This window comes from Perognathus longimembris, chromosome 10 (genome assembly GCF_023159225.1).
Source record: "Perognathus longimembris pacificus isolate PPM17 chromosome 10, ASM2315922v1, whole genome shotgun sequence".
In the NCBI taxonomy this organism is placed as follows: Eukaryota; Metazoa; Chordata; class Mammalia; order Rodentia; family Heteromyidae; genus Perognathus; species Perognathus longimembris.
In genome coordinates, this window is record NC_063170.1 from 33434406 (window position 1) to 33545344 (window position 110939).

At 41.5% G+C, this 110939-nt stretch overlaps 1 protein-coding gene and 1 pseudogene across 2 annotated transcripts; both read left to right on the forward strand.

The window, feature by feature from the left end:
• The first annotated feature begins 36706 nt into the window (after positions 1 to 36706).
• LOC125358563 lies at positions 36707 to 38387 on the forward strand (annotated as a pseudogene).
• A 10302-nt stretch (positions 38388 to 48689) lies between these two features.
• On the forward strand, positions 48690 to 106676 carry Appl1 (adaptor protein, phosphotyrosine interacting with PH domain and leucine zipper 1). Of its 2 annotated transcripts, XM_048355793.1 has the most exons (22): positions 48690 to 48864; positions 57001 to 57099; positions 59756 to 59815; positions 60741 to 60812; positions 64142 to 64229; positions 65532 to 65573; positions 66570 to 66628; positions 70305 to 70451; positions 72491 to 72573; positions 73583 to 73741; positions 74974 to 75162; positions 77244 to 77286; positions 79267 to 79323; positions 82140 to 82231; positions 82600 to 82782; positions 98050 to 98102; positions 99592 to 99766; positions 99846 to 99882; positions 101181 to 101327; positions 101818 to 101868; positions 103102 to 103191; positions 104147 to 106673. In XM_048355793.1, exons 1-22 carry the CDS (start codon positions 48811 to 48813, stop codon positions 104291 to 104293), a joined length of 2127 nt encoding a protein of 708 aa, XP_048211750.1. In that variant the 5' UTR covers positions 48690 to 48810; the 3' UTR covers positions 104294 to 106673. The 2 variants fall into 2 exon arrangements, with proteins under 2 accessions (XP_048211750.1, XP_048211751.1); XM_048355794.1 differs by lacking the exon at positions 82600 to 82782 and having other exon boundaries at positions 104147 to 106676.
• Positions 106677 to 110939: the final 4263 nt, after the last annotated feature.

The window sequence follows — 110939 nt, forward strand, 5'->3', positions numbered from 1 at the left end:
CTCAAGGACAGCGCCTGGGCCCTGAGTTCAAGCCCATGACCAACCAAATAAACAAGGAAATAAATAAATAAACAGGGTCAAGTAAAAATAAAATTACCAAGAATGACCAGAAAGACTTAAAAACAATAAAATGAAACTTAGTATATAATTATTGAAGTGCAAGTAAGATGAAAATCATTTTGGATACTCATATAAGTGTCATTATTGATAATAGGGCCAATGCTCTTTACAAACATTTTTATTTAGTTATTCCCTATCTGGTAGACAATAATCTCACTTATCTTCTTTGAATTTCTTCAAGAAAAGCTAGGTATTTCTTTCTCTTTTTTTTGCCAGTTCTGGAGTTTGAACTCTGGGCTTGGGCACTGTCCCTGAGCTTATTTATTTATTTATTTTTAATCAAGGTGAGTGCTCTACCATTTGAGCCACAGTACCACTTCTTTCTTGAGTAGTTTATTGGAAGAAAGAGTCTCATGGAGTTTCCTGCCTGAGCTGGCTTTGAACTCTGATCCTCAGATCTCAGCCTCTTGAGTAGCTAAGATTATAGACATGAGCCACCAGCACCTGGCTTGTTTATTTTTTATGTTTATTGACCCATATGTATTTCTTCTTTTGTGAATTGATAGTATATGTCCTTAGCCCACTTTCCTATTAGCATTTATTTTGCTTCTTCACCTTCAAAATGTGGGGATGGGTCTGAAATACTATGGTAGAAACCCTTGGTTCACCAAAAGACAAATAACAGATGCAAGTCATGATGTGGACTAAAGAAATCCTCATACACTGTTGGTGGGAATGTAAATTAGTGCAGCCATTATAGAAATCAGCATGGGAATTCCTCAAAAGACCAAAAATAGACCTACATTACAACTCCTACCATACTACTATTGGGCATATAGCCAAAGGTGAATAAATCAAGCTACAATACAACAAACATTATGGCAACAACACCTTCTACATGCATGTTCTATGTATGAATGTTTTCACAAAAATATGTCTTTGGAAAAATTATTTTTGGTGGATGCTGCCATATATCTTTCTATGAAATCTCTTATCAATAAATATTCCTATCTAGTGTAACCTTTGCCCTTATATCTTCAAACTGAGGAGTGGGGGCAGAAAAACTCATGGCTGAAACTAAAGGATTGAGGTATCCTCAGTTTCTGGGAGATAAATGTGATAAGATTCTAAACTTAAAAACAAACCATTCAGCTGGGTGCTGGGGGTTCATGCCAGTAATCACAGCTACTGAGAGGCTACTGGAGGCTACTGGAGCTGAGATCTGAGGATCACAGTTTGAAGCCAGCCTGGACTGGAAACTCTGTGAGACTCTTATCACCAATAAACTACTCTGAAAAAGCTAGAAGTGGCGCTGTGGCTCAAAGTGGTATAGCATTATCCTTGAGCAAAAGAAACTCAGGGACATGTGCCCAGGCCCTGAGTTCAAGCCCCAGGATGCCCCCCCAAAAAGCAAAAATAAAAAAAACAAACATTCAAGCACAACAAACATTATTAAGCTGCAGTATCAATTAAGGGATATACAAAGAACTCAACTATAAATAGGAAATAGTTTCTGCCCTCTAGGAACTCATAATCAAGAGAATAGTAATTCATGTTAATTGTGTTAGGTAAAATAGCATGATTACATAAAAAATTCCTTTATAAAGATTCTGTATTGGGGCTGGGAATATGGCCTAGTGGCAAGAGTGCTTGCCCTGTATACATGAAGCCCTAGGTTCGATTCCCCAGCACCACATATATAGAAAATGTCCAGAAGTGGTGCTGTGGCTCAAGTGGCAGAGTGCTAGCCTTGAGCAAAAAGAAGCCAGGGATAGTGCTCAGGCCCTGAGTCCAAGGCCCAGGACTGGCAAAAAAAATAAATTAAAAAAATTAAAGAGTCTGTATTTAAGTATTTATAGGGGAAATTTTGTGATGTCTGTGTCTCATGAGGTCTGGTGCCCATGGCTCATGCCTACTTGGGAGGCTGAGACCTGGGAATCATGGTTTGAAGCCATCCCAGGCAGAAAAATCTTTGAGACCTTTATCTTCAATTAACAAGCAAAAAGCCAGAGTGGCTCAGGTGGTAGAGTACAAACATTAAGGACTGATTTCAAGCCCTGTTACCAGCACACATGCACACATTCAGGCAAATAGAAAGAAAGCCAAGAAAGAAATAATTGAAGCTCAAGATATTGATAAGTGTTAGAGTGATGATGATTAACTAGGTGTGGTAGTGCATACCTGTAATACCAGCACTAGTGAGGCTAACACAGAGGATTATGCTTTTTAAGGTTAGCTTGGACTACATAGTGAGTTCAAGCCAAGCACTGGCTACATAGTGAGACCTTGTCTAAAAATTATATGGATTTATTATCTCTAATGAGTAGTGATATAATAATGTGGATTCAATAGTCTCTCAACTTTTGGAACTAGGAATTTCAGTAAGTATACACACAATTAAAATATAAGAAAATAAAGATGTGTGCACAAGTGGGCACAGGAACAAAAGAGGACCCCAATTTGCTTGGATAAGATGAACAGGGAGCTGGGAATATGGCCTAGTGATAGAGTGCTTGCCTCACATACACTGTTATGCCCATGTCGTGAGAAGACCACCAAGAAGACCACCTAGAGCCAGACGTTCTGAAATGCAAAAGCAAGGCTTTATTCAGGCGAACTGCAACTCGGGCCTTGTCCTACCCACCAACACAGCGGAGGTTCGGAGGAAGGCCCTGATCTGAGATTTCAGAGCTTATAAAGGCAAAAAACCAAGTTACAGCAATCAGCTGTTTGAGCAAGATTAGGATACGGGTACAAATCTGATTGGCTCAGGGCTCGAGGCATTCCGGGGCGGTTAGAGTTAAGCATTCCCAGGCAGTTAGAATTAAGCAGGGAGTATCCTGACCGGCTGGCCCTAATAAGCTTGTCCTGCTAGCTGGGATAATTGGTGGCCTGGGTTACTCATAGTTTAAACAGACAACAAAACGGGGGCTGCCTGAAAATGGGGTTTACTTTACCTCTTCAACACAAAGCCCAGCATTCAATTCCTCAACACCACATATTAGAAAAAGCCAGAAGTGGCGCTGTGGCTCAAATGGTAGAGTACTAGCCTTGAGCAAAAAGAAGCCAGGGAGGAAAAACGTTTCAAAAAGCCCTTTGAAACATTTCCCATTCCAGATTTTAACAAGTGCATTTTAATCAACAGCTTGCAAAACATCGGGATAGAGTTCTTATTTATTTCATAGTCATTTCTCTCCAACTCTTTTCTTATATATGTTATGCCAAGTTGCGAAACGACCACCAAGAAGGCCACCGAGACTCAGACGTTCCGAAATGCAAAAGCAAGGCAAGACTTTATTCAAGTGGGACCGCGGCCCGGGCCTCGTCCTACCCACTGACACAGTGGAGGTTAGGAGCCAGCCCTGAGCTGCCGATTACACAGAGCTTATAAAGGCCAAAAAACAAAGTTACAGCAATCAGGTGTTCAAGCAAGCAAGATTATGGGTACAAATCTGATGGGCTCAGGGTTTGAGGCATTCTAGGGGCGGTTAGAGTTAAGCATTCCCAGGTGGTTAGAGTTCTTGGCCGGCTGGGCCCTAATAAGCTTGCCCTGGGTTTTCTCAGACAACAAAATGGGGGCTGCCTGAAAATGGGGTTTACTTTTTGAGGTGCCAGACTTTGAAGTCAGGCCCCACCACGTGAACCCCATTTTAGAATCGAACCCTGAGCCAATCAGATTTGTACCTGTGTGCTAATCTTGCTTGCACAGCTGATTGTTGTAACCTTGTTCTTTGCCTTTATAAGCCCTGTGTAATCACAGCTCGGGGCTCCCTCCTAACCTCCGCTGTGTCGGTGGGTAGGACGAGGCCCGAGTTGGCAGCTCGTTAAGTAAAGCCTTGCCTTGCTTTTGCATTTCGGAGTGTCTGAATCTCGGTGGTCTTCTTGGGGGTGGTCTTGCAACTCGGCACAACATTTGGGGTTTCGTCCAGGATAGCCCCAGAGACCCCGAGATCCCAGACTCCGAAGGTAAGAAAACAGCACTGTTCATTTGTCTTGTCCTGTAATTTGTCTGCTTGTCTGTTTTGCTTTTGCTTATACTTGTAGGGCACGAGTCAGTTTGGTTTTTGGCCGGAACTGACCAGGAGGGCCTCCTAAACGAGACTCAACCCGCCCACCTTGTACTTGGGTCTGCTCCTTCTGCTTATATGGCAGGAGGTTGTGGACCAACTTGGGTCCACTCCTCCTGTACCCTGGCAGGAGGTTGTGGGCCAACTTGGGAGATCTCCAACTCGTAACTCGGGTCCACTCCTTCTGCACCCTTGCAGGAGGTTGTGGGCCAACTCGGGTCCACTCCTTCTTACAGGAGGTTGTGGGCCAACTCGGGTCCATTCCTTCTGCACCCTTGTAGGAGGTTGGGGGCCAGCTTGGGAGATCTCCAACTCGTAACTTTTCTTAGGCCTGTGTGTTTTCCTCCTTTTGTATTAATTGTTTTGTTTTTGTAGCCTTTTGGAAGAAATTTGGAAGTAAAATTGTCCTAAATAATTATTGCAAAGTGAGAAAAGGAGAATTATGGCTACCAAAATGTTTAATTGCCATTCCAGCTTCTTTGTAGGTTTTTTGTAACAGTTTCCAGCAGGCCCACAGAGAAGCACAGGTGATTCCTACAAGTTTGTCAAGATCTAATACTGACCCTTAATAAGTTCCAGGTAAGAGAGCATGCTTAAAAACTACTTCTGTGTGGACCACCTTGTTGCTTATAATTGGAGTAAAGTGGCCCCTTATAAGACTCATTGATCTGAATCTGAGGTTCGAAGCCAGCCCGGGCAAAGTAAGGTCCCTATGAGAGACTTGTCTGTAATCAGCCAGCAGAGTGCTGGGAATGGAGTGGTGTGGAGCTCAAAAGTGGTACGGTGCTAGTCTTGAGCTGGAGAGCTGAGGGACAGCACTTAGGCCCTGAGTCCAAGTCGAAAGTCACTCCTCCTGGGACAAAAGTGATGGAGCATCCAGAGGCAGTAAGCCACTGCTTGGATGGCAGAGATGGTGTCAGATCCTAGAGTCACTACTGTTGGCCTTTCAAAAGTTAAAGCCGGGAAGTCCTAGAAGAATAGTTCATAAGCATGCCTTTCCAATGCCCATGTCTGTTTACTGGGCAGGAATTTGCCAGTCATCTGTGAGAGTGGTTAGTAAGGGTAAGTTTGTCAAATGAGAGGATAGATTAAAATCTCACCCCCCGCATTTACTCAAAGCCCTGACTGGCAGTAAGAATTTTAAGCTGATACATCTGTTTAGGAAAGAAAGCTTGTAGACCTGAGATTGTGTTGTGTCCTTATTGAGATCTGTTAAAGGCCTGTCAGCTTGCCAATGCCCCCAATCAACAGATTAACCACGGTGGAAGGGACCCTACGTGGTGCTACTGACTACTCCCACGGCCCTTAAAGTAGATGGCGTCACCACTTGGGTCCATTGCTCCCACGCCAGGCCAGCTGACCCCTTTGCCCTGGATGACAACTACCGTGATGGAACATGGGAGGTCTCCAAGCACCCAACTCAGCCGCTTCGCCTTCGCCTCAAGAAAAAAAAAGTTAGACTGAATATTGTTATAATTTTCTTTTTGCCTTCTTTCCTTACTACCCTGGCTAGTGTTGATGTCATTTTGGCAGCTCACTCCAAAGTGAGGTGGCCCCCTTATTTTAGGTAGTTTTGAGCTTGCTCAGGAATACGGGTATAGCCACCCGACCCTTAGAGCACAGTTGAGAAGTTTATGTATTATTTTGTTGCTTACATTTGGATACTAAACACTATAGAGCTAATGGTAAGTCTGTATAGCTGAAAGTTAATTTTCAGTTTGCAGCAATCCTGCAGTCCCTTGGAAAAGTAGACTAAGGTTATAGGTTCCTGGCTAGGTAAGGTCAACGCCCCTGAGTCAGCCTGAAGAAATTACAGAAGATGGATGATCTTCACCCATCAGCCCCCCTTTAAAATCAAGGGACCAGAGTTGTTTTTGGGAAGATGAGGCAGGATAAACTAGAGACATGCAGAACAGAGGTACAGAGAATATTCTTGTAAGAAATGGTGACAGGCCCTTTGGTTACTACATTGGGTCCTACTGGCCCATGCCTTACCTCTATATCATCCCCTAGACATGCAAGCCATTGAAATGGACAGAATGGAGCCATGATTGGCTCCCAAGGTACCAAAAAGAAAAAGGGGGAAATGAGGTGCCAGACTTTGAAGTCAGGCCCCACCACGTGAACCCCATTTTAGAATCGAACCCTGAGCCAATCAGATTTGTACCTGTGTGCTAATCTTGCTTGCACAGCTGATTGTTGTAACCTTGTTCTTTGCCTTTATAAGCCCTGTGTAATCACAGCTCGGGGCTCCCTCCTAACCTCCGCTGTGTCGGTGGGTAGGACGAGGCCCGAGTTGGCAGCTCGTTAAGTAAAGCCTTGCCTTGCTTTTGCATTTCGGAGTGTCTGAATCTCGGTGGTCTTCTTGGGGGTGGTCTTGCAACTTGGCACAACACTTTTAACTCTTCATCCCCCCTTCTGATAGGTAACTCGAGAACCAATCATGGTTCTCCTTGCTTACTGACTGAGAATCAGTAGGGATAGATTGGTATTGTGCCCCCAATACCATAATTTGTGGTGGTGCTTTACTCAGTTGGTAGCAGGTGTGGCTCAGGAGGAGGTCCAGTCTCATAAAGGGTCTTTAACTTGAGCCAGATCTCTTGGTGGACTTGCTATAGGGCTCTGAGGGGGCGATAAAAGCTCATAACAAATGTGATAACTGTTAGGTTTTTAAAGTAGGTAGCCGGTAAAGGAGAACACCACGTGGTATTCAGGCAGGAAAGAAAGTTTATTACTGAACTGCTGGCCTGTGGCCAAGATGATCCATGGCCAGAGAGAAGGGAGAGAGAGAGAGAGAGAGAGACCCCCACCCAGCCCTGCCTTATATCTAGGGCAGGGGCAAGGGGTGTGGCCAGGTGGATTAGGATGTGACCTCAGGGAAAGGGGAGGTAACTGCCTCCAGGTCTGCAGGTTACCCAGGTAACTGGGTGGAGACTTAATGAGGTGGGGGCATCTACATGGAGCCCTCAGGGAGAGGACCTAACATTTACAAGTTACGAATAACATTTAGATGACATCACACAAGTCCCTTAGCCCTGCAGATACAGGTACAGATAAACATAGTTTTACACCAAAGCCCCAATTCTGACCCTATTTATATTATAGCCAATTTGATTACATACCAACTTTACTCATATGCTCTAATTTTAAGACATACTGATATCATTTGTTACATACTCACTTTCTAGGGATTGTCTTTCTCACCTTTAACATGCCAAAACCTTTTTTTTTTTTTTTTTTTGGCCAGTCCTGGGCCTTGGACTCAGGGCCTGAGCACTGTCCCTGGCTTCTTCCCGCTCAAGGCTAGCACTCCGCCACTTGAGCCACAGCGCCGCTTCTGGCCGTTTTCTGTATATGTGGTGCTGGGGAATCGAACCTAGGGCCTCGTGTATCCGAGGCAGGCACTCTTGCCACTAGGCTATATCCCCAGCCCCATGCCAAAACCTTTTAATCTAAAGGAAACATTTTTGTTTTCTCTCTAAAGTCTTTCCTTATACAGTTTTATAATCTGTGTCTTATAAAATTTAACATATCCCCACTCACACCATCTTCTACTTCCTCACACCATCAGTGACTTACTGGAACATTCTGTGACGATTTAGTTTTTAAATCCCTTTCTTAACCAGAGGAAACCATTTCTCTATCCCTTTCTCCAAGGCTTTCTTTACTAACCTTCCTCTTTACATTTCCTGAGGTGTTTTTGCTGCTAGAGTTTTAAACTGTCTACATTTTCCGGTTTATCTCAACTACATCAAGGCAATTTACTGTGACTACACCCACAGGCTGTTGGGGAAGACAAAGAGGGGGCGGCGACAGTCAGTCCAATGGGACTGCTGCTCCTAAGAAGCCAGACCAGAGCCAACTATCATAAGCCAACTATTCTATATCTATATTCTATATCTATATTTTATATCTATATTCTATATTTATATTCTATACCTATATTCTATATCATGAGTCAACTATTCTAGAGTGGATTTCTCCAGTTTCCAGTTCCTCCAAGTACTTAAGGTTGGCCAGTGGCATCTGCAAGATCCACCCCCAGGAGGGCTACATGAAGATGCCCCCAGCAGTTTAAATCTCTGTCCAGTTACCTTGGTACCTGGCACACCTGATGGCAGTTACCTCCCTCTCTTCTGAGGTCATACCCTAATCCATCTGGACACATTTTAATACTCTTGGACACACCTCCCACCCCAGGCAATGCCTGGAAGTGACTCTCCAGCCTGTCAGCTGCGTGTGATAAGACTCTCATCTGAAGATGTAGATTCTTCCAGATGACTGTTAGACTGTCCTTGATCCTCACTCAAATGCAATAGGCAGGGGCCGTGATGTTAGGCAGCATTGGCTCCCAGTGGTTCCAGTAGAATGTCACACTTTCTGCTGGGTTACCTGCAACTTTCTCCATAGACTGGTTAGAGAAGCTTAACCTAAGTTAACCTAAAGCCTAACTTTAGTCAAATTTCCTAGTATTTTCCTGATTCCTTCTTAAGCACACTAGCTTTTTCAGGCTAGCACATCACTGAAAGTCAAGACAGCTTTAGGCAATCAATGGCCCTTGGGTCATTTTGCCAGGGCAATAAGTTTAAATCAGATATTTCCAATAAGGCTAGGATTTTTTTTTTTTAAACCAACATAGGCAGCTTGGCCTGTAACCATTTCTCACAGGTGCAGTCTATACTGTTACCTCTGTTTTCCATGCCTCTATTTTATCCTGCCTCATCTTCCCAAAAACAACTCTGGTCCCTTGGTCCTAAAATGGGGGGGCTGATGGGCGAAGATCATCGATCTTCTATAACTTCTTCATGCTGACTCAGGGACGTTGACCTTACCCAGCCAGGAACCTATAACCTTAGTCTACTTTACCAAGGGGCTGCAGGATCAGATGTCCATTAGGAGCTTCTAAACTGGAAATCACATTCAACATTTTAACTTTCAACTATACAGACTTCTTTTTGGGCTATCGCAGTGTAGCCTTTTAACATTCTAGTTTGTAAAAGCTTTTTCCTGACTGGCTGGGGAATTGATCTCTGATGACCTAAAAAATGCCTACATTACTTTTGCAGGCCTTTAACAGATCTCGGTAAGGACACAATTTCAGGTCTACAAGCTTTCTTTCCTGAACAGATGTATCTGTTAGGTCCTCTCCCTGAGGGCTCCATGTAGATGCCCCCACCTCATTAAGTCTCCACCCAGTTACCTGGGTAACCTGCAGACCTGGAGGCAGTTACCTCCCCTTTCCCTGAACTCACCTCCTAATCCACCTGGCGACACCCCTTACCCCTGCCCTAAATAAAGCAGGGCTGGGTGGGGGTCTCTCTCTCTCTCTCTCTCTCTCCCTTATCTCTAGCCATGGATCATCTTGGCCACAGGCCAGCAGTTCGGTAATAAACTTTCTTTCCTGCCTGAATACCGCGTGGTGTTCTCCTTTACCGGCTACCTACTTTAAAAATCTAACATATATGGTGCCGTGACTCGGATAGGGCTTAAGAGTCAGGACAGGCGGAATTCCCATCTATTTTTCTTCTTTTTCTGGGAGTATCCCCAGTCCTGACGGCCCTTTTTCCGCGAACCGAACTGCTGCGAGTAGCCACGCGGCACTTTTCACTAATATCATTGCTGGCCTCCACATCCACATCCACCTCCACACCACTTGTCTACCCTGGTGAGTGAAACTGCTGCTGCTCCGGTTCTCTGCTGCTCTGTCCGCCGCTTCTGCAGCTTCTGCCTGCCGCTTCTGCCCGGTAAGCTCATCCACTCACCAGGTGCCACTCTCCCGTGCTTTTTGGGTTTTGCATCACAGTCACACCCGAGCCGGGACACTGCTAGCATGCCTCTTGACAGTGCAATGAAGCCTGCTCGAAATACTCGCTCAGATACAGTTTTTGCCACTGCAATGGTAAATGGTTAGAAGTCACGTATATTCAGGCTCTCTCTCTCTCTTTCTCTTTTCCTCTCTTTCTCTTCCTTTTTCTCCCTCTCTCTCTCATCTTCCTGCTTACTTGCTTACTGTATAAAATTCCCAAGTCGTACCATCGTTGTGTGCCTTGCTCACAAAGCTGCCTCTTTTCACAGACCTCCAATACTGAGGCTTGACCACCAATGTGCTTTGTCAGCAAATATATCTAAAAGTTCTTTTCTCTAGCACTGACCACGTGGTGGATATTGGGTTTAACAGGCATCAACTCAGGCGCCATTATGCCATGCCACGTGTTCTCTATTAGTGTGTTTGTGTCCTCCTGCCACCCCCCTCAACATGGCATCCCACTGGAGTTTATCAAAATATGATTTCAACATTTGATAATCTGAAAATTGTTGTTTGCTAGCAAAATTGTTTTTCTAACCACGTGGTTTTAAAATATTGGGAAAAAAAAAGTCATTTACTATTGGAATTCCGAAAGAGTCTACTACTGAAATTCATTTTTGCATGCTGTAAAACCTATGTGCACAGTGTGTATGTGTGTTACATATGTGTATGTATGTGTAAATGTCATTTGTTAGTATGTCCATCTAGCTATATATCTGCTAAAAACTCATCACATCTACTGAGTTTTGTCATTGCAGAATTCTGGCAAGTATTCGGTCAGTTCTTGACAAGGTACAGGTAAGCTCTAGTCCCCTTGGTCTCCTTGTTGTTTTAATTGGAAATCAAAAAGGGCTTTTGTGGCAAAGACTCCTTGGATTGCAGTTCGAAGCCAGCCAGGGCTGAAAATCTCTCTCAAACTCCATCTCCGAATTAATCAGCGAAGAGCCAGGCTGGAAGCATGGCTGAAGAGACTTATCTCTTACGAGACAAATGCTGGAAGTGGAGCTCAAGTGGTAGAGTACTAGCCTCGAGCAGAAGTGCTCAGGGACAGTGCCCAGGCCCTGAGTTCAAATCCTGTGAATGCCAACAGGGGCAAGCCATCCCAGCAACAAGCACCTAGACCCCTGGGACTCAGCCAGTTCAGGGAACAAGGATCATGGAGAGGAGTAAGAGGAGAATTATGTCGCATCCAAAATGGAGTCACTTGGTCTCGCCCTTTCAAAATTAATCAGAGCCGGGGGATCAAGAGATAGTAGCTTGTCCATCTAATGTCCATACCTGAATATAAGAACTAGCCAAGTCATCCGGTTTTTAATTTTGTGCCCTAAACCCTTCCTTTTGCCTTAATATTTTTTTGTCATGAGACTTCTTCCAGGCTTCATTCAAGGACTGGCATCAACGACCAAGGGACCCTGCTGCTCGCCTTCTCCAGGAGGGGCCGCATTTCTGCCTTTTACCCCTAATGTCGACGCCCCTTGCCAGCAGGAAGCAGCCAGAGAAAAGTCTTCATCCTTTTTCATTACTATTAAAAGGCTGGAATGTTAGGTCCTCTCCCTGAGGGCTCCATGTAGCTTCCCCCACCTCATTAAGTCTCCACCCAGTTACCTGGGTAACCTGCAGACCTGGAGGCATTTACCTCCCCTTTCCCTGAAGTCACCTCCTAATCCACCTGGCCACACCCCTTGCCCCTGCCCTAAATAAAGCAGGGCTGGGTGGGGGTCTCTCTCTCTCTCTCTCTCTCTCTCTCTCTCTCTCTCTATCTCTCTCTCTCTCTCTCTCTCTCCCTCCCTCCCTCTCCCTCTCCCTTTCCCTCTCCCCCTCTCCCTCTCCCTCTCCCTCTCCCTCTCCCTCTCCCCCTCCCCCCTCCCCCTCTCCCTTATCTCTGGCCATGGATCATCTTGGCCACAGGCCAGCAGTTCGGTAATAAACTTTCTTTCCTGCCTGAATACCGCGTGGTGTTCTCCTTTACCGGCTACCTACTTTAAAAACCTAACAGTATCAGCTTAAAATTCTCACTGCCAGTCAGAGCTTTGAGTAGATGCAGGGGTTTGGGATTTTAAACTATCCTCTCATTTGACACTTACCCTTACTACCCACTATCACAGATGACTGGCAAGTTCCTGCCCAGTAGACAGACATGGGTTTTAGAAAGGCATGCTTAGGGCTGGGGATATGGCCAAGTGGATAGAGTGCCTGCCTCGTATTCATGAGGCCCTGGGTTCAATTCCCCAGCACCACATATACAGAAAATGGCCAGAAGTGGCGCTGTGGCTCAAGTGGCAGAGTGCTAGCCTTGAGCAAAAAGAAGCCAGGGACAGTGCTCAGGCCCTGAGTCCAAGCCCCAGGACTGGCCAAAATAAAAAAAAAAAAAAAAAGGCATGCTTACGAACTATTCTTCTAGGACTTTCCGGCTTTGATTAACTTTTGAAAGGCCAAACAGGAGTGACTCTAGGATCTGACACCATCTCTGCCATCCAAGCAGTGGCTTACTGCCTCTGGATGCTCCATCACTTTTGTCCCAGGAGGAGTGACTTTTCACTGAGTCCAAACTCACGGCCTGAGTGCTGTCCCTCAGCTCTCCAGCTCAAGACTAGCACCCTACCACTTTGAGCTCCACACAACTCCGTTCCCAGCACTCTGCTGGCTGATTAGAGACAGGTCTCTCACAGGGACCTTTCTCTGCCTGGGCTGGCTTCGAACCGCAGATTTCAGATCAATGAGTCTTACAAGAGGCCACTTACTCCAATTAAAGCAACAAGGTAGTCCACACAGAAGTCGTTTCTAAGCATGCTCTTACCTGGAACTTATTAAGGGCCAATGTTAGATCTTGACAAACTTGTAGGAATCACCTGTCCTCTGTGGGCCTGCTGGAAACTGTTACAAAAAACCTACAGAGAAACTGGAATGGCAATTAAACATTTTGGTAGCCATAATTCTCCTTTTCTCACTTTGCAATAATCGTTTAGGACAATTTTACTTCCAAATTTTAAATTTCTTATCTAGAAATGTATTCTTGATTTCCAAAGCCTTTTTTTTTTACTAACCTCTGCTTTAACACTAACACTTTGGCTTTTATCAGCATTGAAAAAACTGAAGCTCACAGGCATTCTGAAACCAGGTGCCGCCCTTTGCCTCAGGGCTGCTTGTTTTTAAAAAAAAAAAAAAACAACTTTTTTTTTTCCTTCAGTCCCAGTTACGGCATGGCATGAAGACCTTTGAACTCAAACGACAATTTTTTATTAATGCAAGAATTATAATTACAGAATTAGAAATACTTATCCATTCAGCTTTCCAATAAATTAGTGAGAGACGTTGGCCCATTTTGCTATTTCTTCCTACATACATAGAGTTGATGAGAGTTTACTTCTATCCCCCTTTAAAATCCAAATTACAAAAATAGCATAGGAATCGAATCACATCAGATAAATAAACTTTTTAACCATGTAGTTCAGTTAAATCATTCATTTTTACCACCAGGTTTCCAAAGTTCACCTGAAAACAAAAGAGACAAAAGAAATACCTCTATTGGCTCCATCCTGACTCCATAGGGCTTAATGAGTTCACACCAGCTTGCCCTTTGTTAAATCAAGTCTTTTTTTTTTTTTTTTTTTGGCCAGTCCTGGGGCTTGGTCTCAGGGTCTGAGCACTGTCCCTGGCTTCTTTTTTGCTCAAGGCTAGCATTCTACCACTTGAGCCACAGCACCGCTTCTGGCCATTTTCTGTATATGTGGTGCTAGGGAATCGAACCCAGTGCTTCATGTATACGAGGTGAGCACTCTTGCCACTGGGCCATATCCCCAGCCCTAAATCTAGTCTTAATTTATTAAGATACCCACTTTTTTTTTTTTACTGCTAATTAAAGAACCCTGAGAAATCCTTTTTTAACTCTAGTTCATTTTTAAAACAATGCAATAATCCCTTAAAGCATTTGGTAATGCCCAAACTTGATGACCATTTGAATTTAAACTTAAACTTAGTTTTGCATCATACTGCAGTCTTGAACACGTTCACACTCACACATGCACACACACACACATACATATTCAAAAGATCTTAAAGCATGCAAAATAAGCATTGGCTGTACATTTTCCAGTGGCAAGAGGTATTCAATCTTACTCCTGCAACACCCACATTTTAAGACAAAACCTTTAACAAATGATTTTAGCATTCTCCAGCCTCATTTTCCAGGGCTTTATAGTCTTAGTAAACATTTTAGCACACCAAATAATTTTCTGCTTAAGAGGCTGGGTGGGGGTCCCCCAGAGTCACAGGGTGATCCACTTTTCCTTCTTAAAGGCCACACTCTGGTTCTGTGCTATCTCCTTAACCTCCCTCCAGTAAGGTAGGATCGAGTCTAGGGGGCTAGATGGAGGTTCCCATGATAGAATGTTACCTATAGCTCTGATCAGATGTTCGGTCCAAAAGGCTACAAAAAACAAAACAACAATACAAAAGGAGGAAAACACACAGGCAAGAACAAGAACAAGAACAAGAAAAGCTATGAGTTGGAGATGTTGAAGGTGGGGCTCCAGGGGTCCCCCTTCAAGAGTGGAGAGTCTTGGGCATCCCCCAGTCTCCCCAGGATTGCCGAGTAAGCACGTCCACTTCGACAACCCCTTCAAGAAATAAGCAAAAGCAAAACAAACAGACACATTACAAGACAAGACAAATGAACAGGGCTGTTTTCTTACCTTCGGAGTCTGGGGTCTCGGGGGTCTCTGGGGCTATCCCGGATGAGCCCCCAAATGTTATGCCAAGTTGCGAAACGACCACCAAGAAGGCCACCAACACTCAGACGTTCCGAAATGCAAAAGCAAGGCAAGACTTTATTCAAGTGGGGCCGCGGCCTGGGCCTTGTCAGTGGAGGTTAGGAGCCAGCCCTGAGCTGCGATTACACAGATCTTATAAAGGCCAAAAAACAAAGTTACAGCAATCAGGTGTTTAAGCAAGCAAGATTATGGGTGCAAATCTGATTGGCTCAGGGTTCGAGGTATTCTAGGGGCGGTTAGAGTTAAACATTCCCAGGCGGTTAGAGTTCTTGACCGGCTGGGTCCTAATAAGCTTGCCCTGGGTTTTCTCAGACAACAAAATGGGGGCTGCCTGAAAATGGGGTTTACTTTTAACTCTTCATTCCCCCCTTCAATATATAGCAACTGTAATATGGAGGTCAGATCTAGCCAGCGCCATCATTGGCTGTTGAAGGGTGTCAGATTGACTTCATCTCAGATTAAAGAGAACAGAAGCCCACTCCATCTTCACTAAGATCTCCCCCACACTATCCAGGGAAGTTCCCCTTCACTGTGATCAGATTGTGTAAACTGCTTGATCACCTGAGTAGTGGAATGATCAAGGTTAAACCTCTGCCCTCCTGTGAGTACGTGTATCTGTCTGCATCATGTGAGCCCCACCAAATCCATGCACCAATTCTAACTATAGAATGATAGGTTGGTTCAAATAGTTGCTATGAGGCAGATTGTAACTCCATTGACCACCTGCGTGTGACCTGGCATGCTCTAAGTGTTGTAACCTCATTGGCCACGTGCATGTGGCAAACTTAACCATGTGGTGTTTGCCTTTATAGCCCTACCCCGACCATGGCCTGGGGCACAAGGTCCCAGCTCTGGGCTGTGGCCCTGGCCGGTCAGTATAATTTTTAATTCCCCAATAAATCCATCTTTTTACTTGAGACTGTCTCTGAGTGGTGAACTCTTGGAGGGATGGGGGAATCCCCCCCTCAGACCCCATTACACCATGGTCCCCTCCCTTGGGGGACACAGAAAATGAATGTTAAGGATCCTCCTGCTCTGAGGCTCTTTCCCACATCTTACTGCATTGAAAATGTGGAGTCGGGGCTAGGGATATGGCCTAGTGGCAAGAGTGCCTGCCTCATATACATGAGGTCCTGGGTTTGATTCCCCAGCACCACATATACAGAAAATGGCCAGAAGTGGCGCTGTGGCTCAAGTGGCAGAGTGCTAGCCTTGAGCAAAAAGAAGCCAGGGACAGTGCTCAGGCCCTGAGTCCAAGCCCCAGGACTGGCCAAAAAAAAAAAAAAAAAAAAAAAAAAAGAAAGAAAATGTGGAGTCTATTCCTTATGTCTTCATAGTTCTCCAGCCCTGAATCACTTTCCCAACTTGGTGAAACCTGGACAACTACAATGGCACCCTCAGTTACTTTGCAAAACACTAAAATGTTGGCAATGGAGATGTAGAGCAGACAGGCAGATTTGTTCTCCAGTAGGCCAGTCTCCTCAGAAAGGAAGACAGTAACCAGAGACACACTGCTAAATGTGTAGTCATTGTGTATGACTTTGCCCATGATAAAAGGAAATTGGGTACATGGAATTGAGGTGCCAGACTTTGAAGTCAGGCCCCACCACGTGAACCCCATTTTAGAATCGAACCCTGAGCCAATCAGATTTGTACCTGTGTTCTAATCTTGCTTGCACAGCTGATTGTTGTAACCTTGTTCTTTGCCTTTATAAGCCCTGTGTAATCACAGCTCGGGGCTTCCTCCTAACCTCCGCTGTGTCGGTGGGTAGGACGAGGCCCGAGTTGGCAGCTCGTTAAATAAAGCCTTGCCTTGCTTTTGCATTTCGGAGTGTCTAAATCTCGGTGGTCTTCTTGGGGGTGGTCTTGCGTCTTGGCACAACATTTGGGGTTTCGTCCGGGATAGCCCCAGAGACCCCGAGATCCCAGACTCCGAAGGTAAGAAAACAGCACTGTTCATTTGTCTTGTCCTGTAATTTGTCTGTTTGTCTGTTTTGCTTTTGCTTATACTTGTAGGGCGCGAGTCAGTTTGGTTTTTGGCCGGAACTGACCAGGAGGGCCTCCTAAACGAGACTCAACCCGCCCACCTTGTACTCGGGTCCACTCCTTCTGCACCCTTGCAGGAGGTTGTGGGCCAACTCGGGTCCACTCCTTCTGCACCCTTGCAGGAGGTTGTGGGCCAACTCGGGTCCACTCCTTCTTGCAGGAGGTTGTGGGCCAACTCGGGTCCATTCCTTCTGCACCCTTGTAGGAGGTTGTGGGCCAGCTTGGGAGATCTCCAACTCGTAGCTTTTTTTAGGCCTGTGTGTTTTCCTCCTTTTGTATTAATTGTTTTGTTTTTGTAGCCTTTTGGAAGAAATTTGGAAGTAAAATTGTCCTAAATAATTATTGCAAAATGAGAAAAGGAGAATTATGGCTACCAAAATGTTTAATTGCCATTCCAGCTTCTTTGTAGGTTTTTTTGTAACAGTTTCCAGCAGGCCCACAGAAGCACAGGTGATTCCTACAAGTTTGTCAGGATCTAATACTGACCCTTAATAAGTTCCAGGTAAGAGAGCATGCTTAAAAACTACTTCTGTGTGGACCACCTTGTTGCTTATACTTGGAGTAAAGTGGCCCCTTATAAGACTCATTGATCTGAATCTGCGGTTCGAAGCCAGCCCGGGCAAAGAAAGGTCCTTGTGAGAGACTTGTCTCTAATCAGCCAGCAGAGTGCTGGGAACGGAGTAGTGTGGAGCTCAAAAGTGGTACGGTGCTAGTCTTGAGCTGGAGAGCTGAGGGACAGCACTCAGGCCCTGAGTCCAAGTCGAAAGTCACTCCTCCTGGGACAAAAATGATGGAGCATCCAGAGGCAGTAAGCCACTGCTTGGATGGCAGAGATGGTGTCAGATCCTAGAGTCACTACTGTTGGCCTTTCAAAAGTTAAAGCCGGGAAGTCCTAGAAGAATAGTTCATGAGCATGCCTTTCCAATGCCCATGTCTGTCTACTGGGCAGGAATTTGCCAGTCATATGTGATAGTGGTTGGTAAGGGTAAGTTTGTTAAATGAGAGGATAGATTAAAATCTCACCCCCCACATTTACTCAAAGCCCTGACTGGCAGTAAGAATTTTAAGTTGATACATCTGTTTAGGAAAGAAAGCTTGTAGACCTGAGATTGTGTTGTCCTTATTGAGATCTGTTAAAGGCCTGTCAGCTTGCCAATGCCCCCAATCAACAGTTTAACCACGGTGGAGGGGACCCTGGACGGCATCGCCACTTGGGTTCATTGCTTCCATGCCAGGCCAGCTGACCCCTTTGCCCTGGATGACAATTACCGTGATGGAACATGGGAGGTCTCCAAGCACCCAACTCAGCCGCTTCGCCTTCGCCTCAAGAAAAGAAAGTTAGACTGAATATTGTTATAATTTTCTTTTTGCCTTCTTTCCTTACTACCCTGGCTGGTGTTAATGTTATTTTGGCAGCTCACTCCAAAGTGAGGTGAATCCTGCAGTCCCTTGGTAAAGTAGACTAGGGTTATAGGTTCCTGGCTGGGTGAGGTCAATGCCCCTGAGTCAGCCTGAAGAAGTTACAGAAGATGGATGATCTTCACCCATCAGCCCCCCTTTAAAACCGAGGGACCAGAGTTATTTTCGGATACTACTTTTGGCCCTACTGGCCCATGCCTTACCTCTATATCATCCCCTAGACATGCAAGCCATTGAAATGGACAGAATGGAGCCATGATTGGCTCCCAAGGTACCAAAAAGAAAAAGGGGGAAATGAGGTGCCAGACTTTGAAGTCAGGCCCCACCACGTGAACCCCATTTTAGAATCGAACCCTGAGCCAATCAGATTTGTACCTGTGTTCTAATCTTGCTTGCACAGCTGATTGTTGTAACCTTGTTCTTTGCCTTTATAAGCCCTGTGTAATCACAGCTCGGGGCTTCCTCCTAACCTCCGCTGTGTCGGTGGGTAGGACGAGGCCCGAGTTGGCAGCTCGTTAAATAAAGCCTTGCCTTGCTTTTGCATTTCGGAGTGTCTAAATCTCGGTGGTCTTCTTGGGGGTGGTCTTGCGTCTTGGCACAACAGAATAGTTTAACATGCTCTGACCTCAGTCTCTTTAGAGAACTAGACCAAGGGGGGAAAAAAAGCCAGGGGCAGTGCTCAGGCCCTGGACTAGCAAAAAGAAAAAAAAAAAAGATGAACAGGAACCGAGTGATAAGAGTCCAACTCTGAAGTCAGTCTATTTGAGGCAAAACTCCAGCTCCCTGTTAGGTTTTTAAAGTAGGTAGCCGGTAAAGGAGAACGCCACGCAGTCTTCAGGCAGGAAAGAAAAGTTTATTCTGCTGACCTGCTCCCAAGTTCAAGGTGCACGAGGTAGGCAAGAGAGCGAGCCACCCGGGGGGATGCCTATGTAGGGCAGGGATGGGGAGGTGTGGCCAGGATGTGACCTCAGGGAAGGGGGAGGCAATCGCCTCCAGGTATGGGGATTATCTAGGTGGGGGCATCTGCATGTAGCCCTCAGGGAGAGGACCTTACATTCCAGCCTTTTAATAGTTATGAAAAAGGGCGAAGACTCTCTCTGGCTGCTTCCTGCTGGCAAGGGGCATCGGCATTAGGGGGAAAAGGCAGAAATGTGTGGCCCCTCCCAAAGGTGAGCAGCAGCTGTCCCTTGGTGGTAGATCCTTAGGTAAAGTCTCCAAAGGCTGGGGCTGGACAATAATAGAAAGAAAAATATTACTGAAACAAAAAGAGAAAAATCGGGTGCTAATGGCTTGGAGGACAAAGGGATGGGTTAGAGAGGTATGTGGAAGGCAGCTGGCTCAGTGTTACTGTTACTCACTTGGGTCTTCAGGTATGTGAGACAGCTTTACCTTGGTAGGCCCAAGGGGGGAACAGGTGTACCTCCAAGTCAACGTTGGTATAGAAGGGGCAGGAGCAGAAGCCCTTTTTATTCTTGACAGATGAATCTGTTGTGCCCAAGTCCTAGTAGACCACCAAGAAGACCACTGAGAGCCAGACATTCTGAAATGCAAAAGCAAGGCTTTTTATTCAGGCGAGCTGCAGCCTGGACCTTGTCCTACACTCTGAAGCAGTGGAGGTTAGGAGGAAGACCATGAGCAGAGTTTCACATGGGTATTTAAAGGGAAAAAAATCACAAAGTTACATAAACCAGGTGCAAGCAGGATTGGGGTACGAGGACAAATCTGATTGGCTCGGGGCTAGGGGTTCTCTAAAATTGGTCTGACAACATTCCAGGGTGGTCAATGTATCTGGAACGTTCCCAAACTGGTTGGGCCATCCGGGAAATGGGTTTTTATGGCCAGTTGGTTTTGGCACAAACAACTTTGTTCCTGGAATCTGTACAATGTCTAGTTAGTTTCACCATAAACAAGCCATTTCCCAGGTTTTATGTATGTACTGGGTTATTCTTAGCTTAACACAAACAACAAGATGATTGCAGTTTCAAGATGGAGTCGTCGTAGTCTTTCAAATCCACTGTGACTGTCCCTGGAGCTTGACCGTGGTGGGGGTGGTCAGCAGAACCTGGTGAGGGCCTGTCCACTTAGGATGTCAACCAGATGGATTAAGGGTCTTGAGAAACACTTGATCCTTAGGCAAGATTGGGGGAGTGGGAAAGGGACCTTGATGTGGCTGAGGGAGACTTTGGTCAGCATGTTGGAGTAACATGTACCTAAGGAAGGTTAGGACAGGAAGGTAGTCTATCAGTGGAGTCTTGGTACTGTCAGTAGGGAAATTACCTAGAAGAAAAGGCCTTCCATACATTAATTCAAAAGGGCTGAGAAAAGTAAGACTGAGGGGAGAGGCACGTAAGCTGGTGAGTGCCAGAGGTAACAGTTCTGGCCAGGATTGCTGGAGCTCTAAAGAAAGTTTAGAAACCTGTGTCTTAATGAGTGCATTCACTCTTTCCACCTTTCCAGATGACTGAGGCCTGTAGGGAATGTGAAGATTCCACTGGATATTTAAAGAGGTGGCTATCTGTTGAGTCACCTTGGAGATGAACGCAGGTCCATTGTCAGATTGAAGTGACCTGGGTAGGCCAAACCTAGGAATAATTTCTTTTATTAGGACAGAGGCAACAGTGTCAGCAGTCTCTAATGTTGTAGGATAGGCCTCAATCCATCCTGACGATGTATCTGCCATGGTTAGAAGGTATTTCAGCTGCTTACATCGAGGCATGTGGGTGAAGTCTATCTGCCAGTCTTCCCCTGGGGTATGTCCCCGGGCTTGGTGTGTGGGGAACGCAGCTGGTCGGAGACCACCCTGTGAGGAGGTAAGGGAACAGGTAGGGCAGGCTTGGGTAATGGCCTTCAGTTGAGCAGTTAGGCTAGAGCAATGAAGTAAAGGCTTGAGAAGGTGGGAGAGAGGCTTGTATCCAATGTGTAATGCCTGGTGCACCAGTGAAAGGAAGTTGTCTGCTTGGGTCTCAGGAAGGACAAATCGTCCCGCTAGGGACCACCATCCCTGTGCCTCCTGTGAGGCTCCCTGATGAGTGAGTTCCTCCAGCTCCTGTGGGGTGTAAGAAGGTTGAACTGGAGGCAATACTGGAAGTAAGGATGCTAGAAGTTGTCTCTGGGCTGCTTTCTTTGCCTCCTGGTCTGCTTTTGAGTTGCCCACTGTAATGGCATCAGGTCCCATCTGGTGTCCCCGGCAGTGAATGACAGCTACCTTTTGGGGAAGGGAAGCTGCTTCTAGGAGCTTAAGAATAAGGGAAGCATTAGTAATGGGGGACGCTTTAGTAGACAAGAAACCACACTCCTTCCAGATGGCTGCATGTGAATGGAGAATATGATAGGCATATTTTGAGTCTGTATAATTTTTTTTGCCAAGTTTTTAAATTTATTTATTAATTGAACACAATTTTTTTGACAAGGTGTTGTGCAAAAAGGGTACAGTTACATAGTAGGGCAGTGTATACATTTCTTGTGATATCTTACGCCCTGTTTTTCTTTCCCTTCTCTAGGTCAGGTAGACATATATACAATATACAATGTATCAAGAACATATACAGTAGCCACGTGGCCAGGCCCAAGAAAATTCGCCTAGGGCTTTAAATGCAATGTCGATATTAGACAATATGTCAACAGTAGTCTTATATGCACGTACATACATAGCTTTTGAGCTATTGTATTCCACTGAGAGGTCAATTTTTGACCTTTATATGTTGAGTAGTTGTTTGGTTTTAGTTACATACTGTTGGGTCGCTCCCCCAATCCTTTGGGAAATACCATTTCACAAGCAGTTTTTGGTTTCACAGACCTGGTCTCTACTGTCTTTCCGTCTCCCTTTCTTAACAGTTATATATCAGGGAGATCATGCCCCTTTGTTTTCTGTGTTCTAGGCTTGTCTTGCTCAACAATATTTGTTCAAGTTCTGACCATTTCCCTGTGAATAACAATATTTCACCATTCCTAATCCAGACAAGAATAGCTGTCTAAAGGGAACAGCTAGGCTCTTAAAGACTCTTGGCAATTTGGGCTATAGGGCCTCCACTAAAAAGGCACAAATTTGTAAACCTGAAGTCACCTATCTGGGCTTCATATTAAAAGAGGGCAATCGTTGGCTGTCAGATGCATGTAAAGAGACTGTGCTAAAAATCCCTGTGCCTAAGTCAGCCAGACAAGTCAGAGAGTTTCTGGGAACAGCGGGTTTTTGCCAGCTGTGGATACCTGGGTTCGCTGAGATGGCCAAGCCTCTATATGAAGCCACCAAAAACCTCCCAGAATTTCATTGGACTGAGCAGATGCAAAAAGCCTTTGAGGCAATCAAGAAAAGCCTTCTAGAAGCCCCAGCCTTAGGCATACCTGACGTGAATAAACCATTCACATTGTTCGTGGCTGAAAAGAAAGGAATAGCAAAAGGGGTGCTCACCCAGCCAATTGGGCCCTGGAGACAGCCGGTCGCCTACTTGTCAAAGAAATTGGATCATCTACATATTGCAATAGACTTATTTCAGTATTTTGGGAGCGGTACTCACTCAGGTCTTCATGTAACGCCTCATCAAAGATGGTAGGTGAATTCTTGAATCCTGAGGCAGCCTGGTCCAGGTCAATTGACCGCTTATCCCGATTTCAGGATCGTGCCAAGTAAATGCAAAGTAGCTTTGGCTCTGTGGGGCTAAGGGCAGACTAAAGAAAGCATCCTTTAGATCCAACACAGTATACCACACATGGCTCAGTGACAGGGAGCTCAGCAGGGTATATGGGTTTGGGACTGTTGGATGAATGTCCATTACTCTCTTGTTAACTTCTCTCAAGTCTTGCACTGGTCTGTAATCATTGGAATTAGGCTTTTTTACAGGCAACAGTGGAGTATTCCAGGCTGACTGGATGGGCTTCAGGACTCCTAAATCTAACAATTTTCTGATGTGAGGAGTGATCCCCTTCTTTGCTTCTATTGACATAGGGTACTGGCAAACTCTTACTGGGTTGGCTCCGGTTTTGAGTTCCACAAAGATTGGAGGACGGTGTTTTGCCATTCCCATTCCCCCAGTTTCTGCCCATGCTTGGGGAAACGCCCGTAGCCACTCATTTTCCAGAGACTCAGGCTTAAGATGCCGGTATAGCCTATACTCCTCTTCTAACTTGCTAGTTATTAGTATACTAACAGGCTTTTCTCTTGAGTTTGTCTCAGAAGCCCCACAGCCTGTGAACTGTATCTGAGCTTTCATTTTTGTTAAGAGATCATGTCCAAGCAATGGATAGGGGCAGTCAGGGATGACTAAAAACGAGTGGGTTACCTGGCCCGCTCCCAAGTCCACTGTTCTTCGAGTAGTCCATTTATAGGGTTTAGTGCCCGTTGCACCTTGGACCCATGTTGTTTTAGTGGACATCGGCCCTCTCGGGGCTAGTAATACTGAATTTTCTGCTCCCGTATCTACCATGAACATGACTGGATTCCCCTCCACTTTTAATGTTATCCTGGGCTCAGGGAGGGGATCTGAGCCCTGACTCCCTCAGTCACTGTCCTCAGCCATCTCTAAGGTTGACAACATTCTTGATCCTACTTTATGTTTTTCCTCCTTTTTCTTGGCTAGCTCTGGGCAGTTTTTGACCCAATGCCCCTCTTCCTTGCAATAGGCACACTGATTCTTCCCCACTCTTGATTGGGGTTTGGGCTCCTGCTCCTTACTTGGAGAGGAGGACTGTCTAAAGTTTCCTGCCTGCATAGAGGTCAGGATTTCCCTGAGGTCCTTGCATTGTTGCTCCAAAATTCTAGCCAAACTCCTTTCCTCAACTCTGTTCCTCTATTCTTTCTTTTTTTTTTTTTTTTTTTTTTTGGCCAGTCCTGGGCCTTGGACTCCGGGCCTGAGCACTGTCCCTGGCTTCTTCCCGCTCAAGGCTAGCACTCTGCCACTTGAGCCACAGCGCCGCTTCTGGCCGTTTTCTGTATATGTGGTGCTGGGGAATCGAACCTAGGGCCTCGTGTATCCGAGGCAGGCACTCTTGCCACTAGGCTATATCCCCAGCCCCTGTTCCTCTATTCTTGCTCGATTCCACGTTCTTTGTCCTTCCTTTCCTGTCTTTGTTCTCCTATTTCTCTCTTATTATAAACCTTTTCTGCCACTGCTACTAGATCCCTAATAGATTTTCACTGAGCCTGTCTAGAGCCTGCAACTTTTGCTTTATGTCCGGTGCGGCTTGATTTACGTAGGCAAATATAATTATCTGAGCAGATTCCTGGGTCTCAAGATCATACGGGGTGTATTGACTAAAAGCTTCCACAAGCCGCTCAAGGTATGCTGCCAGACTTTCACTTTTTTCCTGCCTAATATCATAAACTTTGGCCATATTAGTAGGTAGGTGAGCCGGCACCTTGAGACCTGCCAGCAGAGCCTGGCGATAGACAAGGAGTCGCTCCCTACCTTCAGCCGTATTGTAGTCCCATGCTGGTCGGGTCTCAGGAAAATAGGTGTCAATCAAGGCAGGATTCGTGATGGGCATTCCATTGGGGCCGTGGATAAGTCTCCGAGCCGCTTCTTGGATACGACCTCTCTCCTCAGTGGTGAAAAGGACCTGTAAAAGCTGGCTACAATCATCCCAAGTGGGCTGGTGAGTGAAAAGTATAGTTTCAAACAAGTGAATTAAGTCCCGAGGTTCCTCAGAAAAGGGGGCATTTTGGGCACACCAATTGTAAAGATCACTAGTAGCAAATGGCCAGTATTGGAATTGTTGTTGACCATCTGCATCCACAGGACTTAAAGGGCGTAGGGGAAGGGCAACAGAATTATGAAGAGATGTAATTCTTCAGCACCAGTGAGTTGATTGAGTGGGGCCCTCCGGGGCGGAGGGCACAGCTGAAACATCTTCCTCAGAGTCCTCCTCTTGGAGAGTTAACTGGGGTGGGGAGTATGGTGGAGTAAGCATTTCCTCCTCTGTGCTTCCTCCCTGAAGGACAGGTGGATATAATTTCTTCCCTCCCCTCTTAGTTTCTCTCTTGTCACCCTGTGCCTTTTGAGTGAATACTGGGGTAGGGGAAGGAGTGGAGGAGGGAGTCGGTAAGAAAGGCCGAACCCAAGCTGGAGTGTCCCTGTCAACTAGTTCCCTCAAGGTGTCTATATAAGGAATCTGGTCTATATAGCCTGAACGAGGGGCTTCGATTAGGCTTTGTAAAGTACTGATCTTAATTATGTCAAAGCTCCCCTCAGGTGGCCAATTAGCTCTCTCAAGGGTGGGCCATTCTGACTTGCACAGGGTAATCCATTTTTCCTCCTTAAGGGCCACACCTCGGTTTTGAGCTATCTCCTTGATCTCCCTCCAGTGAGCTAGAGTCAGAACTAGGGGGCTAGATGGAGGTCCCCATGATAGAACGTTACCCATAGCTTTGATCAGATGTTTAGTACCAAAGGCTACAAAATAAAAGAAACCAAAACAATTAATACAAAAGGAAAAAAAACATAGGCAAGAACAAGAACGAGAAAAACTGGAGATTTCCCAAGTTGGCCCACACATCCTCCTGCAAGGGTGCAGAAAGAGTGAACTCAAGTTGAAAGCGGGGCTCCAGAGGTCCCCCTTCAAAGGTGGGGAGTCTGGGGCATCCCCCAGTCTCCCCAGGATTGCCGAGTAAGTGCGTCTGCTTCGACAACCACTTTAAGAAACACGCAAAGAGAGGAAGATGGCTCCGCCACAGTAGGGAGGTACCCCGACTCGCTCCAACTGAATAGCAAACTGGGAACTCCAGCACCCAACACCCCATCAAGAATCCAGCAAAACCAGCAGCCAGAAGCAGTGGAGAAATGCAGGAAAACAAGAAGGAGTTTTAAAAAGAATAGCCAAAAATCTACACGGAGCCGGAGAATCTATGGGGCACCCTCCCCCCACCAGCCAAACCTGGCCCGAACAGGGCCAGACTGGGAAAGGGGACCAGGCGATCGGCAGACCGACTGCTGGGAGTGCAGAGTCCAGACAGCGGGACTCCACGGACACTAGGGAGAGTGCAGACCAAGACATACGGCCACGGCGGCAAGGGGAAGTTCCGGCACACACCGGGAACGGACGGACGTAAGCGGCTGGGGAACCCAGCGGTGCAGAAGTAGAGAGCCGGGGACGACACCACCACCTTTCATGACACCCTAAGGACCAACGGCGGTGTGGGACACACACACAACCCAGGACCAGTGCGTCCCCCATTACCCCCTCCCCCAACGGGACATCAGCTATTAGAGACCGAGACCCGACAAAGTAGCTAGATCTCCCTACCTCCCCCTCCCCACCCCAAGGGAACAAAGAACCCCCAAATCAGGGGGGAAGCTCCCATCAGGCGCTGGGAAGTCACAGGAGTTTAGCAGGGGAAGGGCGGAGCAGCCCCAAGGCCGCCCAAGATCCTGAACTGGCTGAATTGGTCCCACCCCCTTCCCAACAGGGGCTGTGGACGGCCAGCAGTGCAAGCCCCACCCGAGGCGCCTGGACCTCGAGGACTTTTACAACTAAAATCACAGGCGCTGGTGGACAATACCAGCACAGCAGGGACACCTGGACCTGATCACGCGCCCCTCTCACAGAGAAGGCACAGTCTGAGGGCGCTAACCTGCACACGGACAGTCGATCCCACTGGGCCCCACACATACCACCCCCCCACAGCAGGCTCTTGGGAGGGCACATGCACAACCCAACAACCTGGGGCTCGCTCTGGTAGGTGTACCCCGTTCAGGTGGGCGGGGCCACAGCGGCAGCGCCTGCTCTGGTAGGCGTGCCTACACAGGAGGGCAGAGCTCTCCATCGGCCCGTGCCCACTCAATTTGGCGCATTTCGCACAAGTGGATGGGCCACACCTCAACAACACCAGCCCCGGAGCGGTCCTCACAGGAAGGTGAACTGCCTGAGGGGTGAGCTCCTCTGACCAAGATACAGAGTGGAAAAAAGAATCAAAGAAGAGATAAGCCTCCATGCCACGCTGAATCAGTGACCAGCAAACCCCCAACAGGGGCATGCTTGGGTCAGCACAGCACAGCGCCAGGACACTGTCCCGCAGAGAAAGACACAGAACCTACCGGCCCAAAGAGCAGGGAGAGTGACCACCTCAGCAACAACCGAGAAGGTCACGCTCACCCATTGGAAAGCAAGGTTCAAAGCCAAACCCAAACCCAGAGCCAGGACACCAGGACACAAGGCTCCCACTGGCGGACCAGCGGGAAACAACACAAAACCAAACCAGAGAAGCTACCCACAGATCCCCAGATGCGCAAATCACAAAGAAATATAACACAGTTCATCAAAGGGCAAGCCAACTCGCCAGCTCCAAAAAGCAGCACGACTGAAGGGGAGATGGAGAATAAAAAAGCAAATGAGGCCATGTTAACAGAAATAAGGGAAATCGTCAGAATCAAAATCAGAAAACAATTCCAGGAGTTTAGAAAGGAAGTCTTGAAGGACACCCAGGAAGCCAAGAAAAAAATGGAAGCAAAAATGGATACAATGCAAGCCTCCTTTAAAGAAGACCTTAACATCCTGAGACATGAAATGCATGAAAAAATAGATTTAAAATACAACTCTTTAAAGGAAGGAAGAAATTTCCACGATCAGAGCTGATCTGACAACCATAAATAGCTCTCTGACATCCATAAACTCCGCAATTGAATCCACAGCACAAAGAATCGACCATACGGAATCCAGAATCTCTCACTTGGACGATGAAGCAGCCGACAACAACCAGAAAATTACCACACTCCAAGAAACGGTGAAGCTTCAGGGAAGACTAATCCAGGAACTAATGCACAAAGACAAGAGATATAATCTGTGCATAATTGCAATAGAAGAAGGAGCCAAATACCAGAGCAGAGGGCTTCATCATATTTTCAATAAAGTTATTGCAGAAAACTTCCGCAATCTCACAAGGGACCCCATCCAGGTAATCGAAGCCTATAGGACACCTGGCAGGCCAGACCCCAGAAAAGCCATCCCAAGGCACATAATATTCAAGACTTCAGATCTCAAGAATAAAGAGCAAATTCTGAATGCAGCCAAAGCGAAGAAAGAAATTTTCTACAATGGGAAGAGGATTCGAATAACAGCAGACCTCTCCACACAAACCTACCAAGCATGAATGAGTGGAAGAACACCATCCAAGTACTACAGGCTAACAATTTACAACCTCGGATCAAATATCCAGTGAAATTAGAGTTCACATTCGAAGGGAAAACCAGATCTTTCCATAGCAAAGAGGATCTAAAGGAGTATGTGACTAAGAAACCAGCCCTACAGCAAATTCTAAGATGGGAATCCCACCCAACAGAGATCGTACAGGACACACAGACAGAAACAGAAAGAAACTAAAATAGCCAGAGCCCAACAGAAAGAGCAGCTCAACTGAAGACAAAAAGAAAAAGAGGAAAAAACAGCCCAACAAGAAAATGGAAGGAGAAAAAACACTCTTATCCTTGATATTTTTGAATACAAATGGTATAAACTCTCTGATAAAGAGGAGCAGATTGGCAGAATGGATCCGCAAACAAAAACTTGGCATCTGTTGTCTACAAGAGACCCACCTATTTCCAGAACCTCTAGTTAGTAAAAAACAATAATTTTACAGAAATGGAACAATTCTTAGAGAAGTATAAACTGCCCAAACTGAACCAAGATGAAATAAATCAACTAAATAAGCCAATAACTTACAGCGAGATACAGGAGGTAATCAAGAACCTCACAACAAAGAAAAGCCCAGGCCCAGATGGATTCACCAACGAATTCTACAAAACCTTTAGTGAGGAGCTAATACCAATACTCCTCAAACTCTTCTGCGAAATAGAAACAGAGGGAGAAATCCCAAACTCATTCTATGAAGCTAATATCATACTCATTCCCAAACCAGGCAAAGACCCAACAAAAATACAGAACTACAGACCAATATCACTAATGAACACAGATGCAAAGCTCCTCAATAAAATATTAGCTAACAGGATCCAGAAACTGATCAAGAAAATTCTACATCATGACCAAGTAGGCTTCATCCCACAGTCACAAGGATGGTTCAACATCCGTAAATCAATCAACGTAATTCACCACATAAACAGAACTAAAATCAAGAATCACATTGTTATCTCAGTCGATGCCCAAAAAGCCTTTGACAAAATACAACATCCATACTTATTAAAAGCTTTGGAGAGAACAGGAATAGATGGAACATTCCTCAAAAAAATAAAAGCCATGTACAACAGACCAACTGCTAATATCATATTAAATGGAGAGAAACTTAAATCATTCCCCCTAAATTCAGGAACAAGACAAGGATGCCCACTCTCCCCACTTCCTTTCAACATAGAGCTGGAATCCCTAGCTATTGCAATAAGGCAAGAGGAGGACATCAAAGGGATCCACATCGGCAAGGAAGATATAAAGCTATCCGTTTGCAGATGACGTGATCTTATATCTGAAGGACCTAAAAAACTCAGTCCCCAAACTCCTACACCTAATAAACCATTTTGGCAAAGTAGCAGGATACAAAATCAATCCACAAAAGTCAGCAGCTTTTCTGTACACCAGCAATATACAAACAGAAAAGAAAACCGTGCAGGAGGTATCACAATACCAGACTTCAAGCTCTACTACAGGGCCATCATAACAAAAACAGCCTGGTATAAAAACAGATTGGAAGACCAATGGATTAGAATTAAGATCCAGAAATAAAACTGCACTCTTACAGTCAGCTGATATTCGACAAAGGAGCCAAAGACATACAATGGAATAAACATAGCCTCTTCAACTACTGGTGCTGGGAGAACTGGGCAGCCATATGCAGAAAACTCAAAGTAGACCCAAACCTATCACCGTGCACCAAGATCAACTCTAAATGGATCAAGGACCTCAATATCAGACCTGAAACCCTGAAACTACTGAAGGACAGAGTCGGAAAGATGCTAGAACTTATAGGCACAGGAAGGAACTTCCTGAATAGAGTCCCAGGGGCACAACAAATAGGGGAAAGACTCGACAAATGGGACTACTACAAATTAAAAAGTTTCTGCACAGCTAAGGACATAGCCACCAAAACAGAAAGACAGCCAACGATATGGGAAAGGATATTTACCAGCACAGCAACAGACAAAGGCCTGATATCTGTCATCTACAGAGAACTCAAAAAACTAAGCCCCTCCAAGCCCAATAAACCAATTAGGAAATGGGCAAAGGAGCTAAAGAAAGACTTCACAAGAGAAGAAATAAAAATGACAAAGAAACATATGAGGAAATGTTCAACATCCCTGGTAGCAAAGGAAATGCAAATAAAAACAACCCTGAGATACCACCTCACCCCAGTTAGAATGGCCTATACTCTGAACTCAGCCAACAACAAATGCTGGAGGGTTGCGGGAAAAATGGAACCCTTTTCCATTGTTGGTGGGAGTGCAAATGAGTACAACTACTTTGGAGAACAATATGGAGGTTTCTCAAAAAGCTCAATATAGACCTACCCTATGACCCAGCCATACCACTCCTAGGCATCTCTCCTAAATAGCAAAACCCAAGATATCAAAAAGACATTTGTACTTCCATGTTTATCGCGGCACAATTCACAATAGCCAAAATATGGAAACAACCCAGATGCCCCTCCACAGACGAATGGATCCAAAAAATATGGTACCTATACACAATGGAATACTACATAGCGATTAGGAATGGTGAAATATTGTTATTCGCAGGGAAATGGTCAGAACTCGAACAAATAATGTTGAGCAAGACAAGCCTAGAACACAGAAAACAAAGGGGCATGATCTCCCTGATATATGACTGTTAAGAAAGGGAGATGGAGCTGGGAATATGGCCTAGTGGTAAGAGTGCTTGCCTCTTATACATGAAGTAGTGGGTTCGATTCCTTAGCACCACATATGCAGAAAAATGGCCAGAAGCGGCGCTGTGGCTCAAGTGGCAGAGTGCTAGCCTTGAGCAAAAAGAAGCCAGGGATAGTGCTCAGGCCCTGAGTTCAAGGCCCAGGACTGGACAAAAAAAAAAAAAAAAAAGAAAGGGAGATGGAGAGACAGTAGAGACCAAGTCTGTGAAACCAAAAACTGCTTGTCAAATAGTATTCCCCACAGGATTGGGGCAGCGACCCAACAGTATGTAACTAAAACCAAACAATTACTCAACACATAAAGGTCAAAAATTGACCTCTCAGTGGAATACAATAGCTCAAAATCTATGTATGTACGTTCATATAAGACTACTGTCGACATATTGTCTTATATCGACATTGCATTTAAAGCCCTAGGCGAATTTTCTTGGGGCGGCCACATGGCTACTGTATATGTTCTTGATACATTGTATATTGTATATATGTCTACCTGACCTAGAGAAGGGAAAGAAAAACAGGGTGTAAGATATCACAAGAAATGTACACACTTCCCTACTATGTAACTGTACCCTTTTTGCACAACACCCTGTCCAAAAAATTTGTGTTCAATTAATAAATAAATTAAATTAAACAAAAAGAAATAAGCAAAAGCAAAACAGACACACAGACACATTACAAGACAAGACAAATGAACAGCGCTGTTTCCTTACCTTCAGAGTCTAGGGTCTCGGGGGTCTCTGGGGCGATCCCCGACGAAACCCCAAATGTTGTGCCCAGTCGCGAAACAAGCACCAAGAAGGCCATCGAGACTCAGACATTCCGAAATGCAAAAGCAAGGCAAGGCTTTATTCAAGCGAGCTGCAACTCGGGCCTCGTCCTACTCACCGACACAGCGGAGGTTAGGAGGAAGCCTCCATCTGTGATTATACAGAGCTTATAAAGGCAAAAGACAAAGTTACAGCAATCAGGTGTTCAAGCAAACAAGATTAGGATACAGGTACAATTCTGATTGGCTCAGGGTTTGATTCTAGGGTTGGTCAGAGTTAAGCATTCCCAGCGGTTAGAGTTCTAGACCGACTGGGCCCTAATGGGCTTGTCCTGGGTCTGCTCACATGGCCTGCTTATCTCAGGTTCACGTGGTAAAGTGAGGTTCGCGTGGTAAAGTGGGGTTCACCTGGTAAAGTGGGACCTGACTTCAAAGTCTGGCACTTCACTCTGCTTTTACCTTTATAAATCCCAATTTGAGGACTGCTCAGGGTCATAGTGTCACCGCCTGAGTCTGCACTGTATCCCTGGCCAGTCAGCCCACTCTTTTTTATGGTCACAGTTTTGTAATATGGACGTCAGATCTGGCCAGCGCCATCTTTGGCTGTTGAGGGGTGTCAGATTGACTCCATCTCAGATTAGTTAGAGAACAGAAGCTGACTCCATCTTCACTAAGATCTCTCCTGCCCTATCCAGGGAAGTTCCCCTTTGCTGTGATAAGATTGTGTAAACTGCTTGACCACCTGAGTAGTGGAATGTTCAAGGTTAAACCTGTGCCCTCCCATTAGTAGGCGTACTCACCTGCATCATGTGAGCCCCACCAAATCCGTGCGCCAATTCTAACTAAAATGATAGGTTGGTTCAAATAGTTGCTATAAGGCACATTGTAACTCCATTGCCCACCTGCCTGTGAGCTGGCATGCTCTGTAAGTGTTGTGATATCATTGGCCACCTGTGTGTGGCAGGTTTGACCATGTGGTATTTGCCTTTATAACCTGACCTGGAGCGTGGCCTGGGGCACGTGGTCTCAGCTCTTGAGTCTGGGCTGTGGCCCTGGCCAGTCAGTATACTTTTTAATTCCCCAATAAATCCATCTTTTTACTTGAGACTGTCTCTGAGTGGTTGGCTCTTAGAGTGATGGGGGATTCCCCCCCTTGGACCTCATTACATTGTGGTCCCCTCCCTTGGGGGGACCCCATTACAGTGGACTCTTGGAGGAACCAGGAATCCCCTCCCTTGGTGGGGGGACTCCATTACAATGAGGTTTATTAGTGGGGCCATATCTCCCATGGGAGAGGGAGCAATATGGCATCTGCACCTTATCCAGGTGGGGCTAAAGGGGAAGTAGGTAGGTCTGAATGGTGAGTGAGAGTGGCCAATTATAGTTCTAGGGCAGGGAGTTCAGGTATGGTAGGGGCTGAGGACCTGAGGTGGGAGAAATACTAACAAAGACATCACTAATTTCTCACGCTCTTTAAAAACAAGGTGTGTGTGTGTGTGTGTGTGTGTGTGTGTGTGTGTGTGTGTGTGTGTGTGTGTATGCTGGTATTGGGACTTAAATTTGGCCTCACAAGCTCCCTTACCTTTTTCTGCTCAAGGTTAGATAGAGCTCTACCACTTGCCATATTTACACTTCTATTTTTTTTCTGGCTAATTGGAAATAAGAATCTTGGGTATTTTTCTGGGTTGGCATTGAACTGTGACAATCAGATTTCAACTTTCTAAGTAGCTAGGTTTACCGCTGTGATAAAAACAGGAAAATTTTAAAAGAACAAAAAATTCAATATATCCTGTTCAGTGGACTATCTGTGATTATAGTTAGTTATACACTGCTGTAGGAAGTAGAGCTGACTCCATCTTGACTAAGGAAACTGAAAGCTTAGGTATTGGCCAACCCAGAGGACCATGTGGAGATAATCACAGACAGGAGAAGAAGGTTCATAAGGAGGTTTATTAGTGGTGAAGAGTTAAAATAAACCCCATTTTCAGGCAGCCCTCATTTTGTTGTCTGTTTAAACTTTGAGTAACCCAGGCCACCAATTATCCCAGCTAGCAGGACAAGCTTATTAGGGCCCAACCGGTCAGGAAACTCTCTGCTTAACTCTAACTGCCTGGAATGCTTAACTCTAACCGCCCCGGAATGCCTCGAGCCCTGAGCCAATCAGATTTGTATCCGTATCCTAATCTTGCTTGAACACCTGATTGCTGTAACTTTGCTTTTTTGCCTTTATAAGCCCTGTGAAATCTCAGCTCGGGGCCTTCCTCCTAACCTCCACTGTGTCGGAGTGTAGGACGAGGCCCGAGTTGCAGCTCGCCTGAATAAAGCCTTACTTTTGCATTTCAGAACGTCTGGCTCTCGGTGGTCTTCTTGGTGGTCTTCTCGCGACATGGGCATAACAGTATTGTCTTCAATTAAAAAAAAAATGTAACCAGGAAGACCCTCAGTATTTTCTTGACATTTGTAACTCCAACAGTGTGTGTGTGTGTTGTGTGTGCAGATACTGAGGCTCTACTACTTGAGCCAGACACCTACTTCTGAATTTTGGCTGATTAACTGGAGAAAAGAGTCTCACAGGGCTGGGGATATGGCCTAGTGGCAAGAGTGCCTGCCTCATATACATGAGGCCCTGGGTTCGATTCCCCAGCACCACATATACAGAAAATGGCCAGAAGTGGTGCTGTGGCTCAAGTGGCAGAGTGCTAGCCTTGAGCAAAAAGAAGCCAGGGACAGTGCTCAGGCCCTGAGTCCAAGCCCCAGGACTGGCCAAAAAAAAAAAAAAAAGAGTCTCACAAATTTGTCTGCCTGGACTGGTTTTGAATGGTGACTCTCAGATTTCAGCCTCCTGAGTGGCTGGGATTACAGATGTGAACCACCCATGCCTAGCTCATAACCTGACACTCTTGAGGATTGCAATTACTTGAAGGATGCCCTTCATTTAAGGTCATCTGATTTATACTCATGATTAAGTTTAGGCTGAACAGGTTAGTTCTCACTACTCCCTGTGAGGGACCACATGGCTTGGATTTGTCTTGTTACTAGGGATGTTTTACTTGAGTATTGATGGTATTGGTCAGGCTCTTGATTATAATTTTACTCTTTTCTTTTTTCATGATGCAGTATTTTGTGGAGGAAATACATTAAACCTATGTAAATATTCTGTTTCTCTTCTATTTACTTACTGAGTTTAGAACTTTCTCTTTTGTTTGATGAATTATACTATCATTACTTTTTGGGATGTTTATATTTCCAAATTTGGTCAGTATGGGGACTCCTTTAAGCTGACTTCTATAATCTTTGTCACATTATTTTTGAGTACTTTGTACTGTCTAGCAAGATGTCCCAGGTATATCATATTCTAATCTGGCTTCAGGCCCCAGAATCAAGCTATTCCTCCAAGAAATAATTCCTAAGTGTTTGGAAGATAAGATCTGGACTGGATGTTTGTTTGCTGCTGTTGGGTTTTCTCTATTTTCAGGTCCTCCCAAGTGGAAGAACTAGGAAACATATGTAATGCATTGCACATCTACATCTATATTTATTCCTATGTGTGTATTGATGCTCACTTGGAAGCTTCTAATTCCAGTCTAGCATTGTCCAGCATTGTAGGGTTTGTCCTAACTTTCTCCTCCATTATGTTTGTATTTCCTTCCTATGACGAGAAGCCTAGTACCCACTCATTATTCCTAACATATATGTTTATTCAATCTGTCTTTAAATTTTATTTATTTGTTTGTTTACTTACTGTTGGTTATGGGGCTTGAACTCAGGGCCTGGGCACTATCCCTGAGCTATTTTGCTCAAGGCTAGCATTCTACCACTTTGAGTCACAGCTCCATTTCCAGTTTTCAGGTGGGTAATTGGGAGATAAGAGTCTCTTTCCTGCTTGGGCTGGCTTTGAACCATAATCCTCACGTCAGCCTCCTGAGTTTATAGGCATGAGCCACCAGTGCCCAGCCAAAATTAAAAAAAATTGTGTTGGTACTGAGACTTGAACTCAGAGCCTGGGTGCTGTGCTTTAGCTTTTTCACTCAATGCTGGCACTCTACCACTTGAGCCACAGATCTTTTGGTGGTTAATTGGAGATAAGAGTCTCATCAATCTTCCTGCCTGGGCTGGCTTCAAATCTCAATCCTCAGCCCTGTAACAGGCTGCCCTCCTTTGTGGATATCCTAAGAACTTTTGCTGTAAAATCCTGACCTTAGACTCTTACCTCCCACAAAAGTCCTCCTCGTCATCTGTGGACTATAAAATGGCCTTCCCACTGAGATACCCTTCTCTCCTCACTTTTTTGGTCCACACCCTTCCCCAGGCTGCCTGACAACCAAAATGCCTAGAGACCTGACCTTGGCTGGCCTCAACACCCTGTTCTGGGCCCCATGGCTTCTCAATCCTTCTCTACCGGACCAAAACTAATGGCTTCAACACTGAATAATTCAGGAAGAAAAGAAGAAAAATTATTTTAGATCAAATCATTGTCTTCTGTTCTTCAGACAGAAGAACAGATTCTTGATTCTTTCATTGAATATCATTTGGCTAAGTCACTGATACACAGTTTTCCTCTAAGTCTGGTTTCCTTAAGATATTGTTGCTGCCAGGCATGGTAGTAACAGGCACGTGCTTGTAACCCAGCACTTGGGAAGCTGAGGCAGGGGGATCTTGTGTTCCAGGCCAGCCTGGGCTACATATTGAGACCTTGTCTCAAAAACAAACAACAGGGGGCTAGGAATATGGCCTAGTGGCAAGAGTGCTTGCCTCCTATATGCCCTGGGTTCGATTCCCCAGCACCACATACATATATAGAAAACGGCCAGAAGTGGCACTGTGGCTCAAGTGGCAGAGTGCTATCCTTGAGCAAAAAGAAGCCAGAAGATTCCCGGTGCGGGGCCAGAACTGAGTGGATACCATGGAGTGAGACCCTGGAGAGGTCTGAGAGTCACTGGAGCTCCTACCAGCACCATGGGGTGATGGGGAGAGCCAGAGCTCCTGGTGTGGCGCCCACAGGCCGTAGCCTCCGAGCCCTCAGTGCCTGTGGGGCTGGAGGTGAAGATGGGGGCCCTGGTGCTACTTTTGGTACTCACCCTCCTCTGTAGCCTGGTGCCTATCTGTGTGCTGCGCCGGCCTGGTGCTAATCAGGAAGCCTCAGTTTCCCGCCAGAAAGCTCTGAGCCTAGTAAGCTGCTTCGCTAGAGGTGTGTTTTTGGCCACTTTTCTCTTGGACCTGCTGCCTGACTACCTGGCTGCCATAGATGAGGCCCTAGCAGCCCTGCATGTGACGCTCCAGTTCCCCCTGCAAGAGTTCATCATGGCTATAGGCTTCTTCATGGTCCTGGTGATGGAGCAGATCACGCTAGCTTACAAGGAACAATCAGGGCCACCACATCGAGAGGAGACAAGGGCTCTCTTGGAAACAGTAAATGGTGGGCCTCCGCATTGGCATGATGAGCCAGGGGTCCCACAGGCAAGCGGAGCTCCAGCAGCCCCCACAGCCCTGTGTGCCTGTGTCCTGGTCTTTTCCCTGGCCTTGCACTCAGTATTTGAGGGGCTGGCTGTGGGGCTGCAGCGAGACCGAGGCCGGGCCAAGGAACTGTGTCTGGCTTTGCTACTCCACAAGGGTATCCTGGCAGTCAGCCTGTCCCTGAGGCTGCTGCAGAGTCACCTAAGAGTACAGGTGGTGGCCAGCTGTGGGATCCTCTTCTCATGCATGACACCTCTTGGCATTGGGCTGGGTGCTGCTCTGGCAGAGTCAGCTGGGCCTTTGCACTAGCTGGCCCAGTCTGTGCTGGAGGGCGTGGCAGCTGGCACCTTCCTCTATATCACCTTCTTGGAAAACCTGCCTCAGGAGTTGGCTACTTCTGACCAGAGGATCCTCAAGGTCATTCTACTCCTGGCAGGTTTTGCCCTGCTCACTGGCTTGCTTTTTGTCCAAATATAGGGAGCTTTAAGAGAAGGGCAGGGGGGCTGGGGATATAGCCTAGTGGCAAGAGTGCCTGCCTTGGATACACGAGGCCCTAGGTTCGATTCCCCAGCACCACATATACAGAAAACGGCCAGAAGCGGCGCTGTGGCTCAAGTGGCAGAGTGCTAGCCTTGAGCGGGAAGAAGCCAGGGACAGTGCTCAGGCCCAGGACTGGCCAAAAAAAAAAAAAAAAAAAAAAAGAGAAGGGCAGGGGAGGTTGACTATGAGAGGCTCCTGCCCTCCCTCTGCCCCCCTATTGTGTGGAGTAAGAAAGAATTGGGAATCGAATTTTCTAAAATGAGAGGTCTCTGGGAGGTAAGGATGAAGTATCTGGGACATGGAGTAATGAGAAGGAAGTGAGCTTGAAAAGAGGTTCCAAGCCCAAGTGACAAGAGATGGCCAACTCACTAGCGACATAACCAGGGGACATTAGGATTGGGCAGACCCTGATTGCTAGGATCAAGCCAGGTACTACCTTTGGCACAAGGTGACATTTGGGAGGCGGCTGTAGGATAGCCGAATGGAGAAGACACAGACCCAGAAGGAGTCTATTTTAAAGCACTCTGATACTTGAAGTAGACTCATTCTACTTTTTTTAGTTCCTACACTTGTGTCCCCCTTCCTTCCCCTAGTGCCAAATGATCTCTGCCAGTTTTGATAACTTGTCTGGCCTCTCCAGTCCTGTTCATGCTTCTATTTTTTTTATTTTTATTTTTTGCCAGTCCTGGGGCTTGGACTCATTGCCTGAGCACTGTCTTTGGCTTCTTTTTGCTCAAGGCTAGCACTCTGCCACTTGAGCCACAGCGCCGCTTCTGGCCGTTTTCTGTATATGTGGTGCTAGGGAATTGAACCCAGGGCCTCATGTATCGGAGGCAAGCACTCTTGCCACTAGGCCATATCCCCAGCCCCACGCTTCTATTTTTAAAGTGCCAAATGCGGTCCCCCTTCCCTTTTCAGGAAAGCACACAGTGATATGGCACTGGGCTCCACCCAGCACCTCAGTGGAGGAGACCTCTTATTTGCTCTGATTTTGGTCCTAGAATCTGGGGTGGGCAGAAATGTTTCCTGGACTGGGCTTGAGTGAGGAGTGATGGGTAATCACCTACCACTGCCACACTTTAGGAATACACAAAGAGTGGACATGGTGCCCTTCATCTAGATATTAGCTGCCAAAACTTTTTTACTCCTGAGGAGCCCATGGGGGTGGGGTGAGGGGCTTATTTTCATGGCGCGGGGCATGGTGGGGGGTGGTCTGAGCATAGAGCCATATTTTCTAGAATCTGTTTTAGTAACTGACATGTTTTGGGACATGTTACCCAAATAAAAGTTGTTTGTATACAAAAGAAGAAGAAGAAGAAAAAGAAGAAGAAGAAGAAGAAGAAGAAGAAGAAGAAGAAGAAGAAGAAGAAGAAGAAGCAGCTAGAAGCCAGGGACAGTGCTCAGGCCGAGTCCAAGGCCCAGGACTGGCAAAAAAAAAAAAAAAAAAAAAAACAGACAACAATTTTCCCATAATTTAGGATTTTTTTAGGTCACTAATTCATTCAGCTTCCCCAACATTTGTTTCAAATCATGACCTATTTTAGTTTTTCTCCTTCCTTTCTTCCTACCTTTCTCCTTTCCCTCCTTCCTTCCTCTCTGTTTTTTTTTTTTTCTTCTTCTTCTTCTTTCTCTCTCCCTCTTCTTTCTTCTGGCCAAAATCAGGAAGAATGTTAAAGTAATCACAACAGGGCACAGAGCTTCCTATGATCTGGCTGCCTCTCCCTCCTTTCTTACCATATATCTGCCATCTTTAGTCTCAGTGCAATTCCTGAATCAAGCCAAGTCACTTCTGCTGTAGGGCTTTGGCCTTCTGCCTCATTGGTCCCTTTCTTGGAATGCTCATTGCTTAGATATTCCCAAGCCTCACTCCTATGACTCCTTCAAGTGTTCGCTTAGATATCATTCGTTCAGTTGAGCCTGTCCTAAAGAGATTATTTAAAATTATGAGTGTTCCATGAACCATTTTCTGTTTTCCTTTTCACTTGCCACCTTCTACCAGCCTTATAATACTCTTGCATTTATTTATCTATCTATCTATCTATCTATCTATCTATCTATCTATCTATTTATTTATTTATTTATTACTATTGATCTCTGTACCACTCCTTCCAAACTTCAGTTCTACAAGGGTAGGGTTTTTTTTTTTTGTTGTTGTTGTTGTTTTGTTTTGCCAGTCCTGGGCCTTGGACTCAGGGCCTGAGCACTGTCCCTGGCTTCTTCCCGCTCAAGGCTAGCACTCTGCCACTTGAGCCACAGCGCCGCTTCTGGCCGTTTTCTGTATATGTGGTGCTGGGGAATCGAACCTAGGGCCTCGTGTATCCGAGGCAGGCACTCTTGCCACTAGGCTATATCCCCAGCCCAGGTTTTTTTTATTTTACATGTTTTGTTCATTATGTAATAAATATTTGTTGAAGATAGTTATTCATTGAGGTAGTTTGAATTTCTAAAAATTGAATCCATAGTGCCATCTAGTGTTTGCAGAGGGATATGCTCATTAACTCAGTTTTAGTCACAAGACAGATGCTTGAGAATCAAGTTCCAGTTACTAATTTCCAATTATTTTTTTCTGTAAACTATAAAATGTTCTCAGTAAATATAATTGGGACATAATGCATTCTCTAAAAAAAAAAAAGAGAAATCTCTGACTGGCCTGATCCTTACCAGGTTTTTGGGTTTTTTGGTGGTCCTGGGGTCTTAACTTAGGGCTTTGTGCTTTCAAAACACAAGGCAAGTGATTACGGCTTGAGCCATGTCTCCAGCCCTTTTTGATTTGGTTTTTTTTTTTTGGCCAGTCCTGGGGCTTGGACTCAGGGCCTGAGCACTGTCCCTGGCTTCTTTTTGCTCAAGGCTAGCACTCTGCCACTTGAGCCACAGTGCCACTTCTGGCCATTTTCTGTATATGTGGTGCTGGGGAATCGAACCCAGGGCCTCATGTATATGAGGCAGGCACTCTTGCCACTAGGCCATATCCCCAGCCCCGAGATTTGGTTATTTTTGAGGCATGATCTTGATTCTACCTAGGATAGCATGGACTAGAATCTTTCTATTCACATTTACCACTTAGCTGAGATGACTAGTTCATTCTACCACACTAGCCTTTTCTTTCTTTCTTTTTAAAATTTTATTGACAAGGTATTGTGCAAAGGGGGTACAGTTACATAATAAAGCAGTGAATACGTTTCTTGTCATATCTTACACCCTCATTATCTTTTCTGATGAAATGAGTCTTGTAAACTTTGTTTTACTCAGGCTAACTTAAAACCAATATCCTTATGATGATCCCAGCCTCCTAAGCAGCTGCAATGGATAGACCAGGTTGATATTGGTTGAGATGGTGGTCTCACAATCTTTCTTTTGTTCTTTTCTTTTTTTGCCAATCTTGGGGCTTGAACTTAGGGCCTGAGCACTGTCCATGCAGACTGTCCATGGCTTATTTTTGCTCAAGGCTAGCACTCTACCACTCGAGCCACATGGCCACTTCTGGCTTTTTCTATATGTGTGGTGCTGAGGAATCAAACCCAGGGCTTCATGTATATGAGGCGAGCACTTTACCACTAGGCCATATTCCCAGCTGGTCTCATAATCCATGCCTAAGTTGGCTTTGAACTGAATTCTCCTGATCTCAGATTCCAAATAGCTAAGATTAAAGGCATGAATATTTGTGCCAGTCTCATTCCTAAATTTCTTGTTATGGTGAGACTATCATGTATCTTTTAATCTTGGGGCATCTCTACACCTCACCTCTACATGCTCTGAAACAATCAACTAATCTTAAACACCTCAGCATAGCAATCATTTTGCTGTTTCTCTAGAATATCAAAATATGCTATAGTTTGAATGTTCCCATGATAATTCAAGTTGAAATTTAATTCCCATTATGAGATAGTGAGAGAATATAAACTTGATCCAACTGTGGTATTTGGAGGTAGGACTTTTGTTACATTATATGAGGGGCAAAGACCTAATTCAATGGGGCAATAGCTTTAAAGAAAAGCAAGAGTGACCCACATTACAATGTTCTGTCTCACTATGAACTCTGGATTGCACTGAGATTCTGTGGAGAGTCGCTAGCAGAAAAAAAGGGCTTCACCATGTGTGGCTGCCCAAGTTTGAACTTTCTAACTTTAACATCCATGAGCCAAATAAACCTTACAATTCATTGCAAATTACTCAGCTGGTGGCACTGAGCTGTAACAAAAGAAAATGGAGGGGCTGGGAATGTGGCCTAGTGGTAGAGTGCTTGGCTAGCATGCCTGAAGCCCTCTGTTAAATTGCTCAGCACCACATATACAGAAAAAGCTGGAAATGGTGCTTTGGCTCAAGTGTAGAATACTAGCCTTGAGCAAAAGGAAGACACGGACAGTGCTCAGCCCCTGAATTCAAGGCCCAGAACTGGCCAAAAAAAAAAAAAAAAAAAAAAGAACGAAAACAGACTAGAGTAGCTTATATATTGATTTTGTGTGTGTGTGTGTGTGTGTGTGTGTGTGTGTGTGTGTGTGTGTGTGTGTGTCAGTGTTGGGTGGAACTCTAGGCCTAGGTGCTGTTCTTGAGCTTTTTTGCTCAAGGTTAGTGCTCTACCACTTGAGCCATAGCTCCACTTTTGGCTCTCATATATATACATATATATATTTTTTGGGGGGGGGAGTTAATTGGAGATAAGAGTTTTGTAGGGGGGCTGGGAATATGGCCTCATGGTAAAGTGCTCGTCTCGTATACATGAAGCCCTGGTTTTGATTCCTCAGCACCACATATATAGACAAAGCCAGAAGTGGCGCTGTGGCTCAAGTCGCTGAGTGCTAGCCTTTAGCAAAAAGAAGCCAAAGACAGTGCTCAGGCCCTGAGTTCAAGACCCAGGACTGGCAACAAAAATAAAAAAAGAGAGTTTGCAGGCTTTCCTGCCCAGGCTGGCCTTGAATGATGATCATCAGATCTCATCCTCCTGAATAGCTGGGATTACAGGTATAAGCAAACACCAGTCTTTACTTACTCACTTTTAAATTTTGGTTTTGGCTACAAAAGTCCTTCAATCACTGATAAAACATTAGCAAGTATAATGGCAATATTGTCTAAATGGTAATATTGGGAGGCTAGAAGTTGAAAGTCAGCCTGTGCAGAAAAGTTCATGAGACTCCCTTCTCAACCAATAAAAAGCTGGGCAATTTGGTGCAGGCTTGTCACTTCTGCTCTATGGGAAGTATAAATAGGAAGACTGCAGTCAAAGGTGGCCCAGGCCAAAAGAGAGATCCTATTTTTAAAAAAATAACAAAAACATAGAGCCTGGGGCACTAAGGACACGATCATAAGTATCTGCCCAGCAAACGTAAGACTATGAGTTCAAACTCCAGTACTGCCAGAAAAAGAAAATAAAATATTGGTTTAAGTGTGATAAAGGAAAAAAGAAGAAAATGGAAATTGCTGTAAAAGTAGCAGATATATATATATAAATATAACAAAACACCTGTATATATAATAGTTATATGTATATACATGCATATACACACATATATGTATATGTTTATCTATTTGTTATATTTATATTGGGATTTGAGCTCACAGTTATGCAAACCAGGCCAAGTGCTCTACCACTTGAACAATACTCTAGAACTTTTGCCTTTATATTTCTGATAAGGTCCTGAGATTTTTCATGAAGTTGAGCTTGTACTATAATTCTCTACAAGACTTAGCCCAAAAGATGAAAATCTTTTAATATTAAATCTAAATAATGAGAATAAGAGTTAGTTGGCCTTTCCTGAATGATTATTGTACCAGGTACTACTCTAAAGATTATTACTCATTTTAAAGACCTCATAATATAGGTTCTCTACCTTAAATATTATTTCTCAGATGATGGTAGAGACAGAGAAATTATTTTTTTATTTTTTATTTTTTGGCCAGTCCTGGGCCTTGGACTCAGGGCCTGAGCACTGTCCCTGGTCTCCTTTTGCTCAAGGCTAGCACTCTGCCACTTGAGCCACAGTGCCACTTCTGGCCATTTTCTGTATATGTGGTGCTGGGGAATCGAACCCAGGGCCTCATGTATATGAGGCAGGCACTCTTGCCACTAGGCCATATACCCAGTCCGAGACAGAGAAATTAAGTAACCTGATTAAAGTCACAGAGCTAAGGAACGGTGAAGCCAGAGCTGAAAACCAGACAGGCTGGCTCCATGGCACGTGACCTTAAGCAGGAACTAGAAACTATGCTGCTTGTGTCAAAGTCCTTGGCCTGGCCAAAGAAATTTATGAATGTCTTCTTCTGAAAAAGGAATCCAGGGTACCATAAAGAAATAAAAGTATATACAATTGTCCTAGAAATAGGTCTTATTCTTTTTACAGTGAAGAAAGTAGAAGCTAGGGAATCTGTCTTACAGTGGCACAAGGAAGGACCACTTAGCCTTTACTTCCCTCCTTCACTCTTTAAAATGTTTTCTTTTTTTCCTTCTTTTTGTTTTCTTTGCTGCCTTTACTTGAACTCAGGGCCTAACTGTTGTCCCTTAGCTTTGTGCTCACAGTTGGAGCTCTACGGCTTGAATCATAGCTCTACTTCTGGCTTTTTCGTGGTTAATTGGACTTAAGAGTCTTATGGACTTTCCAGGCTGGATTTGAGTAGAAAGTTTTACATCTCAGCTGCCTGAGTGGCTAGGATTACAGGAACAAGCTGCTGGTACCCAGCTCCTTCATAACTCTTTAGGCTACCTTCCACTTACCCACAGTTTTTCAGACCCTATCACTAGTTTTAATGTTTTAAAACACAAGGTGAAATTTGTGCTCTCTAATTTCCAATGCATTCACCCATTTCCTGAATTTGGTTCATCTCAGCTGGATATTAAAAAGAAAGTAATTTAGTTGGGCACTGGTAGGCAAATGTTCTACCACTGACTGGCTACATCCTTAGTCCAGACTTTTTTTTTTTAGAAGTTTTTAAAATACAAGGTTATTTGTGAAAGAAAAATAGTTATTCTGTGTCTTATATTGGACAGTGTTTTTCTAAAATGTGGGTTTGCGGATACTCTGGTTCAGATTCAGATTCTGGAAAGATTCCCAGACCAACCTACTACAACAAAATTTTCTAGCAGGGCATAGGAATCTATCTTCTAATAATCCCTCCAGATGATCTTTACATGTGTTCAAGTCTAGAAACCCTTGACCTAGGAGGATTATTTTTAAAAATAAGGCAATAGGGTCATGTGGGCTGCTGGATTCTTTCCTATTTCAGACCACAGACTAGGCCTTCAAGGAGTATCATGTAAAACTCCAATTATACAAAGACCAATTATAACTTTAGAAGATTAGTAATTAAATCTATTTATGAGATTGTACATCATTTTGTGGTAAATTACATATGCAAAATGTCTCAGTGGGTTATAAGTGTGAGACAACTCAAATAATTCTTTGGTGGATGTTGCCTAATCCTGACTTGCCTTCTATAAAATTACCCAGCTGCACAGAATTTTTACTACACTACCCACACACCAGTCTCCAGTAACCCGAGGCATTCTCTGAGCAAGCTCCATTTCCTGTGTAAAAGGAAATAGGCTTCAAACAAACTGAGTGTGGTCAACTGTACAAAACTAGCTTAATTAAACTTTTCAAAAGAAGACAGCAAATTCTACAGATCTTAGATATTTTTAAATAGTTAACATAATGCTTTTGGATGAGCTGGGTATGCAGTGACCTAACACGTTAACTAGTTTTATAATTCAAATGAACTACCTTTTCACCAAACTGAACATTAACTTGATTTTACTTATTTGATTTTTTCTGTGCCGGTATTGGGGCTTGAACTCAGGACCTAGCTCAAGACTGGCTCTCTGCCACTTGTGCCACAGCTCCACTTCTTGCTTTCTGGTAGTTAACTGGAGATGAGAATCTTACAGACTTTTCTGCCAGGGCAGAGTTGGAAATGCAATCCTCAGATCTCAGCAGTCAGAGTAGCTAGGATTACAGATGTGAGCCCCCAGCACTGAGCACTCAAGCTCTTTTTTTTTTTTTTTGGCCAGGTCTTCGGGCTTGAACTCAGGGCTTGGGTGCTGTCCTTGAGCTTCTTTTGTTCAAGGATATGTACTCTACTGTGAAAGCCACAGCGCCACTTCTGGCTTTTTCTGAGGAGTTTATCGGAGAGTCACAGACTTTCCTATCTGGGCTGGCTTCAAACTGAGACCTCAGATCTTGGCCTCCTGAGTAGCTACTATTACACACAAGAGCAACCAGCACCACGTTAAGTTTTTGTTTTTGTTTTTTTTTGCCAGTCTAGGGCTTGAACTCAGGACCTGAGCACTCTCCCTGGCTTCCTTTTGCTCAAGGCTAGCACTCTATCACTTGAGCCACAGCGCCACTTCAGGCTTTTTCTGTTTATGTGGTGCTGAGGAATCCAACCCAGGGCTTCATGCATGATAGACAAGCATTCTACTGCTAAGCCACATTCCTAGCCCCAAGCTTTTTGTTTTTTAACCAGCTGATCTTAGCAAAATTCCTTGCCCCTCTCTGATAAGGCAATAGCTTCTTGAAAATACTTTGAACAGTTTATAGTCACAGAAGGAAATTATTTAACTTGATGATAACACCATATCCCAGATAAATTCAGATATTAAATAGAAATCTTCACTGGTAGCTCTCCTTTGGTATGTTTCATAACTATTCTTTTTTCTTATACTTCCATGCACTGTTCTCCACCTCTTTCTGGGGTTTGAATTCAAAGCTTTGTATTTTTTTTTTCTTCTTCAGGTTTTTTGTTGTTAGTCATGGTCTTGAACTCAGGGCCTGGGCACTGTCCCTGAGCTTTTGTGCTCAAGCTTTTGTACTCTGCCACTTGGAGCCACAGCACCACTTCTGTCTTTTCTTTTCTTTTTTTTTTTTTTTGGTACTGGGGATCGAACCCAGGACATTGCACTTGCTAGGCAAGCACTTTGCCACTGAGCTACATCCCAGCCCTTACAGCACCACTTCTAACTTTGTATTTATTTGTTATTACTTGAGCCATGCCTCCAGTCCTATTTATTGCTGGTTATTATCTTATTATTATTATTTAAAAATTTTAAATGTGTAGCCCAGGCTGGTCTTGAACTTGTGATCCTCCTGCTTCATCCTCCTTGTTGATTACCGGTGTGCGCCACTGCCTATTATTTTTTTATGCCAGTCCTGGGGCGTGAACTTAGGAGTTAGGCACTGTCCCAGAGCTTCTTTGGCTCAAGGCTAGCGTTCTACCACTTGAGCTGCAGCTCCACCACTAGCTTTCTGGTGGTTAATTGGAAATGAGAGTCTCACAGACTTTTCTGCTGGGGCTGGCTTTGAACATATCTGAGTAGCTAGGATGATAGGCAAGAGCCACTAGTGCCTGACATTTTGCTGGTTAGTTTTAAGTAAGATCGCTAGAACTTTTCTGCCCTCACTGATCTTGAACTGTCAGTCCTTCAGATCTCAGCTTATGAGCAGTAGCTAGGATCACAGGGCATGACTTATTAGCAACAGGTTTACTTTTCTTTTGTGCTACTACTGTGGGTTAAACTCTGGGTCTGGGCACTGTCCCTTAGCTTTATTTGCTCAAAGCTGGTGCTCTACCATTGGAGCCACAGCTTTTGTGGTTTGTGTGTGTGTGTGTGTGTGTGTGTATGTGTGCTAAACTGGAGATTAACTTTGCTGTCCAGGATGAGATTTCAGCCTCCTGAGTAGCTAGGATTATAGGTGTGAATTACTGGCACCCAGCACCCATAAAAATTTAAAAACATGATCTTAACTTTCATTCAAGAGATCACAAGAAAATCTAGTATTTCAGCTTAATATATCTAACTTCAGGGCTGGGAATATGGTCTAGTGGTAGAGTGCTTGCCTCATATACATTAAGCCCTGGGTTCAAATTCTCAGCACCACATATATAGAAAAAGCTGTGGCTCAAGTGGTAGAGTACTAGTCTTGAGCAAAAAGAAGCCAGGGACAGTGCTTAGGCCCTGAGTTCAAGCCCCAGGAACAGAAAAAATGTAATGTCATTTCTATGACCATATTTAGATATGCCCACAGTTTTTGAATTTGATCCAATATATGCGTTCAACCAGGCAGGTCAGAATCTTCACTCAGCATCTACTTTTTGAATGAAAATGAAATGGGTTTGTGAGAGTAATGGCTAGATTTTTGGAAAGTAGTAGTTACTTCGTTTTCTTCTCTTAATTGGAGCTTCCAACAACTCTACAGAGAAATAAAGATGGTAGTTGAAGCTCCAGTAGCAGCACAAAAAAAAGGCCAAAAACCAACAAGAAAACCAAAACCAAAACCAAAACTCAGTTACTCACAAAATTGACAAGTGTATCTAGATTAAAAAAAACAACCAAGAAGTTTTCCTTTGTGATGTAAAAGAAATGGGCAAAGAAATCCCAGTACCTCTGGGCAGATTGGGCAAAGTTAGGGGATTGTCCCCAAAGTCTTGGGCTTTTAAGTCACACGGATACCTGAGTGCCCAGAAAGCTGGTTTTGGACTTCCTGTCCACAGATTGTACCAGAAAGCTGCAGATTCTAGACTCCTGAGTTGACCGGCACCGCTCTGCTAAGGAGACAGGGCAGAGCTTCGGGCGAGGATGGGAAAGGTTGTGATTTAAGAAAACGAGACGCCGCCGCAGGCTTCCCCTCTTTTCCCCCTCGGATCCAAGGTCGCTAAGGAAATGAGGTACAGAGCAGATAGAGCTGACTCGAACCGCGGGGATGGCCCTCCGGTCATTCTCTAGCCTGACCAAGCCGGTCCCCCCGGACTTACTCCCACATGCGCGCGCCCAGACAGCGCTCGAGGACCGCCCCACCTTCGCCAAGTTTACCGCCCTCGCCGTAGAACCCCGCGCCTCGGAACCTCCCAGTCAGCCCGCACCGCGATGGACGTCGCTTCCAACCAATGAGAGGCCTGGAGGCGGGGCCTGACGCGTGGAGGGCGGGATTTCCCTCGCGGCCTCTCCACGGCTGGCGGCCTGACGCGGGCGGAGGGAGCGCCTGTGCGCGGGTGGGCCGGGGCTAGCTGCTGCGGGCGGGCCGGCTCTCTGGTCTGTGGGCGGCTGCCGCGTCTCCCACTGCTGCCTTCTCGTCGCCACCATGCCGGGGATCGACAAGCTGCCCATCGAAGAGACACTGGAGGACAGCCCGCAGGTGACCTGCGGGCGGCGGCGGGGATGCGGGCCGTAGGCCTGGTTGCCGTCTTAGTCGCAGCCGCCGCGGTCGCCCAGGTGCCCGAGTCAGCCGCGGCCGCGCCCAGAGGAGGCCGGGCCCGAAGCTCGCGCGCGCCTGGGTGACGGGACCCAGGTCTGTGCGCGGGGCCGGGCCGCCGCCGTCGCCGTGGGGCCCGGCGCCCTCGACGGGCCGGGTCTCCTAATCGGACTGAAGTTTGCGGGTTTTTTGGTTGCGGCGGTGTGCAGTGACGTGCGCCCGCCCTGCGACCTTCCGAGAAAATGCGGGGGCTGGAGGCGTGGAAAGGGGTCGCTGCTCCGCGCGCCGGTGGGAGGAAATGGCTGGCTGCTTCGGGAGGTGCCGCGGGGCTTACGGGGAGAACTGTGGGCCGCCGGGCGTCCGCGCCCGTGCCCGCGGCCCGCCGCGGTGGCTGTCACGGGAGCGGGGCGGCGCGTGATGGACGGCGCTGCGCGGCCCCGGGCTGCGGCGGGCGCTGCGGACCCGGCCCTAGCGGACTCACCAAAATAAGAGTCCGCGCTCCGGGGGCGTGGGGCGTGGGGCGCGGGGGCCGGACGCCGAACTGGGAATTGCAACCATTGGCACCGGAGAATGGAATCGGCTCTATTAAAGATGATGCTGGTTCTGCCATGAACAGAGAAACTTCGTCCCTAGCCCTGTTGCTTCCATACCACGTAGACCGGACATTTTCTCAGTTACGGTTTAATTAGAAATACAACTGCATGCATTTCATTTTTAGTTTAGTATGGCCCTGAAAAAAGGTAGGAGGAGACGGCTACATCCTTCTTTCCTAAATGGCTTTTGGCCGTGTGTTCTGTGCCAGTTTTAATTGCCAAGTTGAAATCGGGCTCTGATTGTAGAACCGATTTGTTCTTTTTCAGTCTGAAAGTTATCTACACAGGCCAGTTGCTTTCTGGTAATGTACTCTTATCGGCAAACGTTCAACAAAGAGGAGTACACAGTTTGGGTTGTCTCATAGCCAAATCCATTTTTTCTTAGTGACTTCCTCAATATATAGTTGTAACCTATAATTTGTTACAGAGAACTTGCGGTAGTTTTAGTGGGTTGTATTGATTTAGTGTATTTAACTCCCTTTCCCGCGTGGGAAGCAAGAAATGTTTCTTTCTCTCACTTAACCTGTTATACTAAAATCTGTACTAAAACTTAAACAACAGCAACAAACTTAACAAGTTGATTTGTTTACCTTCTCTTGTTTCGTGTGTAAAGAGCTGGGAATGGCTTGCACAGTGACTTTTGACTCAGATAATCTTGAACTTTTCATACAACTAGTTTACAAGTTGAAGATTAAAGTTTAACAAGCATTGCTCACATTTCTACTCATTTTACAGTACTTTAAAATTAATTAGCACATTGATATTCTCCCAGGTTCTAGTCAAATTTGAATGATGTAGTACTTGAGAAAATAGTGGGGACAACTGAGATTTAGAAATGGAAGATAGTTGGAGGTAATTCTTAGGGAGAACTTGCAGGCAGGATGGAAAGACTTGGATCTGGGATTGAGGAGAAAAGGGTTTTTGAGGTCTTTACTGTCATACATAATACCTTTTGCTTTTAAGTCAAGTCACTCAACTTCTGTAAGCTTCAGGTAATATAGATAGAGAATGTTTAAGATTTTAACCCTGATTATAAAAATAACTTGCTTGTTTTAGAAAGTATGGAAGGTACAAAATAGGACTACACACAAATACAAGACTATATTAATAGTTGGCTTTCTTCTAGTGTTTTATGCATGTTTTAATATAGTTGAGAATATTTGTACATAACTTTTTAATCTTTTAACATAGTTTAAGTATCTGTATGTTCTTAAATCCTCACAAAAATTTTGATGGCTGAAAAATTTCTTTTCCTTTTCCTTCCTTTTTCTTTCTCTCTTTTTCTTCATGCTGGGCTTGCAGCCTGAGCTTTTGTTCAAGGCCACTGTTCCACTATCAGCTTTTTTGGTGGTTAATTGGAACTAAGACTTTCTTGCTAGGGCTGGCTTTGAACTATTATCCTCAGAGCTCAGTCTCTTGAATAGCTAGGTTAGAGGCATGAGCCACAAGAACCCAGCCTTTTTTTGGTTTTGTGTGTGTGTGTGTGTGTGTGTGTGCTGCTACTGGGACTTGAATTCAGGGCCTCACACTCACTGAGCTTTCCATACCCCCACTTCCAAGGCTGACACTCCTAACATCTGAGCCACATCTCCATTTCCAACTTATTACTGATTAATTGCAAAGAAGAGTCTCCTGGACTTTTCTTCCCAGGCTGGCTTTTGAACTAAGATCCACAGCTCTCAGGATCTTGAGTAGTTAGGATTACAGGTGTGCATCACTTGTGTCTGACTTGCATGTTTCCTTAGTTGACTCAACAGACTTGTTTTTCTTATCCTTTTTGTTTTGTTTTATTTTGGAGGGGAAGTCTTGGTAGGCTGCTCTTGCTAGTTGGAGAGAGCTCCGTGTCCTGGCTAGTTGGGAACTACAGGTGGTGACATTTCACATGGCTACCATAGTGGTCAGTGTTTGCAAGTTCATCTTTTAGAAATATGGCTGACATAAATATTTGGGCATACATTTTTGTTCTCAGTTATGTAGTCCACGTAAAGGAGCAAAGAACACTGAAAACTTGTGTTGTGTGTGTGTGCGTGCACATATACTAGGGCTTGAACTCAGGGCACCTCAATCTTGCTTGGCTTTTTTTTTGTTGAAGGCTGGTGGTCTACCATTTGAACCACATCTCTTTCAGCTTTTTACTGGATAATTGGAGATCAGAGTCTACTGTGAAAACATTTTAAAGCTCCTAAAATACTTATTTTCCTCCGTTAGCTCATTTGATTCTCATCAGTGTTCTTTTGGGCCAGGGATGTTGTATGTAGTGCTAGAGTGCCTAGCATGCACTAAATCCTGGGTTTGATCCCTACTACTGCAATAATTTTCAGAGTATAGAAGAGAGCAGGAGACTGATGCAGGAGGATCATGAACGGGAGGACAGTCAGGGCTATATAGAAGACTGCAAAAACAAAATGGCTGGCCAGAGTTTAGGCATTACAGAAACTATCCTGAGTAGTATTTAGCCTTTTATAGTTTTTTTTTTTGGAAGGAGATGGTTCTGAAGATTGAATCTAGAGATATATACCAAGCACACAATCACTACACTACACCCTTAGTTCCCTTTTATTTTATTTATTTTCTTGTTGGTCATGGGGCTTTAACTCAGGGCTTGGGTGGGTGCTGTTCCTGAGCTCTTTCACTGATGGCTAGTACTCTACCACTTGGAGCATCACTTCCCGTTTTCTGGTGGTTAATTGGAGATAAGACTCCTTCTAGACTTTAACTGCCTGGGCTGGCTTTGAACTGTGATCCTCAGATCTCAGCCTCCTGAGTACCTTGGATTACAGGCATGAGCTTCAGCACCCAGCCTTAGTTCCCTTTTAAAGTTTGATTTACATTAACAAGGCATTTAAATGAGAGAAATTTGCAGTGTCCAAATTGTGCTAATTGAACAGAAGCATCTTTAGAATGAGTTACCTTGCTCAGCCATACCCTTCTTATCTAGTGAAACAAAGTCTTCAGCTTTCAGTAGATGCCTTGTGTTTATATATTGTGTTTTTTCTTTTATTTGGTTGTGGGGCTTATATATTGGTGTTTTGTTGTTGTTGTTGTTTGCCAGTCCTGGGGTGTGGACTCAGGCCTGAGCACTGTCCCTGGCTGCTTTTTGCTCAAGGCTAGCACTCTACCACTTGAGCCACAGCTCCACTTCCGGCCTTTTCTGTTTATGTGGTGCAGAGGACTCAACCCAGGGCTTCATGTATGCAAGCCAAGCACTCTACTGCTAAGCCATATTCCCAGCCCCTGGGTTCTTGTTGCTTAAGACTAACACTCTGTCATTTGAGTCACTGTGCAACTTCTGGCTTTTTCTGTTTATGTGGTGCTGAGCTTCCACCACTAAGCCACATTCCCAGCCTTATATATTGTTTTGAAAAATCAGAATCTAAATGAAATTTGTTAGTTACCAAGAACAATTATGACCTTTATAGCAATAATGTTTTCTTTTGTTTTTGAGACAGGATTTTGCTATGTTGCTCATGCTGTCCATAAATTCATAAGTTCAAGAGATCCTTCTGCCTCATCGTCCAAATAGCTAGAACTACAAGCATGGGCAGCTTGAGTTACTATTGTAACAAGTACTATGAACCAAGTGGCGGTTGTGATGTGCTTGACATTGTCTGCAAATGTCCAACACTGTCTGCAGTGTATACACTTGGTTGCTTCTTCTACTGGGAAGTGGCCAAGTGAAACCTTTCCATACAGCCAACAAACCAATTCTCTACGAAGTGTCATTTGCTTGAAAATCTTCTTTTCCCACTATGAAAGCAGACATTACCCTCAAAACTTGATGAGAAGATGTCCAAACCTTGGAAAGAAATGAGTAGAGTCTAAAACAGTTTGAAAAAGGACTGTCATCTTCCCATGGGATAGAGAATAATAATGTATAAGAAAAGACTGATATTGATGACTGAATTGGAAAATGATTCATGAGTTGAACTCTTTAATGTGAAGAAGTTTTAGGAGTATATTTATGCTACTTAATATATTTATGGGAGAGTCATATATAATAAAATTCTACTGGAAGGTCTGTCCATAAAATCAAGTATGGAGACATAAGAAAACCTTAAGTCATAGCTTAATTGCCAGGATTATTTTGTTTTAGTAGTATAGAAAAATGGTATATCTGGCAAAGGCTATTATCATAGATGCAATAACATACCACTTCTACCTTTTTTTTGCTATTAATAAACAGTAATTATGCAGTATTGAATTTGATATTCATTTGCTTTTAGTGTCCTCACTGGTGTCCTACTAGACTGTGGGTGTACTTAGTGGTAGAACATTTGCCTGGTGTGCTGGTGTGTGCAAGCTCAAGTCCTGGAACCGCAGAGAGAGAGAGAGAGAGAGAGAGAGAGAGAGAGAGAGAGAGAGAGAGAGAAATGGAAGTGAAGTACTACAGTGGAAAAGAAATTATATACAATTCAACCAGGTGTTGTACATGCCTGTAGTCTTAGGTACTTGCTGAGATAGCATTGTTTGAGCTGGATTTCAGGAGGTGGAAACCAAGCCCCAGCACCCTAACAACATAGCATTCCACCCCACCTCCAAAAAAACCCCCCAAAGCATTTTTTTGTTTGTTGTTTTTATTATCAATTCCAAATCTCAGATACTTAAATAGTGGATTGAGAATGTAGACTTCATTAATGGCATAATTATCTTGTGCCAGGTTTCTCCTCTTTATAGTATAGTACTTTGACATAGTTTCCCTCTACTGAGCACAGGAAGCTAGGGGGAAAATATAAAAAGGTCATTCTTTAGATTTTAAGCTTCAGTTATCTCATTGCTTATTGATACTTTAATTCTTGTTTTATTTTTTGCCAGTCCTGGGGCTTGAACTCAGGACTTGAGCACTGCCCTTGGCTTCTATTTTGCTCAAGGCTAGCACTCTACCACTTGTGCCACAGTGCCATTTCTGGCTTTTTCCATATATGTGGTGCTGAGGAATCGAACCCAGGGCTTCATGTATACGAGGTGAGCACTTTACCACTAGGCCATATTCCCAGCTCCGATACTTTAATTCTTATCCTGCCTTTGGAATATAAAATGGTGAGCACACCTTGCTTTTGATTATCTGAGTTTTGTTATCTTGGATAATTTCTGTTGACATCCTTACCACAAATTTTTTTCTGCCTTAAAGATCAATTTTATATTTTCATTGTGGGAAAAAAAGGAAGTAAACTGTATAGAAACTGTAACTGTAAGTAAGTAACTATAAGTAAACTGTATAGAAATATATAAAAAAGAACCCAAATTCTTCTTTTGGAAGTACTAGTTTTTGATATTTTGTTTTGTTTTTTGCCAGTCCTGGGGCTTGAACTCAGGGCCCAAGCACTGTTCCTGGCTTCTTTTTGCTCAAGGCTAGCCCTCTACCACTTGAGCCACAGCGCCACTTCTGGCTTTTTCTATATATGTGGTGCTGAGGAATCAAACCCAGGGCTTCATGTGAACACTTTACCACTAGGCCATATTCCCAGCCCCTAGTTTTTGATATTTTGCTTATATTTATTTATTATTGTCAAGATGATGTACAGAAAGGTTACAGTTACATACGTAAGGTAGTAAATACATCTCTTGTCATACTTGTTACCCCCTTCCTCTTTATTTCTCCTCCAACCCACCCTCCCTGCTTTCATCATTTTTTTTTAACCTTCCCAATGATGGACATCATCATACTAGTTTACAGTGTTTAGGAACTCTATGAACATTAACAAGAAAACAATGTCTTCCAGGTTGGGTGATGCGTACATTTCTTTCCTTTTGCTTAGTATAATCTGTTACCTCTTTTTCTCTCCTTTCTTCCCTCCCCCTGTCTGCTGCTTTTGTCAATGTTTGTTGCAGCTATTGGGCCCCTCTACTGTATGTTTTTATCTGCTTTCCACTCATTCTGTGCTCTCCTCCCAGCTTCCCTCAGATGTTCACATGTATACGCCATATGTGAGGTAAAAAATATAGGGTCCTCTAAATACTGTAAGAGAAATTAAGAAGAGGTCCTTTGTTTCCTTATTTTTGGAGTTCTTTTCAGTCTGACTATTGTTTTAGGTACATACGAAATAGTGCTTGGGTCTTACTTTTTGGTGCATTTCTCCCAAGACTGTCCTTTTTTGGTCTCACTGTGTATCTTGGGTTGTGTTTGCTTTGTCATGTCTCTTTGCAATTTGATTTTAACACCCGCATATCAGGGAGACTATGCACTGTTTGTCTCTCTGTTCTTGGCTTGTCTCACTCAACATGATTTTTTTCTAGTCCTGTCCATTTCCATGTGAATGCCATTATTTTATCATTTCTAATAGCTGTGCAGAATTCCATTGAATACAGGTACCAAATTTTTGGATCCATTCATCTGTAGTGGGGCATCTAGGTTGTTTCCATATCTTGGCTACTGTGAACAGTGAAGCAATGAACAAGGATGTGCAGGTGTCCTTGTCTTATCCTGGATCCTGTTGCTCAGGGAATGTGCCTAGGAGCTGTATGGCCAGGTCGTAGGATATGTCTATGTTTAGTTTTTTGAGGATTCTCCAGACTGCTTTCCAGAGTGATTGTAGTAGTTTACATTCCCACCAGCCATGTAATATGGTTCCTCGAGAACCCAAATTCTTTATTTGGATAAACCTAGTTAGCATTTTATAGACTGATAAGTTACATGTTGGGGAGTTGTACTGTGGCATCATTTTAGATTAAGACAGGGAGGAATTTGGTACTAGTAGAAGAAATCACAGAACAAGAGAAGTAACTATACTGAGTTATTCTGAAATAAAGCATTTAAGTATCTATACATACACAGAATATTGTTTTAGTTTTATTTCCTCCCTCCCCCTCTTCTGTGTGGAGGACCAAACCCTATGTTTTGACTGTTTGGTTTTTACTTTGGTTTGTTTTTAATTTCAGAATTTCTAATTCATAAGGATACATCTTTGTTGTTTCTTATACAGTTTATGATGTAGTTGGAAAATAGTTCTTGAATGAAGTGAAACTGAGAAAAAAACACTGATTTATTGACAATATAAAAAAGGTTTAGGGCTGGGAGTATGGCCTAGTGACAAGAATACTCAATTCCTCAGCACCACATATATGGAAAACGGCCAGAGGGGGCGCTGTGGCTCAAGTGGCAGAGTGCTAGCCTTGAGCAAGAAGAGGCCAGGGACAGTGCTCAGGCCCTGAGTCCAAGGCCCAAGACTGGCCAAAAAAAAAAAAAAAAAGGTTTAAAATGCAGCAGTAATACTATACACTATGTTGAAAATGCGCTATAAAACTCATGGGTGGGGATGGGAGGGAAAAACTAGGAGAGAGGTAGGGAAGAGGTGACATTATTCAAAAAAAAGTACTCTGACTGCTACCCTTCTGTGTATCACCTTTATAATAAAAATAAGTAAAATTTAAGAATAGGTATAGAGTCTGAATTACTAGAGTTCTGTTATCTTGGGATTTTAACTTCCTTTAGAAAAGTTTTTCACCTGATTTATATAATGATTAACATAAACTTCCTCATTTTATACAGACAAGATCTTTACTGGGTGTATTTGAAGAAGATGCCACAGCTATTTCCAACTATATGAACCAGTTGTATCAAGCTATGCATCGGATTTATGACGCACAGGTAAAGGCTGTTATTTATTTATGGATGGTACTGTCCCTTAACTTTTTCTCTCAAGGCTGGCATTCTACCATTTGAGCCACAGCTCAGCTTCAGCGTTTTACTGGTTGGAGATAAGAGCTGCACGTGCTTTTTATATTCTGGCTGACTTTGAACTACAATACTCAGATCTCAGCCTCCTGAGTTACTAGGATTACAGATGTGAGCTACCAGTGCCTGACTAATAAATACTGTTTAAATAACAAATCTTTCAGCCACTTGAGAACAGAGATAGTGTCTATCTGTGATTTACTGATGCCTATCCCTGTCCTGGGCTCATAGTGTTTTTGTAGAAAAGGTCAGTGAACATTAAGTATAGTACTACAAAGCTTAAATTACCAGTGTGCAGTTTGTAGGACTGTGAAAATGACAAAATTAAATATCCATTCCTTCTTCCCAAATACCGTAAGGGTTTTCTTATTTAAAAAAAAAAAAAAAAAAAGAGGGCTGGGAATATGGCCTAGTGGCAAGAGTGCTTGCCTCATATACATGAAGCCCTGGGTTCGATTCCCCAGCACCACATATATAGAAAACGGCCAGAAGTGGCGCTGTGGCTCAAGGGGCAGAGTGCTAGCCTTGAGCAAAAAAGAAGCCAGGGACAGTGCTCAGGCCCTGAGTCCAAGCCCAGGACTGGCCAAAAAAAAAAAGAAATCCCTTTATTTATCTCACTGCTAGTGGTTTGACTGAAGACCTCATATTTTCATTGATATATTCCCTAATATTGCTTCTAATCTTAAGGAACACTCTTCCCCACCCCCTTTAGTGCCAGAAGGTGGCTTAAACTCTGGGCTTAGGTGTTGTCCCTTAGTTTTTTCACTCAAGGCTTGACATTCTCCCACTTGAGCCATAGCTCTGCTTCTAGCTTTTTGGTAGTTAATTGGAGATAAGAATATTACAGGGCTGGGGATATAGCCTAGTGGCAAGAGTGCCTGCCTCGGATACACGAGGCCCTAGGTTCAATTCCCCAGCACCACATATACAGAAAACGGCCAGAAGCGGCGCTGTGGCTCAAGTGGCAGAGTGCTAGCCTTGAGCAGGAAGAAGCCAGGGACGGTGCTCGGGCCCTGAGTCCAAGGCCCAGGACTGGCCAAAAAAAAAAAAAAAAAAAAAAAGAATATTACAGACTTTCCTGCCTGGGCTGGCATTGTATCCTCACATCTCAGACTCCAGAGTAGCTAGGTGGGACCTGGCCATGTCCCCCCTGGGGTAGAGGATTTCTATCTAGTTTTTTAGATGGTAATAAAAATTGGATATGGCTCCGAGGTACACAGATGAATTTAAGAAGGCCTTAAGACTAAATTTTCTCATAAGATTGAGAAAATACAATTTGAGTTAGAAGTAGAGTTTGAATTCAGGGTCTTGAGCCATTTGAGCCATGCCTTCACTCCTTTTTTTTGTTTTAGATGATTTTTCAGATAATAACTCATCATTTTCCCAGAGCTGACCTTAGATTTAGACTATGATCTTTCTACCTATACCTCCCATTAAGCTGAAATTTCAAGCATGCCTCACCATGCGTGGCCTAGTATAACTTAAGCTTTAACAGCAATTTGAATACTTTGATGTACTTTCTATGGGATTAAGTATATACATTTTCATTTTTTCCCTCATTCTCTTCCTTAATCACATTTTTATACCTACATGAAAGTTGCTATAACATTTCCTTTTCCCTTGTGATAGGTCTCTCAGGGTTTGATTTCTTAACACAAATCTTCAATTAATAGAGTTTTCATGATGTGGGTTTTTTTTTTAAACTATTGCAGCTACATTTGATTGTTAATAAATTCTTAGAATCTGGTATCAGCATCTAGGGAGAATAATGGATTATGAATATAGAGTCTCAAGGTTTTGCTAAGGTTATATATAATTATGTACAGTTCCAGCTTTTTTTTTTTTTTTTTTTTTGCATCTGCCCTGGGGCTTGAACTCAGGGCCTGGTGCTGTCCCTGAGCTGTTTTTGATCAAAACTAGCTCTCTACCGCTTGAGCCACAGTTTTACTTCTGATTTTTTTTTTTAAATTGGTAGTTTATTGGAGATAAGAATCTCATGGACTTTCATTCCCTGGGCTGTCTTGGAACTACTATCCTCAGATCTCAGCCTCCTAAGTAGATAGGATTATAGGCATGATCCACAGGTGCCTAGCTAATGATTACTTTTTATCAGTCAAAAAGACAAGGGAAAAGCACATACCTAGAGCATTATTGGATTTCTTGACAGTGTCTGGCTTTCAGTTCTCTTTTGAAATGCTTTAATGATAGTTCAGTTTCCCATGATTTAATGAAAGTTTTCAAAAATTTGTTGAACATTTGTTAAATGCTCACAAGTAAAAGTAGCCTAGGTATCTTTAACTAAGACTTTTTTTTTTTTTTTGGCCAGTCCTGGGCCTTGGACTCAGGGCCTGAGCACTGTCCTTGGCTTCTTCCCACTCAAGGCTAGCACTCTGCCACCTGAGCCACCGCGCCGCTTCTGGCCGTTTTCTGTATATGTGGTGCTGGGGAATCAAACCTAGGGCCTCGTGTATCCGAGGCAGGCACTCTTGCCACTAGGCTATATCCCTAGCCCAAGACTTTTTTCTTAATCAGTAATATTGTGCTAATTTGAATGCTATTTTTTTTTTAGAATGAGTTAAGTGCAGCAACACATCTGACGTCGAAACTTTTAAAAGAATATGAAAAACAGGTATTGTATATCAAAAATTTTAAAGCATGATTTAACATATATGGTGATAGAGAAAGTGATAGATTTTTATCAGGAATCCTTAAGCTTTCTTTTACCTTTTGAGACAGGGCCTTGCTCTAGGCTATGATTATTTCATCCTCCTGAGTACTAGGATTATAAGCCTGTTGCCACCATACTTGTCCTTTGTTGTTGTTGTTGTTATTTTTTTGTCATGGTACTAGGGGAATTTGAACTTAGGACCTTGTGCTTGCAGTCAGCCACTTGAGCCACAATTCTAGCCCTTTTTTGCTTTAGGCTGTATTTTTTTTTTTTGTATTTTTCATCTCACTTTTTGTCTTGGATATCCTTGAACTATAATCTTCCTATCTATGATCTTCCTTGTAGCTGGTGTTACAGGCACATATTAATATTCTGGCTTGTTGGTAGTAATGAGGCTTTGCTAACTTTTTCTTGGTTCTGACTTGAACCACAGTCTTACCTCCCAGGTAGTTGAGGTGCATGAATATGTGCATCCAGCTAAGCCTCCTTGAATTCATAGAATATACTTTTGAAATTCTACTGTAGCCCTTAGTTTGAGAAAATTTTAGTGATTTGATGTTTGATATGTTAACTATAGAGTTTATATAGGTTTTCTTTTTACAAATGAAAAAAATTGAATCTTGCTTAAGTTATAGGTTAGTAGTAAAAAGGACTCCAATAACTGAATGCTCAGTTGTACATTCTAGTATATTGTTAATTGTTCACTTAGGAAATATTTTTCTTGTTTATTAATTATGAAAGTTACTCTATGAAAATGGCATTTTTGGAACTTATTTAAAATTATAAAAGTTCTATAAAATTACTTAAAATATAAATTGATGTCATTCACACACACAAAAATGTATACTATTGAACCTTTGTCTCATCTCTGTTTTGTACTTTGCAGCATTTTCCTTTGGGAGGTGATGATGAAGTTATGACATCTACTTTACAACAGTTTTCAAAAGTTATTGATGAGGTAAGTTTATTTTGCATTAATAAAGTTTATTTTATTTTATCATTTTATTTTAGTGCTGACATTCTACCACTTGAGCTACATCTCTACTTCTGGCTTTTTCTGATTGATTGGAGATAAAAGTCTCTCCGATTTGTTTGCTTGGGCTGGCTTTGAACCACAATCTCAACCACCTGAGTAGGTAGGATTGCAGGCATCACCCAGCAGCAGCTGAATAAGTGGTCTTGTAATTAAACTATTCAGTTTTTATTTGGATTTTGTTGTTGTTGTCTGTAGGGTTTGAACTCAGGAACTGGGCACTGTTCCTGAGCTCTTTTGCTCAAGGCTGGCACTTTACCACTTTGAGCCACAGCTCCACTTCTGGTTTTCTGGTGGCTAATTGGAGATAAGAGTCTCATGGATTTTCTTACCTGGGCTAGCTTTGAACCCTGATCCTTAGATCTCAGCTTCCTGAGTAGCTAGGATTAGAGCTATGAGCTACCAGTGCCTGGCTGGAATTTTTATTATGATGATTATATGACTAAAGTTGGGGCTGGGAATATAGCCTAGTAGTAGAGTGCTTGCTTCTTTGTTATACAAAGATTACTAAAGGATTTATTTACATATCTTGGTGGCTGTCACATAAAGGAGTACTTTTTTTTTCAGTACTTCTTTTTATCTGATTAAAACTAATTGTAATTTTACTCCATGTTATTGTTCAGTCTTGTCTTTATGTTATTTGATGTCTTCAGGGAAAAGAGAGTGAAGCTTTTGAGCTTTAATTAGGCCCCTTGTGGTTTTCCCTGTATCATCTAGCAACATTTTACTTTAGTCCTTATTGACCCTCCCATCCAAAACAGCCAAAATTCAACCCTTAATTTTTCAGAGCATTCATCAGAACAAAGACCTAGGAGGAGCTTTAAAGAAGAAAGGTTGTGAAAGATGTGTGGAGAGTCTTTTACTGTTAAAGAATTTTTTGTTTTTTCCCTTGTACTCTTGCCTGGAAAAGATATGTGTGTGTGTGTACACAGACATTTTGAATGTTGGAGATCAATCCCAGGGCCTTGCACATGCTAGGCAAGTAATTCTCTACCACACGTCTTTACTGCAGACCTAATTTTTCAAATATTTTAGCGACTCATTATAGACAAATATTGTCCTGGGAGAGCAATACAAAGAAATAATATGTATAAGAGATAGGATATTGTTTCCCTTTAAAAATCATGGTGAAGTACATATAAAATTTGGCATATGTGACATTTAATACATTTACGGTGTTGTGCTACTGTTACAAGAATATATTCATCAACCCAAAGGCAACTTGCCCATTAAACAGTTACTTTTCTTCCCTTTTCTCCCCAGTCTTTGGCAACCACTAATCTGCTTTTGTCTTTATGTTTTGGATGTTTTATTGTAAATGGACCCATGCAATTTGTGGGCTTGAATGATTGATTGTCTGCTTCATTTAGTATTTAGGTTTACCCACATTGTAATGTGTCAGCACTTTATCTTTTTTTATCTGAATAAAATTTTACTATAGGGATATACCACATTTATCCATTTGTTATAAGTATTTGGGTTGTTTTCACCTTTAGGTAGTATGAATAGAGATGTTATGACCATTAATATACAAGTTTGTTTTTATATACTCAAGAGTAGTCCTGGGGCTTGGACTCAAGGCCTGAGCACTGTCCCTGGCTTCTTTTTGCTCAAGGCTAAAACTCTACCACTTGAGCCACAGTACCATTTTTCTGTTTATGCGGTGCTGAGGAATCAAACCCAGAGCTTCGTGCATGCAAGGCAAGCGTCTACTGCTAAGCCATATTCCCAGCCCCAGCTATATGGTAATTTTGTTTTAAATTTTTGATTGTGCAGAGCCTGCATTGTCTTATATTCCTACCAGCAATGTAGGAGTTTTCTGCCTTATCTACATCCTTGCCAATAGTTGAGCAGTTGTATTTTCTGAATAGGTGTGAAGTGATACCTTGTCATTTTGGTTTGCATTTGTGTGTGTGTGTGTGTGTGTGTGTGTATAAATATTTTTTTTCTTTTTTGCCACTCCTGGGGCTTGAACTCAGTGCCTGGGCTCAGTCCCCGAGCCTCTCTGTGCTTCAAGGTTAGCACTCTACCACTTGAGCCACACCACCACTTCTGGCTTTTTCTGTTTATATGGTACTTGAGGAATTGAACCCAGGGCTTCATGCATACTAGGCAAACACTCTACCACTAAGCCACATTCCCAGCCCAGCTAATGATATTTTATGTGGTAATTAGTTATTTGTTTATTTTTGGAGAAGTATCTGTACAGATCCTTTGCAATTTTTAAATTAAGTAGTTTATCTTCTTATTATTGACTTATTTATTCTAGGTACAAGTTTTTTATCATGCAATTGGTACATGTTTTTTTCTTATTGCATAGATTATATTTTTATTTTCTTTGCCTTAAACTTTTTTTTTTTTTTGCCAGTCCTTGGCCTTGAACTCAGAGCCTGAGCACTGTCCCTGGCTTCTTTCTGCTCAATGCTAGTACTCTGCCACTTGAGCCACAGCACCACTTCCAGCCGTTTTCTATATATGTGGTGCTGAGGAATTGAACCCAGGGATTTATGTATACAAGGCAAGCACTCTTGCCACTAGGTCATATTCCAAGCACCTTTTTCTTTGCCTTAAAAATTTTTAAAAAAAAATATTTTTGAGACAGGGTCTTAGTATGTAGCCCAGGCTATCTTTGAACTCAAAATCTTCCTGCCTTTGCCTCTTTAGTGTTGGACCACAGGCACGTGCATTATGCTCTGCTTCCTTTCACCTCGTTGCTGTCTTTTAATGCACAGATGTTTCTTTCTTTCTTTATTTTTTTCTTTGTGCCAATCTTAGAGCTTGGGACTCAGGGCCTGAGCACTGTCCTTGGCTTCTTTTTGCTCAAGGCTAGCACTCTACCACTTGAGTCACAGCACCACTTATGGCTTTTTCTGTATATGTGGTGCTGAGTAATTGAACCCGGGGCTTCATGTATACTAGGCAAGTACTCTACCACTAGGCCACATTCCCAGCCCCTGCACAGATGTTTCTAATATTCATGAAATCTAATTTATATTTTTTCTTGTACTTTCAATGTCATATATAAGAAATTATTGCCAAATCCAGGATCATCTTGTGTTCTTCTGATAGTTTTAAATGTTTTTTTGACTGTTTAATATTTTCAACTATATAGTTGATGTTTTCTTATGTAAAATGTACCAAAGTCTTTTTAAACTAGATTCTGCCTAATTTACATAGCCTTGGTTAGATGTCTCTATATAGACATTTCTTAGGAATGTTATCTGTTATTTGACCTTTTGGTCTTTCTTTTAAAGCTTAGCTCTTGTCATGCAGTACTTTCAACTCAGCTTGCTGATGCCATGATGTTCCCCATTACCCAGTTTAAAGAAAGAGATCTGAAAGGTATTGGAGTCAAGCTTATATTTACCCTCATCTGTTTTCTCATACTCATGTTCAAACCATTTTTAACGATAACCTGTGCCACTTTTATTTTAATCAGTCACCAACATTCATAGGCTCATAGATCATTACTGAGCTAGATCTTAACAACTACTGATAAAAGATGCTCATCCATTGAAAAATGGTAGAGGATATGGGTCAACACTGTGTTTCATAATCAGAGAATGAGAAGGGACGTCTTAGAAGAAGGTTAAAAAGGCTTCACCAAACATGATGTAAACATGAACAATAAAGAAGAATTAGGGAGACGAGAATTCATTAGGGTATGAATTGTGGAGATACATAACTTACATTGAGAATTATAAGGAATTCAGTGAGGCTGCAGTGTTGAACATGTTGGGGTGACACAGGAGATGAATTTAGAAATAAATTAAATAGAGTTAGATCATGCTAAAGATGTTGGACTTGTGTTTATTTTCAAAGAGAATACAATAGAAGTCTAAGAAGTAAAGAGACACAATTTTTTTGTTTTGGCGGGTGGAATACAGTGGATTTAATGTCTAGAAGAGTGGCCTAAGAAGTTATGAATGTGCAGTGAGGTATTATCAAGGTTTGAACTAGGGTAGTTCAAACATAGTAGACACTTATATGTGTTAGAGTGCAGGAGAGTAGGGATGCTGGCACATCTAACCATCTATGACTTAATAGTTTGTACATTTTTTTAGCACATGTATGTTACCAGGTGATAAAGTGAAAGTTTTATATAATTGATTTTTTTCTCATAATTTATAAGCTCAGTCATACAGACTTTTATTTCTAATATATGTAGAGTAAAAATATCTAAGTAGCATATAAGTGAATTGTTAAAGTGTTTAAATTACACACATGGAGTTAATTATTGTGATGATCTTCAAGAGCTATCTTTCCAAAGTCAAGAAAGAATATTTTTCTCACAGTCTAAGAGTAGGACTGTATAGTGTAATAAATGTACTTTGCCATTAAAGTCATCAAAAAATGAATTACTAAATTCTGGTAGTCAGAATATTTTCATATCTTAATGTTTGCAGTGGGGTCTGAGACTTGTGACTCATATTACTAATTTTAATAAGTAGATTTTCTGGTGATGTGTTGCTAATGGTAGTAAATCTTCCATGTACTAACAGAAACAGTGAGTTTTTGCCTTGAATATAGAAGTATAAACTGTTCTTTAGAGCATTGCTTACATGACATTGATTGCTTTATATATACAGACTTAAGATACTTAACAAATATACTAAATTGAAATTATTCTTGGAACTTTTTCAGAAATACTGACTTTAAAAGAAGTGTTTCAGATTGCTAGTAATGGTAAGTTCAGATACTTTACACTAATTTCGTTTTTATGTGTGATGCATTTGTCAGTGTACATCATTGGTAATTCTTTGCAGTAATTGTAAAAAAAAAAGAATCTAATTAAAAGTTTCAGTGAATATTATTTAAATCAATGTCGTTACTTCAATAAGCAATTTATAAGAAAGAACTTAAAGGCAGCTATCAGTGTTATGATTTACTATCTTCATAATTACCAAAGAGATATTATAGTATTTTACCTTGTTTTCCTAAATATTTCAGCATGCGCTCTCTCTCTCTCTCTCTCTCTCTCGTTCTGGGTCTTCATTTCAGGGACTAATGCATACTAGGCAAGTGATCTACCTCTGAGTTTGCAGCCCTTCCTGTTTTTCTTTTATGAGCATTTGTGTTTTTAAAAGACTAAAACATACATACATATAAATATAATGTATATATATATGTAGAGAGAGAAGAAGAGGGAGAGAGAGAGAAGAAGAGGGAGAGAGAGAGAAGAAGAGGGAGAGAGAGAGAGTGCGAGCACACTAGTAGTGGGGCTTGAACTCAGGGCCTTGCTCTCTGGCTTTTCTGTTCAAGTCTGGTGTTCTACCACTTGAGCCATATCTCTACTTCCTGCTTTTTGCTGGTTAACTGGAGACAAAAATGTCATAGACTTTTCTGTTTTTGCATGGTGATCCTCAAATCTCAGTCTCCTAAGTAGCCAGGGTTATAGGTGTGAGCCATCATTGCCTGGCAGACTAAAAATAAGTAAAAACAAATTTTAGTTACATTTTCTTTGGATTCTTTTTTCCCCTCTTTTTATGAGTTTGATTAAATAGATACGTAATTTAGGGGAAAATTGGCTATGGGAATAATTTGAATACAGTGATCACATGGTAGGGAATACCTACTTTTCTATTGAACATTTTCAGAAAGATGCATATGTAAAAACCCTTTAAAGCATTTGTAAGTTTTGCAACGTGCTACAATTGTTAACACTCATTTCTGCCTTTCCAGATCATGATGCTGCAATTAACAGATATAGCCGATTGTCAAAAAAAAGAGAAAATGACAAGGTGTGATACATACTACTCCTTCAGTATCACAATTAGTTGTTGTTTTATTAGGTGGTTTAGTTTTCCTGTTTAAGAATTGAACCAAGAGTTAGTTTATATGTTTTTCTCCTAGATAATTCTTTTCTGCTAGATGTTTAGAATTTTTCTGATAATTGTTGGTCACTTTAAACAAAATACTTTTATTCTGCCAGAATTGAATGAGTTATGATTAAACGTAACTGTTCTAAATTGTAGTTGATATCCAGAAATAACACTGTTGCTTTTTCTTTGTATTTTATAGCACAGTACATGTTCTTTCTTATTTGACCTATATAAACACTAAGAAACGTCTTGTGAGGCTCAGTAGTCAAGAAGTTGAACTGTTGTACACATAACTTAATGAAATTCTGTTATTAACTTCATTTACAGGGACTATTTGCTTTTGATTCAAAGTCATGAAACTCAGAAACAATACACTGTATATATGAAGAAGAAAGCATCTAAGTAAAGATTAGAGAGAATATTGAGAAGTTTATTTGGTTGCCTAATCTGAGGCTTGAGCATGTAGGCATTTCTAGATGCTTGAAAGTGAGAACATCTTTGTACCTCAGACTTGTTAATTGTTACCTCAATAGCTGCTGGTGGAGATACAGTGACTGCTTGTGAGATCCATGATTGAGTATGGTACTCTGTGTCACACAAACTGTGACCACAGATAATCTTGCACAAAGTTTTGTCCACAAATCTTAAATCTTTGCAGTTTAATTTTCTTTTTTTTTTGGGTGCTGGTGGTCTGGGGCTTAAACTCTGGGCCTGGATGCTGTCTCTGAGCTCTTCAGCTCAAAGCTAGTGCTCTACTACTTGAGCTACAGTACCACTTACCATTTTCTGGTGGTTAATTGGAGGTAAGAGTCTTATGGACTTTCCTGCCTGGGCTGGCTTTGAACCATGATCCTCAGATCTCAGCATCCTGAGTAGCTAGGCATGAGCCACCAGCACCTGGCTTAACAGATACTTTTAATTTCAAAAACTGATGGGGTATTTACTATATATCACGTAGTATTAGGAAGCCTAGGGGAAAGTGAGTGGACTTTACTCTTTTCCTCAAGATATGGATTCTCCATATTTATTGAAGGTATTTATGTGAACACATATGACTGGACTGGGGGCCATTGTCCAAGAATGAAAAGGAAGCCTGGATCACCACAAGTTAAACTCAATCATAGAGGTTTGACTAAAATTCCAAAAATACAGAGAGAGCTTTGGTGAATTGGAAAAGCTTACAATGTTAAGAGGTGACATTTAGGTTGAGATAAATGGACACCTCTGTTTGGGGACTAGGGATAGGGCATTAAAAAATTAATTATCTACCCCGCCTGTAATCCTAGCTACTCAGAGGCTGAGATCTGAGGATCACCATTTGTTTTGTTTTGTTTTTGCCAGTCCTGGGGCTTGAACTTAGGGCCTGCACACTGTCCCTGAGCTTCTTTTTGGTAAAGGCTAGCACTCTACCACTTGAGCCACAGGACCACTTCTGCCTTTTTCTGTATATGTGGTGCTGAGGAATGGAACCCAGGGCTTCATGTATATGAGGCAAGTACTTTACCACTAGGCCATATTCCCAGCCCTGAGGATCGCCATTTGAAGCCAGCTGAGGCAAGAAAATCTGAGACTCTTATTTCCAATTAATCACAGAAAAAGCCAGAAGTGGCACTGTGCTCTAGTGGTAGAGTGCTAGTCTTGAGCAAAAGGAGCTCAGGGACAACTCCCAGGCCCCAGAAGTCAAGCCCCCAGGACCAGAAAAAAAAAAAAAATTAATTGCTTAGACATACAGTGGAGTTGGGGCATTAGGAGCACTGGAGTCAGAATTCTGCTTCTACTTTGCTTGAGGTCATGCATAGTTACTTAATCCCAAGCTTTTATTTCCCTAAAAATCCCAAACTTAAGGTTTATTATCAACTTGAAGTTAAGTAACTCATGGAGTATCTGTGATTATAGCACATTTTCACCAAATTCTTTCCATAATGATTATGACCATAAAGTATGTCTGGAACATTGGGTGCCTTTGAAATGATAAGGCAGAGATGACAGTAAGGGGCTGGGGATCTGGCTCAGCGGAAGAGCACCTATCTGGCGAGCGCGAGGCCCCCGCTTTCGGTCCCCGGCTCCTGAAAAAACACAAAACTACAAAAAGACAAAAAAAACCCGAGATGACAGTAATTAGAATGGGACCATATTGATGACCTTGGAAATTTGTGTTAGAAAGTGTGAGTAAACACCAAAGGATTCCAAATAGGTAAGTATGGGCTGGGAATATGGCCTAGTGGCAAGTGTGCTTGCCTCATATACATGAAGCCCTGGGTTCGATTATCCAGCACCACATATATAGAAAACGGCCAGAAGTGGCGCTATGGCTCAAGTGGCAGAGTGCTAGCCTTGAGCAAAAAGAAGCCAGGGACAGTGCTCAGGCCCTTGAGCCCAAGGCCCAGGACTGGCAAAAAAACAAAACAAAATAAACCCCAAAACAAGTAGGTAAGTATACCATATGGTTTTACTATAGAACAACAACACTAATGAAAATGTGAAGAGGCCAATACTTAAACAGTTCAGTGGGAAGTTATGGAAATAGTTTGCAGAGATGCCTGAAGGTCTCAGTGAAAATTGTTAAAGAGGGAGAAAGGGATACTTGGCTAGTTACTTTGTAAGAAGAATTGAGGTCTATAATAGGAAGGGGGTAAAAAAATCCAAATTATTTGAATGACCGATGGATCCTGGGATAATTAAGAGGCAAGAAATAAAGTAGAACAAGGTTTTGTGAGGAAGATACTGTCTTCTGTTTTGTACATTTTCATCACACAAACAATCACAAACACAGAATATACACAGAAGTACACGAAGAACCCAGCTGGAGATGTTTTTCCTCTGGTACTTGTGAGAATGAGGGGCAGGAGATAAAAAAAATTTGGCACCATGGAATCATTGATATATTGGCATGTTCTTGGTTCTTTCTTTTTTGGCCAGTCCTGGGGCTTGAACTCAAGGCCTGAGCACTGTCCCTGGCTTCTTTTTGGTCAAGGCTAGCACTCTACCACTTAAGCCACAGTGCCACTTCTGTCTTTTTCTATATATATGGTGCTGAGGAATTGAACCCAGGGCTTCATGCATATGAGTCGAGTACTTTACCGCTAGGCCATATTCCTAGCCTATGTTCTTGGTTCTTAATCGAGTATTATGAGGAAAGGAAGAAAAGAGCCTAGTGAATATTACTCTTGCTCACTGAATATTGGTTGTTTGAATAAAAGAACTTAGGAGAGCTTAAGTATTTTAAGTGTGAATGAAGACAAGCAAATACAAAAGAGGGAGAGTAGTAGGAAGAGAACCAGGAGTGGAAAATACTGTGTATAGATCCAGGCCAGTGACTGACATTTGACTTTCTTCCATGTTGTAGATTTTCTCTGCCATGCTTAGTTTATATGCTTATATTTGTGGTTATTTATGTAAATATACAATTTGTTAATGATGTGTTGTTAAATGGGAAAGTCAGCTTAGGCAGTGCAATAAATGATTTGTAATAGCTTAGGAAATGTTATGTTCAGAAACTGATAAATTATTTTCCTAGTTAGGCTCCCCCCCAGCTGCTGCTGAAGATACTTTAGAATTCAGCAATTAATAGTATTTAAATTTTGTTCATTCAAAGATGAAATATGAAGTAACAGAAGATGTGTACACTTCCAGAAAGAAACAACACCAGACCATGATGCATTATTTTTGTGCATTAAATACTCTACAATACAAGAAGAAAATAGCATTGTTAGAACCTCTGCTTGGGTATATGCAAGCTCAGGTAAATATGTTTTGAGTTAAAACCACTTTAAAATAGTAAGCTTTGTATTTACAATTAAATGCAAAGATACTACTGCCTTGTCAACAAGCTTATTTATGCCTTGGTTTTAATTAGTAATTAGTAATGTAAAATTTTTTTTTATCATTTGTACTATTCTAAGGTTTATGAAAGTAGTTTTTCTTTTTCTTTTGTCAGTCATGGGGCTTGAACTCTGGGCCTGGGCGCTGTCCCTGAGCTCTTCAGATTAAGGTTAGCACTCTACCACTTCAGCCACAGTGCCATTTCCAGTTTACCAGTGGTTAATTGCAGATAAGAATCTCACAGAGTTTGCCTGCCAATACTGGCTTTGAACTGTGATCCTTAGATCTCAGCCTCCTGAGTAGGTAGGGTTACAGGCATGAGCCACTGGCACCCAGCTTTGGAAGTAGTTTTTCTTGTAAATGAATATCTTGAATGTTTTTAGTAAATGAAATATAAATACATTGTATTTAGACCTTGTTTTCTTTAGTTGGGGATAGGCAACAGAATGGGAAATGATTTTGAGAGCTACACCCCTTATGGAAACTTTCCCACTCATCTCATTCTGCCTATCCTGGGGCTTGAACTCAGGCCTTGGGTGCTATCCTTAGCTTTTTTGCTCAAGGCTGGAACTCTACAACTTGAGCCATAGCTCCACTTTGGGCTTTTTTTTTTTTTTTTTTAATTGGAAACAAGAGTCTCACAGAATTTCCTGTCCAGGCTGGCTTTGAACCCAAATACTCCTTGAGTAGCTAGGGTTCCAGGAGTGGAGAATGGCACTCAGAAAGGGCCTGGCATTCATACTTAGCTTTTTTTGCTGAAGGCCCGAGCTCTACCACATGAGCTTTATTTCTGGCTTTTTTTTTCTTTCTTCTATTTAACTGGAGATAAAGAGACGTTTCTGTCTGACCTGGTTTTGAACTAGGATCTTCAGATCTCAGCCTCCTGAATAGCTAGGATTACAAGCATGAGTCACCAAGCACCCAGCTCTTTCTTCTTTCAAATAAATCTGAAAGAGAATTGGACAAATTTAATTTGTTTCATGTTCCCTGCATACATTTTAAGTTAAAAATATAGATGAGGGCTGGTAATGTGACTTGCCTAGCATGCATGACACCCTGGGTACTGATTCCTCAGTACCTCATAAATAGAAAATGCTGGAGGTGGTGCTGTGGTTCAAGTGGTAGAGTGCTAGCCTTGAGCAAAAGAAGTGTAGGGACAGTGCCCAGGCCCTGACTTCAAGCCCCAGGACTGCCCTCCTCCCCCAAAGAAAAGAAAAGATAAATGGGTGATGGATGGATGGACGGACAGTCAAAGTGGTCAAAAAGATAGGAGGAAGGAGGCTAGAACTGAGTTTTGAGCAATATATCAGTTCATTAAAAATCTGGATTTGAGAGAAATTTAAATATACTTTTAGGTATAAGAGTATTTGTAGGCCAAGTATGGTGGCACACAGTAGTAATACCAGTGTTTAGGTTGCTGAAACAGGAAGTTAAAGTTTGGGGTAACCTGGGTTATATGGCAAGACTCAGAAAGCAAGCCAAACAAAATAATGTCAGGGTAGAAAGTGGAATTTAATTCTAATTTTCTCAGTGGCTGTATGCCCAGTAGATACTGCAGATTGCAACCTGTTATTACACAAATGGGATAACTTTAACTGTTTATTTGTTTTGTTGCCAGTCCTGGGGCGTGAACTCAGGCCTGAGCACTGTCCCTGGCTTCTTTTTGCTCAAAGTTAGCACTCTACCTCTTGAGCCACAGTGCCACTTCTGACTTTTTTCTATATATGTGGTGCTGAGGAATTGAACCCAGGGCTTCATGTATACAATGCCGAGGTGAGCACCCCTGGGACTAGGCCACATTCCCAGCCCCTCTATACCTTTAACTTTGTATCTTAGAGTGTTGCTACTTTAAACACCTTAACTTTGTATCTTCGAGTGTTTCTACTTTAAACATTTTGTGTGTATGTGTGTATGGTTTGTGTTTATGTTGTTAAACCTTCTATTCCTCCTCTACCCCAGATAAGTTTCTTTAAGATGGGTTCTGAAAATCTCAATGAACAATTAGAAGAATTTTTAGCTAATATTGGAACAAGCGTACAAAAGTGAGTATCTTTTTCCTTAAAATAGAAAATGAAACCGTAGCTTTTTTTTTTGATGTTCCGTTTGTATCCCCTTCCTGTGGTTGTCACCGTGCTATCACTGTATCTCATCTGAGTACCCTGGATACTGTATATACTTGTATTACAACTAGGGAAGGGAAAAGGAATATCAAAGTCAAGAGACAAAGGATAAAAAGACAAACAACTCCAAAAGCAATACTTAAAAAACCATTTGGTCTAAACCAACTAAACAACTCACAGGAGGGAGATGGGAAGAGGGAAGGGGGAAATGAGGGAGGAGATAGTAACAAGTTGAACAAGAAATGTACCCACTGCCTTATGTATGAAACTGTAACCACTCTGTATATCACTTTGACAATAAATAAATAATTATTCAGAAAAAAGATAGGAATTAATAGGTAAATGTCACAGTTTAAAGAAATTTACTGCTTAGTTTCCTGAGGTAGTATTTTCTGTCAGGAGGGTGTTCACTTATTCTTTATGTTGCTTCTTGTTTTATTCATATTTTTCCCCTCTAGTGTAAATTTTGATTTTCATTTCCTCTTATAGCAGTTTTAATGATTGAGAGCTAGCTTTTATTTTTTAGTAAAACAGACGAGTAATAGTAATTAAGTAAAATTTCCTTAAACTATGAAGTGGTGGGAGTGGCTTGAGAGATTGATATTCATGTTTCTCAGAGATATTAAAGTAATTTTTCTATTTGAATTAAAAAAATATTTTTTGTGTGATGCTGGGGATTGAATCTTGGGCTGGATCAGTGCTTTACCACAGTGCAGTGTAAAAATTCTTCCACATATAGGCATTCTGAGTAGTTTCATTAGTTTTTAAATCTGTTATTATTTGTTAAATATAGAAAAATTTTGTTTGCCTTAATTTTCCATTAAAATTTAAAGTTTGTCTTTAAGAAAATACATACAAAACAAATAACGTGATTGGTAAGGAATTCTTCATTGGTTGTGACTGGTAGTAAGTAATCTGTTCTCTGTATTAGTGTTCGCAGGGAAATGGACAGTGATGTGGAGATCATGCAACAGACAATAGAAGACTTGGAAATAGCCAGTGACCCTTTATATGTGCCTGACCCAGACCCCACCAAATTTCCTGTCAATCGAAATTTAACCCGAAAGGCTGGATATCTTAATGCTAGGAAGTAAGAAAAGTATTGGTATTTTTGTATATTGTATTTCCTATAAGGCAATGCCAAATGTATGTAATATATAAGTGATATTGTATGCGTAATTACTTTATTAAAGATTGAACCTTTTTAGTTGATGTTACTGTTGATGTGAATATGTAGACAGAAGAGGTTTTACTTCAATATCTATTGATATTTAGAATTATAAAAGTAACAAAACCAGTTTACTTTAAATAAATCTTAGCACAGCCAGATGCTAACAGTTCACATCTGTAATCCTAGCTACTTAGAAGGCTGAGATCTGAGGGTCATGGTTTGAAGCCAATTCAGGTAGAAAAGTCTGTGAGACTCATTTCTAATTAATTAGTACCACGCCAGAAGTGGAGGCTTGGCTCAAGTGGTAGAGAGCCCGCCTTGAGCAAAGAAACCAAGAGACAGCACAGGTACCTGGGTTCAAGCTCTAATACCAGCATACACAGATAAAAGTCACATAACATGTGAATGCTATTGAATATCATTTATATGCTTGCACATATATGTAATGACAATATCAAGTGAGATTTTAGTTTAATTTATAGATAGCCTAGCTTTTTTTTTTTTTGACATGGTATACTAGACGTGATCTACCACTGAGCTACATGTGATCCTCCACTTGATAGTAGATAAAAAAATAGCTTCTCCTAGGAATAGACAAAATTATTTTGTTTAGATAATACTCCTTTGTATTTTATGGTGCATCATGGTAACAAACTGTAGTTCAATAATTTATAGCCTTATTTTTGACACCGTACACACATTCACACATGTGAGTCTACATACATAATCAGTGTAGAGGCTAGAGAATTTGATATTTATATTTTGGGTTTTTGGTTGTTTATTTTATTTTTATTTTTGCCAGTCCTGGGGCTTGAGACTCAGGGCCTGAACAATGTCCCTGGCTTCTTTTTGCTAAAGGCTAGCACTCTACTTAACTACTGTACTCCACTTACGCCACAGTGCCACTTCCAGCTTTTCCTGTTTATGTGGTGCTGAGGAATCCAATCTAGGGCTTCATGCATGCTAGTCAAGCACTCTACCACTAAGCCACATGCCAAGCCCCTTGACATTTATATTTTATTGGCACTTTGGTGCTTGGTGCCTTGTTCATAGGTCAGTTCTTTGAATCATGCTTTATCTTGTATCTGGCTGATGATAAGGTAATCTTAGGTATGTCATTATTAAAGTGTCAATGTATTTTCTTCATTTAGTAAAACAGGCTTGGTGTCATCTACCTGGGATAGACAGTTTTACTTCACTCAAGGTGGAAACTTAATGAGTCAAGCCCGTGGAGATGTGGCAGGAGGCCTCGCCATGGACATAGACAACTGTTCAGTGATGGCTGTGGACTGTGAAGACAGGAGATACTGTTTTCAGATCACATCTTTTGATGGAAAAAAGTTAGTATTTTGTTCTACCACAAATAAAATTTGTAATGTTTAAACTGCTAAAATGTATGAGAAGCCGTAGGTTGCAGTGGCTCATGCCTGTAATCCTAGCTACTCAGAAGGCTGAGATCTGAGTATTGTAGTTCAGAGCCAGCCTGGACAGGAAAGCCTGTGAACCTCTTCATTTCCCATTCACTACTGGTCACTGAAAATCATGCATGGTATATGGAAGGCAGAACAAGTTAATAGAAGTCTGTCAACTGTGGGCCTGTGAAATTCAAACTGTAGCTCAGTTCTTTATCTCTGTCATATCCTTATCATTTCCATTTTTCTACTTGTAAAAATATAGGCTGGGAATGTGGCTTAGCGTGAGTACTTGCCTAGCATGCATGAAGCCCTGGGTTCGATTCCACAGCACCATGTAAACAGAAAAAGCCAGAAGTGGCACTGTGGTTCAAGTGCTAGTCTTGAGCAAAAGGAAGCTAGGGACTGCTCAGGCCCTGAGTTCAAGCCCCAGGACTGCTCCCCCCCCCACCAAATATACATATATATGTATATATATTACATATATACGTACATATACATATATATGTAGAAGAGCTGTAGATTTCTTACAGTAGAAATCTAATATATGCAATGTGCCTGTCATATAACATATACTAACAATAGTGTAATTTTTAATGCTTATGCTTAGATAATTTTGTCCATTAGTGATTATAGTGCCTTTAAAAATTCATGCACCAGTGGCTCATGCGTGTAATCCTGGATGCCCAGGAGGCTGACATCTGAGGATTATGGTCTGAAGCCAACCCAGGCAAGAAAGCCTGTGATGTGAGGAAATTATTTCCAATTAACCACCAAAAAGCCAACAGTGTAGCTGTGGCTCAATTGGTAGATCACTAGCCTTCAACCAAAAAGAACCAATGCTGTGAGTTCAAGCCTCAATACCAGCATAAAAACAAATCATTTTACATTGAGAAAAGGTTTTGATAATTGTCTAGGTTGTCTTCTAACTTGTGGTTGTTCTGCTTTAGACTCCATGTAATTAGAATTACAGACAAGAGCCAATTTGGCTTTACTGCATTTTAAAAATAATTGAAGATAATGCGGATCTACATCTACTTATTTGAAGTAATGTCAGCTGTGTGCCAGTGGCTTATTCCTGTAATCCTACCTGCTTAGGAAGTGGAGATTGGGAAAATTGAAATTTAAGACCAGGAGACTCCTATCAACAGTAGGTGGGCTCTGTAGTGTGCATTTGTCATCCCAGCTATGATAGGAGGCTTTTTGAAAAGGAAGGTGAAGATCCAGGCCAGCATAGGGAAATGAGAGAGACACACATTTTAAAAACAACCAGAGGAAAAAGGTCTGGTGGTGCGGTAGAGAACCTGCTTAACAAACCTGAAGTCCTGAATTCAGTCCCTAGTACCTACAAAAAATCCAGGTATGGTGACTCATATCTGTAATCCCAGCCACTCGGGAGGACCTCAATTCCTCTAGTTTATGTAGGTAAAAGATTAGCCAGACCCTGCCTCAATTTGTAATTCTGGCATGGTGGCACATCCCTTTGATTCCCTGAAGAAGACCTAGGCAAAAACATAAGAAAATAACTGAAACACCCAAAGGCCAAGGGTATAGTTCAAGAGATACAGCACCTCATTACTGCCTCCCCCCAAAGAACAAAAACAATTTTGTAATGGTTGCAGTATACATATATACATTTATATATAATATGTGTGTATGTATGTATATATATATTTATAAGTGTAAAAAAGTTCAGATGAATTGTTATAATTGAAGTGTACCTTCTTGGTCTGTGTTTTTAAGACCAGTTCCTGTTTCCATTTTGCTGCATGTTGGCATAGTTAGCCAGTCTTAAGTTGTTACAGTCTTTGTCCTGATGTATCTGGTGGTCTCCTTTTCCTAAGATATTATTGGATGTAGATTTTTGTTTTTCACAGAGGGACAAGTATTGGATTTTAAACTTAGGCATTCTACCACTTGAGCCATTTCTTCAGCTCTGGTTGTGTTTTTTTGTTTGTTTTGCTTTTTCATTTTAAAAGTTGAGACTGAAATTATTTTTTGTCTTCTAGATCTTCAATTTTGCAAGCAGAAAGCAAAAAGGACCATGAAGAGGTGAGAGTTTATCTATTTAATTTCTTCGGCAATGTTTAAAAATATTTTTCTGAGGACAAGACTATTTTAACTTCATTATGGAAATTTTGGAAAAATCTTAATTAAAAAGTTTTCTGTTCTTAAGCAACATTTCTCACAGAATTACATAGTTAGAGAGACCTTAGAGATCAGGCCCCTGCTATCTGAAAGGCTTGAGTCCAGCAATGACCTTGTGATGGTTGCCTTCTGGCAGGCTTTCAATATCATGAGTTGACAGTTTAAATTACTCTTACCAATCACTTCAGACACTATTTGCTACAGTAAGAACATAGTGGCAGCAGATTTGGCATAGCAAGAAGCAACTGAAACTTAAAATCTTGGAGAAATGAAAGAAAGAAAAACAAAAATTTGGGAGTCTCTGTTCTTTCTCACAAGCCTTTTAGTTTTGGCTCCATTTTTACTTCTAGTATACAAAATTTGGAAGGTAAGGCATTACCAAGAACCTATATCCAAAACTATGTTTTTAGAGATATTTGTCCATGAAAATATACTATAACTTGTTTTTGAGCCTTCTTAATCTAATATTATAATTGTATTGGTAGAAGAGAAAGTTAGAAATTATGTAGTGATCTATATTTAGTTCTCAAGGAAAAGAGTTAAGATTAAAACTTGCTTTTGGTCTCTTGAGGAAGACAGACAAGTATTTCTGCTCTCTATGTGCCTTACTAAAACAAAATACTAATTTAGTTCAGTGAGGTCCAAGAGGTACTTAAGTTCTTGAGAATGAATCAGAAGATATGGAACAGATAGAATATTTTATGTGGAAAGAGGGAGGTAACAAGATACTTATTTCTTAATTTTTTGAATTGATAGTATAGTATCTGTGTTCAGATTGTATTGTTAGAGATTAAGTAATATAAAGATAGACTTGTAATTTAACATGATTGCTATAGTTTTTATTTTTTATTGACATAAATGATAATTTCAAGTCATAAATCTAAATGTTCTCTTACGTGCATGTTTATAGTATGTCTTTTATTTTGTTTTTGTTTTGGTGCTGGAGATTGAAGCCAGATCTTTCTTTACACATGCCAAAGAAACAGATGTTCTACCTCTGAACTATATCCCAACACCTCTCCACAAGTGATTTTTTTTTTTTTTTTGCCAGTCCTGGGGCTTGAACTCTGGGCCTGGACACTGTCCCTGAGCTTCTTTTGCTCAAGGTGAGTGCTCTACAACTTGAGCCACAGGGCCACTTCCAGCTCATGGAGTTTCCTGCCTGGGCTGGCTTCAAACTGCAGTCCTCAGATCTCAGGCCTCCTGAGTAGCTGAGATTACAAGTGTGAGTTACTGGCACCTGGCTCCCAAGTGATTTTTTCTTTTTTTATAAGGAAGATTATAGGTTACTCTGTGTGTGTGTGTGTGTGTGTGTGTGTCTGTGTCTGTGTCTGTGTCTGTGTCTGTGTCTGTGTCTGTGTCTGTGTCTGTGTGTCTGGAACTTAGGGCTTGGTGCTGTTCCTGAACTTTTTTGCTCAAGGCTAGCACTCTATCTCTTGAGCCACAGCTCTACTACTGACTTTTGTGGTTAATTGGAGATAAGAATGTCATACATTTTCCTGCCTGGGCTGGCTTTGAACCTGTAATGAGTAATATATAAACTATCCTTATATGTTCTAATGAAACTTTGGTTTCAATTGAATATTGAGCATCCTTTCTTCTTTTTTTTTTTTTTTTTCCAGTCCTGAGGCTTGAACTCAGGGCCTAAGCACTGTCCCTGAGCTTCTTTTGCTCAAGGCTAGCACTCTACCTCTTGAACCACAGCACCACTTCTGACTTTTTCTGTTTATATATATGGTACTGAGGAATTGGACCCAGGGCTTCATGCATGCTAGGCACTCTACCACTAAGCCACATTCCCAGCCACATTGAACATTCTTTTTTAGAAGATAAGCTGTGTTGGAAAAAATATTAATCGTATTTTTCTATTTTTCCCTCTTTCAGTGGATCTGTACAATAAACAACATATCTAAACAAATATACTTAAGTGAAAATCCAGAGGTAATATTTTTATTTTGTTACCCAGATCTAGCAGAATTGAGTAATTTTGTGGCTTACATAGCTTTTATTAATTGAATCATCTCTAGTTCTGTAACCTTTTTATAGGATGTCAAACAGGTAGCTTTAATATATTCTGTATATTATGAATATCTGGTCTTCCTGGAACAATAAATTATTTCAGGAGTTAATGAAATTAGTGAGTCAATGACTACTTAGTAGATTTTGATGATATAGTAGTAGGGAAGAAAATGTGGAAGAAAAGTAAGCCATGTCTTTCTTCTGAACCCTTTAGCAGCTTTTTTTATGGTGAGACAAAACTAAAAGTTTAAGTAACATTGTATATAAGGCAGGATGTGAGAAATCAAATGGTAATGACTATAGACTTATACTTTGAAAATGGTGGACTTAGGCATTAGAGAAAGTTCTGAAATTGCATTTCTTGGCATTTTGCGGAAGAAAGATAAATGGTATGGAACTAGTCATAATAATTTAAGAGGTTCTTGGTGAAGACATTACACCCGTGATGATGTAGTCTGAACTCTTAGCTTTACAAATTATTCTATTATATATAGAATAGCAAGAATTTCAAACCTGGTGAACTCCACATTGTAAACCATAGCTATATGTGAACTTCCAAAATATACACAGAATGCAGGGGTACCACAGACTCTGGAAGTAATCAATGAGTTCATCCTGCAGAATATTTGGGAACAGGTGACTCTAGCATAGGGGCTTTCATAACCCTGACAAACTTGGTGGGCCTGGTTATACTAGGTGGTTAGCTCCCAGGGTTGGGATGATTTCAGTTGAGAAAGGTAAATCTTAAAATTTGATTGATATAATGTTAGATAAGAGGGTCTAGACAAGCTATTAACTGACGGATAATAAAAGTAGTAGGAGACGAATAAGGTAAAGATGACTTCCAGGTTTTTAAACTCAGGTGAAGAGAAGAAAAAGTATTTTTATGAAAATAGCCTTGAGGTGCCAGTCAAGACACAAGAAGTGGAGTCAAAGAAACAAATTTCATAATTTGTAAAGAATTTAATCTTAGAAAGTCAGTTTTAACTATGAAATTTGACCTGCCAAACTAGATTTTTTCTGTCAGTTTACTTGTAAGCAACAAAAAAAGCAAATCAAATTATTGCCTAAGTAATACAAAGGTAATACAATGTTTAGATTTGAATAACTAAGATTTGTAGTTCTTTACTACTAATTAAAGATTTTCAGATTACTCTCTTAATTATATTTGCATTAGTTAGGATCAATGTTGATCAAGTTGTTGCATTTATTTTTGCTATTATAAGACACAGTAATGTAAAAGTGATTTGTATTGGTTTTCTCAATTTTTTATTGTGGTAAAGAAATTACAAAGTTTTGCTGGGTGCCAATGGTTTACACCTGTGTCCCAGCTCAGGCAGTTAAGATCTGAGGATTGCAGTTGAAGTCAGCCTAGGCAGGTAAATCCATGAGACACTTATTTCCAGGTAACTAGCAAAAGGCTAAAAGTAGAGTTGTGGATTCGTTTTTGCTTGCCAGCCTTGAGTGAAAAAACTGAGAGACAGCATGCAGGCCCTGAGTTCAAGCCCCAGTACTGGCACACACAAAATAACAAAGTTTGCCTTCTTAGCAATTTTTTGGTAGGGTCCTGGGGTTGCGTCAGGACCTGAGTACTACTGTCCCTGAGCTCTTTTGCTAAAGGCTAGTGCTTTTCCACTTGAGCCACAGCTTGACTTCCAGCTTTCTGGTGGTGAGAGATAAGAGTCTCACAGTCTTTCCTGCCTGGGCAGGCTTTCAACCAAGATTTTCAGATCTCAGCCTCCTGAGCAGAGGATTACAGGCATGAGCCACCATTGCCTGGCCTTTAACAATTTTAAGTTTGTGGAGTAGTAGTGTTAACTGCATATACGTGGAAACAGATTTCCAAGTACCATTTTTATTTTATTTGTCCAGTATTTAAAATAAAACAAGTCTAAAATATTTCTGTATAGAAAGCTTTCTTTAAAGCTTTGAAAGTATACACAGTTATGTAAATAAGCAAACATGTAGGTATTTCATAGTATAAATATAGTTGGAAAGTTAAAATGTTACCAACAAAGTTATAAAATAGTAATTCTTACATTGTGTGATTATTTCAAGAAATGTATCGACTCTCTAGGCACTGACTAGAGAGACTTGATCTCAAAGTACTGGTAGCTAATTTTTTTTGTTATTTGTGGGGCTTGAACTCTGGGCTGTCCCTGAGCTCTTTCTTTAGCTCTTGAGCCATAGATCCACTTCGTTTTCTGGTGGTTAATTGGAGATAAGAGTCTCATGTACTTTCCTGGCTGGGCTGGCTTTGAACTGCGATCCTCAGATCTCACCTCCTGAATAGCTAGGACTACAGGTGTGAGCCACTAGTGCACGATGGTAGTTAAAATTTTATAGAAAAACTCCAGCATTTTTCTATTATATATATTTTTAGAAAACAGGCTTTCTCCCCTTAACTTATAGGAAGCAAAAACAAATGTTTATAATGTGAAATTGAGTACCTTAAGAGTAAGACAAGAGAACCTGGAGCTACTGTAGTAGTTTTAGTTTGTATTTGCTTATTAAAAATACAATTTTACTGTTACTATTAAGGTGTTGTACAGAGGGGTTACCATTTCAGAAGTCAGGCAATGAGTACATATCTTTTTTTGGACAGTGTCACCCCTGCCTTTGTTTTCTTCAGTTTGCATTTTAAGCATAACTCAAAAGCATTCTGGTATTTTCAAGAGTTGTCAGTTTTTTACTTCCTAATTTAATTTTAATCCTTTTTATTAAAAAAATCAAAATAGGAAACTGCTGCCCGAGTGAATCAGTCAGCTCTGGAAGCTGTCACTCCCTCCCCATCCTTCCAGCAAAGGCACGAGAGCCTGCGACCAGCAGGGTGAGTTGACACTGGAAAGTTATTTAAAGAACAACATGGGCTACTTAAAAGTGTTAGCACTTTGACTTTAGCAGTACTTACTTTAGTATTAAATAATTACTGGAACAACATCAAAGCAGAATTTTAAAATGATAAATTTGACCAGTAAAGTTATAAAATAAATTATTTGTTTTTTCTTATGTCTCTTGATATATTGAATTGATTTATGTTTTTAATTGGAAGGAAAGTAAAGCTAGGATTTGGGATGATTGTGTTCTTATTGAAATTTAGTCTCTTTGATTTGTAGGTTTTATTTGTTTTTTTCACAGTTTAAATGTTCAGTTTCAAAACCTAAATCCAGTACCTTCTTGTTTTCCTTTGTTGTATAGACAGTCTCGGCCACCAACAGCTCGGACAAGCAGTTCAGGATCCTTAGGATCTGAATCCATGAATTTGGCTGCCTTATCTCTAGATTCTCTTGTTGCTCCAGACACCCCAATACAGTTTGACATTATTTCTCCTGTGTGTGAAGATCAGCCTGGTCAAGCAAAAGCCTCTGGCCAGGGAGGCAAGTGAGTGATCCACAGTGACTTTTTGCTGTGGTTTGTAAGACTTATGATCTATACTTGAGAGTTATCTTTTGCATGTCTTGTAATATCAGCTATGTTGTATCATTTCTTTAATTATCTATTAGCATTTTAATGAGGTGTTTTTCTCAGTCTTTTGCCTCAGGAAAGGACTTAGGATTTTTTTTTTTTTGGTCAGTTCTGGGCCTTGGACTCAGGACCTGAGCACTGTCCCTGGCTTCTTTTTGCTCAAGGCTAGCACTCTGCCACTTGAGCCACAGCGCTACTTCTGGCCGTTTTCCATATATGTGGTACTGTGGAATCGAACCCAGACCTTCATGTACACGAGGCAAGCACTCTTGCCACTAGGCCATATTCTCAGCCCTTTAGGATATTTTAATTTTAAAAATATTTAATTCTAAATTGCTCATCAAATCTGCTTGGGAATTTTCTTTGACAATTGCATAAGAAAGTTGATAGATTTTTGTTGTTTTTTAACAAGTTCTGGGGCTTGAACTCATGCTCACACTCTTCTTAAGCTTGCTTACTCAGAGCTGGTGCTCTACCTCTTGAGCAAACCCTGTATGTAGCTTGGGCTTTCTTGTAGTTAACTGGAGATGGTGTCTCACAAACTTTTCTACCAAGGCTGGTTTCAAGCCTTAAGACTGCTCTGGCCTCCGGAGTAGCTGGGACTATAGGCATGACTCATGAGGACCTGTTTGTTGTTTTTTTTTTTTTCCAGTTGAGTTTAAGTTACTGCATATATTTCACAGTACACATTTTAACCTTCACAATGATGATTCAACATTCTCTACAAAGCTTACGAACTCTATGAACTTTAACAATAATACCATTTCTTCCAATTCAAGTGATATGTACATTTCTTTCCTTTTGTTTATTTATTTATTTTTGCCAGTCCTGGGCCTTGGACTCAGGGACAGAGCACTGTCCCTGGCTTCTTTTTGCTCAAGGCTAGCACTCTGCCACTTCAGCCACGGTACCACTTCTGGCTGTTTTCTATATATGTGGTGCTGGGGAATTGAACCCAGGGCTTCATGTATATGAGGCAAGCACTCTTGCCACTAGGCCATATTCTCAGCCCTCCTTTTGTTTAGTAATACCTGTTCCTTCTTTCTCTCTCATTCCCTCCTTCCTATCACAGCCCATGGGTTGCATAATTCACTTGCATCAATGTCTGCTGTAGCTGATGGGCCCCTCTGCTATATATTTTTTTCACCCACTTTCTACTCGTTCTGTGCCCTCCTCCCAGCTTCCCTCAGATGTGAGAGCCTGGTTTTTTTTGCTTTTTTTTTTTTTTGACATAGAGTCTTGCTGTTATGTAGCCCAGGTTGGCATTGAACTCAAGATTTTCCTGCCTCAACCCTGGAGTATTAGGCTTATAGGCATATGCCACTGTATGTGGCAAAGAAAGTTGATAGTTCTGTCTTCAAGCTTTATACTGTTTAATATAATCTAATTTTTTGTTTTGTACCAGTACTGGGGTTTGAACTTGGGAGCCTGGATGCTGTTCCTGAGCTTTTTCCTTCAAAGCTAGCACTCTACCACTAGAGCCATAGGTCTACTGTTGTTGTTTTTTTTTTAATGCTTAGTTGGAGTTTCTTGCCTGGTCCACCTTTGAACCAAGATCCTCAGATCTCAGCCTCATGAGTACCTAGGATTACAGGTGTGAGCCACAAGCATCTGGCTGTTTAAATTTTTTTTTTAACTTTACTACATGTGCTATAAGATTACTAGAAAATATCAGAATTAAAGAAAAAAAAGAAAATATCAGAATTAAGGTTTTAGGAAGTTACTAAAACATCTTGGATATGAATTGTTAATATTTCATTTAAGAGAACTATTCTTGTCAAAGCAGTTCAATTTTTCTTTGGATAGGTTTTTGTAGCAAAGAACTTGGACATTTAATTGGTAGAAAACTTATTAGGATCCACATGATTGTGATTAAGAAAAAGTTACTTATGTTTGATCTTAGAAATATACTTAGCATTTGCTGCAGTAGGCTAGGTGTATATTGGAGGGACAATTTTGTATTTAGTGCCAGTGTGTATTTGCATATGTATGTGTATATGTGTTTGTGTGCTGGTCTGGATCTTGAACTCAGGGTTTGGGCACTGTCACTTGAGCTCTTTTACTCAAGACTAGTGCTTTACCACTTGAGCCACATTTCTACTTCTGGTTTTTGGTAGTTTATTGGAGATAAGAGTCTCATACACTTTTCTGCCTGTGCTGCCTTTGAACCATGATCCTCAGATCTCAGCCTCTGGAGGAGGTAAGATTACAAGCCTGAATCACTAGCACTCAGTAGTGTCTTTTTTTTTTTTTTTTTTACCTTATCCATACATTCTTTAACATGCAATTTCTAAGAATAAGGATATTCTTTTTTTTTTTTTTTTGTCAGTCCTGGGGCTTGAACTCAGGGTCTGAGCACTGTCCCTGGCTTCTTTTTGCTCAAAGATAGCATTCTACCACTTGAGCCACAACACCACATCTGGCTGTTTCTCTATATGTGGTGCAGAGGAATTGAACCCAGGGCTTCATGTGTGCTAGGCAAGCACTCTGCCACTAGGCCATATTCCCAGCCCCAAGGATATTCTCTTACAAAGTCACAATGTCATTCTTTCAAAACAATAGGCAACTATTTATAGCTGAACATCCAAACATTATTCTAGTATTTTCACTTGCCATAAAAATGTTCTTCAGAGAGCTGGGGATATGGCCTAGTGGCAAGAGTGCTTGCCTCATATACATGAGGCCCTGGGTTCGATTCCCCAGCACTACATATACAGAAAACGGCCAGAAGTGGCGCTGTGGCTCAAGTGGCAGAGTGCTAGCCTTGAGCAAAAAGAAGCCAGGGACAGTGCTCAGGCCCTGAGTCCAAGGCCCAGGACTGGCCAAAAAAAAAAAACCAAAACAACAAAAATGTTCTTCAGATACTTCTTTTTAATATTCATGCACTGCAAATGATTATTCTATATTTATATTGAAGAATAGCAAATCTTCTGTAATTTTTTTACATTTTTATTTGTTTTTGTAGAGGTGATGTACAGTGGGCTACTGTTATATAAGTCAGGTTTCTTTACTTGTCACCCCTTCCTTTTTGTCATTGTCTTTTTTAGAGCTGCTTTGCTCTCACTTCCATATTTTCCTTTTCAATGTACTTTTTTTCCCCTTTGTTATGGGTGTACTACAAGCCAAAACCATCAAGGAGACACGTAGTTCTATCTTTATTTTTCTTCTTACACTGTTAATTATGCTTTGAAAGTACAGAGTTAACCGTTTTTTGTTTGCTTATGTTGTCATTTTGGTGCTGGGGATCAAATCTAGGCCTTGAACATCCTAGATAAGTGAGTTGTACATATGAGAAATTAAAGCAGGTTGATATAATTTAGTTAGCTTGCAACATACACTTAGAGAACCTGAGTGGAGGTTTTATATTATAGTCCCAAGCACCTAAGATGATTGTAGCTAAGTTAGTGTTCCTCTATGCTAGCTTATTTAAATTCAACTAATTTAAATAACACCTTTTTTGTTTTATATTTTATTTCATTTTTTATTTAATTAAATTTTGTTGACAAGGTGTTGTGCAAAAGGGGTACAGTTACATAATAAAGCAGGAGTACATTTCTTGTGATATCTTACACCCTCGTTTTTCTTTCCCTTCCCTAGATCAGGTAGGCATATATACAATACCCAGTGTACCAAAATCCTATACAGTAACCACGTAGCGTACGCCAAAGGAAATTAACCTAGAACTTTAAAATGTAACATCAACAATAGAATCCTCCTGTGTTATCCTCTTGGAGTTGTTTTTGCTTATACATAATGTAAGGTCGCAGACCCAAACCTGTGGAAATACCATTTGAAAAGAAGTTTTTTGTTTCGCAGACCTGGTCTCTACTGTTCCCCCCCACCCTAACAGTCATATATCAAGGAGACCATGCCCCTTTGTTCTCTGTGTTCTAGGCTTGTTTCGGTCCACATTATTTGTTCAAGTTCTGACGATTTCCCTGCAAATACCAATATTTTATCATTTATAATTGTGTAGTATTCCATTTTGTATAGGTACAACATTTTTTGTATCCATTCATCTGTACTGGGGCATCTGGGTTGTTTCCATATCTTGGCTACTGTGAATTGTGCAGCAATAAACATGGATGTGCAGATGTCTTTATGATATCCTGAGACCTGTTGTTCAGGATAGATGCCTAGGAATGGTATGGCTGTCATAGGGTATGTCTATGCTGAGCTTTTTGAGGAACCTCCATTCTGTTCTCCAAAGTGGTTGTACTAATTTGCACTCCCACCAACAGTAGAGAAGGGTTCCTCTTTCCCTGCATCTCCTCCAGCATTTGTTGTTGCCTGAGTTCAGAGTATAGGCCATTCTAACTGGAGTGAGGTGGTATCTCAGGGTTTTTATTTGCATTTCCTTTACTGCCAGGGATGTTGAACATTTCCTCATATTTTTTTTTTTTTTGCCATTTTTATCTCTTCTGTGAAGTCTCTCTTTAGCTCCTTTGCCCATTTAATAATTGGTTTACTGGGTTTGGAGGGGTTTTTTTTAGTTCTCTGTAGATGACGGATATTAAGCCTTTTTCTGTTGCTGTGCTGGTGAAGATCCTTTCCCATATGGTTGGCTGTCTTTCTAGTTTGGTGGCTATGTCTTTAGCTGTGCAGAAACTTTTTATTTTGTAGTAGTCCCATTTGTCGAGACTCTCCCCTATCTGTTGTGCTCCTGGGACTATATTCAGGAAGTTCCTACCTATGCCTATAGGTTCTAGTGTCTCTCCTACTCTGTCCTTCAGTAGTTTCAGGGATTCAGGTCTCATGTTGAAGTCCTTAATCCATTTTGAGTTGATCTCGGTGCATGGTGATAGTCTGGGGTCTACTTTGAGGTTTTTTTTGGCCAGTCCTGGGCCTTGGACTCAGGGCCTGAGCACTGTCCCTGGCTTCTTCCCGCTCAAGGCTAGCACTCTGCCACCTGAGCCACAGCGCCCCTTCTGGCTGTTTTCCATTTATGTGGTGCTGGGGAATCGAACCGAGAGCTTCATGTGTAGGAGGCAAGCGCTCTTGCCACTAGGCCATGCTCCCAGCCCCTACTTTGAGTTTTTTACATGTGGCTGCCCAGTTTTCCCAGCACCAGTAGTTGAAGAGGCTATGTTTTTTCTATTGTATGTCTTTAGCTCCTTTGCTGAATATCAGCTGACTGTAAGAATGCAGCTTTATTTCTGGGTCTTCTCTTCTATTCTATTCCATTGGTCTTCAGGTCTGTTTTTATACCAATGCCAGGCTGTTTTTGTTATGATACCTCTATAATAGAGCTTGAAGTCTGGTATTGTGATTCCTCCTGCGCTGCTTCTTTTTTCATATGAATTTATGGGTTGTTTTCTCTATTTCAGTGACGAATGTAGCTGGGATCTTGATGGGGATTGCATTGAATTTGTATAAGATTTTGGGCAATATAGCCATTTTCACAATATTGATTCTGCCTACCCGTGAGTACGGGAGGTCTTTCCATCTCCTTGTGTCCTCTTTGATTTCCCTTTTTAGATTTTTATAGTTCTCATTGAATAGGTCTTCACGTCTTTTTAGGTATGCTAATCCCTAGATAATTCATTCTTTTTTTTTCCTTTTTTAGCTATTGTGAATGGTATTATTTCCATTTCTGCTTGTGCATAGCTAGTGTACAGAAAAGCTTCTGATTTTTGTGGGTTGATTTTGTATCCTGCTACTTTGCTAAAATGGTTTATTAGGTGTAGGAGTTTGAGGATTGAGTTTTTTGGGTCCTTCAGATATAAGATCATGTCATCTGCTAATAGGGATAGCTTGATTTCTTCTTTGCCAATATGGATCCTTTTGATGTCCTCATCTTGCCTTATTGCTATGGCTAGGGATTTCACCACTTTGTTGAATAGAAGCGAGGAGAGTGGGCATCCTTGTCTTGTTCCTGAATTTAAGGGAAATGGTTTTAGTTTCTCCCCATTTAATGTGATGTTAGCAGTTGGTCTGTTGTATATAGCTTTTATTGTTTTAAAGAATGTTCCCTCTATTCCTGTTCTCTCCAGGGCTTTGTCATATGTATGGGTATTGTATTTTGTCAAAGGCTTTTTGGGCATCGGCTGAGATGATGATGTGGTTCTTGGTCTTAGCTCTGTTGATATGGTGAATTACGTTTATCGATTTGCGGATGTTGAACCATCTTTGCGTCTATGGCATGAAGCCTACTTGATCGTGATATATGATTTTCTTGATCAGTTTCTCGCTAATACTGTTAGCTAATACTTTGTTGAGGAGCTTTGCATATGTGTTCATTAGTGATATTGATTATAATTCTCTTTTTTTTGTTGTTGGGTCTTTACCTGGTTTGGGGATGAGTATAATATTAGCTTCATAGAATGAGTTTGGGATTTCTCCCTCTGTTTCTATTTTGCAGAAGAGTTTGAGGAGTATTGGTATTAACTCCTCACTAAAGGTTTTATAGAATTCATTGGTGAATCCATCCGGGCCTGGGCTTTTCTTTGTTGGGAGGCTCTTGATTACCTCCTGTATCTCGCTGTAAGTTATTGGTTTATTTAGTTGATTTATTTCTTCTTGATTCAGTTGGGGCAGTTTATACTGCTCTAAGAATTGATCCATTTCTGTAAGATTTTCATTTTTTAGTGAGTAGAGGTTCTGGAAATAGTTCCTTATGATTGTTTGAATATCCTGTGTATTTGTTGTAATTTTTCTGGTGGAGTCCCTGATCTTACAGATATGAGTCTCTTCTCTTCTTTTTTTGGTAAGTCTTGCAAGGGGTCTGTCTTCAGCTCCCTTGCTAATCCTCTGTGTGTTGGCTCTGTCTCTTGGAGAGAGTGGAGTATTAAAGTCTCCCACTATGATTTGTATTTGGGCCTATCTTTTTTTTTTTTTTTTTTTGGCCAGTCCTGGGCCTTAAACTCAGGGCCTGAGCACTGTCCCTGGCTTCTTTTTGCTCAAGGCTAGCACTCTGCCACTTGAGCCACAGCGCCACTTCTGGCCGTTTTTTGTATATGTGGTGTTGGGGAATCGAACCCAGGGCCTCATGTGTACAAGGCAAGCACTCTTGCCACTAGGCCATATCCCCAGCCCGAATGACTCTTTTTTTTTTTTTTTTGGCCAGTCCTGGGGCTTGGACTCAGGGCCTGAGCACTGTCCCTGGCTTCTTTTTGCTCAAGGCTAGCACTGTGACACTTGAGCCACAGCGCCACTTCTGGCCATTTTTTATATATGTGGTGCTGGGGAATTGAACCCAGGTCCTCATGTATATGAGGCAGGCTCTCTTGCCACTAGGCCATATTCCCAGCCCTGGGTCTGTCTTGTTCTGTAGTTCTGAGAGAATTTGTTTGACGTATTTAGGGCCTCTTTTGTTCGGTGAGTATAAATTTATCACCATGATATCTTGATTCAGGATTTTTCCTTGTATTAAAATGTAGTGTCCTTCTTTATCTTTTTGAACTGATTTTAATGAGAAGTCTAGCTTGTCTGAAATCAGGATGGCTATCCCTGCTATTTTTGTAGGTGCGTTTGCTTGGAAGATCTTGCTCCATCCTTTCTTTCGGAGCCTGTTTTTGTCCCTTGCTGTAAGATGAGTCTTTTGAAGACAACAGATAGCAATTTTTCGTTTATGGATTCACTCTTTCAGTCTGGTCCTCTTTATTGGAGAATTAATACCATTTATGTTTAAATAGAATCTTTTTTTTTTTTTTTGCCAGTCCTGGGCCTTGGACTCAGGGCCTGAGCATTGTCCCTGGCTTCTTTTTGCTCAAGGCTAGCACTCTGCCACTTGAGCTACAGCGCCACTTCTGGCCATTTTCTGTATATGTGATGCTGGGGAATCGAACCCAGGGCCTCATGTATACAAGGCAAGCGCTCTTGCCACTAGGCCATATCCCCAGCCCCACCATTTATGTTTAAAGAGGTCATAGATAGGTGTGGTTTTGTCCCTTCCATTTTCCTGTTAGGCTGTGTTTCCTCTTCCTTCTTTCTTGTCTTTATTGAGCTACTCTTCCTTTTGGGCTCTGGCTATTGTAGTTTCTTTCTGGAGGTCCTGTACATTTTCTGGTGGGTGGGGTTCCACTCTTAGAATTTGCTGTAAGGCTGGTTTTTTTGTTCACATATTTCTTTAGTTCCTCTTTGCTATGGAAAGATCTGGTTTTTCCCTCAAAGGTAAATTCTAATTTTGCTGGGCATCTAATTCTGGGTTGGCAGTTGTTGGTCTACAGGACTTGGATTGTGTTCTTCCAGGCTCTTCATGCGTTCTAAGTTTGTGTGGAGAGGTCTGCCATATTCTGATCTTTTTTCCATTGTAATATAGTTCTTTCTTTGCTTTGACTGCATTCAAAATATGTTCCTTGCTGTTGAAATCTGAGGCCTTGACTATGATGTGTCTGGGGATGTTTCTCCTAGGGTCTGGTCTGCCAGGTGTTCTATATGCTACTGTTATTTGGGTGAGGTTTTCCCTTTTGAGATTGGGGAAATTCTCTGTAATAATTCTATTGAATACGTGTTGTATTCCTCTGCTCTGATACTCCTCTCCTTCATCTATTCCAATTATATGCAGATTATATCTCTTCTCCCTGTTCACTATCTCTTGGATTAGTCTGCTCTGGCGTTTGACAGTTTCTTAGAGTGTGGTAATCTTCTGGTCCTTATCAGCTGAATCATCATCCAAAAGAGAGATTTGAGATTCAAGATGATCAATTCTTTGTGATGTGGCTTGGAGTATGGTTTGCATTGAGGCAAGTGAGCTGTTTATGCTTGCCAGATCAGCTCCCATTGTGGTAATTTTTTCTTTTAATGAGTTGTATTTTAAATCTATTTTTTCATGCATTTTTTTTCTCAGAAGACCTTAACAGGTCTTCTTTAACGGAGGAGTAGACTGTATCTGTTTTTGCTTCCATTTCTTTCTTGACTTCCTGAAGTTCCTTCGAGACTTCCATTCTAAATTCCTGGAATTGTTTTTTGAATTCGCTCCTGAGGCTTTCGATCATTTTGCCATCTTAGTATCAGTTGTTTTTTTATTCTCCATCTCCTCTTCTGTCGTACTGCTTTTTGGAGCTGGCGAGTTGGCTTGACCTTTCATAAAATTCGTAATATTTCTTTGTGATTTACGCATCTGGAGTGAAGCAATTATGGATTCTTGCACTTCCTTCCTGGAGCCTGTAGGTGGCGGCCTTGACTTGGCTTTGTGCTGGTTCCCGCTCGTCTGCTAGCAGGGATTTGTTTGTATCCTGAGTTCTGCTGTTGAACCTTACTGCCCTATGGGTGAGCGTGATCGTCTGGGTTGTTGCCAACTGGTTACCCTCACCGCAGTTAGGGGTGGGTAGGTTCTGTGGCCTTCTCTGCGGGACCATACTCTGCTGCTGTATTGTGCTGACCCTTGTGGGCCCCTTTTGAGGTTTCACAGGTTGCAGATTTAGCGTGGTGTGGAGACTTTTCTCTTTGATTCTTTCTCAACTAGTTGCTGTGGGTCAAGAGAGCTTCTCTCTCAGATTGAGTATTGCCACTGAGGGGCGGCTCGCCCACCTGTGCAGAGTGTGCCTATCTAAGCGGGCATTGCCACTGAGGGGCAGCTTGCCCACCTGTGTGCTCCCATGGGGGAGTGGGTGTGGGACCCTCCTGCTGGAGGGCTAGAACGCTGACTCCTGCAGGCCCTCTGGGGGGTGCGTGCCTGTGAGTTCTTGTGCTTCTTTTGGGGAGCACGCTGCCCTGGATTGTTGGAGGGTGCTTGTGCCCTCTCGCAAATCTACTGTGGGGCGGTATGCATGGTCCCCAGGAGGTTCAAGTGTCTGGGTGTGGGTTGGTGCCCACGGACTCACCGCGTCCTCACTGTGAGGGGGGCGTGTGCTCGGGCCCAGGTGACCCTGCTGGGCTTGTATTGCACACCAGCCAACCTGCAGCTGTTGTTCAAAAAGTCCGCGCAGACTAGGGCACCTCAAGTGGAGGTCAAATGCCTACCAGTCCCTGGGTCCCTGCTGGGGGTCTGGCGCAGGCAGATTCAGACTCCCCAGCTGGGGCTTTGGGGGATGCTGGCCTAAAATGTCTCCTGGCCACTTTGTTGGGAGCTTCTCCGCCCGCTGCTAGCTCCTGGGTTCTCCCAGAAACTGTAGGGTCCTAGAGCCGCCAGATATGGGGCTCTTTTGTTCCCTCGGGATAGGGAGGAGGAGGGAGGGAGCTCTAGTTTCTTTGTCCCCTTGTGATGAGCTCTATTTCAGGTTTCGGGTCTCTGTCAGAGCTGATCTCCCGTTTGGGGGTGTGGGGGTAATGGGGAACTTACTGGTCCTGGATTGTGTGTGTGTGTCCCGTACGTCTGTGGGCTTTTCTGGGCTGGGGTGTGGCTATCCTTTGGTGGCGGGCCCCGCCTTTCCATGTCTTCAGTCCCTTGCTGTCTGGTCCCAGCCTTTTGGTCCCGTGCCACTGATCTGACTCGATCTGGTCTGTGTGCAGTCTGGGGCCTGTAGAGTTCCTGCTGTCTGGTCTCTGCATTTGTGGGACTTTTCTGCTATTGCTTCTGTGGTTGCTGACAATCTGTGGTCCTGTTCATCGGTGCCGGGGCTGCTTTCACAGTCTGGCCCTGTTCAGGCTGGAATGGGGGGGTGTACCCCGGAGATTTTCTGGCTCTGTGCAGATTGTAGGCTTTTCTTTCTTTGTTCTTTTTCGTTTCCTATGTTTCTCTGTTTGTTCTGGTTGTTGGGTTTGCTGGTCTCTTTCTTGATGGGGCGTTGGGTGTTGGGGTTCCCAACTCCCTATTTGGTTGGAGTGAGTTGGAGTGCCTCCCTATTGTGACAGCACTGTGGCGCCATCTTCCTCCTTAAATAAAACCTTTTCAATATATTCTGTTTATTTGTTGCTAGTGGCCAAACTTCCATCTGTCTAGGTCTTCTAAAATGTAGCAATAGATTGAGATGTAGGGGCTGGGAATGTGGCTTAGTGGTAGAGTGTTTGCCTAGCATGCATGAAGCCTGGGTTCAATTCCTCTGCACCACATACACAGAAAAAGCCAGAAGTGGCGCTGTGGCTTAAGCGGTAGAGTGCATGGCTTGATCAAAAAGAAGCCAGCTACAGTGCTCAGGCCCTGAGTCTCAAGCTCCAGAACTGGCAAAAAAAAAAAAAAGAAAGAAGATTGAGATGTAGCTGAGTAGTAGAGTATTTGCCTAGCATGCCCAAGGTGCTGATTCAATCCCCCAGTACCTAACTAAATAATATATAAAATAGACTACAGCAACATTAGGTTTGGCCTATTAACTCACTGTATAAGGACACTGACTTCCTATCATAGTAATTTGGTCATCAGTACTGTTTTAAAAAAAATTTTTTTTGCCAGTTCTGAGGCTTGAACTCAGGGTCTGAGTACTGTCCCTGGCTGCTTTTTACTCAAGGCTAGCACTCTACCATTTGAACCACAGTGTCACTTCTAGCTTTTTCTGTATATGTGGTGCATAGGAATCAAACCCAGGGCTTCATGTATGCTAGGCAAGCACTCTACCACTAGGCCACATCCCCAGCCCCCTAAAATATTTATTTTTATTGTTATTGTAATAGTGATATTCAGAGGTAGTTACAATTACATAACATAACTCAGGTAATGAGTATATTCCTATGTTACTTCTTGTCTTGTTTTCTCCCAGTTTTCCCATCCTGTTCCCCCTCCCTCACAAGTTGTATATTTAATTTTCAATAGAGTGTCTAGTATCACTTCTGCATTTGTTTGAAGGTCCCATCATTTCTGTGCATTCCCTTACCCTCCCCCAAACAGATAAACTTGGCATACAAGAAAAAAGGTACAGAATTAAAAAACAGAGACAAAGGAGAGAAAGAGAGAGAGAGAGTGAGAGAGCGAGCAGAAAACCTTGTTTTCATTTCTTAGAATTCATTTTGATAAACATCATTTTCAAAATTCATTTATTGTCAAAGTGATGTACAGAGGGGTTACAGTTTCATATGTAAGGCAGTGATTACATTTCTTTTTTAAAAAATTAATTAATTAATTTTTGGCCAGTCCTGGACCTTGGACTCAGGGCCTGAGCACTGTCCCTGGCTTCTTCCTGCTCAAGGCTAGCACTCTGCCACTTGAGCCACAGCGCCGCTTCTGGCCGTTTTCTGTATATGTGGTGCTGGGGAATCGAACCTAGGGCCTCGTGTATCCGAGGCAGGCACTCTTGCCACTAGGCTATATCCCCAGCCCGGCTTTTTTTTTTTTGCTCAAGGCCAGCCACTCTACCTCTTGAGCCACAGCGCCACTTCTGGCCATTTTCTATATATGTGGTGCTGGGGAATCAAACCCTGGGTTTCATGTTTACGAGGCAAGCACTCTTGCCACTAGGCCATATTCCCAGCCCGTGAGTACATTTCTTATCAAGCTTGTTACCTCCTTCCTCATTTTTCTTCCACCTCTACTCTCCCCAATTCCCTCCTTCCAGTTGTGCAGTTGGTTTATAGCTTATTGTCCTCTAAGTATTCCTGTTGCATTGGTTTGCCTTTTACCTTTTGTCTCTTTATTTTAATGGTCTCCTTCCCTTCCCTAGTTCTGATAAACATATATACAATACCCAGGGTACCAAAATCAGTTACAGTGACAGCAGGGGTAAAACTCTGGGGAAGAAAGACAAAAGGCATAATTTCACATGGTACTCTGAAAAATAACAACAATGATACACCACCTGTTTCCATAACTTAGAGTTCATTTTGCTTAGCAAATGCATGTTCTTATGTGTTCACATGTACATAGCTATTGAGCTATTGTGATCTTCTGTTAGAACTATCCTAGGCATGTACTCATTATTACCCATGAGGGAAGCCATACAGTCTATGTTTCTTTGAGTCTGGCTCGCTTCACTTAGTATGATTCGCCCCCCACCACCCCCGGTCTTTCCATTTCCTTATGAATGGGGCAATGCCATTCTTTCTGATGGATGCATAGAATTCCATTATGTATATGTACCACATTTTCTTGATCCATTCATCTGAAGGGCATCTGGGTTGGTAGCCATGGTAAATTGTACTGCAATGAACACAGTTGTGTTGGTAGCTTTAGTGTATGGACTTGCTTGTAATCTTTTGGGTAGATGCCCAAAAGCGGGGCTGCTGGGTCATAGCAGAGCTCCATGTTTAGCCTTTTGAGGAACTTTCACATTGCTTTCCAGAGTGGTTGAACAAGTTTACACTCCCACCAACAGTGTAGTAGGGTTCTCTTTTGGCCACATCCCCAACAGCATCTGTTATTAGTTTTCTTGATAATGGCTATTCTTTTTTTTTTTTGCCAGTCCTGGGCCTTGGACTCAGGGCCTGAGCACTGTCCCTGGCTTCCTTTTGCTCAAGGCTAGCACTCTGCCACTTGAGCCACAGCGCCACTTCTGGCCGTTTTCCATATATGTGGTACTGGGGAATTGAACCCAGGGCTTCATGTATACGAGGCAGGCTCTCTCGCCACTAGGCCATATTCCCAGCCCGATAATGGCTATTCTTACTGGGGTGAGGTGGAATCTTAATGTTTTGATTTGCATTTATTTTATGGCCAGTGATGTTGAGCTCTTCTTGATGTGCCTCTGGCCATTCTCATTTCCTCTTCTAAGAAGTCTTTAAGTCTTTAGCCCATTTATTAAGGGGGCAGTTGCTTCTTTGAGGGTTTGTTTTGGGAGAACTTAATTTTTTGAGTTCTAAGTATATTTTAAATATGAGGCCCCATCTGTTGTATGGCCAGTGAAGATCTCCCAATCTGAGGGCTATTTATTTTGTTAGTTATGTCCTTTGCCATGCAGAAGCTCTGCAGTTTGGTGCAATCCCATTTGTCTGACCTTTCTTTAATTTGTTGTGTTTTGGGCCCTTTATTAAGCAAGTTTTTTGTTTGTTTGTTTTTGTTTTGTTTTTTGGCCAGTCCTGGGCCTTGGACTCAGGGCCTGAGCACTGTCCCTGGCTTCTTTTTGCTCAAGGCTAGCACTCTGCCACTTGAGCCACAGCGCCACTTCTGGCCGTTTTCCATATATGTGGTACTGGGGAATTGAACCCAGGGCTTCATGTATACAAGGCAAGCTCTCTTGCCACTAGGCCATATTCCCAGCCCTATTAAGCAAGCTTTGACCTGTACCAAGGAGCCTAAGTGTTTTTCCTATTTCATCCTGCAATGTCTTCAGGGTATCTACTTTGATCCATCTGGAATTGATTCTGGTGCAAGGGTATAAGGATTATCTTTAGTTTGTTACAGGTGGATTAACATCATTTTATATGATCATTTGCACACAGCTATTCAGCCTTTGTCAATAGCTCTTTTAATAGTCCTCTTTTAAGAATGTCCTCCATTGGTCTCACAGTGTGAATGTTTAGAGTCCTGTATAATTTATCATGATAAGTATAATTTTTTATCTTTTACCATTAAGTGTGTTTACCTGTAGATTTATAGGCACATTCCAGTTACAAAAAATGAGAGAAACATTTTTTTGGGTCTGGTGTATTTCGCTTAATACAATTTCTTCCGAGTCTTTCCATTTCCTTACAAATGGTGCAATATCATTCTTTCTGATGCAAGCATAGAATTCGATTGTGTATATATACCACATTTTCTTGATCCATTCATCCACTGAGGGGAGGGGCATCTTGGTTGATTCTATATCTTTGCTATGGTTAGCAGTGCTGCAGTGAACATGGTTGTGCTGGTAGCTTTAGCGTGGCCTTGTTTGTGGTTTATTGGATAAATGCTCAGGAGTAGAATTGCTGGGTTATAGGGAAGGTCTATGTTTAGTCTTTTGAGGAACCTCCATACTGCTTTTGAACCCTCAAAGACACAACAACCCAATTAATAAATGGGCTGAAGACTTAAAGAGAGACTTCTCAGAAGAAGAGACATGTCAATGGACACATGAAGACATGTTCAACATCACTGGCCATAAAAGAAATGCAAATTATAACAACATTGAGATTCCAGTCAGAATGGCCATTATTAAGAAAACTAAAAACAACAGATATTGGTAGTGATGTGGCCAAAAAGGAACACAACCACAGTGTTGGTGCAAGTGTAAACTTGTTCAATTACTCTGGAAATCAGTGTGGAGATTCCTCAAAAGACAAAACATAGGGCTTCCCTATAACCCAGTACTGTTTTTTAACAGGGTGAGATATTTTATAGCTTTTCAAAATGAATTTATGAAGTTTTGTAACTCAGTTTTTAACTTTTCAATCATTAGATCCATTGTTGCTTATGGTAACTGATCATTTGTTTTACTTTTTTTTTGTAAAAATTTTCAGGCGTACAAATCCATTTGGTGAATCTGGAGGAAGTACAAAATCTGCAACAGAAGGTATAATATATGTAGACTATATTATAGTTTAGAGCTACTCAGGAAACTACAAGATTTGTCATTTACTCTGCTGCTATGCTCAGGTTTTCATTTTGGCAGGGAGATGGGGGTGGGCTGTAGGTTTTTTAGAGTCATGCTCCCAACCTTTGTTTTGCTTGTTGGTTTTTGGGATAGGTCTTATATTTTACCCAGGGCCAGTATTAGATCTTGACTCTTCCTCCTATGTGACTGGCATTGCAGGTGTATATCACCATGCCCTGCTCATTTGTTGAGATAGGGTCTTGGAAACTTTTTGCCAGGGATGGCCTTAAATTGTGATTTTTTTTTCCCTTCAGTCTCTGACTTCTTCAGAGCTTGGATTACAAGCAGGAGTCACTACACAGCTCAAGGCCCCCTCTCCTCCCCCCACTAGGGTTTGAACTCAGGGCCTTGCACTTAAGAGGTTGGTGTTCTGCCACTTGAGCTATGCCTCCAGCCTGATTATTTTGCAGGTGTTATTCACAGAATTATAGGATGCCTCATAGTCAACTTATTCAAGTTTTTCTAAATAGCTGCTTCACTTTGGCCTGGAGAATAATAGTTTTGTTTTGTGTTTGTGCCTGTATTGGGACTTGAACTTTTGGCAAGGGTGCTTTCTCTTTTTTTTTTTGCGCAAGGCTGGTTCTCTACCACTTGATCCACATCTTTCACTTCTGGCTTTTTGTTAGTTTAATTGGAGATAAGAATCTCATGAACTTTGCTACTGAGGCTAGCTTTGAACCACAATCCTCATATTGTGAGAGATTACGTCTCTCAGAGACTAAGGTCTCCTGAGTAGGTAGGATTGTGTGAGCCACTGGCACCCAGTTTAGTTAAAAGTAATTTCAAACTTTTTCCCCCCAGTCCTGGGGCTTGAACTCAGGCCTGAGCACTGTACCTGAGCTTCTTTTGCTCAAGTTAGCACTCTACACTTGAGCCACAATACCACTTCTGGCCTTTTCTGTTTGTGTGGTACTGAGGATCAAACTCAGAGCTTCATACATGCTAGGCAAGTACTCTCCCACTAAGCCACATTCCCAGCCCATAATTTCAAACTTTAAAAAAAAAATGCTGTAATAAAGGAATTCTTTTTACTCAGATTGAAGCATTAGTTTTAGTTATTGCTTTTTGAATCTGAGTCCTTAATTTTTCTATAACTTGAATATTGTAGTAATTTCTTTTTTATGGTGGATTATAGAGTTCTGTTTTATTTTTTTAATTTACTTTTATTGTCAAGGTGATGTACAGAGGGTTTACAGTTACATAATTAGGTAGTGAGCACATTTCTTGTTATACTTGTTACACCCTCCGTCATTTTTCTCTCACCTTCCCTCCCTCCCAGCTGTAGTAAGTTATTTCTAAATACCTCTTTTTTAAATATTGTTTTCAATAGAATATCTAAAAGGAGATAGTATATTCTTATGAAAAATATGAACTTTAAAAATATACATTGTGTTTTGTTCTGTTATAGATTCTATTCTCCATCAGTTATTTATTGTTCGGTTCCTTGGTTCTATGGAGGTGAAATCAGATGATCATCCAGATGTTGTTTATGAAACAATGCGCCAGATCTTAGCTGCTCGGGCCATTCATAACATTTTTCGTATGACAGAATCACATTTATTAGTCACATGTGACTGTTTAAAGTAAGTAGTAACTCATCTCACCAGAAACTTGTAGAAAAATGTTTACATGGTTTCAGCCTATTTCTAATTATTATTGTAGGTTAATTGATCCACAGACACAAGTTACAAGACTCACGGTGAGTGTTGCATGATGGAGAATTTTATTTTCCCTTTTGTATTAACATATCTTTTAACTTGATTAGTAATCCTGATCCTGTATATTCATGTATGATAATATCAGTTATGCTTGGTCTTCAGCCTCTTAGAATTAGGTCTATGGCTATTTTTAAAAAAGATAATAGGGCTGGGCACTGGTGGCTCATGCCTGTAATCCTACTGACTACAATATTAAAGTTATAAAAAATTAAGGCCTCAAATTCAAATAGCAATAGTTAATAACTAATGCTTCAATCTGAGTAAAAAGAATTCTTTATACTATTGTAGCATTTTATTATGTTTGAAATTACTTAAAAATACCAATGAACTGAATGTTCTGGGTAACAAGAATTACTATAATCTGCTATGATACTTAATATTCATCCCTTAGTTGAAGAGCATTTGTCATAAATCATACACATAGAATTAAAAAGTATCATTAAGATAATTGAATTTATTTTACTATTATGCATTTTGAACTAACAAGTGTATTTTTACTTATAGTGATTAATAATTACATTAATATATAATGTAGTTATTGAATAAAGTAATTTTTTGTTACTGAATTTGATTTTTCTTAATGTTTTAATGACTAATATAATTGAGCATTTGATAGCCTCTTAATCTCTTCAGTAATCCAATCCAAATATAACACTATTTGTTCTTTTTTTTCTTTTTGCCAGTCCTGGGGCTTGGACTCAAGGCTTAAGCACTGTCCCTGGCTTCTTTTTGCTCAAGGCTAGCAATCTGCCACTTGAGCCACAGCACCACTTCTGGCCATTTTCTATATATGTGGTGCTGGGGAATTGAACCCAGGGCTTCATGTATGGGAGGCAAGCACTCTTGCCACTAGGCCATATTTCCAGCCCTATTTGTTCTTGTACTGTTTAAAAAATATTGTCTTTTGCTAAGTGCTGGTGACTTACACCTGTAATCCTAGCTACTTAGGAAGTTGAGATCTGAGGATCATGATTCAAAGCCAGACTGGGAGGAAAGTTCATGAGGCTCTTTATCTCCAATCAGCCACCAAAAAGCTGAAGTAGGGCTGTGGCTTAAATAGTAGAGCACTAGCCTTGAACAACAACAAAAAAAAAATCTTAGGGACAATGACCAGATCCTGATTCAAGCCCTTGGACTAGCACGCGCACACACACACACACACAAATTGGCTTTAAAATTCTGTTTGTGATACTTTCAGAATTTAGCATATGAATATGTCTTATAATAATACTACTGTAATAATTATCTTATGTTGACTTTATAATATTCTTTGTGGCAGTTTCCATTGCCCTGTGTAGTTTTGTATGCTACACACCAGGAAAATAAGCGGCTTTTTGGATTTGTCCTGCGGACATCAGGAGGAAGGAGTGAAAGCAATCTGTCCTCAGTCTGCTATATATTTGAATCGAACAATGAGGGAGAAAAGGTATCTCATTTTTCAAAATGTTCTGATTGTTGTAGTCACAGATTTTACTAATATTTCTAGAAAAAGTTTCCACTAGTCCCATTGAACTGCTTTGCCAAAGCATGCTGCTGTGAAGAGAAGAGTAATTTATCCTGAGAATAAAATATATTCCTATAATCAGTTATCATCAGGTGTTATTAGCTTACAGCAGCATCAGCAGCTGTTTCCTTCATTCTTTACAAGTCTTAGTATTTATCTCAGTAGTGAATATGAGCTAATGAGAAGTGGGGTACATGAAGTAGGTGAGAGCCAGGAGTAGAAATTGACAGACTCCAAAGAAAATATCCAGAGGCTTGATTTCTGGGATTGGAGCATCTCTGAGGCAGCTTTTATATGAAACAGTATATTATGTTCAGTTATGAAATTGGCATATCAGCCTTTTGGATACTTGTAATTTTTCTTTTGGATGTGAAAACTGTCTTGAGTTTTTCATACTGTTTTCCTTTCTTAGATCTGTGATGCTGTTGGACTGGCAAAACAGATAGCTTTGCATGCTGAACTGGTAAGAATATAAGAGATACTTAAAATTTCTAAGAATGTTAACTAAAAAGTATAAATTCATATTAGCAAGTAATTTACCTTGCTAAGTAAGGTTAATTATAGATGCTATTAACAATATGGCATTTAAAATCGATAGCCGCTCCCTTCCTTCTTTGTAAGCTTTACTACTTCAGAGGTGAATTTGAGAGTGAGGAGAGGGTACATGAAGGAAGTATACATAAGGAAGAGGATACATGAAGGCCACTATTGCAAGTTCATAGGTTCAGAGGCTTGGTTTCTGGGATTGGAGCATCTTTTTATTTTATTTTTATTTTTTGGCCAGTCCTAGGGCATGGACTCAGGGCCTGAGCACTGTCCCTGGCTTCTTTTTGTTCAAGGATAGCACTCTGCCACTTGAGCCACAGCGCCACTTCTGGCCATTTTCTGCACATGTGGTGCTGGGGAATTGAACCCAGAGCCTCATGTATATGAGGCAAGCACCCTTGCCACTATGCCATATCCCCAGCCCGTTGGAGCATCTTTTTAATGAGCTTTGATTCACTTATTTTATTTTTTGCGCCGATCCTGGGGCTTAAACTCAGGGCCTAGTCGGGGGGTGGGGGGTGGGGTGGGGTGTGTGTGTGTGTGTGTGTGTGTGTGTGTGTGTGTGTGTGTGTGTTCACTTAAAGCTAGTGCTCTATCACTTGAGCCACAGTTTCACTTCTGGCTTTTTTAGTAGTTAATTAGAAATAAGTATCTCATGGGCTTTTCTGTCCAGGCTGGCTTTGAACCACAGTCCTCAGATCTCATTTTCCTGCATAGCTAGAATTACAGGCAGGTCATCTTTTGTTTGAAGCATTGTTATTATCTTATATCATCTTTTTGGGTGCTTGAAATGTCTATCACAGAATGAAAATTATTGGTGATCCTTTTCAAGTATTAGTATCAAAAAATTGAAAGGTTAACATTAATTAAAAATGTAACATTCTGCTGGGGATATGGCCTAGTGGCAAGAGTGCTTGACTCGTGTACAAGAGGCCCTGGGTTCAATTCCCCAGCACCACATATACAGGAAATGGCCAGAAGTGGTGCTGTGGCTCAAGTGGCAGAGTGCTAGCCTTGAGCAAAAAGAAGCCAGGGACAGTGCTCAGGCCCTGAGTCCAAGCCCCAGGACTGGCAAAAAAAAAAAAAAAAAATACTAAAAATGTAACATTCTTTTATATTAATTTGTTAGTGTTATTCATTTGTTATTTAGGATCGGAGAGCATCAGAAAAACAAAAAGAAATAGAAAGAGTAAAAGAGAAGCAACAGAAAGAGCTCAGTAAACAAAAACAGATTGAAAAGGTATGTATACCTTAATATCTGGATCTTCTATTTTTGTGGTGTTTTCCAGGATTTCACTGTATCTTTCAGATTTGAGTTCCAATGAAGGTCTTATTTTTGTCTGAGCCTCTTCATTACCGGATGATTCATAGCATAGCGGAAGAGTATAGTGTCTGAATTATATGACAGGTGTATTGACAGTGTGACTTCCTGATAAGCACATATACCAGAACTTTCATATTCTATGGAATGTTGTACTTGTCAAAGTAATTCTTTTGAGAGGCTCTGTGGACTTAATTGCTAATACTAAAAGCCATATTGCTCCCTAAAGGGAAAGCACATTTATAAGTGTATTTATTTTGAATATTTCTTGAGTGTAAATTCACTGTATATGTGTGTATGCATATACTAGAGAACAAATCTATAAAAGGAAGCAATTATTAAGCTACACAATTTGCAAAGCCAAATGTTGATTAGGTGATTCCTGAGGGGTGACATTGACAGTAGGAATAGAAAAGAGGACACAACTATGGTATGTTCAATGAAATCCTTAAGAATTGGCATTGGGTTGGATATATGGAAATAGAAAGGGAAATGGCAAAGACAACCCTGAAGTGAGGCTTTTTTTGTGTGTGTTGAGGTTCCTTTTACAGGCTTGACTTGAGGGAAAAGTGACAGCTGACGTAGCGAAGTGAATTGGACAAGGATGGGAAAGATTATTTGGAGGTCATTACAAAGTGTTTACTCATAGGGAGACAAAATGACAGCCTGCGGAAAAAAGAAAAAGGTTTTAGTCTGAATGTTGACTTTTCTAAGACTTTTAGAATGATACCAAGATTTATCAAAATTGGTTTGATTCAAGTTGCCAGAAGTATGTATACATATTTGTAATAAAATTGTTCTCAAGCATGTATTCTAGCTGCATAATTTTCTGTTTGACTGCCGACAGTGAACTTAATTTCTTTTCTGTCCTTAGGACTTGGAAGAACAAAGTCGGTTGATAGCTGCTTCCAGTAGACCAAACCAAGCCAATACTGAGGGACAGTTTGCTGTCCTTAGCAGCAGCCAGTCACAGGAGAGTGATTTGGGAGAAGAAGGGAAGAAGAAAGAGTCAGAAGCATAAACTAGTTCTTGCTTTTTGATTCACCACCAAATTTGACAATTTTGATGGTGAAATGACATGAGGTAACAACTGTGTTGATATTTCAAGGAGACTAAACTTTCATATTTGCTTGTTTTAGCTTAATTTTAAAAACATTGAATGTTAGGTTTACATGGTTTTGTCTGTAAAGAAATACTGTGCAATTAATATTAAATTCAACATGTCTACAGAAAACATGCTTATATCCCTGAAATACATTGCTGAGGAATTATATTTAAGCATTTTTTTCAAATTGTGCACATTTTATCTTGCATTTTAATTGGCTGTATCAGGCTCAGATATTTATGGTGATTCTTTCCCTCCCTGCCTTTCATTAGGAACATTTTGTTAGTGAGAAAGTGTTTAACTCATTAAGTTTAAAACATTTTCGTAAAGAATTCTACAAATTTGCAAATATTTTAACTACACTAAATATGAATCCGAATTTGTATAAAATCATTAGATCAGAGATTTTGGTAAGTTTAAAACTTTAAGTAGGTTTTCAGTTATGACAGGTGGTACCATTGATTTCAGAGTGCCTTCTGGGATTGCATCCTTCTCTACACCAGAACCTATGGGAAAGAAGTTTAAGATTGATGTAGCCCTTGGTATTTTGTTACCATATTCTTAGTTCTTAGGTTGGGACTTCAGTTATTGCTATATAGCAGTAATGGTTTGAATAAGATTTCAGAATTCACTGTAAGATTTTTTGGTTGTTGTTCAAATACAGTTTAGATTAGGATTGACATGTAAAGATCATTATAAGATGAGACTTTGTATTTTTTGCATTGTGTGAAATAATTTTTACTGGTAATCAAGTAACATTTCAAATGAAGTTCTTTTAACTTGTTTGCTGCCTGAGGTAAAACTTGGCAATTTAGTGTAGAAAATAATCTTTTAAATCTCAAATTGATATTCCAATATTTTCATGAATCCCATGTTTTGATAATATATTAATTCACCACTTTATATCCACAAAGGCAAATCACTAATTTATGAGCATAGAATAATTTGCACTAATTGTTATAAATCTAATTTTAAAGTACAAAGTTGTAGTTCCATGAAAGATTAAAAAGAAATTGAGTGCCTGATACAGTATAGGACAGGTTGACCAAGAAATGATATTAGCCTGTGCCAAGGCTACAGTGTCATTTCTCTACTGTCTATCTTGTATGACAAGGCTTGGTTCCTTTTTCTTTACTTTTTCTTTCAGATTTTAAATGTTGTTAATAGAAATTATGTTTGTGTGTTCTACATGGAAAGGTTATGAGAGAGAATGTGTGTGTGTGTATATACATACATACACACATTAAATATTTTTGAGAAAAAATATTTTAACATAGTCATGCGGCTAACAACTATGGCTAACTTTACAAGGGATATGAAATTTTTTCTTCATAGTTTTGAGTTAGAAATAACATTTTAGTCCTCAAAATATAGCTTTGTTGTTTCACACGGTGTATATATTGTTTCTGTAGGAGAGGGATAATTATATATAGGATCTTGTATTATTTTTATCCATGTGTCAAATGGGGTAATGATTATTAAATATTTTTGAAGCCTTATGTTACCAAATCATATAGCAAACAAGCAGAATTTAGAAAATACCTTTTAATTAAAAGCTTATTTTGTGCTTACTGAAAGGGAATGTTCTCTCAGTAGGCTATCATCCCTTTTATTGAAGTTGACGTGTTCTATGGTCAGTATGGCGAGTCCTACTTTGAGACCTTTTAGAGGCTGTTTCAATAGGCCTTGTCTTCATATGTCACCTCACTTAGTTCAAATGAAATCTGCTGGCCTGCAAGGACAGTGGTCATCATTAGGAGGAAGTTTTGCTTGGCTGGCGCTTCATGTGCTAGTAGAATGCTGCACTCTGTCGTTCTGTAGGCTAGGGTCAAGGGTGACTTAGGGATGCTGTACAGGGATGCTTGTTGTTCCTTTTAAGTCATATTTCATAAGAATTCCCAAGCAATATACTTATGTCTATAGGTTCTGATGTCAGATAGACATGAGTAGAGTTAAGTTTTAGCTGATTCAACTTCTGTTACAGTTAAACTGCATGAGCTACTCCATTTCTTCAGACATGTCAGTAGCAACGTTAATAAGATTTCCCCTTTCTTTAAAGAAGGCTGCCAGTCAGTGAGTTTTCCCCTAAATCTTAAACTGATCTTATTATGTTACACCCTCCCATGAAACCCTAGTTCTGGCTGGGGTACTTTGAAGATAATTGGATTCAATTTGAGGCTATCTTTTCTTTGACTCAGATTTTTGAAATTAACAAAACCTTTTTCTTTTTTTTTTTGCCAGTCCTGGGGCTTGAACTCAGGGCCTAGGCACTGTCCTCGAGTGTCTTTGTGCTCAAGGTTAGTGCTCTAGAACTTGAGCCATAGCACCACTTCCAACTTTTTCTGAGTAGCTTATTGGAGATGAGAGTTTCACAGGGACTTTTCTGCTCCTCAAATCTCAGCCTCGTGAGTAGCTAATATTATAGGCATGAGCTATTGGTGCCCAACCCAAAACTTTTTTTCTGAAAGTAAAGAAATTCAGTCTGCTGAATCTATACATTCTGCTACTATGTGTTCACTAATTAAAGTACTTAACTAAGTGTGGTAATTAAGTTAATAGATAGGAAGTCGTTTAGTCCTGCATCTTGAATTTTGAAAACTTGGTAACCAGGTACTGAATCTTTTACCTTGAATGGAGTCCCTAAAGCTCATTTTTTTTTAAACCAAGATTTTGTTTTTGTTTTTGTTTGTTCCAGTACTGGAGCTTGAACTCAGCACCTGGGCTCTGTCCCTTAGCCTTGCTCAAGGCTAGTACTCTACCACTTGAGCCACAGCTCTACTTCTGGATTTTTGCTGGTTAATTGGAGATAAGAGTTTTAGACTTTTCTACTGGGGCTGGTTTTGAACCATGATCCTCAAGCCTAAGCCTCCTGAGTGGTCAAGATTACAGTTGTGAGCCACCAGTTCCCAGCTTGCCAAGTCCTTAGTAATTATTTCATGTTTAATTTCAAAGGAATTTTCAGACTGTAAATTTAGGGGTGATAAAGTTGTTTACCTTATTTTTGGGAAAAGGACAATTAGATGTGAATAAATTCCTAGGTAAAATAGTTTTGTGTAGTAAAAACATCTGAGTACTTTTACTGCCATCTGAATTAAATGAAAATACAGTGTTGATTTTTGGTAACAATTGCCTAGTATTCAAATTATGCTTTAAATATTTAAACAGTTATAGAAAGAAAGCCTTTCATCTCACTTTTAGCAAGTTTTCAAGATTGATTTATTATTTTGTGAGATTTTCTTTTTATATTAATACAAAGATTTGAAACTCAAACCCTATCATTTTAACCAGTTTCTTGTGGCAATACTCCCAAGTAATTTGCTTTAGTTAGTATGAGAACTGAAGATTAAATTGCAACTAATGTGTAAAAGTGCTTTGTATATTTGGTATGTAATATTTGTAATGTAGGTGAATTGGTTAATCATGCAGTGCACAATTACAAATCATGCAACATTTCTGTTAGAATTGGATTTTAAGAATTATGTGATCATGATATACATGTAGTGCAGAAAACTTGTATTTTCATTTTGTCACAGTAGATATTTGTTGACAAGGCTTCAAGAAATATGTTGTTAGATGTTTTTAATGTATAATAAAGTCTATGATTTTTGTACAATCTTTCTGTATGAAATTTTTGATATGTACTTCAAACTTTATTTCTTCAAGTAATTTCAGATGATGTTTTTAATTTGTTTAAATACTATAATTACACATTTTAGCCCCATTACAATTCTACAGCAGCTAATATGGAAAATAAGTCATTTATTGGGAAAAGTATCTTATAGATGCAAACTAATTTATCACTAGTGACTTTTTTCTCTTATTATATAGTAAAGGAAAGAGATTTCAGTAATTACCCTAGAGTGTTACAAAAAAGTCCTACTTGAAGCAGTTCCTTAGAATTTAAAGGGGCATGTCATTGTGTACTGAAGCTTAAGTAATTTATACTGAGAGTTTTGTGTTCTAATTTATTTTGAATTTATCAAAATGTATATACACTTAAGAAGTCAAGGAAGTAGATGAAACTAACAGTAGAATTATGTAATTTATCTAAAGTGCATGTATATACTAAATATATTTGTATATGGACATACATAGAATCTACCACTTATTTATATGCACACAATTTGGTTAAAAAATAAAAACTTCATGTTCAGCTACTATTGAAATTATTTTATTGAACAAAACTGTAAAAATAGTCCTCATAAGTCTGCTTACTGAAGTAGTCAACACTGCTATGCATCTCTACATCGGAAATCATATAGCTTCCATTGCATTAAAATGGTTCCACTATTATGCTCACTGACATATCCTGTTGCTTGTAGAAAACTGGCTTCCCAAGGTACATACCCTTCTTACAGAGGTTCACTTTAATTTTATAAGGAATGAACCCAAAGTTTTGCACCAGTGTGTGATGCCCTGATGGACCACCAGCTCTAGAGTTTTTCAAGAGTGCAAAGCCCTCAACTATGGCCTCATGGGGGCCTCTGTCTCCTGCTTAGTGCTTCCTCCCTCATTGCTTTCATATGTTCTCCATCCAAGTCCTTGTTTCAGATACCTAACTAACAAAGGTTAGCCATCCCTAACATAAGCCATCCAAAGACTTGAGTGATCCAACTAGATCTGATGGTTCTTTAAATTGTTATAGACTGAAAACAGAAGGTTCTTTAAATTGTTATAGACTGAAAACAGAAGGTTAGGAAAGGATTTGAAGAGTCCAGTCTATCCTGGATCCAGGAACCTGTGAGCCAAGTTCTTCATCTACACAGTGAGCCAAAAGACCCACACTTACAGGTGTGAACTACAGATGAAAATTGCCTCACTCCCAAACCTGAAAACTTACAAAAATATTTCTTTTCAGCCTTCCTACCAGAAAAACAACCAATTGTGAGATATACTCAGTTTAGCCTAATTAGACATGCCATTACGAAAGCTATCAGAGCCCCTCCTTGTTCATACAAAACTCATTTACTTCATGAGCCATAGAAATTCCAAATAATTGTAGTAACCAACAGCAACGTTCCAACTGGATAAGCGTATCCCACAAACACACACTCAACTCTTTCCCTGTAAGACATAGATGATACTTTTTGTTTTCTAATACATTCACTTTTCTCCCTCTTTAATATACAATAGCAAATAGCTAGAAATTTACTACTCTGACGTGTTAGACAACAAGCACAGAAAATGGACATGTAGTAATAACACACTTAAAAATATACTTACACAAATACTATTTCTGTGGTCAGAAATATTGTACACTATCTTGATTAACCATTCCATATTCACACTGCCACCTGCACACATCTTAGGTAGAATCAATCCTTTTTAGCAAGTCATGACAGATTGGATGACTCAACCTTCCTTGTAAGGCTTCATTATTAATGCTGCTGAATTAGACTCTGCATTCCATTTATACTTCTTAGCACAGTTTGAAGTGACTAGAACTTAGCAGTCAAGATCAATCAATCACTATTTCCCACTTTGCATGGTGATTCCCATGTGAAGTGAAATATTAGGATGCTGTTTGGTTTTTTTTTTTGTTTGTTTGTTTGTTTGTTTTTTGCCCAGTCCTGGGCCTTGGACTCAGGGCCTGAGCACTGTCCCTGGCTTCTTCCCGCTCAAGGCTAGCACTCTGCCACTTGAGCCACAGCGCCGCTTCTGGCCGTTTTCTGTATATGTGGTGCTGGGGAATCGAACCTAGGGCCTCGTGTATCCGAGGCAGGCACTCTTGCCACTAGGCTATATCCCCAGCCCTGTTTGTTTTTTTTAATGAGCATCAGTATGCAAGGGGGGTTTATTTTTACACATCCAAATATACATATAATATTACCAGACTCATCCTCTCCACTCTTCTCCCATTTCCCACATCAATTTCAAGTTCATGGTTCTATTTTCACACATACATAAGGTATTTTCATAATATTCATCTTTTTTTCCCTCTTCCTCTCCACCCTCCACTACTACGTACACCCCAGATAAGGCATGTTTCACCTTATTGACTGCCTCCTATTTTTCTTAAAAATTGTTCGACTTGTATTAGCATATATTGCCTGTGATACTACTTCACATGTATATCATATATTCTCTATTCCTCCCATCTCTCATTTTCTTGAAAAAAATCTCAGCAGTTTTCCTATTTCTATACTCATATGGATATAAAATAGTTCAACCATATTCATCCTTTCCTTTTCCCCTTCTACACAGTGAATCCCCCAAACCTGTTTTGACATTCCTGTTACTCCTTTTTGAAGACTAGATTCCAGATATGGTATCCTAATTTAGCATAGATTAAAAGGTTTAAAGCAATCCTAACTACCAGATGAAGCTCTGTTAGAGTCTGGTGTTTTTGTGAATTTTTGAGAAGAATCAATTGTTAATGAACATAGGCTGGTAGCAAAATGGTTGAACAAATGTTAGACTATAAATCTAAACACTAAAGAGAAATCCTCTTTTTACCAAGTCCTGAGATGATAATTCACACCAGGACTTTGAATTGCAAACTCAAGATGGGGAGTTTAGTTGGTGTTATGTTTAGGGAATGTGGTTGAGAGTACTGATTAGG

Coding starts and splice junctions, on each gene's coding strand:
- Appl1 (XM_048355793.1), top strand. CDS start 48,811: ATGCCGGGGATCGACAAGCTGCCCATCGAAGAGACACTGGAGGACAGC. Junction 79,324..82,139: donor ACTTAAGTGAAAATCCAGAG/GTAATATTTTTA, acceptor AAATCAAAATAG/GAAACTGCTGCCCGAGTGAA. Junction 82,783..98,049: donor GCCTCTGGCCAGGGAGGCAA/GTGAGTGATCCA, acceptor AAAAATTTTCAG/GCGTACAAATCCATTTGGTG.